Source organism: Lacerta agilis, chromosome Z, assembly GCF_009819535.1.
Source record: "Lacerta agilis isolate rLacAgi1 chromosome Z, rLacAgi1.pri, whole genome shotgun sequence".
Taxonomy (NCBI): Eukaryota; Metazoa; Chordata; class Lepidosauria; order Squamata; family Lacertidae; genus Lacerta; species Lacerta agilis.
The window spans coordinates 30,618,681-30,744,785 of record NC_046331.1 but is presented as its reverse complement, the minus strand read 5'-3'; the positions used below and the strand labels follow the sequence as shown (position 1 = coordinate 30,744,785).

The window sequence follows — 126,105 nt, the reverse complement described above, 5'->3', positions numbered from 1 at the left end:
CGGGGGGACAACCTTCAAAATGTGTTAAGAAACCCATTTATTGAAGTACTTCTGAAAATGTATTCTTGCCAATGTGTTTCCAGTAAAGTAGACCTTCAACTTACATGGGGGTTAGTGCATAAAGCCAAAATTTCAAATAGTGCAACAGTGGGTGGGATTGCCAAGGTTTCCCCCTGCCCCCCTAGATGCCCGTCCCCTTTGCATTGTATTTTTTAAAAAAAAAAAAAAACACCAAATGCATAAAGCTGAATGAGCACAAAATAAACGTGCGTAAATTGTGGGTCTATCGTATAATCACCATCCTTGGAGCTGTATAACTTTCCTTGCCACATCCAGCTTTTTAAAAAACCATATAATTACATAGCAAGATTCTGGGTTGTATCTGATGTCAGTTCTACTCAGGCTAACTTAGGGCCATTAATTTCAGTGGGTTTACTCTGAGTAGGATTGAGTTGGAGACAAACCACTGATTCTGCCCAACATTCTGGGGATCCGGTGAGAGTAGACCAGGTTAGGGAACCTGTTGCCTTCCAGATGTTATTGCACTCCAGCTCCCATCAGCCCCAGGCAGCCTGACCTCCATGGGAGAGCAAAATGGGAGATGGAGTCCCAACAACATCTGGAGAGCCACAGGCTCCCCATCCCTGGAGTGGGCAGATAATCTGAGCCTGCTGTAAGGCAGATTTCTGTGTTCAGAGAAAACGATCATTTCCTATTTCCTGTAGGAGATAGTAAATGACTGTTGCTTTGGATGAAGAGTGATGATATTTACACATTTTCCTAAGTGCTTCAGCAAAGAAGGGTTTTTTCAGAGCCTTTGGAGTGGTTCAGTTTTGGAATTGCTGTTTCCCTAATTTTATTTTGCTGTGCGGAGGCCAACATTCTTCTCTTCCCACACCAGAAACTCCGCCCACCAGAAACCTCTCACACACATACCAATCAGCATCCTGTATGGTGTCTACATGGGGACATGGGTGGAGCTGTGGGTTAAACCACAGAGCCTAGGGTTTGCTGATCAGAAGGTCGGCGGTTCGAATCCCCGCGACGGGGTGAGCTCTTGTTGCTCGGTCCCAGCTCCTGCCCACCTAGCAGTTTGAAAGCACGTCAAAGTGCAAGTAGATAAATAGGTACCGCTCCGGCAGGAAGGTAAATGGTGTTTCCGTGCACTGCTCTGGTTCGCCAGAAGCGGCTTTGTCATACTGGCTACATGACCCGGAAGCTGTACGCCCGCTCCCTCGGCCAGTAACGCGAGATGAACGCCGCAACCCCAGAGTCGTCCGCGACTGGACCTAATGGTCAGGGGTCCCTTTACCTATGGTGTTTACTGGCAACAGGTCGAACCAATCCAGTGACGACTTCTTTTGCCTATGCTGCAAAGTTGTCTCGTCTGAAGGCAGCTTTGTAGATGCACAGCCTATGTAACTTTCCTGCACATGTTCCAATGTGAGGACTCTCTTCTCCCAGCTGATTGCCAAAGTGAGTGGTGTAACTGTGCTAGGGCAGCACAGCCAAAGCCAATCTAAGGTGCCACAGCTTGGTGCCCCCAAACCCTACAGCAGAACTCTTTTCTGACTGGCTGCAAAAAATTTACAGGAAAAGATAAATGTATTTTTTAAATAAATAAATAAATAAAAACAACCACAATTACTTATACCCATTCAAGTTTTCCCAGCCTCTCACTTAGCTAGAGTCCCATGCTGTGGCTTCATGAAGTAGAAAACACAATCATTTCTCACTCTAGCAGCCTGCTAAACAGCCACACGAGGGCAGTCTTTTGAAAGAAATTTCTTGTCTATATCTAAATTATATACATCTATATGAAAGGTAAAGGACCCCTGACAGTTAAGTCCAGTTGTGGACGACTCTGGGGTTGCGGCGCTCATCTCGCTTTGAGGGAGGCAACGTTTGTCCACAGTTTTTCTGGGTCATGTGGCCAGCATGACTAAGCCGCTTCTGGCGAAACCAGAAGCAGCGCACGGAAACACCGTTTACCTTCCCGCCGGAGCGGTACCTATTTATCTACTTGCACTTTGACGTGCTTTCAAACTGCTAGGTGGGCAGGAGCTGGGACCGAGCAATGGGAGCTCACCCTGTTGCGGGGATTCGAACCTCCGACCTTCCATCCAACTCCCTGCAATGCAGGCATTACAGCTAAATAGTACCTGACAGATGGCCATCCAACCTCTGCTTAAAAAGAGTCCACCACAGTTTCACTGTCAAACAACTCTTGTTGCCAAAAAGTTCTTCCGCTTTCTTGTCATTTGAATCCACTTTTTTGAGTCCTGCCCTCTGGGGGCAGCAATAAACGAGATTGTGGCACGTGACAGCTCTTCAGATATAATTTCAGAAGATGCAAAGCAAGCACAAACACATTATAGCTTTGGCTCAATCCTCCCACAAGTTCCTCGTAGCAGTACAGTCCAGGGCTTGTAACGAACTAGTCCAGTTTAACAAAGTTCACAGAATTAGTCCAAGATTTCTCAACTGTACCTGAATGTAGTTCTTATAATTGCCAGGTAAACTAAATTTGTTACCCAATAAAACTTCAGTTTCCAGTTCATCTTTTCTTACACTTTAGAATCTTTGGGCCTTTGAGCTTAAAGAATATAATTGTCAGGGTGAGGGGGGGAGAGGCAATTAAGCCATTCACATTCCACCATGTGTGCGCTTTGATGTTTTCTTAGTCTTCTTGAGTATATCCTACACTTCAGCAGAGCAGTTTCTAATATTCTGAATGTTGAAGAAATGTTGCTGAGGATCATTTGGATGAGCTTGAACTGTGAACTGGACCCACGTGAACTGGAATTAGCTCCTTTGGGGACATGCCAAGCTAGCTCTTTCTTAATGTTTTCAGTCATTGGAACATAAATGAAAAGGGATGTCTTTGTGCAGGATAGCATCAAGGCCGTGCATCCCTTTAGAGATGGGGCAGCAGATATGCAGACCTCCATTGGAGGAGAGTGTCTCCCCATCTCTTACTTCTTAACCTACAGGGCTGCAAATTTCACTATTGCTTTTTTAAAAGAGGGGGTAACAGTGCAATTGAGAAGCTTCTTTTTATATTTTTATTTTTTGGAAGCTCGTCTACTTGCAACCTTAGGAGATGCATTTTAGTTGAATTCAGTCACTGTCAAGGTGCCTGTGGGTATTACACAAAGGTCAACTGAATTTCCAGCAGAGATATGAGAAAAGAGAGATGATGATTTGCCCCATTGCTCATTGTAGAGGTGCAAGCCTCACTGTAAAGGCTAGATAGCACTGTGTCAAATTTCAGTTTCAGAAGTACCTCCAAATCATTAATTTTTTTTAAGGCCACTAGGTTAGGGTTGCCATATTCCCCAAAGTGAAAATCCAGCCAATGTTGTTGAGCGTTCCCCACCCACCACCATTTTGCCGACGCGCAGACACAATTTTGACAGTCCAATTCCCAGACGTTTCCGGGGGAACCAGGTGTATGGCAGCCCTACACTAGGTGTAGAGTTGAGGAGAGGCGGGGCGGGGCGGGGGGCTGGTCATCATTCGTATCACAAGCACTAACTGAACTGGTAGGAAGCTTAAGATAGTTGAATAGCCACATGCCATCTATCACATTACCAGTTGTTTTGCTCGCGGGGGGGGGGTGTTGGGGATTTGCTTCTCCCTAATGCAGTATGTTGGCGTTTTACACAAATGTGTGACTATGGGGTGGGGTTCTTAAATAAATAAATAAACAGTCTGTAAAGGCCTAACAAGATTTCCTGTGACTTCCCGTGAAGGCTGAGCAAGGAAGCTTATTGTACAACGAAAGTGCGTTTTAAGGTGCTGTTTTACTCTTGGTTCTTCATGGACCTCAGATTACTGGCGCTACTTAGCTGCTCAGGTTTAGCCTTTATTATTATTATTATTATTAATATTATTATTACTAACTCACTGTTAGCTTACCGGTAATTGCTACCAAGTTAAGCCTTATTTTGATATGTTATTCTGTGTTTAGCTTCATCTATTGTTTACTTTTAGTTAACATGTAAAAAATATGACTGGTGAGAGGAGGCAAACATTAAAATATCTGCTCTGGCTTTGTTTCTACTTTCATTATTGGATAACGCCTTCCAGGGTCAATGGAAGGAAGCTCTCTTATAGATTTTAAGGTGTCTACATGCACCTACATACCCCAATGGTGGTAAAATACCCAAAGATGCCCCAAGCATTCTCTCTCTCTCCTCTCTCTCACACACATAGAGCACCATTCAGCTTTCCCAAATTTCCCACCAGCAGTGTCCTTTGACGAAATGAATGCAAAGTGAGCCCAATTGTTGGGGTTCAGAAGCCACCTAATTCGGTTCTGATCAACCCACTCCCACCACACACAACCAGCTGCTCAGAAATGCCACTTCCCAGCCAACACACACACACACACAGCTGGTCAGTACAAGAGAAGCAAAGCATTTACCAAGTGGAAACCGTTTCTCGACAATCACCAGACCAAAGTCCAGAATGGAAGTATGCAATTGTTTATTCTGTTTTCAAGACAAGAAGGATTTCTTATTTAATACAAAAACAACGACATGTGTCCAAAGTGTCGTGTAATACTGATGATGGAAATCATACTGAACCCAGCGGGGCAGGGACTGCGAAGGCTAAAGATATCCTGCTGCAGAGCCTCGCAGTGCACGCACGCACACACACACCAAAAAAAAAAAAAAAATCACTCTAGCCCAATTTTACAAAGCTTTAAGAAAATACATTTAAAAAAAATGCTGTATCAAAATCTCAAGTCCGGGAGAGGATAATTCAGGGTAGGATGAGGAGGTAGGCTGAAAAGGCTGTGCTTATTTCAACAGGCACACACCCACACACAATTCCCTTTTTTTGCTCCTCCCAGCTCCAATTTCAGGGAAGGGGAGAGTGAGGCAGAGAAAAAACTGCAGTGAACGAGCAAGAGCTGCTACCTTCAGCAGGGCATTTTATGTGCCTATAAAGCTAGGAGGCTGCTTTCCAAAGAAAGAAAGCAGTTGTGAAAAACCCTACCGAGAACTAGCACTCAGCAGAATAAGTTATTTTGGCCGTGTTCACATGAGCAAACGAGGTACACCATTTGGAGATATTTGGGGAGGAACCCTAGAAAAGGGTAAGAGTAGCCCCCTTCCCTGGCAACCCAGAAAGGACCAGGTGATCCTTTTTCCAACAGATGCTTCTGCTCCCTCCTCACTTTTGATTTCCAGTAAAAATGCAGGACTTCAAGCATCTTTACACTGCAATCCTACGCTACGGCTACTCTGAGGTTTAGTCCCGCTGGGAACTGCTCCATGGTAAAGGAGTTTAGGAGTGCAGCCTTAAGAGTCAATTCATCTGAGCTGTGCAAATGTGGTCTTAGTGTTACACCAGCTGCTTTACTTCACTACGACATCCAAAACCAAATGGCAGAGCCATGGGCTGACTGTGAGGCAAAGCACCCAGTGGACTTCTAGCCCATCCTATTTCCATCTTAAGAGCATCTAACCATGCACTCCTTATACCCTACCCTGGACCATCAAAAAGCTAGGATCTTGGAGAGGGCACTCAGACCACTTCCAATGAAATATTTATTAGGGTCAACCAACCGTTTCACAGACTTTCAAGAAGACAAATCTCAAAGGAATAGAATTCAAACACTAAGAGCAGCTCTGTGCCCAGCACGGCCAACATGATACAGTATGCAGTGTACTTTAAGAGAACATTGTTGGTTGATCTTAAAAGGTAAGGTGGGGGGTGTTCTTAAAAGAGAGGGGGGGGAGGTAGTCTCTGATGTAAGCAGGGCTTGGGCTATTGGGGAATTAGTGTTCTTAACCAGCGTCTTCTACTGGTCTCAGAAGGGAACAAGGAGCCGGCAAGGGCACTGAAGCACTGGTTATTGTGTGCTCTGCATGAACAACCTCCTTCGGAAAGCAGGGTCTCAGCATTTTGCACTGGCTGAAGCCTCCAAGTCGTCAGCAAGAGCAGCCTACCTAAACACAGCCTTAAAATTAGGAAGACATAACTGGAGGGGCTGTGAAGAAATGGAAGTTAGTGTTATTTTTTCTCAGGCTACTTTGGTTCCGGTTGTTTCTGCCGTAGGGAAATGAAACACACTGAAGGAAAAGGCATTTTTCTGAAATTCTAAGTTATCGTGCTTACATCACTAGGAGTTTTAAAACAATGCGTATTTGAAGGAATAGAATTTTAAATGTAGATGACTAGGCAACTAAGCTTTCTTTACTCCGTGGACAGCTCTACCAGAAACCCTCTTCCCCCACCCCACCCTTTTTTTAAAGCTAGTGTGCTCAAGAATTTGCAAGCTACAGAGGAAGACAAATTCCACAATGCACAGCGCAGCTGGGGCCATGCAGTCAGCTTGCCAGCCAGCCAGCACCCCTGCCTGGAGGAGCTGTGCTAAACACCTACCCTACACAAATCGTCCCTTTCAGCACTCCTTCACAATGGCACAACAACATCATCATAAAGCAGAGTACACCTGTCGTCACATCCAGTCCTCTCCAGTGAAACAGGTTGAGAGCAGTCTGATAAAACACGATTTCAGCAGCTTGAGCCTTCCAGGGAGTGGGTTCCCAAAACTATGTATAATTTACTATAAAGTGTCCCAAAATTCTGAAAGCAAAGAATAGAAAGGGGGGGGGAAACAGATTAGAACTTGAAGGGTTGAGATTCCAGAGTTAGTCTTTTGCAGTAAAAAATAACAACATGGTACAGTCTTGTTCAAACTGGGGGTGGGTCATAGCTCATTAGTAGAGTATCTTCATGCAGAATGTCCCAGGTTCAAATCCCCAACATCTCTAGGTAGGGCTGGGAGAGACTCCTGTCCTAAATCCTGAAGAGCAGCTGCCAACCAGTGCAGAGACTACTGAGCTAGATAGGCCAACTGTGTGATAAGGCACCTTCCTATATTTGTCATGGGTTGCATCCAGCTACGTTCTACTCAGAGTAGAGCCAACTGAAATTAATGGACCTAAAATGTGCCATGTTCATGCATCTTAATGGGTCTACTCTGAGTACAACATTGGATACAACCCTAATGTTCCTAAGCTGCATCCATCATAGTCATGAGCATATGGAAGAGCCCATCAGGCCAGAGGTTTGTTTACACCTTCTTCCAGTTTCCCACAGGAGTCAGCCAGATGCTTTCCAAGAGTGGCAGGACCAGGGCAGGGCAGTAATGGTCCTCTCCAGATGTTGTTCCCTAGCAGCTGGCACTCAGGGACTTGCTGTGGCTAGTAGCTGACCGATCTTCCATGCATTTGCCTGAAAATGCACCACTTCGCATGGAAGTGAATCCCATAGTTTCAACCATGCACTGTGTAAATAAGCACTTCCACTGAATCATTCAGTGATCATTTTCAATGGATATCCTCCAAGTTCTAGTATGTAAGAGAGGGGAAAAGAGAAGATCCCCTAGCCACTTTCTCTATACACCATGCATAAATCTATGCACCTGTATCATCTCCCTTCCCCCCTGAAGTTTAAAAAGTTCCAAAATTCGTAACCTTTCCTCATAGGAATGTTGCTCCATCCCGATTATTTTGGTTGCTCTTTTTTTAACACTTCTGCCAGCTCTACAATGTGCTTTTTGAGATGCTGCGAACGGAACTGCATTCTCAATGCGCAGCTGCACCACAGGTTTACGCAGGGGCATTGCATTTGTGGGGCTTCGGCAAATGCAGAAATCACAAGCACAAGATGCATTTCCGTTGCGAAGTGAAGCTGTGCAGTACTGAGTCGCAAAAAAGGGTTTCACTAAAGGAAGCCCTCCGTGGCACAGGAAGCCCACTGCACTGGGATCACAGGACTAATAATAATAATAATAATAATAATAATTTATTTATTTATTTATACCCCGCCCACCTGGCTGGGTTTCCCCAGCCACTCTGGGTGGCTTCCAACAGAACATTAAAATGCAATAATCTATTAAACATCAAAAGCCTCCCTAAACAGGGCTGCCTTCAGATGTCTTCTAAGAGTCTGGTAGTTGGTTTTCTCTTTGACATCTGGTGGGAGGGCGTAATTTCACCTTGTATAAGGCTGCTCATATGCCGAGGGGCTACCTAGGGACTACCTGGGAACTTCAGCTACTGAACTCTTTAACCTACATATTCTCTTCTGCTTTTTTAGGAGATCAGCAAGGAGAACACTACAGACCTTAAGAATTCCCGGAGCCCTTAAACCTTTTTGAAACCTGCCCAGCTCTCGGTCCTAGTTTTCACGAAGCATCACAAAAGCAGTTTCTAGCCTAGCTTCACCCCCATAAGGACTAGAAACTTGCTTTTAAAAAAAAAATTAAATGGAAGCCAAGGTTTTTGGGAGCACGCAATACTGTGTCAAAATCTACAGCTGCATGAACTCTCAAGGTGCACACAGCACTGCTAGTAAAGTGCTGGGCAGCAAATAAGGCAAGGTGCAGCGAGGACGGCATCACAGCAAAGAGGCTCATACCTTGTAGTGAGTTGCAAGCCTGCAGGCTTGCTAGTTACACCATCTCGTACTGATTATTTGTGATGGACCGGGACAGGCAACAGGCAAGGACAATCCCGACCAGCTGAAAACAGAAGGAAGAGGCAGCGTTAGCCGGGCAGTGACAAGCTAAATGCTTGACATTCCACAGTCGAGAGCTCCAGCCCTCTGCCAGCTGCTGTGGCGGAAGACCAAATCGAATGGAACCAGCAGCTGCTTGTGTAAGCTAAAAGTGGGGTGAGATTTCAAAAATGAAAGAAGTCCCCAACAACCTATTTCGTTCAACCTTTGGCGTAGATAAGGGAAAATATCTTAATATGAATAGGAAATATCGGCGTCCTCACTTGTCAGCCCACACACCATGCATAATCTACCGTTTCACGGAGATTATATGGTTATCTTTGCCTGTTTATGTAATTGAACTTTCATGGCTGCAAGGAGCGTGGAAGCCAGGGGCTAAGAGCCCTTCTGCACCTGGCGCCGCAGTAAGGGGGCGAAATCCTGGTATTTGTTCATTTATAGGAGGTGGGGAACCTGCGGTCTGTATATTTCGTTGGACTGCACCTCTTATCAGCACCAGACAGCATGTCAGGGACGTTGAAAGCTGAAGTCCTGCAACATCTAGAGGGCTGCAGTTTCCTGCACCCCCGATTCACACCCAGCTTTCCAGCCAACGCTGCTAACCTTAAGCAGTTTAAAACTACTAAAGTACAGCACAGGGATACAGTACAAGGTATTAAAAGAAACAATAGTGTAAGTATGGCTGGCTGTCCTGGCAAAAGTCCATCTTCCCTTCAGAGGGAAGGTACAGGAGGCGCCACAGGCAATGTTTACCAATGATAAAAATGCCACTTTCATCTATCAGCCAGTGTCCTGGAAGTTGATGACAGTAGCACATAAAAAAGATTGGAAGGGGGCATGTCATGTTCTTGAAAACTCTCCCGTGTAAAAGAAATATTGCCTAGCTCTAAAAAGCCAGCAGACCATCATTATTACTGCTATGATTTTATTATTACTGCATCTGTTAGTTGCTTTATACCAAAGGTTGGATTCAAAGCTAAGGAGATTGCTCCATCAGGGCAAGCCTTTCTGCTTGCTTGGTGGGATGGTCTCCCCTCTCCGCCCCCCACCCTGCATATGGTTCTGGGGTTCTCCTGACCTCCCAGAGCTGATTTTGGGAGGTTGCAGGGAGAGGAGAAGGGGGAAAGCCCCAACATGCTAACAGGACCTGTGCTGGCTCCCACTAGTGCAACTATTTTTAGATGACTCCAGCCTGATGTTTCGAAGTGGCTTAACAGAAAGTACAGGCAGATAAAATAAATTAAAAATGTACAATACAAAATTCCTAAAATGCTTGTCCAATAATGCACTAAGAAATGCAAGTGTTACCCCCCACTTCACCCAAACTATGAAAGGCACTTGAGGCTAAACAAGCACCAAAATGCTGGATAAATAAAGATGTCTTAGCATAGCATGTAAAAACTGATGATGATGGTGCCAGGCATGTTTTCCTGGGGCAGCATTCAACAGACAGGAGCTACCACTGAAAAAAAACACTTCTCATCCAGGCCTCCTCCATACCTCCCTTGGGTGAGGCACATGGAGAAGTATCTCTGATGAAGGTTGGACTCTGTCACATTGGGGACAAAGACTTAAAAAAAACAAACTTAGGAGTGTTTTGAAAAAACAGCATCCCAGCTGAAGTAGAAAATTCTACCACCTCATACGGAATGGCTCTGCCTGCTGCAATCTGAATCGAAATACCCTTAACACTGCAGGATGCACAAGAGCTAATTTCATCAGAGAGTTCCTCAAATATTAAAAAAAAACAACTTAAAATTGTATTTCGCTGGTGATCCAAGTATACCCACTTGCATGGAAACAGAGCACCCAAGCGGCTTTCTCTCAAGGTGGCCTCTTCGTTTCCTGACAATGCAAAAGCGGTCAGACCGGAAGAGACAGACACTGTATTTTCTGTGCCCGAGGCAGAACCTTTTCTGAAACATTATAGAGGGGGAAAGGCCACACATTTATGGTATTGTGACTTGTTAGCAATGTTGCCAAAGGCGATGGAAAAGGAACAGGAAAACAGGAAGTGTCCAATTGAGTCTTGGATAGAGAAAGATTCTTGGGAAAACTATAGTATCCGAACACTAAGAGCAGGCATGTCCAAAGTCCATTCTGGGGGCCTAATCTGGCCCCCACCTCATGAGAAGAGAAGACGCCCTAGAAAAGACCCTGATGTTGGGAAAGATGGAGGGCACAAGGAGAAGGGGACGACAGAGGATGAAATGGTTGAACAGTGTTCTCGAAGCAACTAGCATGAGTTTGGCCGAACTGCGGGAGGCAGTGAAAGATAGGCGTGCCTGGCATGCTCTGGTCCATGGGGTCACAAAGAGTCGGACACGACTGAACGACAACAACAACAATCTGGCCCCTGTGGCAGTTTATTTCCTGGGGTAAAATCCTAAAAAAAAAACCTCAGCAACTTCAATCCTAAAAAAAGGTTAACATCTTTGGTCGGCCCTCAGAGCCCTTCACTTCATCAAATCTGGCCCTCTTTGAAAAAAGTTTGGACACCACTGACTAAGAGCAAACACAGTTAAGTGGGTGCTAACAATGTTATAGACAACATGGGACTACAGATAGAGAAGAACTTAAGCACAAAGGACCCGCTGCATCATCTAGTCCAGCTTCCTCTTCTCACAAAGGCTGACCAGATGCCTGAGGAAAGCCTGCAACCGGGACCTGAGCACAACACTCTGCCCACCTGAGATTCCAAGCAACTGATATTTAGGGAAATAATGCCTCTTGACAGGGGAAATGGAACAGAGCCGTTCTGGCTATGCAGAAGCGATGCATCAACCCAAGGTTTGCAGAAGTATAATCTTTCAGCAGAAGACACCTGATGGGCAAAACCCAAATCCACTAAAAACATGTGGACATCTGGGTAGGCATGACTGGCAGCCCGGCAGATATAATTTTGCAGTCCTTTTGCACCCAAAGAGCAAAAGCTCCCCATAAATTACTTTCAGCCCATCTAAAGCAGAGAGAACAAACGTTGCAATGAGTCACAGAGCTGGGCTAACATGATAACACAATAAGAGATGGTGCCCATCGTTTTTCATGGGCTCGTCGTCTTCTAATACTGTTTGCTGATGTGCCAGCTTAGTACCTAGCAAAGGAAGTCCACTTGGAGAATGACAGGAAGAGTATCCAGCACCACTGATGCTAAGCAGGGCTGGACCACATCACTACATGAATGGCAGACAGCTCAGTTTGACACGAGCTGCTCAGAGGCTTATTGGGGACTGTAGTTTGTTAAGGGTGCTGAGAGTTGTTAGGTGATGCCCATTCCCCTCATGGGCTACAATTCCCAGAGTTCCCTGAGGAATTCTATCTCTGTGATCCACTGCTTCACGTAAGTGAAGAGCTGTGGCTCATTTCCTGCCATGCAAAGTGTTTTAAGATGGACTATGCTATGCCTGGGTTGCTTAAACTCTTGCTTATAGCTGCTCTAGACAGGTGTTTTTGAGTCCTAAGTATCCAAGCTCCCAGCAGGATTTGGCAGCAAACAGCACCACTTAACACTGCTATTTTCATGTTGCCAGCATGCTGGAAAGATCAGGCTGGTGCATGCCACCCACATGTCCATGCTGTGAGTGGCAACCTGGCCACACACAGTGTGTTTCCTAGCATGGAGCCAACAGTCTGAGTTATGTGAAGGGGGGGGGGGGGAATGGAAGGTCTTATCAGCTGGCTGCCTCCAGATTTGCCATATGACTCCACACTTCTGAAGGGTGCTGTATGTATGCTTTATATAATGACTAGACATTAAACCCGTTAAATTAACGGGCGCTAGAACATATGTGGTCAAACATTTTTAAAAACAGAGTTTGGGCAATGTTTGTTTATGGTATAGATCACACCAGTGGTTGTTTCCCCCCCCCCCAAAAAAAATGTTTGTCCTACAGAATTTCAGAGGCGACTCTGCCTCAATGTTAGTTATAGAAACTTTGTCAGCTCTACGTCCCTGTTGCCCTAGCAATGTCAGGGACATGCGCATAGCTGACTGAGCGGCTCTCGCTTATCTCGTTTTTTCCCCTAACAATGCGAGAGCCGCATGACATAGCCAGCTCTGCGCATAGCGTCCCTGTTGCGCTAGCAACATCAGGAACACGCGCAGAGCTGGCCGAGCAGCTCTTGCTTGACATCGCTCACCCGCCACCACTTGTAACGGCCGCTGCCGCTTAGAAGTACGTCCACGCGAGCGCGCACCCGCTGCGTGCCCGTGCACACCCGCCGCTTCAACAGTTTCGCCCAGCCACCTGAAGTCTCTGCGCTCCAAGTCCCAACGGCTGTCCGTGGGGCACATGCGCAGTAGCAGCAATCCCACAGACACAGGGACTGGACGCAGAGACACTTGTACTTTATTACAAAGGATAAGAAGGATCAAAAGGCCCAGCAGGGTGGGGAGAGAATGAATAATACAAGTCTATTAGGGCAGAAGAGGGTCAGCTGAACCTCTTTCAAAAACTTTACCTGGAAGCAAGCAACACCAAAGGAGATCCCTGCTACAATGCTCATTTTGGAGTCCATTGTCTGTATCACAAGACTGTAACAACCCTACAAATAAGAAGGGGGGGAGAGAGGGGGGTAACATGGTTATTCAAGCTTCCAGGCAACTCCTACTCATGAAAAACAGGAAGCACTTACAGCCCTCAAAGGATCCAAGCATCTTAAGTTAGCAAAGGACTTCACAGCAGGATGTCCACTGATCTGATACAGGCTGTGTCAATACTAATGTTTTTGACCTCAATACAGGTCCTTTATTGCGGTGTAATTTAAAACAAAGTATTGCTCCACGTTCACGGCAGGAAGACTATATCCCCTTATCAGCCGCCCGTACCAAACAGTGGAACATCGTGGGGGAAGGGATTCGAAACCACTCTGATGGCCTTGAAATAACCTCAGCTGATGCACCATACTGGCCTGCTTCTCGCTGTCGCATCCCATAGATCACAGACGTTAGTCCACAGTTTCTACTTAAGGGATGTGGAATTAAACACAATAATTAGCATGTGTGTTTCATTTCCTCCCCACAAAGAGAAATGTGTGTCTGCAGGCAATTAGTTCCCTATTTCTTGTCTGCAGTCCTACACTATCTCTAGAGAAGTCTGGATTCTTCTTTTTTGCCAGAGGCTAAAGCATCGTTATTACAGCAGCTCCTCCTGGCCAGTTAAGCCCCTTCGTCAAAGCCACACGGAAGGGCACATGCTTACATGCTCATACACCTTCCCCTTTGCTACTGCTGGATTCTTCAAATCGTCTATCGTGCAATTCCCCGGAGACTTGCAGCAGCTCATAGGAATCCCTTTCTGTTTGAAATAGGCAGTTTGATTCCAGTCGGTGAAGTCCGAGACACCGCAGCAGTGCAACTGTATAGGACAACAGAGATGGCAGGTTATTATGATTATTTGGGGCGGGGAGTTTATAACAAAAAGTAACTCAAAGCCTACTACAAACATACATTAAACCCAACATAAATTTAAAAGCTAAAAAACACCCATATTTATTATTTTTAAAAAAGGCACGTCCAAGATATCCCACCCACAGCAGGAGGCCACATATAATGAATGACACCATTTGGCTAGCATACTCCAGTCCCGCATTCCTCTGAAATAAAACCAAAATACCCTTTCACCCCAATCTGCACAGCTACACACACACGTGACTGCTTCTGATGATCTCCACATGTTCACCCACTAAACAAATGATTTGCAAGGGGGCAACTTTAGCAGACCACCTCCCCTAGACAGGCCAAGCAGATCTTTAAAATCTTCCCAGGAGACCCTCCCTTCTGGTTGTTCCACTCTGGAACACATTCCCTCAAATAAGTCATGAAGTACAGACAGTAAAGTCCTTTAACATCTCTTAAAAATTTGTTTTGTCCTCGAACCCTTTTGGACTCTTCAATTTATTCATTTTTATACAGTCTTACAATCGTGGGCTTTTTTTTAAACCTTGTTTTTAGAAAAGGTTATTGAATATAGTTGCATTTTTATTGTTTTAGCATCAGTGGCTTAGATTTGTATTATGTTAAACTGTATTGAACTTCTGCAAATAAAATAACCATTAAAAAAATCCAATCTGGTTGGAATTCTGCATCTTTCAGCAGCCTAACTCTTTTCTGCTCTGCTGTCTTTCACTAACACCCCATACTGACATGAATTTCTTCGCAGGAAGAAATAAAATGTATAGCTTCAAGACAGAGGAACCTGTAACTCTCCAGATGTTGTGGACCCCATCTCCCATCAGCCCCTGCCACCACAACCAACCATCAGGGATGATGAGAGCTGAAAACAAGCAGCATCTGGAGGTCTCCATCCCTGGTATAAATGGGTAAACTATCTGTCTCTGGACCTGATCCCATTGTGCAGCTCCAAGCCCACAGCCTATTGCAATCCTGTGCACAAAAGGGAGTAAGATATATTTTCCTTCCTATGCAGCATGGAAGCCAAGAAAGAAAGAAAATGTAGCTCCATTCTCTTTGGCTCTGGTCCCATTCACTTCTGACTCCATCCCTCAAGAAACTGTACCTGCCAGGGCTTGGAAGCAGAAACTATCACCCTTACAGATGTTGCTGGACTCCAGCTCCCATCATCCCTGACTCCTAGCCATGCTGCTAGCCCTGGGGTTGATGGGAATCAAGAGCCCTACAACATCTGGAGGGATGCAAGTTCCCCATTCTTTGTCCTAGGGAGTGTGGTCCTCAATGTGAAAAAAAGGTTCCTTTTGACTTCTTCAAGCAGGGCAGCAAAGAGAAGAACCAAACCCTCATTGGCCAAGTTGGGGGGGGGGGAGGGACGACTCTACCCAAGCCATGATGTCACTACTGCTGCCCCAGTGCTTTGGCCACAGAGGGTTTGGGCTTTGTAAGCTGAAGATTTGCCTTTCGTGCAGAACACCTGCTGAGACAGAAACAACAACAGCTCCACCTCCAACTGTGTTTAGGACATGGGATACCTCTTGCAAGCATGAGGGGTACGTCAGGCAAAGGAAGATACCCCAGGGGGTCTCTGCGACAGGCATTTTTGTTCTCTTTGTTCCTCTGCACCCCACTTTGTAGTATAGGCCCCTTTTTAACTGCTGGCACCTCCACAAACAGAACAGCACGCGTAATATACCAAGTTTAGGCCAGTATACCGAATATGCCAGATTTAGGCCAGTTGAAAAAAGACAGGTGAATGCTCACTGTGCTCTGAATGGTATCAACCGCCTTGCTGCGTTCATCTTTGGTCCCATCATAGGAATTCACAGCAGCTTCAAAGTTATTCTTGAAGCTGTCTTTAATCTGCAGAGAAAATGAGAAATGATCATAGCTTGCAGAGAGAGGGGCCATCACCTAATTAAGGAAATATTAGTCAATCTGGTGTTCCTTTTGCACAGGAATAAATCAATCAAGTTTTAAGCAAAAAAAGCACACTTGTCTTTAGACATCCATTCATGTGCAGTGGCTGGCGACCCCTAAGAAGAGCCACTTATAATTATATACTGTATCTATATCCCACTTTTCCTCCAAGGAGCTCAAGGTGGCACACATAGTTTCATCCTTTCCCCCATTTTACCCTCATGACAACCCTGGCTGAGTGGCAATTTTAACCCTGGTCTCCCAGGTTGCAGTCCAACACTCTACCCGCCATTCCACACTGCACTGGAGAGGAGAGGTGCCTGTTCTGAGATGGCACTCCTCCAATACTTGCACTGTGGCAGATGTGGCAAATATTTGGCCCTCCAGATGTTGCTGAGCTACAACGCCCCTCAGCCCCAACGGTCATGGCCAATGGTTCAGCAACCTCTTGATGAAGGTTCACCTGTGTCATGACATTTCGGGGGCGTTTCCAAACGAAAAGCCTTATTCAAGGAACTCCAAAGCGGTCCTTGTTAAGTCAGGTTTTGTTTCTGGGTTTTTGTTTTGGTTTTTTAAGAAGCACCTTCTGCTATGTAATTCAGTTAAAATAGACTCATTGCTCCATGGTTGAATGTTGTTCATACTCGGAACATTTCTACAAATGTCATTCCTTAGGTACGCAGAGCATCTTTCCCCAACCTAGTGCCCTCCAGGTGTTTTGGATGGCAATTCTCACTAGCCTCAGCCAATATGGCCAGTGGATAGGGATGAAAAGCATTTGCCAGGACCAAGCCAGCAATAACTCACACGCTGTCAGAAAGTTAACTATCTTTATTCAAAGAAACAAAACACCTCAGGAGGCCAGGCCTAGTGAGCACAGCAACTCTTCCTAGTACATCCTGCCCCGAGGACACAGCTGAAAGGACTGGAGGTCCCTGCCTTTCCACAGCTCCCTAAGTCTCTTCCTCCCCAGGTTCCTTCCCAGGCAATCTGAGGCTCCTTCATCTTGTCTGCATTTTCTCCGCCCTCTTCACACCTCTGACCACTCATTCCCAGGCTCTGAGCCTTCTTCCCTTGGGCATAAGGCAGGAAGCCCAACAGGAGATGGAGCCAGAGCCTATGACAGCAGTCAACCAATTCTATTATTGACCCCATTCCTCTCCCGAGTTCTACAAGGACAGCATTAAGACTAAAGACAAGGAAGCTGCACCAGGCTATGTCATCCCCCATCCCCTGGACTGGCTGTAAGTAAGAAGGCAGGAAGGTGGGGGAAGCTGAGGCCAGACTGAGCATCAGTAGGGCAGTGCCCCAGTTAACCCAATGAACTAGCCTCCACTGTCTAGAAGGCTGAGGAAGGCTGGTCTAGGGGGTTACACTGACCTCAATGGCACAGACCCTGTTTTCAGTTAAAGCAAGTTATGGTCAACGGCATGAAGCAAGAAGGGGGAAAGAGCAATTCCGTATTGACCAATCCCACTGATAAAGAAAACAAAAAACAAAGCAGCACCAACTCACCTCATGTCGGAAGACAAAGCCCACAATGGCAGCCACAAGCACAACAAGGAAGATGAGAGTTAAGAACATGGCATACTGTGGACAGAAAGGAAGGATCAAGACCAGCAAAGTTACAACCCTGCTACTGCCATATGATTTACACAGAGAATCTACACAGAATGCACCACTGGTACGTGGCAAAATTGTGCAAGGAGAGTTCCGTAACTCCATATTTGAGTGGAAGGCTCCAGCACAAGTCAAGAGTCCGTGTTAAACTTATCCTCTGTTTAGTTATCTAGATAAAGACAGCAGTTGGATTGCCCTCCGTGAAAACAAAAATTGCACAAGGTGGTATAGGTTATGCTAGCTGAAGCTGCAGGAATAGTGATAAACCCAGGAAAGGCCATTTGGAACAGCCAGTCTCTAGTGGCTGGGCAAAGCAACACTAGATGGTGTTTTCAAAATGTGCTCTGCCATTGAGATTTATTTAATTTATTCATTGCATTTCTGCACTCAAGTGCCTCAGAGCGACTTACCCAGTAAAATATAAAATGGCAAAGACATTAAAATCAGATTAAAAACAGCAGTCAATGAAAACACTCACCAGAGAGTATGTTTTAAAAGAACAAGTCCTACCCACCCCACTTAAAAGATCAGCACAACGAGGCTGTTAACATAACTACCTTCCCAGTTTAAAAAAATACACCCTGGTAAATAGGAAAGTTAAAACAGACAGTGATCATACCAGGCATGCTTCCCTGGAGAGAGCATTTCACAAATGGGGAACTACCACTATCTGAACAACCATTCAGGTCCAGAGATGGTGACTTGGGTAGAATACAAAAAGGCGACAGGCGTTTGGACAAAAGTTCCCAGTAAGACATGGAAATCTTTCAGAACACCTGTTCTGAACACCTCAATAAGAGGGACCATTCCCAGCCAAGATTTCACATGCCCTTCTGAAAGCAATGTAATTGCATATTAAGTTTTCAAATGGCATCCACACTGGAGGACTCAGGAATCTACGTTTGTATATGTGACCAAAATAAAACAAGAGGATTGTTTTCATTCATTCCGCTGACTACTATATGTAGAATGTCAACAGATATGTCTGCTGGGACCTGAGCATGACAGTGCTCTTCCCTACCAGCAACTGGTATTCAGAGGCATAGGGCCTCCAATAGCGGAGACAGAAAACAGCCACAGCATGCAAACGCCATTAAAATGGGTGAATGGGGAGATATAGCAGTTATCACCACATGCTACAGTTGGAGGAATCCTGTGAGTTTCAAGGCAGGTGCTGCAACCTTGTGCCCCCCTAATACTTACCAATTTCAGCATCCATGTGCTTCCCCGACACGTGGCAAAACAACCAAAGGTGCCTAGGAGGACGACAACTGTGCCGGTGCCAATGAGGACATAGGGGACGTTCGTAGCCTTCTCATTTAACAGGGAGAAATACACCTCCAGGCCTACCTTCCCCCAGATGCCAACTGCCAGAAGGATGATGCCAGAGAACTAGAAGGGAGAGGGAGGGAAGGACTCCATTAGCCACAATGAGCCACTTGTAAACGGTTTCTGTAGATGCATTTTACCTTTTAACAGTCAGTTAACAAAGAACTGGCACTGCATGAAACAAAGGTCCACACCTTTGGAATGTGCTAATTCATCCTAATGATCAGCGATACCAGGAATCATGCTAAGATCCCATCTAGGCTATCCATTTAAAGCAGTACTGTACCACTTTAAACAGCATGGCTCCCCCCACCCCAAATTGTTGTTTGTTAAGGGTACTGAGATTTAAGGCATCTCCCATTCCCCTCAAAGAACTACAATTTCCAGAATGGTTGAGCAGTTCCCAGCAAAATTTGGGAACTGTAGCTCTGTGAGGGGAATAAGGGTCTTCCCTCCGTATCCTTAACAAATCACACTTCCAAGAATTCTTTGGGGGAAGCCATGACTTGTTTACGGCAGTATGAAACTGCTTTAAATGTGGAGTGCAGATGTGGCCTCAATGAATCCCCATTCTGCCCCATAAGCAGAAAAAGAAGAGCTAAGAAGAAGAAATCTACCCTTTCCCCACCCTCAGCCCCTTCCTGTGATCTAAAGCATGAAAATGAGCAAGTCCCAGCCCTCGTCAATGTCCATGTCAACATCCATCCCATTTTCCACAGAACAAGACTGGCACGTCCCGTCCCCCAACACACACACACTTGATGTTGATGGCATGCAATAAGCAACATCGCTAGGAGGAGACACAGAAAGAAAACCTTATGTGTCCAGAATGTCCTTGACTACAACTCCCATAATCCCTGACCATTGGTTATGTTGGCTTGGGCTGATGGCTGAGTCCAACATCATCTGAAGGGTCACAGGTTTCTCATTCTTACCTTTTACCAAGCCAGACTATTTGGAAAACTAGGTTAAAAAAAGGTAAAGGACCACCCCTGGACGGTTAAGTCCAGTCAAAGGCGACTATGGGGTTGCAGTGCTCATCTTGCTTTCAGGCCGAGGGAACCGGCGCTTGTCCATAGACAGCTTTCTGGGTCATGTGGCAAGCATGACTAAACCACTTCTGGCACAATGGAAACACCATGATGGAAACCAGAGCGCACGGAAATGCCGTTTTACCTTCCCGCCGCAGTGGTACCTATTTATCTACTTGCACTGGTGTGCTTTTGAACTGCTAGGTTGGCAGGAGCTGGGAAAGAGCAACGGGAGTTCACTCCATCGCAGGGATTCAAACCACCGACCTTCCGACTGGCAAGCCCAAGAGGCTCAGTGGTTTAGACCACAGCACCACCTGCGTCCCTAAACTAGGTAAAAAAGGGTAAAGGACCCCTGGACGGTTAAGTCCAGTCAAAGGCAACTATGGGGTTGCAGCGCTCATCTCGCTTCCAGGCCAAGGTAGCCGGAATTTTTTCACCTATTTGGAAAACTATGCTATGACTGACAGAGGTTTTCCAGCAGAGGCCTTTCAAGTCACCTGGAACCCAATCCTTTGTCCTAGCACCAGTTTTAAGACCTTATTGATTGTCACTTTATTTGAGGTGATGTTTTCGTTGGGATTTTGCCTTCTCTTTATTTATTTTTTACGTCTATTTGCTGGCTCTTATATAGTATTATTTATATGCTGTTACAGATAGTTTTATTCACATCTTTGTACGCAGCCTTGGAATCTTTAGATAAAGAGCAGCTAATAAACATTTTAAACATAATTTGAATAAACTGGAGATGGTGGCAATTGAACCTGAGACTTTCTGTGTGAAAAGGATATGGTTTAGTTACCACTGAGCTCACTGTGGTCTCAGAAGAAAACAAAGCTACAAGTCTAGAAACACCTTGTAAGCTCGTTCCTCTCAAGTCTTTCAAGCTCCCATACCAATGTATAAACACAGACTGGATCCCAAAGGTATGTAACCTGAGGGAATTTGTTTTACCTGTCATAAGGTTTTCTCCCACTGCCTGTTTTTTGAAGCAGCGAGGCAAACCGAGGACTGTTTCTCAGGCCACAGCAGCAAGACCTTTTCATTTGCACTCAAAAATGATGTTTGAACATGGCTTTTATTTTGACCCATCCCTGCTACGTCAACATGAACCTTGCCCTCTATATCGTTTTCTCCACAGGATGTGCGGGAGTAAAAGAAAAATTTAGTAATTAACTTTGCAGCCCAAACTGTTAAAATTAGAAACTTATTTTTATAAGTTTTACAAAGGAAAAAAAAGAAACACAGAGGGAGAAAGTGAAAGCCAAAACCCTCATCAGATCACATTCAGAATACATCTTAATTCAAGCATATAAATTGTTGTAAGCCATCCAAATGTCCAGATACACGAAATGGACTTTTTAAAGCAGGATGTTCAAATATAGCCTGGGCTATGAGTCCTCAGACCACTGCGTTATAGACAGTGGGTGGGTTCCTCCCCTTCCATGCAATTCCTGCATTGCAGGGGGTTGGACTAGATGACCCTTGGGGTCCCTTCCAATTCTATCACTCTATGTGGGCCTGCAAAATTCACTTTCGTTAAAACAGAAACTTATCTAGTATTGTATCAGAATCACGGAGAATTGGTCTTGTTTTATCTTTTCTGCATTAAGTGTTTTTTCATTCCTTTGCACAAAAATAAAAACTTGTAATTATTTTTGAGAGAGAGGGAGAAAGGGTACAGAACCTGCATGCCTCAAGGAGAAAAGTGGCTCTCCTCCTTGAGAAAACCACACTCACCTGATTCAGAAGCCTGAAGCAGCAGTGATGAAAGGAAAGGACAGGATTACAGAGTGCATTCCACATGTTATTTGCTACTAACCAAAAAGGGCCAACAAAGCAAAAAAGGCAAATATTTAAAAAAAAAAACGAGCAAAGGGAAAGAGAGAACCAATTGCCACAGGGTTTTTTGGCACAGAAAGGCACACCAGCGCACCAGCACACATTATGCCATCTGTGCCACAGGCACGGGTGCAATGCTTACGCTGCTAAAATTGGGATTTATTATTATATCACTGAAGGGTTATGAGAGAGAGAGGCTCTTTCCTACAACGTGAGGGTCAAACTGCTGAAAGAAGCTGGGGGGTGCCATTCTCCCCACTCTCCCACCCCAACTAAGTCCATGCAGAGTTGACTGCAGCATAGTTCTTCTCTGTGGGCCCGGAGGGAGGAAACATTCCTAGGGTGGCAAACCTTTCTAAGATGGGTTTTCCGAGAATGGAGCTAAAGGATCGACAGTGGCCCTGCCCCATTATTCTCTATGGAGTTATGGGATGCAGGGTGTGTGTGTGTCTCATTTCTCTTCCTACAGGTTCAGAGGCACTATAAAGGAAAGGGAGGGGCCAGGTGTACAGTTATCAACTATAGGGAAGGTCATTGTTTGGAGGGGAAAGGCAGAATTACACGAATATACCTTAAAACCTTTACAGGGCTGGAACTGTGCCCCATTCTTCTCTACAACAGAGGTGACTAACCAGTGGTCCTCCAGATGATGCTGGACTCAAAATCCCATCAGCATCAGCCAGCAAAGCAAATGGTCAGAGATGGTGGAAGTTGGAGAACAGCAATGTCTGGAGAGCCACCCTTCATTTGGGGGCTCTAGGAGAAATCAAGGAATACTGCATGTTGCTGCTCATATATAGGGGAAGGAGGAGAGAGCAGCAGTTATTTCCAAAGGGAAACTGGGGAAGGTGTAAGAGAGAGTGAGGTGATATATTAAAAAAGTAATTATAGCAGAATGCTTTATATGTCTAGAGTAAGGAGTCTGTGCTCTTTAGGATAAAGAGGTGCAAGGCAAGCATTTTATGTCCTACAGTGTTCTAGGAAGAGAAAAATGTGGGATTCAGGAAGACAACATTGGAGGCAGCGGGGGTTAGGCATTACCCAACTGCTATCTATGGACTTTGCAGAGCGGAAGAGAAAACTCTATGCTCCCATTATACTCAATGCATAGGACAGGATTACATCATCCTTATTATTATCGCTATTCTTTTAATTTATTGCCCCCCCCCCTTCACCCTAAGATCCCAGGGCAGGTTAGAACAACTTTAAACACAACGTTACAAAGTTTTCAAAACTTGCAATTACGCGCGCCACCCCCCACCCACCCACCCATTCCGCCCTTACACAAATGCATATGGAACCAGCCTGCCCCGTGGTTGTCTATAAGGTTGCCAGAAGGGGGAGAGACCGGGGGGGTGGGGTTGCCATCTGTTCTATAACACTGAATGGGACGGGAGAGATTGGAGTGAGGGGGGGGTCATTGTTCTCTGTAGGGCCAGCGGGAGACGATACATCATGCTATACACAGGAACAGCAAGCGACATCTGTGGGGTCAGTAGAGACGGGGTGGGCGGGTGGGTTTGAGGTTGTAGTGTGGGGGTGTCTCAGAACGGAGGGCGTTTACCCACCTTTCGCCTATGGGAATAGGAAGGGGGAGCGTGTAAGATGCAGTGCTGCCCCCCAGGACAGGACGGGCAGCGTGCCCCGTTGCTGTCTATGGGGTTAGAGAAGGGTGAGCCCGAGAGGGGGACGGTGGGCTGCAGAGACCCATTGTTCAGTGGGACGGCCAGATGCAAGGTGGGCTTCGGGTGGGGGGGGGTCTTCCTCACGAGAGGGGCTCACCCAGAATACGAAGCTGTAGATGAGCAAGACGCTCTTGAGGCAAGTGATGACCGGCTTGGTCTGCAGCCTCCGCGACGGGGACGCCATGACCGACCTAGAAAGACTCGCAGACCTGCGATGGCGACGCTCCTTTGCTTGCTCGCTCGCTCGCTCGCTCAAACCCGCCACGCACAGCGGAGCAGCTGGACTCCGGCTAGCTCTGACGCTTGCGCAGCCGGAAAGAGCCGGGCCTTTCCGGAAGCTCCCGAATCCTCGTCGCGGGTTGGGTGTCTGGTTAGGAAGAAAACACGAGCGTTTCCGAAAATCTCCGAAAGGAGACCGGAGCCCAACCGCCGCGGCCGAAATAAAACCGAGCCTTTCCGGAACTTGCCGAAAGAAGGCCAGGCGATTTCTCTTCACCCCGGCCTCTCGCGAACCCGCCCGGAGAGTCTTCAGCCCCGCCTTCTTTTCCTGAGTTCTCCGAAGCAAGCTCGAGAAAAGCCGAAGATTACCGAAACCTGGGAGAAGCGGCTTCGTTCGTTTTAGTCTTTTTCGGAGGACAGGGAGTGCCTAATTCGTGCCAGCAGGTGGCGCCAGCTAGACAGCAGCGAATGATTTCAGTATTTCGAGGCATGGCAGGGCCCCTTTGCTGCTGCAATGTCAGGCAGGAATTAAACAGGTGCAGCTTCTCCCTACCTCGCACGATGCCGCGCTGAATACACACCATGCATTTAAAGCACATTTCACACACACCCCGGCAAGAATCCTGGGAATTGTAGTTTAAGGGTGTTGGGAATTGTAGAGCTGAGAGGTGTAAACTACAGCTCTCAGAATTCCTCGTTTCCGGGAGGTGCTTTACATGAACAGTGGGTACGCAGCCAGAGACAGTGATGGTGTGACTTCATTCATTCATTTTGGTTGTATGCCTCTTTTCCACACACAAAAATGCTCCAAGCCTCTTATAACAAAACAACAACAACAATAGGGATGCATTTCAAATAAAAGTCTATAATAACATAGAAAAACAATAGCATGGTAAGAATTTTGTAACAACATAGAAAAACAAAAATACAATAGCATACAAAAAACCCACATTTCAGTACTATACATGTAAAAAAAAAAAAAAAACCCTTGATTTGATGCCATGAAGTAAGAGGCGATGCCTTAATCATACCTGTGTTTATAGGCCATTAGGTCCGACCTCTTCCATCCTTTATCAAGGAGAGTGCTAACTTTCACAGAACACAAATTCACCTCTTGAATTTCTGCCTGCTAGGCAAGAATCCTCTTCTTAGCTTTTTACAGTGTAGGAGGGTTGGCCTTTGAATAAGTGCTTGCCATCCCTGAGCACTAAGCCCTCGGCTCAATTTTTAAAAGTATTTGATTTAATTTTTACATTGATATCCCACCATCCCTTTCAGGATTTTTTTCCTCGCCACGCTGAGAGACTGTGACTGACCCAAAGTCACCCAGTAAGCTTCATGGCTGAGCAGGGCGGGGGTGGGGATGTTCGAACAGCTTCTAGCCCAGCACTCAAACCATTTTATGTTCAGCATTAAGCAGCAACATGCCTGTTTCTACAAACCAAAAATCTAATTCCTGTGTGTGTGTGTGTGTGTGTTACCCTTTCTCCAAAGAGCTCAAAGCGGATTACAAGATCCCACTTTCCTTTATCCTCTCAACAACCCTGTGAGGGAGGCTAGGCTGTGAGGGAGTCCACACAATGGTTTCACAACTGAGTCATGATGTGAATGTGGCTCATCTCGGTCTTACTGTATTTGTCCAACGCTGTAACTAACCACAATGGCTTTTGCATGACTGCCACATAATTGCAGAGCTCTCTTTTTCCCCAGACAAAGTTGTTCCCACTATGTGGTCGGGTTTCCTGCGGGTTGATGTTTCAATTGAGTGCTAAAGAGCGGGTTTTCTCAGAGAAAGCTCCGGGGGGGGGGGCGGGACACACACGTTCAGACACAGAGCTTTAAAGTGCAGACTGTGCCTGGAAAGACTGGAGGATAGGTAAGTGTGGGTAAAGCCATAGGAATAGTTTGTTTTAAGAGTGGCACATCAATATTTAAAGCACTTTATTGCCCAAGAATCCTGGGAACTGTAGTTCAACCCTCACAGAACTACAACTCCCAGCACTCTTGGGTGGGTGCTTCAAATGCATGGCGTGTGCACAGCCACACAAGAACTGAAATCCTAAAATCTCAGCACATTGTCCTTGCCCTACAAAAGTCTGGTGAGGAAACATTCTAGTGTCTTGGATTACTGACTGCTTTCCTTTTAAACCACGAATTTACGATTCATGAAATCTGAAGTATCGTACATCTGGGAATAGTACAGGGAGCTGCTTATGTTGCTTTAACCCTGCTTGTGGGGGGCGGGTTTGCATGTTCTGCATTCAGTGAATCATTGAGTAAGATTTCTTTCTGGGCAGCCTGGCTCTCTCTTTTCACCCCCCCCCCACTTTCTTTTCTCATCGACTAGAGAGAGAGAGAGAGTACAGCTTTAAATAAACATCTGGCAACTGCAGGCTACCCCACATCTGGGCAGCGTTAGCTGAGTCTGGAAGCCGGTAAGAACAAGCCACTTGTTTTGAGAAAGTTAAAGAAGAGGACTTCTGTATTGACTGAGAGAGACAGAAAACCAGAAGGCAGAATTGCACACCTATCCACAGGCAAGGCAGGTAAGAGAGAACCTGCTTCTGTCAGTTCTTTGCTTCTCTGTTTGCAACAGGCAGGAAAGATACGGGGGAGACGGACAGCTTATCTTATTTTATTCAATGAATTTATTAGCCGCTCTTGCGCTGAGATTCTCTAAGTGACTTACATAATTTGGGGGGGGGGAATATGGGCTGTAAGCTACGTTACCCATGCCCAGAGTAGACCCCTTGAAATTAATGAGCAGGACTAACATAAGCCCATTAATTTTAGTGGATATACTGAACTTGGTTGGTTACAACCCCAATCCTATACACTTTTTCTGGGGAGCTGGAACTTGCTTCTGAGTAGCCATACCTAGGATTGTGGCATAAATAAATATTTATAAATCAACATCAGTTTTGCACAAATGGAAACTGGTGACTTGTGTGTCGTTGAGTGTGTGAGAGAGATGCTGAGTATATAGTGTTGCCTTTCTGCTTTAAGAAGTTGCATCAGATGACTGGCCCATCTATCTACAGTATTTAAGAATTTGTACCCTGTTTTTCCCCAGACCAGCTTTTCAAAGTGGCTTATGATTAAAATGTAACGTGACAACAGTAGAGAACAGTAAGCACAAGCATATGACGATGATAACACATCGTGGCTTTTATTTTATTTTTAAATGCAGGGAACAGTCGAAAAACAGCAGGAAACACATTCTGGATTTGGGGAAATTAAGTTTTCAGTTCCTGTCTGAAACCAGATATTTTTAGCCCAGAGTTGTCTTCTTTTACTGGTATTCTAACATTATCAAATTGGTATAACCTCTAAAGCATTGCTTTGCCTGTATAAAGATGTCAGGTGCAAGCCCTGGTATCTCCTCTTACTTAATTTGGATCTCATAAGTCAGGACTTTATGCTTACTTCAAAATGTGGCAAGCCAGCCCTGGTGTGTTTGGGGGGTTCCTCTTGTTCATTCTGAGTGGCACCCTGGACTTCTACCCCAAAGACAAAAACCTGGCATCTTCATTTAGATACTGTATCTTCCCTTGTCCCTCCTGGCCAGGGTCCTGTGTCTTTTAAGACCTATGTGACGGGCAGAAACTCAGCAGGGAAAGCTGCACATGTTGCATTTCCATTTGGTAGAAGTTACTATGATCAAGGGACGCGGGTGGCGCTGTGGGTTAAACCACAGAGCCTAGGGCTTGCCAAGCAGAAAATCGGCGGTTCAAATCCCCGTGACGGGGTGAGCTCCTGTTGTTCGGTCCCTGCTCCTGCCAACCTAGCAGTTCGAAAGCACGTCAAAGTGCGAGTAGATAAATAGGTACCGCTCCGGCGGGTAGGTAAATGGCATTTCCATGTGCTGCTCTGGTTCGCTGGAAGCGGCTTAGTCATGCTGGCCACATGACCCAGAAGCTGTCTGTGGACAAACGCAGGCTCCCTCGGCCTATAGAGCAAGATGAGTGTTGCAACCCCAGAGTCATCCGCAACTGGACCTAACGGTCAAGGGTACCTTTACCTTTACTATGATCAAGACACAGTAATCCCATCAAGCAAGGGTGAGGGCGGAGAAGGTGATAAAACTACACAGAGATGAAGAAACAGCTAGAGATGAAGACAGGTGTTCCTGCCAGTCTTATAGCAGGGGTAGCCAGCATGGTGTCCTCAAGGTGTTGTGGGAGTACAACCCCCATCATCCCTGGCCAATGGCCAGAATGGCTGGGCTGATGGGAATTGCAGTCCACATACCATGTTGGCTACCACTGTCTCTTGCTCAGTACATCATTCCAGTAGAAGGCAGGGGGAGGGATTTTGGTGATTTGGTAGACGCAACACACAAAATTCCCTGCTAAACTCTTTCTACAAGTTGCATTGGATAGTAGAATAGTCCTTCCACCTTGAGACAGAATGGGGGAAAGAATATATACTGCAAAACCTTTTAGCATGCTGCTCCTTTTGGTAAAGTGCTGGGTTCAAAACTTCCATTTTCATGGGATTAATCTCTGGCAAATTACTACCTCTCAGCCTCAACTCCCTGGCTTTAAAATGGGAGAGCAAGCAAGTGGCTAGGGAGAAGAAGAAGAGGAGGAGGAGTTTGGATTTGATATCCCGCTTTTCACTACCCGAAGGAGTCTCAAAGCGGCTCACATTCTCCTTTCCCTTCCTCCCCCACAACAAACACTCTGTGAGGTGAGTGGGGCTGAGAGACTTCAAAGAAGTGTGACTGGCCCAAGGTCAGCCAGCAGCTGCATGTGGAGGAGGGGAAGACGCAAACCCGGTTCCCCAGATTACGAGTCTACCGCTCTTAACCACTACACCACACTGGCTCTGTATCATAATACTGGAATCCCATATCATCCAATGAAACTGAAGAATAGGAAATTCAGGTCAGGCAAAAGGAAGTGCTTTTTTTGCCCAGCACATAGTTGTAATGGTAGCATCAAATTTTGATGGCTTGCTTAGTTTATGTGTTCCTATATACATAAAAATGTAAAACACCATAACACCCTGAAGTTCACGTGGCCTTGCCAACTGCAGCATGAGGAATAGCAGACTGCTTCAGAGGAGCTGTTTAACTGGGGGTGGGAGGTGCTTCATATAGTGGTTTAGCAAACTGTTGGAAGTTGATGGGATTGAGAGCCTACCATCATCTAGAAGGCCACAAATTCCTCATCCCAATCCTGCCAGACCCGCCTGACCACAGTCAGAGTGCCAAGTACAGAAAAGTTACCTCTAGCTCAACAGGCTGCCCTGTGCTCTATGATATTGAGGAAAGGGATGGCCCTTTAAAAAAGAAAAAGAAAAGAAAAGCCCTCTGCAAGACTAGTTAGTAAATATGAATGTATTGTTTTTTTTCTCCTTTAATGCAAAACAGGCTTCAAGAAGGATGTGCCAGCTGAACTCACTGGATAGTTTTATTTTACCCACTGGACTCTCTAAATTTGTTTTGATTTTTTTATATATAAAAAATCCTGCTTTATCTGGATATTCGTCAGTGAGCCTCCTTCTGTGTATTTGGCAAGGCATTTCTTACTCAATGTTTATTTGCTAATAATTCCTGCTTCCCAGCCAACCGTGCACACACCCTTTCTTTCTTTCTTTCTTTCTTTCTTTCTTTCTTTCTTTCTTTCTTTCTTTCTTCCTCTGTCCCTTGTTTACATGTCCGCCAATGTTATCAGCAGTACATACCCCCCCCTGATGTACAAATTATATTCTCTTGGCACCTGGAGGTCACTTATCAAAATCTATAGAAAACCTTAAGGTTTGCATCTGTTTTGTTATTAGATACAAGACACTTCCAGACCTGTCACTATTTTGACATAATGGCAAATTCAGGTCTTGTAATATCAGATTGTGAGGTCTTGTTTGACAAACCTGCTTCCTCAAAAAACTGGACTTTTTACAGTAAGGAAAGTGATGGGGAAAGTATGGAATAACTCTTGCTTTGATGCAACACCATCTAACCTCCCTGCAAACAAATTGAAACAAATGCTCATTAAATAGCCAATGTCATCCAATCTCCCTCGAAACAGAGGAGGATGACTGGTCAATGCACAGGTCATCTGAAAGTGCCCATTGTCTATAACTAAATATCACCAGTGTTGTTTATTAGGAAGGGGGAAGCAAACTGAATGAATCTCATATGGTGATGATACAGAGCCTGAAGAAGCAATGCAAGCAACACAAATATCTCTCTCTGTCCTTCTGCAGTGGAAAGCTTCTTCACCTTAATATTGGCTTCTTTTGGTCTGCCTGCTATTAATTGGTAGTGCCTGTTGTGGGCCTCTCTGCCAAAGACTTTCCCCCCCTCTTGAGCCTCCAGCCTGTTCCTCCCCTGTTAACAGACAGACACTTTTGGCTCATGCGTAATATATGCAAACAACGAGTTGGAAGGGTCTATGTACGAATTACTGGCTTAAAATGCAGCTCAGCTGCTCTTTTCCTCAATTCGGATTGAAGCTGGTACGGGAGAAAACACACCAAAATACAGTATTGCATAAGGGGGGGGGACAGGATATATATCTGATATAGATACAGATTGTGTACACTGCGTGTACACTGGCTTCCCAAACTAACAAGGGGAGCACACTGGATGCAGAGTAAACAGCCAGGTAGCGGCAAATAAAGTGCTGTCTGAATGGAGCCTAATATAAGGCAGAATAAATCCACCACTAATGCACTGTTATTGTGTAAAGGGCATGCTGCTGAATATACCAGCCTGGAGGGGTGTCAAATCAAGATGGTCCCTGCATGGGGGACCACTCCACATAATGCAGCCAGGGGTGAAGAAAGGTGCATCATGACACCTGGGGTGGGCGTTGCTACGTAGGGTGCATGCGCAGCATTGCTACGTATGGTGCATGCGTCGTACGTAGCGACGCCACACATGCCCTGTACATAGCGGTTTGCCAGCGGCGGTGCTCCAGTGTCGTACAGACGGTTGTGTCGTGTCGTACGGATGGCTGCTCGCGCCACCGCGAGCCCCCGTGGGGTGACTTCTTGTCACCCCTGCAGACGTGGCACCTGGGGCGCACCGCTCCCCCCGCCCCTCCCGTTGCGATGCCACTGTATGCAGCACCAGTTGTTTCTGTGCAGGTGGCGGCGGGGGAACTGGTATTTGCCTGCCTTCCAAGCAGATGATCAGCACTGTGTCTACCAGCTGTTTGCCAGGTAGATTTTCACATGCAACCTGCTTCAGGTGCCCTGGGAATTCTGTATTCACTACTTTTAAAATCAAAACTGAAAAATGCCAAATTTACAAAAATTACAAGCGACAGACCTGCACGCTAGGTGACTCGACTGGTGGTTTCAGCAGGGTGGGCTGGCATTCTTAACATATATCCAATGTGATTTGTGTGTATCTTGTGGTTTTCCTGCTCCTTATTGATTTGATTCTTCTGTTGTATTTACTGCAGCTTCGTTGTATGTTTCTTTCGTATTGGAAAATATTTTTATTCGTCAGTGCTCTATTGCTGTAATGACTGAGTTGCTTTAAGCTCAGCCTGGCCGTTGGCAAAGTGAAATACAAATATTAAATAAAATAAAATGTGCTTCAGTTTCAAGAAGAAAAATAGTTTTCTTTCTTTTGCACCTTTGCCCCCCAAACATTTAGGGTGCTAGCTTAGTTTTTTTTAAAGAAAAAGAAATATATAGCGTCTGCGTGTGTATGTCTAAGGATTAGCAAGGGTTGGGATTGTCCTTGCTGGTTTCGATTGTTGGCGTCCTGCCTCTTATTCTGGCTTTCATCTTGAATTCTCAGGCACCTCTGCCTTCATCTTTACCCTGCCATCTGGAATCTCCATTCACAAGCTAAGATGCCCCGAGGAGCATCCCCCCTCTTGCTTCTTCTCTGGGCCAAAATGGTCTCCTCCACATGGTATGAAGGTAAGCACTGACAAGTCAGTACCAAATTCAGGCAGGGGTGGGGTGGGGTGGGGATAAGCTTAAGAACAAAGGTGGTAAGACTTTTTGCATTTTTTCAAAGGCAGCCTTCCTTGGGTAGCAGGCCCTTAGGCAAGTACCCTTAGGTAAGAGCAGGCTACCTGCAGGGGTGCGCGCACATTCAGCTCCAATCCAAAGAGCACAGCACCAGCACCATAGTGAAGGCACCACCACTGCTGCCCTGGTAACAGGACTAGGAAAGACCCCTGGCCTCAGAGATCTGGTTGCCACTTGGAGAGGACAATAGAGAGGCAAATGGACCTATAGCCAGGCTTGGCCTGAGACAGCCACATCTATTTTTATACACATTGTAATTAGCTGTGGTCTCCTTTTTGGCCACTGAGCTGCCATCCGAGCAAGACCACAGTCAGTCTGTGCATAGTAGGGTATCTTTGTCTAAGAAGCCCCCAAGGGATAGGCAATAGGAAAGGGGGAGGAGAACCCAGGCATCCTGCAACTCCCTTCGCCACAAAAGCATTGCAACTAATAACCCACCGTGGAACTAACTGTGGTTCCTGCTTTGCTGGGGGCAAAAGGGAGAGCAGACAGATGTGCATCTGGGGTTAAGACCATACCTAGATTTAAGTAAATATAATTCTCTCCCCCCCCCCCGGCCCGCCCTGCAATAGCAGGAGCTGAATTTTTCCACATGTCCTGTCTCTGGCTGATGAGGAGACCACTTGGCAGGAGATGGTTTGTGTGGAGCAGTTTCAGACAGAAAGCAGTGGGGTTGGGGTGTCGACAGGGAGTGGGGAGGGGGGGCTGGCAGTGAGTAAAGCCTCTTTCCTTCATCCGCTAAGCTTCTGAGTTTCTTATGCATCTTGGCTCTCATGTGTTCCGCTAAAAGTCCATCCATTGCCTGGTCACTGTTAGGCAAGCAAATACCTTCAGGAGACACAGTTCTTATTGCAGTCGTCTAAATGTTTCTGGGAAACCTTGCAACAGATGTGCTTTGCCACATGTGCATGAGGCTTAAAAGGCCCTGCCTGTATAAGCTTGGGCCCTTTTCCTGGGCCAGGCTGCTGTGGCTTTAACGGCAACAAGACAGAAAAGGATTTCAGCAGGCAATGTTTCCCCCACCCTCTCTAGAAAGCAACAACCCCGAAACAATTATGAACATAGGAAGAGTTCTGCTGGGTCAGTCCAGCATCCTGTTTTCACAGTGGCCAACCAGATGCCCATGGGACCTGAGTGCAACAGCAGTCAACTAGCTCAGTTGGTTAGAGCTTGGTGCTGGTAACACCAAGGTTGCAGGTTCGATTCCTGTACGGGACAGCTGCATATTCCTGTCTTGCGCGCGCGGGGGGGGGGGGGGGAATTGAACGAGATTACCCTCGGGGTCCCTTCCAACTCTACCATTCTATGATACCCAGCAGCTGAAACAACCTGCCTCTGACAGCAGAGATAGCACGTGATTGCCAGTAGCCACTGGGGATGGTAGGCAAATTTGTTTCAGTGGCAGCATATCTCCAGTTCTTGTGCCATGTGAATCTAATATAACTCTGCCCACATTGCAGCACCAATGCTAGGTTTGGTTCAGACAAGGCTGGTCTATCTCTCAACCCCCAGCTATGAGCTGTGGTGAAAGAGTTGGTTTAGATTTCTTCATTTAAATCTTGGAAAAGTGTGGCCACATTTGTGACTGCTGGAGCTATAACCACTACGGGCTATGAAGGCTGACTCAGCCCTTTCATTGTAAGGAGATGGTTAGACATACATCAGACTTTCCCTAGAGGCTGGTGGTGCAGGAACATGACACTGGAGAAGGACAATTTATGAGTGGGAAGGTAGTACCCCACAGGACGTCATTGTGTGTGGTGTGTACACATTGTCCATGGGGATGCTGTCTAGACTAGTATTCATCCTCTCACTGCCCCTCTCTCCTGATTACTTCCCATTGTAAAACAATGGGAAGCTTGCTAGCCATAAAGAGGCAGTGCTCCAAGCAGCTTGGTCTACACACCATTAAGATTCCCAACTTGACAGTGGTGGGGGAGCAGCTGCCCCAGGATACCAGGTGCTGCAACTGGCCCTTGCCTCTGAGGCCTCATCTAAATCTGGAGAAGGTGAGCAAGAGATGCTCCTCCTCCTTTCTCCTTACTTCCATCACTGCTCACACTGACAGCACAGGCAGCAACAGGAAGGAGCACAAATAAAAAGACTGGGGGTTCCAGGAATTGGCTTCAAGAACCCCGCTGGGCTAGGCTGCGGGACTTTGCACTGACTCCTGACACTGGCCTTTAGTGCTAGGCCGTCTCTCTTGAAACATACAAGGCAGCAGTGTCTCTGGGCATGTGCAGCATGCATCCCAGTCATCATTCCCAGTGGGAGTGGGTGGGTGGGTGGGTGAGGAGCAGCTTTTCCATCCTAGGTATTTTGCACTTAGCCAGCCTCAGGCTCTCAGTGCCCTTCTTCTTATAGACATGAAGCGATGCTCTCAAGCAGAGCAACGGAAACATCTGGCCTTTTGCTTAGCAGAGATGTGGTTTCAGAGCTAATGCAGAAGACGTTGTGCCTCATTTCAAGCATGGGTGCTAAAATTAAGAGGTGGGTCCATTCACAAACAGGAACGGGAATGATTCATGAGAGTGCCTGGGTGATGAGGAGAATGAACTGTGGCCTCTGGAATTAGAGGGAACCCAGTGGAAATGTGACCTAATTGGGTTGGAATGCCAGCCGACAGCTCTTATTTATTCATTCATCTGGGATCCAAATTTATTCTGCTCCAATTCACTATAAAAGCTATTTTTGTCTCCACATATGTCTTTCACTGATCTTTGTGGAAACACTGGAAAAATGCGCGCACACAACCCTGCGTTTGTTTTGTCTAAAGCAAAGAAAGTAAAGAGATCCTTGCGATCTATCCTTCTGGCATACATACACAGGAAAAGACAGCCTTCAAAATGATCCAACGTGTCTTTCATTTTAGGGAGGGTTTTGTTAGCATGCATAGGCGTAGCCAAGGGGGGGGCAGGGGGGCAGCTGCTCCCCCACCACTATCAAGTAAAACAATAGAAATACTTAACTGACCAATCACATTGGTTCTGTTCCTCCCCCCCCAAAAAAAAATAACCGTGGCTACGCCCATGTTAGCATCACCGTTCTTCCAAGGATAATAATCCTACAAGTAGGATCCCAGATTTTTCTTAGAGGCTGCTGCTGAAAGCTTACGCAGACACTTCATTGCAAGGCAAGCTTTCCACATGTTGGATACCCAAAGGATCGTTTGGAAAAGGCACCCTGAGCCAGCCCAGCATTACATCATAGTGAACACTTGAAACTTCCTTATATTGGGTCAGGCGTATGAATAGGGTGATCCAGCAGATATTAGAACACTTGGAGATTCAATCAGCAAAGGCTCCTGAGAAGTTTAGCAGTTATGGGATAAGGGAACAGGGGGTCCTCCTATGGATCAGTAACTGGTTATAGAGCAGCGAGCAGAAAGTAGGAATAATGGAGAGATGTAAAAAGTAGGGGGGGAGGGCCAGGAACCTGTCCGTACATAACAGTTAGGAATAGGTTAGGGAGGGTTCAGGTGCCCTACACGTTTTGGGCGAAGGCATGTTGGCTCCCTCAGACTCATGTGTGGATTGGAACTGTAGGTTGAGAGGTGTATCAGCCACAGACCAAGCATGGTTTTGCACTGCACTAACAAGGTGGCCTTTCTTTTGTACTTTTAAAATACTTTAAGCTGCTGACCTGACAGTAAAAACAAACAAACAAAGTGCCTCTTCTAAAATGCTTCCAGGGAGTAACTGTACATCCTAGAGTGAAGTCCCTTCCTGGGGAATTGTATGGGGCGGGCGATGGGAGGCAGCCATCTCTCCCACTCCAAACTCATATGATGTCCTTTAACTCAATTGGCACGCGGGTGTCAAGACAGCGACAGCACAAAACCCAGTGGTAGCACAAAGCCCCATGCGCTATTCTCTTGGTCCGGTTGCTTGATGCCATTTCTTAGAACAGCTGATTATCGCAGCTGAACAAAGAAAGCAATTTGAATCCATTTTTTTAAATGAAACAAATGAGACATGTAACAAAATGTTGCAGCGTCAAGTGCTGCTGATTCCAGTTACTTCATTCTGTTCCTTCCAACTAAAAGCAACAGACTGGCAGGATTCCAGGGACACAGCATATTCAGTCCTTATGAGCTGTTTCAGGAAGAGGAACCTTGGCATCCCCAAGCCGACTGGTACCAAGGGAGTGGATGACACAGTTTTCACAGCATAAGAGCTTTACAGCTCCTGCCCACCTGGCAGTTCAAAAGCACGTCAAAAGTGCAAGTAGATAAATAGGTACCACTCCGGCGGGAAGGTAAACGGTGTTTCCGTGCGCTGCTCTGGTTCGCCAGAAGCGGCTTTGTCATGCTGGCCACATGACCCAGAAGATGTACGCCGGCTCCCTCGGCCAGTAAAGCGAGATGAGCACCGCAACCCCAGAGTTGTCCGCGACTGGACCTAACGGTCAGGGGTCCCTTTACCTTTTACATTTCTGTTAGTCCCATGATTCATTCTGTTTGTCCCATAATTTCTAGACATGGGTCTGAGAGGTTTTCCTTTTGCCCCACAACTTTCCCTGGAAAAATCCATGTTTTTTTACCACTGAATCAGAACAAAGGTCAATATGCAGAAAACCCAGTTGATGTTCTCTGCAAACGGTGGGTTTTTCCTGTGGAAAGTGGCAGGACAAATGAAGAACCTCTCAAACCCAAACCTAGAAACCGTGGGACAAGCCTACACGTGGATGAGCTCGTAGAGGGAATGGTTTTAGTGAATATTTCATCATCATCACCCTTGCTATCATTTTATTTCCTTGCATTTGTGAATCACTTCCCGTGAGGCACCCCAAAGTGATTCACAAAATAATAAGCTATATAGAACAGGTACACATATAAAAACAGTTAAAACAATTGCAAACATAAAAATGATTATTTAAAATGATTGTAACTATTAAAAAAACAGTTTAAGACAGCAGCATATAGATAAAATCAGTTCAGATTCAAGACAGATACCAAGTGGAATAAAGGTTTCAGAAGGCTTGTTGGAAGGTCAACATTTTTCGCAGGCAATACAGGGGGTGCCTGTCTGATATGCATTGGGAGGGAGTTCTGCCATGCAAAAGGTCCGATTCCATTATTGTGCAGAATAGACCTCCTAACAGGATGGTAAGTGCAGGGCGCTCTCTCCTACAGAATGCAGTGATCGGTTGGGTATGTAGTGGCTGACGTGGTCCTAGCAGGTCCCAAGACTATCTTGGTTCCAAGTTGTATGTTGCTTTGTGCACCAATACCAGCACCTTGAACCACGCCTTGTAGCTAGGTGCAATTATTTCAACAGCGAGGTAGTAAGATGGTGATATTCTACCCCAGTGAGCAGCTGAGCTGCCACATTTTGCACTAGCTGCAGCTTCTGGGTCAGCTTCAAGGGCAGCACCACACAGAGTGTATTGTAGTAATCCAACCTGGAAATTACCAATGCATGGCTGACAGTGGTCAGGCTAGCCCAACCTGGAAATAGTTGCAGCTGCCTTACCAACTGAAGCTGGTAAAAAGGCTTAATAGATTTAAGTTGCACTCTGGCAATCTCTGCTTCCATGCCATCTCCATGTTGCTTCCTGCATTTAACAGACCTGGCATAAAAAACTGTTTAGTCTGGTGGTTCATGCCAGCAGCCCTAACCAGGCTGCTCCTGGGAGGAAATATTTGTGCAAGAACTCTTTTCAGAGAGTATATGCTCTAATGATTGGTTTTGAGGTTGGGAACCCAATTCACGAATGTACATCCCCTCCCCTCCCTTGACCTACTGAATTCAATACCAGATGCTATTCATAAAGAGATTTTAGCAGGTAGAGCCTCACCTTTCTAGGTGCCTTATTCACCAACTTTGATGCCCTTTCGAGGATGTTTCAGAAGATGACAAGTTGCAACAAAACATGCAAGACCTACATGATGGATCCTAACATAAAACAACTTCTTAGTGCCTCTCCTCAAGTACTAGACAACTTTGGAGACATTTAAAAGATCACTTTGTTTGTGAGGAAAAAGTGCTGGAAACTTGTGCTGTCTTAGTATGATTTTGATTTGCAAATGTACAGGTAGAACAGGCAGAACTTAAGTAGGCATAAGAAAAGTCCCAAAGCTTAATTTTCCAACTGGGGCTTAAAAAAAAAAAATCATTTCCACCATAATTCTTTCTCTCCCTCCACCAACCCCACCAGAGGCGGATTTAGAGCAGTGCATCCAGCAACTAGGATTTAGAATGGAGGATTTGGGGGGGGGGGGTTTTTGCTGAATTTTGATGTCTCACACAGAGCACCACTGAAATTTGAGACCCCAAGATCCACCACATACACTCTTTGTTTCTTTTTCTTAACATCCAGCTTGAAGACCACCTTTGGAGGTCATACACTATTGACATTTCATTCAGTCCTATTAAATACATTTTCCTGCATTTCTGGATTTTTGCCCCTGACCCGCCTCCCCTCCCACCCACCCACCCAGGACAAATATGGCTACCCACTGCAGTTTGTGTCTTGTGCATTTGTGTAATCAGTAGCAGAATTTCACAAGAAATCCCCAACAGACAGATCAGGGACCAGAATGATTTCTAGGGCTGAGGAACCAAACTCAGGACTTCCCCTGGGCAATGGCATCATTGGCACAGATTCGGAACCATTTTGGCTTTTTTCCCATCCAGAACTCATTGGAACTCACCTCTCAGGTGGGCACCATTGCCATTATGAGAACAAGGGAGGCATTCGTGATGACCATGGGTAGGCAAACTAAGGCCTGGGGGCCAGATCCGGCCCAATCGCCTTCTAAATCCGGCCCGCAGACGGTCCGGGAATCAGCATGTTTTTACATGAGTAGAATGTGCCCTTTTATTTAAAATGCCTCTCAGGGTTATTTGTGGGGCCTGCCTGGTGTTTTTACATGACTAGAATGTGTGCTTTTATTTAAAATCTGGGTTATTTGTGGGGCATAGGAATTTGTTCATCGCCCCCCCCAAAAATATAGTCCATCCCCCCACAAGGTCTGAGGGACAGTGGACCGGCCCCCTGCTGAAAAAGCTTGCTGACCCCTGATGTAGACAATCTGGAGATGAGCATTGTCACTTTCTGTTTCTCCCCTCCTTTGTGCCAGGATCTGGCTACTCTGCTGCAGAAAGGCAAACCAATGAGGTGTATGCTGAAGAAACCTCCCATGTTCTTCCTCCAGAATATCGAGGTAAGCATTTTCAGATTGGTAGAGCTAAATAATCTTAAAAAGTGCACTGCCATCCAAACAATGTTGGACCACAACTTCCATCAGCACTGACCATTGGCCAGGCTGAGTAGAGCTGTTGGGTGTTGGGGTCCAATGACATATGGAGGCCAGCCATTCTCAGTAATTTTCATGTGATCTCTTGGAAGGCACAGCTGTGCCCAGGTCACACATACATCATTCTCTGGGGGAGGGGGCAGTATGGGGCATCCTTGGAAAGGCGCCATCTTTTTGGCTCTTCATCCCTCCTGCAGCCTGAGGGATGCAAGAGGCAAGCAGTAAGGGTGTCAAGAACCCACATACACACATCGATTGGAGGTGTGAGGAGGGAATGGGACCACAATTACTAGCCCCAGTGCAATCACCATACACCCACTAGCCATACTTCTCAGGGGCTGAACATAGAGCATTAGTGAGCAAGGACTGTAGGCATATAGGGATCTTACATGGTGTGACGGATTGGCCCTACGGTGGAGGAGTTATGACATCCCAGCTCAGAAGGAGTTAATCTACCTTCATCTTGACTGACAGTTCATCCTTTGGGGGCAGGATGGTCCCCCGGTTTAAAAGGAGGGAACAGCCGTTTTGACAGTTGAGAAGAGGGAGGGTGTGTGTGGAGACAGGGAAGAAGAAGGGTGTGGGGCCAGGATAGTGGTGGTTTAGGTTAGGATTAGTTTAACATGAAACTACAGATCGAAAGATGTTTCTGTATTACCGCAACTAAGATTGTGAATGCATGAATCTTTAAAACAACTATGTTCTCAAGAAAATAAAATTCAGTTCTTTTTGGTGCCAAGGAGGAATCGTCATTATTGGTCCAGCAGGGTATCAAATCTCACAGAGGTGTGGACTTAAGAAAGGGCAAAACTTATCTGAGGAAAGGGAGGTGATAGTTTGTGTCCTAGAGTCACACAGAAAAGGGTTAGATGGTGAAAACCTAGAGTGCCACGAAGTTGCCAGAGTGTTGAGGCAAATCGAGACAGTGGGGATCCGAGCTGAGGGAGGCCCTTTACTGAAGGCAAGAGGTTGTTCATTTAAGTAACCCAGAGTAGTGAGGATACCAGACCATGAAAGCTGGAAAAAGACTCTCATTACTATTAAGCCCTGGAAGTAAGAGGGGTTTGTTTTGAGGCGAACCAAGTGGAGGGGGGTTGGTTTCACCCCTGTACCCTTGTGGACACGGTTTTAGTAATTGAGAGGTGGGGTTCGTCCCACATTGAACTGCATCTAGGTTCCCAGTTGTGAAGAAGAGCCCTGTATGCTCAAACATTGGGTGAGCATATTCTCATTAATGGCATACTTCACATGTTTGGTGTATGGAGTCTGCGCATTCCTAGGCCCCACTTGCTTTTCAAGCACTATAATATTGCTGTAACAGTCGTGGATTTCCCCAAAGAATATTGGGAACTGTCATTTGTTAAGGGTGCTGAGAGGTGTTAGGAGACCCCCTATTCCCCTTACAGAGCTACGATTCCCAGAGTTCCCTGGGAAAATCAATTGTTTGTTAAACCACTCTGGGAATTTTCCACTCTGTGAATAGGGGAATAGGGGGCTCCTAACACCTCTAAGCACCCTTAGCAAACCACAGTTCCCAGGTGGTATAAGAGTGCTAAATATATAGTTGTGGTCAGAGAGACTGAGGGGAGCCTTGTAGGCCATCTAGGTAACTCACCTGCTCAAACTGGAAAACTTAGAAACAGAAGAGCCCACCACAATGTTAGGTCCCTATCTGCACTATAAAGCAGTATAATAACACTTTAACAGCCATGGCTTCCCCAATGAATCCTGCGAACTGTAGTTTGTAAACAGTGCTAGGCAACCATCCTAGGCAGATTTTCACTTTTCCCTTTCACACAACAGGCCCTTGACCTGCCTGGATTATGCTAGCCATGGGGTCCTATGGGGACAGCTAACAGCTGCTGTTTTGCTCTGTGGCTGGGTCGGCCCTGACTAAAATAATTGATGTAAGGGCAGGGAAACAGCTGGCACAAAATTAATTCACCACAGTTCCTGAATTCAGAATTTGCCTGAAATGTAAAATTAGGGGCAGCTAGTTGGGGAAGCTCCAAGGCTGTGCTATTGTTCACCAGGGCTGGCCCCCTGGATATGGTTTTCAAAGCCTGGAGCTTGTTAAGGAACAATAACAAAGGGAATTCCACTGAGCACACATAGAGTGCTTTCTTCCACAGCCAAATAACTAACCATACTAGTCAGACCTTATCCAGAGAACTCAGCCTGGTTCTGTGGGCCACACTTTTAAGGAGGATACAAATTGAAAGGAATTTTTTTTGGGGGGGGCATGAAGATTGTCTATGGTAGAGAAAGCAAATCCTATGAGGAAAGTTTAAAGAAACTGGGGGTGTTTAGCCTTGCAAAGAGAAGTCGGAGGTGGACATGATGGAAATCTTCTTATTGCTGATAGAAAAGGACAAAAACTTAATATCTGCTGTCCCAGAGTGGGCAGAAGTAGTGCTAATGGGATTATGCCACAGGAGCATTAAATTTCAGTTGAACTTTGGGACAAACTTATTTGGGGTAAATAAACACCCAATAAATATGCCATGATAAATACCATGATGGTATTACATTTTCTGCGTTTCACATGAAAAAGCCTCATCCTTTCAAAACTACTCATCTTTTTGCAAACAATGGGGGGGGGGCAACCTGGATCAAATTCCCCATGGTAGATCTGAATGCATGAGCAGGTATATATGGGAGCAGGTAGCCTCTTGAGTTACGAAAGCTTTTGCTCTTGATAGCTAGAATACCCAGCTGAGCTTCTCTCTCTCTCTCACTCTCACTCTCACTCTCACTCTCTCTCTCAGTTCCCCAGTGGTGTCACCAGTTGAGCATTTATCATGGGGAGACTACGTGCTATTCTCCCCGTGGAGGTAATTACCGCAGCAGCCTGGGTACGCGCTGTGAGCTTTCCTGCGACCGTGGATACCGCTTGATTGGCCAGAGGTCCGTACAGTGCCTGCTAAACCGTCGCTGGTCAGGGCATGCCTACTGCAGACGTAAGTGTCACGCCAGTGCCCAGAGGCCGCTCCCCACATTACAGTCATCCTCAGGAAGCCCCATTAAAGTACTCAACATAGGATGCCATCAACATAACCCAAAATGAGCCTGCAGGATAGCTCAGTTGGTAGAGCAAGATACTCTTAATCTCAGGGTTGTGAGTTCAAGCCCCATGTTGGGGGAAAAGATTCCTGCATTGCAGAGAGTTGGACAAGATGACCCTTGTGGTAATGCGCATAGCCAGGATTTTTGTTAGGGGGGGCAGAACCTTCATTAGCTATGTACAGTATTTTTAATGTTTTTTGGGGGGCAGCTGCCCTCCCCCCCTGGCTATGCCCATGCTTGTGGTCCTTATGATTCTATGTGTCAGAAGTAATTCCTGGCGGAGAACAGGCATACACATCTACTACGTATTTTGGGAAATTATCTGTTCACTTGTAGAGTTCGACACCTCTTAAGATATTGTCATAAAACTTTGCCTGCTTGTTGTTCCAGAGACCAATGAGATTTTGAATCTATGCTTTGATACAGCTGGGCATCATTTTTAATCAAGAAGACAGGCTGAACCTTTCAGAACTGTATTGATTTTCACCACTGATTTCAAGAGTGCTTTATATCAAGTGCAAAAGGAGGTTTGTGGGAGGACTGAGTATGAAGGACCAAGGGTTTCATAGAAGGGTCCAGGCATATTAATCCTGCACCATTTGAACAGCTCTCAGGCAGAGGAAGCATCTGGCCTGATCCCTGCTATGCTGCAACACCAGAATTAGTTCTGCAAATAGGAGCTGTTGTTCCAGGCTTGCTTCCTTAGTCTGAGTAACCTGCAAACGTAGGAAAGCTCTCCCTCTTTGAATCATGCTTGTTCCTGGCACAGATTGTTGAAGAATTGGACTTGCACAGGGGAAGCGAGGAGCTGAATTCGGATTCCTGCTCACTTAGCTACTCTTTGATATGAATGAATGAATGAATGAATGAATCTTTATTTGCATCAGCCATCGGCCATAGCAATAAAACAACAATACGATATACAAAGAATAGAAATAAGAGGTCAATTATATAAAATACATTTTAGGGTTTTGAATAAATAGTCAAATAGTGGATCTTATTCTGATTGCCCCAGCTAAAAACCGTGCAACCTTTGCTGTCACCTGCTCATCTTGATCTGCCAAGAGAAAGGACACTGTGGACAATAAAAGAGGGGTGATAATCTCATTCCTCAAGTCTTTATAAAGAGTGCAAGCCAGAAGGGCATGCGCCACCGATTCGGTACTGCCATCTCCACAGGGACATAAGCGTTTTTCGTGTGGAATCTGTTGGAATCGTCCCTCGAGTACAGCCGAGGGCAATACATTCAATCTTGCGAGAGTAAAAGTGTGACTCTGTGAGATGCTACTATCTCTTATATTAACCTGCTACACAGTTGCATGGATCCGCTTCTCCCAAAGCACCCTCACAGTGCTACAATTCCCAGCACTTTTAGCAAGCTATAGTTCCCAGGAAGCTTTCAGAGATGTTAACAAGCTTCATTTCCCAGGGTGTTTAAAAAAAAATCTGCTTAAAATGCATGGTGCAGGCGTGGCCTTAGTATTTTTGCTACAAAGCTTGAAACACTTTGAAGCTGGTATCCAGGGGGTTGTAACTCCATGAAGAGACAGGGGAACTTTCAAGTTCTCTTTCTGTGCACAGAGATTCGGTGCCCTACGCTGCCGGCAATCTACCATGGATCGTACCAGTGTTCAGATGGAGTCAAGGTCGATTCTCACTGTGACTACACCTGTCAGCCTGGATACCACCGGGAAGGTGATCGCAGCCGTGTTTGCATAGAAGACGGACATTGGAGTGGCAGTGAGCCAATTTGTGTAGGTAAATTCTTCCCGGAGCCAACTACATATTGCATGGAAGAAGTTGCCATTGCTGCTACCAGCAATGTCAGAGAATTCTGATGGAAACAGAAACGGGGTTGGAAATTGCCAGTGTACATGTACTTGACATATTTAAACTGGTTTTCCATCTGTTGGACTCTCATGGCTCCCTGATAACTCCCTAAGAATCTTCTGTGCAGAAATCTCTCTGGCCACAACAATGGAACTACAGTTTCCAAAGACTGCTAAGGGGAATGGCCATTAAACCAGCTGGGGATATGTCTTTTCGACAGCTAAAGCATTTGTTTAAGAATACTTATTTCATGCTTTATAGCCCCGAGGGGTTCCCATTCGCCTTAGTGGTCCAATCTCAACTGTTTTATCCCAGAGTTTTTAGTGCATTTCCATGTCACCTTCCCATCTGCAAAATGTCCATTAAAAAAAAGTGGATTTGTTGGAAAAGAGCACTTTAATCCCATTTAATCGCACAAACCAACATTTCTGGAATGCTCTTGAATCCCTCCTGCAAAATACTGACAATTTGGATGTGGCCAGTCATTTGTCACTCAGGCCCAAGACAGAAACTTTCCTCCTAGTTGCTGCCTGTTTCCATGGAGTTCCTTTCTGATTCTACTCAAGCAGACATAGAGCCTCCAAAAATCCAATGTCCGGAGTCTCGAGAGCGAATGGCAGAACCTAACAAGCTGACAGCCACTGTGTACTGGGATCCACCTCGGGCAAAGGACTCTGCTGATGGCGTCATCAAACAGTAAGCTTGGGGGAGGCTGCACTGGGGTCTCAGCACCGTTTTAAGGATTCTTTTTGGAAGAAAAAGTTCAAACCCAGCCCTCATATTTACATCCTGACATATCTCTCTGTCTTTTGAGTCCAGGATGACACTCCGGGGCCCAGAACCAGGATCCGAGTTTTCTGAAGGTGAACACATTATCCGCTACACCGTCTATGACCAGGCATACAACCGAGCAAGCTGCAAGTTTTTTGTGCGCATCCAAGGTAAAGGATAGGACCTTCCCTCGTATCTCCAAACTGAACAAGGCATTACACTAAATGTGAGGTTACTGCTTACATCTTTGCCTCTTCTCTTAAATAGGAGCAGTGAGAGGCATGGTTTAGATTTCAACTGTGGGTAGGTTTTACCCATCTCCAGGCCATGGTCCCGTTGGAAATTCTCTCCTCTGAGAGCTTTGTTTGCCAATAACAACATTCCAGTTGGAGAGAATAGCAGCTTGGTAGATGGAGGTGGGGTATTTTTGGCAAGATCAGTCCTAATCTGCATCAACTCCCCACCCAGCCCCATTCCTCCATGGCTCCTGCCAGGGGGTTGGAAGATACAAGTTCAAACCATTCATTTAAAATAGCATGTGGTTTGGCACCAAGGCCAGACCAGGACATTTTGTTACTTGCTACAAATGCCATGTTCTGATCCGAAGCCAGGTCTGATGGGGAACGGGGCAAGGGAGAGTTGCAGGACCTTGGATAGTTCTGAGTGAGCAAAGTTGGTATCTGCCTGAGGAGTTCTAAGCTCTTCTAGATTCCACTCCCTTGTGGAATAATTTTAGATTCTTCCCAGTTCCCTGGGAACAGGTGCTTAAACCACTCTGATAATTGTAGTTCTGAGAGGATTAGGGGTTTCATAACAACACTCAGCACTTTTAACAGATTAGTCTCTAGGATACCCTAGGGGGGTGCCATGCCTGTTCCAAGTGGCACCACAGTAGTTTAAATGCACAGTGTGGGTGTGGCCTGTGTTGTGCTGGAGGTGAGGAAGACTTTGGGTTCTGATTCCTAACCTTCCCTTCCACAGTGAGTCGCTGTCCTGTTCTAAAACCACCAGAGCACGGTTATGTCAGCTGCACCTCAGCAGGGAACAACTATGGAGCTACCTGCGAATACCACTGTGATGGAGGCTATGAACGCCAGGGTGCCCCCTTGAGGGTCTGTCAGTCCAGCCGCCAATGGTCTGGCTCTCAGCCCACGTGCATTCGTAAGTGTGTGTTGGGGTTGAGGGCAGAAGAGAGCAACAGCTGTACCCAAAATCAGTTCTACTCAGAGTACACTGTTTGAAATGAATAGGCATGATTAACATAGGTCTGTTGATTTTAAATGGGTCTGCTCTTGAGTAGAACTTAACTGAATGCAAGCTTATAAGCAGCCTCACAGGTTGCTGCTGAGGAGAAAGCAAGATATACCTTTAAAACTAAGCCATGTCTCTGAGATGACAGTGATGCTTCCACCATGACATCACTGCCCGGAGATCCAACTGACATCATCTCAGTTGTTTTCCATTTCTAACAGCAGCTGCGTCAGTTGGGGAGAAACCAGATTGCAGAGAGCATTTTGGGGGCCATTGTTAGGTTAGCTAGGCATTGTATTTACAGACAAAGCAGGCAATTGTTTCAAAATTAGCCAGCTCCAAAAACCCTCCCCAACTCTACCTACAGCTCAGTTAGAAACAAACACATCCAAGCAGCCACTGCATGGTGACATCAGCTTCAGATCAGAGCATTATTTTACAAGCATCACTGTGATCTTATGCAGTTAACACAAGTATTTGTTTTAAATCTGTATGCCTCATTCCTGGTACAAGAGTGCGGAAGACACACTCTCTCTCTCTCTCTCTGCAACTAGCAGGCAGGAATATTGCCTGGCTTGCTGGCAGTAGATGTCCAAGCAAGAGATGTTGGTTGAACATGTGTGTCTTGGGGGTGTTTCCTGACCAGTAAACAGGACATGAACATCAGCAAGCATCACAGGGGCATCCCCAGAAAGGGAGAGATGACAGGAAAGATACAAAAGGCTTAGCGGGCAGGTTTTGTGTGTGTAAGATGGGCTGAGAATCCAGATTTCCCTAAATGCATTTACTTACCATCTATGCAGAAAACCTATAATAAATAACTCCCTAAGTTGCTAATAGTTGGACAACCAAAAACGCTATGGAGGTAGATAGATAGATGAGATAGATAGATAGATAGATAGATAAAACAAACATCAACCCTGTTGGTAAATACAATGCCTGGCTAAACTAACAATGAACCTAAGAATGCTCTCTGCAATTCTGTTATTCCCCAGCTGATCCAACTGCTGATAGAAATTAGAAACAACTGAGATGATGTCAGTTGGAGCTCAGAGCAGTGCTGTCATGCTAGAAGCATCACTGTGATATCACATATTTATGTATGCAACCATGACTGCCTGAATTATATATGCTCAAAATTGGAAAGAGGAACAGGCCCCTCCCACAAGAGACAACTGGCAATTAAAACTGATGGAATATGCATAGATGGTAAAACTAACCGGAAGATTAATAGAATGGGGGGAATTTATTGAATATGTGAAAACAAATTGTAAACAGTTAAAAACGTTAGCAGGATTAACCTAAACACGAGCAGAAAGAAATTTAAAGGAATTATAAAGGATAAAGGTGTTTTTTAAAAAGGATAAATTAAGATAGGCAGTAAGAAAATGACAGAAAAATAAGAAACGCAGAAGGGGAAGAAGTCACAGAAAATATCATTCAGTTTGTGTAGATTTATATCCACTGTCAAATGCTGTTAAATGGGAAATAAAATATGGGGGTTGGGCTCTGATCTCAGAGGCATGTCTTAGTTTTAAAGGTATATCCCACTTCCTAGTGTTAGCCCTACATGGGGATTGAAGATGCTTAAAGTATCAGCTTCTTTGAGGTCCAAACATTCTCAAAAATCCTGCTTAAGGTTACACAGAGTGAAGCTTCTCCTCCACTGCACTTTTATGACATAAATCAGACCTGAAATCATTGCTACAACATTTACAGTGCAGTATCCATTCAGTTCTCATTTTGAATAGAGAAATGGAAACAAGGAGATGATGCAGGGCACAAAGGCTATTCCAGATCTCAATGCTCCTTTGTGCTTCCACTGCTAAACATCTGAATGGGGCTTCTACAACTCCCATCAGCCCTGACTACTAGCTATACTGATTGGGACTGAAGTGAGGTTAAGTCCAACAGGTTCCCTTGACCTATTATATGAGCAAGGTTAGTAATCTGGTTCCACTCCCCAGAAAAGTAATAGCGGTGATTGCAGAAAGGGGGCATTTGGGGGGACACTCAGAGATGTTCACCAGTATCCATTCCTACAGTGTGGCAGGTGGCCCTGTTGCCACTATTACTGCTCTCCATTCTTCATATTGCTACCCACCTGGCATGTAACAGCAACCATGCTAAAACCCTGTGTCTTCTCATGCTCTGCTGTCAGCCATGCAGATCAATGTGGATGTGAACTCTGCTGCCGGCCTTCTGGACCAATTCTATGAAAAGCGTCGGCTGCTCATCATCTCTGCTCCTGATCCTTCTGACCGCTACTATAAGATGCAGAACAGCATGCTGCAGGTAAGCCCTTCCTCTTGAGTTTTCATCCTAGAACTCGCACCTTTCCTTCCCTTCTCCAGCTACTGGGTTCCTCCAACCATTTGCTTCTCTCTTCACTGCAGCAAGCCACATGTGGGCTGGACTTACGCCACATCACTGTCATTGAGCTGGTGGGGCTGCCACCTCACGAGGTGGGGAGGATCCGTGAGCACCGACTCTCAGAGAACATCATTGAAGGGCTCAGGTTAGTGGTGCAGAGTGGCTGGCAGAGGTTCAGATTCAAATCCCTCCTTGGTGACAAATGTTACTGGCCTTGGGCGACCACTTGCTGGGATGTTGCAAAGAGAAGAGTGTGCATGATGAGGCAAAACAAAATGAAGAGGGGTGTCTATTTTTTCCACATTTGTACTTTTAAATTTGTACGATTCAGCTGCCACAAAATGTGGTGACCACTTAGAATTTAAAAATCTTTAAAGCCAACTGTCAGTGAGTACAAGCCAATATGGCTACATGCATCTTCCAGGTTCAGGAACAGTAGCTGTGGAACAATTAAAGGGTTGTTACTGTGTTCATGCCCTGCTTGTGAAATTGCAAGAAGCATTTGGGTGTCCGCTATTGGAAACAAGATGGTGGACTAAGTGGAGCTTTGATCTGATGCTGTGAAGATGGCACCAGGTCCTTCATTCATCTCAGTGAACTGGTGTCTGGAATAAAATGTGGTGGACCCTGAGGCTTATTTCCCTTTGCCTATATTGCTCCAGTTCTAACCCTGTTGTATCCACTGACACTCTCACTCCATGATGCGGATAGATACCTTGGCTTTAGATGCAGTGGAACAGCAAGCCAATAGCAAACGGGCAACTGGCGGCTTCTAGTAGTTGGGAGCCATGGTGAAGCCAGCAACAGAGACTCCCCCAAAGATTGCAGTGATCAGGCAGGGATAGAAGGGATCAGGCAGTCCTTAAGTTACCCTGCTCCCAATGGCTTTATAAAATAGTGCAAAAACATTGAACCTGGCCTGGTAACACATAAGCAGTCAGTCAGTTCAAGCACTCATTTACATGCTATCTCCCCAGGACCTCTAGATACGGGGAAGCTGGGTATGGCCTTGCCGTTATCTGTCATCACACAGTGTCAGGAGCAGGAAAATTCAAGCTGCTGCAAAGGAAGGTTTGGAGTACGCTTGAAAAAGCTGAGGCTTGGTGTTTCCTACATCTCATGGGAAATGCTTGGAGGCATAAAGGGTCAGTTGAACTGACAGGTGAGCAGCTGCAACTGCCTGTCAATGTGGCCCATGGAGGGTTAGCTAATTGCGGATCTGGCCCCCTGGCCAAAAGCAGTTCCCATCCCTACTCTAAAACCACTACCCTCCATGAGCTCTTAGGGTCTCCAGCAAACTGGTGATCAGCCAACGTTCTGTTTCTATAGGCAGTTCCTGCATATCACCCGCTCCCGCTTCAACGTCGTGTTGGTTGACAAAGAAGGCGTGGACCGTGAGCGCTACATCCAACCTCTGACACCGGACGAGCTCTTTTCCTTTGTGGATACCTACCTGCTGAGCAACCAGGAAGTGCTCCAGAGGGAACAGAACAGGGACACATGCGAGTGATAATGGACTGCTCCATCCTTTTGACCTCTAACATGCCCTGCCTGCTAAGGGACTTCCCTTTCAGCATTGAACTGGAGGTGAAACAGAAGGGAGGTAATTGCTGAAGCTGAACCAACAAGGACAGCAGAACCTGCAGCACCCCGGGCCACAGCCACATCCACATTAAGGGGAAATAATCATAACTGTTCCTGTAGGGATTATCCAGGAGGATGTCTTATTTTGTGCCTACCCTTTTCTAGACAAGAAGTACATTCCACCGTGTGTGTGTGTGTGTGTGTGTGTGTGTGTAGGTATCACAACCAGAGACAAGTCACCAGAGGACAGCCCAGAATCAGAGCTCTTCTCTCTTTTTCAAGAGCAAACCAGCAATCCATGTGGAGAAGGTCCTGCTCTGGTTACAGCTACATTAAGTGGAGGACACTTTCTCTTCTTTACAGAGTATACATGTTTCTGCTCACTCCTTATCTCATTTTAGTCAATGCAGTAGTTAATATACTGATAATTAAAAGCATCCTCGTTGGATTGCCTAGGAATTTGGCACCTCTACAGCAGGCGGAATGAATATAAACCTATTTTTATTTAGTGGGAAACACAAACACACACACACACACACACAAGTGTTTTACAGCTGAGGAACAGAACACGTGCCAAAACTCTGAAGCTGCGAAGGGCAGCTTCAAAGTAAGGCAGTAGTTCTTTCTAAAGAGGTATTTTGCTACTTGTGGACTCCCACAGCTGGACTGCTACTTGTGGACTCCCACAGCTGGACTGCTGCTGGTGGGAGAAGCAGTCCAAAAAACATCTCTGGAGAGGACCAGGTAGGCAAAGGCTTCCCTGGAATGCCTGAGCCCCATCAGCCTTAAAATAATGGGTTGTGTGATGCTCAAATCAAGGGGGGGGGACATGGTCCTGTATCACCAGTGGGTCTCTACTCCCCCTGTACCTCCATGGTGCTCTACCACATTCATATACCATTGCTAGGCACATTCAACCAGTGATCAGCTTAGTCCCATTGACTTGGTCTGCTCAGAGAACATCAAGGCAAAGGTGCTAGGCTATCTCCCTGCTATGCTGGTTTCCCAGCAGAGAGGGTGGTTATTATGGGGTGGGGAGCATTTAAAAAAATGCCCAAATTCCCTGCACAAAATTTAAACAGCATTATCTATTCTCCTGTTCTCAGGACTTCTCACAAAGCAGTGTAGATCTTCTAGTCCTAGTTCCCACTGTGGTGATAAATATGTGCTCTGGGTTCTAACCTTTCCAAGCTAGGGGTAAAAGGCTCACATAGCTGAATGTTCTTCCACACACACACACACACACACACACACACAAAAACCTGCCTCCAAACAAAAGACGCTCTATATATAACAAGCGAAAGGGTTCTTATCTAATTTGTTCTTAATATACCGCCTTCAAAAATCTGAAGGGCTGTTACACAGAAGATGGAACAAATTTATTCTCTTTTGCTCCAGAATGAAGGCCTGGAGCTAATGAGTAGACACTACAAGGAAAACAGACTTTGGCTAAGCGTTACAAGAATGTAGGAAGCTGCCTTACACCTAGTCACGGTCCATCTAGCCCAGCATTTGTCTACACCAGGCATGGCCAAACTTGGCCCTCCAGCTGTTTTGGGACTACAGTTCCCATCATTCCTGACCGCTGGTCCTATTAGCTAGGGATGATGGGAGTTGTAGTCCCAAAACAACTAGAGGGCCAAGTTTGGCCATGCCTGGTCTACATTGTCTGACAGCAGCTCTCTTGGGTTTTAGATATGGAGTACGTATCTCACAACTTTACCTGGAGATGCTGGGACTGAACATGGGACCTTCTACTTGCAAGGCAGATGCTCTGCCATTAAGTTACGCCTCTTCCCCAAATACACATTTCACCATGCCGCCATACCATCATCATTGAATGGGGGAAAGCCAGAGTCACCAAACAATGGAACAGCAGGCCTGGTCATTACTTGAAATGCATCTCCTCCTCCCCCTCCATTCTGTCCATATCATTAAGCACCATGTCTTCATCTCCTGCTAATACAGGAATAAAAAGTAGATATTTAAATTATACAGCCTCCAGCTTCATACACCCAAACTTTATTTCAGTGACCCTTTCTGCTGTGCACAGAACAGAACAAAAGGTGTTAACATTTAAAATCAAGAACAGGATGTAGAGATGCAGTATGTTGCAGAAGGCTTCAGGAAAAAAAGAAAAATAGGAAAGGGAGTTTGAGGGATAAAGAAAATAAGGAAAAATAAGGCATTTTTAAAAGGCACTTTGGCAGGACACCCACCCCCTCAGCCCCCGGAAAGGGTCTGCACAGAAAACAATCCCAATAAAGTTGGTTGTAAGACAAAAGATCCTTGGAACAGTCAAGAACTTCCCTCCAGAACAAGCCAGCTTCAAGGGCCATTTCAAAAGTTAGTTCTATTGCTACACATGGTACGGAGCTAAGAAGTCTTGATGCTCCATCCCATAAACTCTCTAGTGCAGTGAACCTGACCATCATTTGCCTCCTGTGCCCCATCTCAAAAGACAGCTGGAACAAAGTTATGGTCTTGCCCTCGCCATGGTGGGGCGAAGGGGAAGGGTTCCCTCTGCCCATGATCCGGGGTACTTGCGCATCTTCTGCCACAGACTAATCTCCTCTCCGGTAGAATCCATCCAGTCCACCAGTTGGCCATTGCTCATCCCTGAAGAGAGGACAAGTAGTTGAAATTTTAGCTGGAGAATCCAGGGACTGAACCTAGGGCTTTCTGAATGCAAAGCAAGTGCTATTCCCGTTAGTTATTCCCCCCTCCCCGCCAAAAAATGAGTCACAGGACAGGTAAATCATCTCCGTGTAATGTTTACAGACTTTTTTTTTAACCCACTAGAATGAACATGTGTAATACCTTACACTGGTATAAGCTGTGCACCAAGAGTTCACTAGGCCAGCATGAGCTACAAAATCTGCGGTAGCGTTGCTAAACCTGGTGTTTTATTTGAGTGTCTTCGGCACCGAAAAGGCTGAAATCACCACCACATGTGTCGCACCTCCACCCCCAAATGTCGTCTACTCAAGTAACACTCCCTCATAAAGAACTGGATTTTGCTTAATAGAGCTGTCCTCAGATAAACTGCATGTCTTATTGTGGGTCCTCTTGTTTTAATGCCATGTGGCATTCTTCCCTTTCGTTGCCCGTTTTTCAACTCTGTTTCAATACAAAATTTCACAGTAAAATGAGAGAGATTGTGTCATATCCACACCACTTAAAGCCATCTTATAACACTTAACAGTCATGGAGGGTTGTGGGTTCTGTACCTTGTTAAGGGTACTGGGAACTGTAGCTCTGCAATGCCAGCACTATTAACAAACTACAGTTGCCAGGATTCATGGGGGGGGGGGGGGAGCTATGACTGTTTAAAATTGCTTAAGAGTGCTTTAAATGGACGTTGTGGATGTCTGTAGAGAGAAAGAGAGAAATGGCCAGAAATGAGGGAGCCCGCTATGAAGACCCACCCTTCCCCTGCTGTGGCCCCTTGGGCGGACAGCAAGACAAGTACTAGTTGTGCCTATTTATTTTCCCATATCTACTTTTTGGACCATCAACTTCAAATTTAGCTCTCTGCTTGTTATGTATTGAGATTTAGGTTATTTTATTGTAATGTTTAGTGGATGCTACATTTACTGAAGTGTTTATTTTGTATGACTTGGGTTGAAGTGTTCTGTAACAAGCATTATGTTATGCATTTTTGATAATTAAGTTAAATGTTTTATTGGGATCAGCTTCAAGCATTGAGTTCACTGTGGAAAAGCAGCCCATCAACTAACATAAAACTGACTGGAGCCATGGATGGAAAGCAATGGCTGAAAAGACCGGGCCTTACAAAGGAGAATGAAGGAGCAAGAACTTAGGAATGCAGGAAGCTGCCTTATGTAGAGTCAGTCCATCGGTTCCATCTAGCTCAGTCTTGTCTACATTGCCTGCCAGCGTTTCTCCAGGGTTTCAGGCAGGGGACATTCCTTGCCCTATCAGGAGAGTCCAGGGACTGAAACTGGGATCTTCTATATGCAAGGCAGGTGGTGGCATTTCATCCAGGAATCAAAACAGCACAGTGGTGGATATTTAAATTCCACAGCCTCCAGCTCCACAACTAGGGTTCAGGAGTGCCTCTAGCTTAAGTGGAAGTTTAACTGACTGCAGTGATTGGCACAGTCCCATTTTTTGAGCAAGTGGGAGGAATAATCCATTTAAAAAAGATAATCTCCATTGATGGGACAGGTGCACCCATGAGCACACGCACAAACAAACACATATGCATGCCCTAAGAAGATTCCTCACCATTCCCAACTCCAAGTCGGACTCCTCCCAAGAAATCGTTGCTGGAAAGGGGCTCCCGGTCCCACACAGTAAGCTCCAGGCAGATGTGCGGCAGCTCTTCAGGACTGATGTTGTTGTAGACCAAGGTGTGGTTGTAGTGGGGGTTCAGGCTCTTCTTCACAACTGGTGTCTTCCTTTTAGTGGCCTTGTTCCTCAGGGGGAGCAAATACCTGTGGACCAGGGAGGGGAAAATGCCTCTCTTTTATTAAAGAGGCTCCTGCAACCAGGACTTGCAGAAATTGGTAGCTTGGAGGGGGGGGGCAAGAGTAGAAAACTCAGCATCTTTTGAAGAGCCCTGCAAATTTCTTGTGCTTAAGAAGTTGCAGAGAGAATTCTCAGCAGCCAGAAGAGGGCACCCTGCGAGTGCTTTTCCTGTGACTTGTAAACGCAGAACTATGCACCGTATGCATAGTTCAAAGTCAAAGTGCTTCTCTTCTTTAAGAGTCAGATCCAGCCCCTTTTAAAGCTCAGAAGGATTTGCACAGCCCCAAATCAATTGCTACCCAGAGCCAAGCACACTTGTTTCATATTACTGTGCAAGATACTACATGAAATGCAAAATAATTATTTCTATAATCAGATGCACACACAAGCCCTGTGGTACCTGGGGCAGGGCAACAATTGACTGCAAACCCTCAGTCTCCAGACCCCTTTCCACCCATCACACAATTTTAGCAAGCTCCCATTTGCTCACCCCTTGACAAAGCTGTCAGATGTCCCTCCAGATTTGGCTGCTGTCAAGTTCTTGGCTTCTTTGATCCAGACCTGAAGTTCACCGCCGTCTTCCTTTTTGCCTAACAAAGAGACCCCTGTGATGAGCTTCCTCTAACCAGGGTGATATGAAAGCCAACCTACCAACCACACAGAACCAGAAAAGTCAATTGTTATCAGAATTTAAGTCAAGTTTCTAGACCTTATGGAGTTGGGGAAAGGTTTGGATACGAATAAAGAGAAAAACCAGACAGCTGCCACGTATATGGTTTCTGTTGCATTCGGGGGTGGGGGGGACTGGTTGCATTATACTGAATCTTCACCTTTTCTTCCATTTCCTGCATTGGCATGCTTAGCAGGTGGAATGAACTTCAAAGAAACCACCAATTCGCCTTTGTATTGAGGAGAAGCAGATGAGTCTGCAGCATTCTAGGACAGAAATGGGCAATGATAAATATTAGGATATTAGCACATCATTAATAAAAGGTTTGTACAACCAATCAGATTCCTGCAGTGTTTACTGATGCAAGGAGATGACACTGAGATGGCTCTGTGTGAGATATGGAGGAGGGGGCTACTCTGCGGCAGATTCTACAGGTGGGGTGGGGTTTTTTTCTAAAGTGGCTGTGAAGGAGAATAAGTTAGAGGACACCTAAATATAGATATGTGGGCAGGGAGGAGTGGCTCAAAGAATGCATAATACCTCCACCCTTTCAGTGTCAAAATTGGCATTCCCAGGACAGCTTGCAAAGAGAACAAAGAAAACGTACTTTAAAAAGTAATCGAACCTAGCACATTATGGAACAATCCCTGGGCCAAAAAAATTCTGCTGCAGCTTCAAAGAATTAAAATATTGAGAAAAGAAGCAATTAAAATGATTGAAAATGTGTGAAAATGGGAGAGATCTTCACCTGCAACTGAAATTACAACAAAACGGGTGGCAAGCAAGACTCGCTGTTTGTTATTTAAACCAAAACCATAGCAAGACTTCCTGGAGCTCCCAAGCAACCTCTTTCAGCTGAAGCTACATGACAGGAGAACCTTGGAAGCAAGCTGTGGGGTAGGACAAACCTTGCCATGCAGGGGGAGGCACTCCTCCAATGGGCTCTCAAAGTTCCAGGTGTCCATCGGGACCTCCACCTCTCCCAAGAAAGTGTTCCGGCCAAAACGGTCGTGGTGCCAAACAGAGAACTGCAAGGTCCTCGTCAGCAGGAGGGCCTTGCTGATCTCATACTGCAAGAAAATAAAAAAGAGAATGCGTATTTAGCAAGGATAGCTTCCACAGAGGAGCACAACATACACAAGCCTGGCTAGCCTCCTGCCCACCAACTCTCAGACACCTTGAGCAGCTCGTTGTACAGTGGGTTGACGGTGTTCCGTTTGATGGTGGTTTTCCGTTTCCCTGAGCGGGATTTGTCTGGGAGGAGGTATGTCTTCACATACCTGCAAGAAACAAAACATGTAGGTTTACACCTTGCCCAGTTATCTCCCTTTCCTTCCATGGTCCCACACACTTCTGTTTAATGGTGATGAGATTGGCGAAGCAGGCAGCTTTGGATAAAGTGGTCGTGCAATTGCATTGGTATGCTGAGAGGAGCGATGTATCCACACAGTGAGTCCTTACAAAAAAAACAACTATTTGCTGAGGGCCACCCCCACCCCACCCCAAACCCCACATTTTTAGATAGTTCACACTGGTGTGTGAAACACTTCAACTACAGATTGCAGCCCTCCTCAAGATTATTCTTAATGTAGTGCATTGGGCTAAAATTGTGGAAACCAGAGTTAAAACCCCTGCAGCTTCAGCCAGGAAAATCACTAGGTGACCTTGAATCACTCACCATCTCAGCCCAAAATATTTTGCTAAAAATGGGGCAAGGGGTGGAGAAGAAGGAGAAAACACTGTTAGCTGTCCTTGGAGGAATGGCAGGATAAAAAAATGTGATAAATCCATAAATTCAAATTGGCATACAGTATTATAAAATGTAAAAAAAAAAAATGCCTGTATCCAAAAATGCATTTGAGGGTACTGTACACACTTCCTCTTGCATAACTATTCTGTCTTGGAAGAACAGCACTGCAATTTTGTCCCAAAAGCAGTCCACATTTAACCATGCTAAAAGAGTATTTGATTAAAATATATGTTCATTCATTCAAAGCGTTTTTACACCTGCTTTTGATCCCCCTTAAATTAAAAATTATACAACAAATGAAAAAGTACACGTGAACACACCATAACTCTATTTCAGGCATCACATTAAAAAAAAACCACACTCATGGTTTGCATTTACCCTAATTTAGAACCAAACCTAGCCCATAGCTGAGCTTTCAAATAAATCTAGGAAACACATGGTTTACAACTGGTCATCTGCTTTTGCTTTCTACCTCCTGTCTCTAGGAGGGAGAGCAACTGATGCTGCAATTACACTTCTAAACTATAGTCAAGCTTCCTCAGCAACTAATCTGTACCATGTCCAAACCGACCCACTTAATTTGTTCCCACAGGTTGTCCTCCCCACACATCCAGCACAACATGATGCACACTCACGGGTTGGAGCGCTTCTTGGCCTCGTCAGCATATGCCAGCTGGCGACACTCCTTCATGTGGATGAAGAGGGTCTGCACCTTCTGTTCATAGCTCAGGGAGAAGGCAATTTCTCCCGTAACACAGACACTGCCAAAGTCACCCGCCTCGCTGTAGATACTGACCATGCTTCCCAAAGTGCTCTGAGAAAAAGAAAAGAAGCAGCATCGTTTACCATCCATTGAATTCTGCCTTCCTGGCCCAGATTCAACCAATGTCACCATGAGATTCTGCTGCACGTGCAGACCAGCTACTGTAACCAACTCCGAAAGGTTTTTAACCAAAATGTTCAACCTACATTTCCATCCATAAAGTAGGGGCAGCGTTCAGTCTGTTGTGGCAAAACAACGGGGCAGTTAAAAGACTTAGATCTTGTTATGATGGAGGGTGGTATATAAATAATGATAATAATAATAATTTGGCACAGCATAATTTTTTCAGGAGGTGCAAAGGCCTCTGATCATTGAAAGTTTATGCTGTTTTAAAAATCTGTTCATCCTTAATATCCCAACACAGCTTTCGTTTTTAGTTTCAAACCCATCATTGAATTCCACCACTTCCTGCAAGGATAGGAAGTGATTGTCCTATCTGACAGCAATCACCTATCTTAATCCAGCTGCGCTAACGGCGGAAGAACCGTAGCTCAGTGGTGAGGTATCTGCTCTGCATGCATCTCCAGGTAGGATTGGGAATATCTGTCTGAAATCCTGGAGAGCTTCTGCCAGTCAGTGTAGTAGACAACACTGAGCAAGACAGACCAGTGGTCAGGCTCAGCATCAGGCAGTTTTGTGCTGTTCACCACCACGGTCTATTCCCCCCCCCCTTTAATACTGATGGCATAAACATTTTTTGTGTGTAAATAGAATTATCTTGGGCTTGATAGGAATGCAGAAGAAGGAACATTATGCTCTGTAAGCCAAGTTTGGAGAACCCACGTCACCCTATAGAGATTGCTGGGACTACAATTCCCATCAGCCTTGACCATTGGTCATGCTGCCTGGGGGCTGATGGGAGCTGGAGTCCCACAGGTTCCCCACCCTTATTCAGAAGAGTCCTAGGCAACAGGCATTGGTACTGGGACCCACCGAGGATGTACCGCTACGCATGCTGCATCTGGCTGTCCTTCTCCGGTGAATCTCTACTAGGCTGTCTATGTCCTCCTCTTCCTCTTCCTAGAGAAGAAAACACACACAGCTGGGCTTCATCCTAAACAGCATCAGCACAACTTCCCAAAGGGAAGACTGCTGGCTCAATCTGTTCAAAAGTTCAAATGTCCCCCAGCTCATCACCGCCCTCCTCCAGTGTCTTGTTTTATTATGAGCTATTGAGCGCATCTTTATTTTGCATACCATCGCTTCCATTGGAGGTCAAAAGGATCTCTTGACTGTGCCATTTGAAATGAAACACCACCCAGCCAAATGAGCTGCTAAACTGCATCTATGCACCACCCTCCAAAACCACTAAAACTACTACTACATCAAATATCCCCAGGACGCAGAGAGCGCTTCTCAGTATTTGACTCTGGAACAAACTTCTGTAACATTGGTGTGGGAAATCTCAAGCCACACCCCCTCTCCCCAAGCCACACCACTTCAGTGGAGTACATTGTTTGGAGGTCTTCCTGCACTCCAGCAGAATCCTCAGTAACCTGGATCTCTGAGATGCCTGAAAAAAGGCAGGAGACAAGGTGCATCAGCAGTAAGGGGGAGAAAAGAAACCCCACCCTTTAAGGTGGAGGAAAATCTCCCCCTTCCTACCTAAACAGTGTCAGCAGCATGAGGGAAGTAATGGGAGCTGATGCCCAAGAAAAAACCCAAAATCCCAGGTTCTGGCTTTAAGAGCACTAAACCAGCATCACCTGTGAGCACTACAGGTACAGCCAGTCTGGGGGGCAGTGGGGGGCTTCTCCTACAGGAGGAGGCAAATCAGCATGGCTCTGCCATAGGCGTGCCATCCTAAAAACATTCAGTGTCCTCTGGGGGTCTCTGGTGAATTAGCCTACTGTATAAAGACAAAATTAACATACAGTGGTGCCTCGCAAGACGAAATTAATTCGTTCTGCGAGTGCTGTCGTATAGCGAAAATTTTGTCTTGCGAAGCACCAACGGGGGAAGAGCAGTTTGACAAAAAAAAAAAAATCGGAATTTTTTTCGTCTTGCGAGGCAATCCCATTGAAAAATTCGTCTTGCGAGACAGCCTTCCGCTAGCGAATGCCTTTCGTCTTGCGAGTTTTTCGTCTAGCGAGGCATTCGTCTAGCGGGGCACCACTGTATATATTTTTTGCTCTGCCCACTTTTGCTTCTGGGCCTACCTACCACTGACACCTGACTCCCCTGAAGGGAATGTGGGCCTCAGGCTAAAAAAAGGCTCCCAGCACTCCCTTAAGAAACTCACCATTTCAACATTGAGGCCTGGGACTGATTTGCTTCTGTCTCCTAGAGGCCCACTTTCAATGACAGGCTCCTCTGGTCGCAGGTCAATCACTGACTTTGTGTATTCTGTGACAGAAATAGGTCAGGAGAAGAGAGAGCTACTGTTTTCAGCATCACAGAGCCAAGAGGTCACAGAACCACTACCCAAACCTAACCGTTTATCCACCCCACCCCACCCATCCAAGAGGATTGTCCCAACAGGTGCTTGTCCAAACTTCCTTTGAAGAAGGTTCATGGCTGAGTTAGGATCTGAATGTGGATCTCTCCAGTTTAAAAACAGCAGCTTAACCACTGCACCACCCTGGCCAGCATAACATTGCGTCTAAGGGTCTTTTACCTGAAGGCCTCTGAACTCTCCTGGGATTCTTCTTGAACAAGGTTTCATTCTCATCAGCTGAAGCTGCACCATGGATTCCCAAACGAGCGTCCTAGGAAAGAATATGCCAACATCACAAAAACATAAACAAGACCCTCACACAATCACCATCCCACATACTGGACTGCAGGTAGAAAGAGTAAGGAAATCTGATTCCCAAAAGCATTTGGCCAGCCCAAGCTTTAAGACGAGCGCCAAAGGCTGTTTTGGTAATTTTGAGTCCATTAGCTTTAGATGCGCAGATGAGTTACAATAGCCCACCCAATACTACACTCTGCCAATCAATACAACCAGGACCAATGTGCATACACCCATTAAAAAGGTTGGGGTGCCCTGGGAAGGGAAAGTCCTGCATTTCCCAAGACACCTGTCACCATACGACAGTGCCCAAGCATGTGCAAAGAAACCTGTTGTTGCAGCAAGCCACATGCAAAGCAGTAGTGCAAACCTACACCGTCTGAATCAGAGGGGAGAGCCTCTCTGAAGCGGCTGGGGAGCGTCAGGCTGGATGCATTGGACCCTGAAGGGCTGATAGCTTTTGTCCTCTCTTGTTGAGGGCTGCAAAGAAACAAAAAGCGAGATCATAAGAACATCTTTCCTGGAGCAGACCAAGGACATTCATCTCTCTGAACAGGGTACCCTCAGACTTGTTTTCTGCAGTTGTTTTCTGCAGTGCATCATCAACGCAATAATAGTGAATTAGTGATCTGCACATTGTTCTGCTTTATTAGTAGCTCTGCTTTGCTTCCTCGATGTATCACATGACTGCTATCTGAAGGGTGCTCTTGCTCTATAGCACAGCCAAAGCAGAACCAATAAGAAATTCCTGGAACATTTGTGGGAGGAAAAGCAGGAAGCTTATATGCGAGGATTGGAAATGGAACAGTATGTCTGCCTGGAAATTTCTGCAGTCACAGTGAGAATGGGATCAGCTGAGGCACAGCAGAAGAAAAACCACTAACCCTTCCATTTAGCAACAGCTGTAAACATGCATGAATTTAGGCGATCCCCTTTTAAAGCCTTAGCCAACTGCCACATGTTGTGCAGCAGCGAATTCCATAAATTGAGAAGTGCATTGGGTCAATAGATCTTTCCTTTTGTCTGTTTCAGCCTTCCACCTGTGCCCCCCCCCAGTTGTTTTTGGAATCCTGCTCCCATCAGCCCCACCTAAGATCAGGAATTGATGGAAGTTGTAGTCCAACAATATCTGGAAGGCTGGTCAGGATGGGAAAGGAGGCTGGTCAATGCTTAATTTGTAGTATTACCAGAGGCAGAAAATAAAACTCTGCTTTCTTTCTCTGTACCATGCATAAAGTTATTTCCCAGCATGAGTTCACTGAGGACCACCCCAAAAGCAGAGGCACAGGTTCTGCAGGCAATATCCTGACCCCCAGCAAGCCACCCCCACCCCAGGCATTCAGTATATGAAAGGGTTAGGGAGGAAAGTCTGAAAAGGGCTTTTATCCTCCCCAACTTACCTCCCTTTTCTCTCCCTCTAATCAAACCTCATCCACTCCTCTTCTCTCTTCCCTCAATTGAGCTCAACAGATTTAACTGCCTAGAATGCTACTGTGATTCTGAAGCAGCACATTCTAAAACAAGGATGGGCATGTTGTGGCTCCCTCCGACCCCCTCCATTCCACCAGAAGTTCATAGCATCATAGAGTTGGAAGGGACCCTGAGGGCCATCTAGACCAACTCCCTACAATGCAAGAATCTCAATTAGAACATGGCAGTTGGCTATACAACCAGATAGAGTAAAAGCAGAATGCAACCTCCATTATCCAGGCCATCCACTAGTTCACTAAATAGAAGTGACATTCATAAGTTATCATAGCAAGTCATATCGCAGAGGAGATGTACATGAAGTTGATATGGATCTCTCTGTGTTTAGCTTGCTACAAGCAAACCAGGTGAGAAAAAGCTGAAGGGCAGACTATGTGCACCCCCCACCTCAGCAAATAAAGAAATTAACTCTGGTGGAAAGCACTGCTCAAACAGCACAGGAATTGTCCTATAGTACCTTTGGATTCCATCATCGTATGATTCTTTTCAAACATTCAAAAGGCACTACAGAAAACAAGTGAATTGCATCATGTCACAAACCACTGGCATAAAAATGATTGCTCATTCTGAAAAGTGGTGTTTTTGGATATTAGTGAGAATCAATAACTAGTTTTAGAGAGCATTGTTGTTGGGCTTCCAGCTCCCATCAGCTCCAGCCAGCATGGTCAATGGTCAGAAATTATTAGGGTTGTGGTTCAGCAACTCCTGGAGAGCCACAGATTCCACTACAGATTGGGATATACACCTTATAGCAGTGTTTTTCAACCTTTTTTGGGCAAAGGCACACTTGTTTCATGAAAAAAATCAGGAGGCACACCACCATTAGAAAATGTTTAAAAAAATTAACTCTGTGCCTATATTGACTATATATAAAGTAATTTTTCAATTTTTCCCACGGCACACCAGGCAACATCTCGCGGCACACTAGTGTGCCGCGGAACAGTGGTTGAAAAACACTGCCTTATAGGAATCGGAACTGGTCTTTTCTAACCTGGGGCCAGGAGCTGTAGGAGAAGAGACAGTGCGGAAGCCATCCAGACTCATGTTCTCAGTGGATTCTGTGTCACTCCTTGCATCTCGGAGCTCCAAGTGATCAGGGGTCAAGCTGGAAGAAACAGTCTAGACAGGTGAACGGCAATAAGGGGCTTGGTGGAAGGGCCCAAGTTCAATCCCTGGCATCTCTAGTTCAAAGGACCAGGCAGCAGAGAACACAAAGACATAGGAAGCTGTCTCATACAAAGTCAAATCATTGATCTACCCAGCTCATCACTGTCTACACCAGATGTGGAGAACATTGCGCAAGAAGAGCTCTGTTATCTCAGTAGAAAAGCTGTTGGGGGTCTCTGTTCCAGTAATAGGTGGGGGAGGAGGAGACATACAGCACACTCATACACAAGGCTATTTTCCATGAAATGTGTGGCATATTTCATCAATACACAGCTGAACGGCAGACCATGCCTTCTTACAGCTATTCTAAGCCTCCGGTCTTAAAATGCAATTGCATCCTGAAAACTGCCTGCATGCAAATGCAAAATGCATAGGCCAGTGGTTTTCAACCAATGCACCATGGCAACACTGGCCTCTGTCCCTCTTTCCTTCCCTCCCTTCCTCTGATTCCCTCCCGCATCTCTGCCTCCCAAAGGCTTGCATGGCTGTTAGTTGCAGCAGCGCCCAGGCTACTAGCTCCCCAGGTGAATGGTACCTCTGGGGCTGGCCAGGGGCTGCTTCCCAGGCCCCTGTGGGGCAGTGTGAGGAAGCACCTCTCTTTGGGGGTGGGGTGGGCAGCTCAGAGACCATGGGTGGCAGCAGTGGCTGCTCAGAGGACTCCCAAGGAGAGGGGACAAGAGAGGAGGCTGAGCGAACACTCAACAAGGGAGGCTGCTCGAAAAGCGGTGAGGGGCTGCTGGCTCTGTCGGCAAGGGGTAATATAACTGGGCTCCTGAGCCCTGCAGGGGTGCCGCAGAAAGAATGTAGTTGGCCAAGGGAGCTGTGGACCCAAAAAGACTGGAAACCTCTGGCATATACACTTCCTGCATACTTGAAGGAATGTAAGTATGCTGATAATCTTCCCTTCATGTGCTTTGATATTCACTGCCACTAGTGAGAGGGGGGAAACAGACTTGCGTTGCTGCAACAGCCCCAGCATGATGGAGCAAGAAAGGCTGGGATAGGTGGGAGAGAGAGAGAGAGAGTCACCTGGGTTCCTTGCGTTGCTGCTGGGGACTCTTTGGTGTTGCCTTGGAGGAACCTTTGGTATCAGTGAGCTGGGCCTTCTGCAGAAGAGCTTGCCCGGCTGTTTCCCTTTTGTTAGCTAAAAGAGAGGGGATAAAAATAACAAACCTTTTAGGGTCAACGCACACATACTGGGAGCAGTCCTCATTTATTTACGACATTTCCACCTCACCTCTCTCCCCACCCCACCCCTGGAGCTCAAGGTTAACCACAGGATGCATCCTCCACCCAGCCAACAACCTTGAGAGGTAGGTTCATTCAATAGTTAACATTTATATATTGCCCATCAAACCCAGCTCTCTCGGTGGCTATATATAGTGCACAGTTAGCCAATCTGTAGCCCTCCATATATTGTCAGAAACGCCACTCCCATCATCCTAGGAACTTGGCAATTAAGAGGAAATGGAAACTTCTGAAAAGCTAGAATCTTTGGGTGGTGGATTGGTTTTTTCAAATATATTTTTTTACCTCGTTAACTGTTAACACCAAATCAAACCATGACTTAGGAGTGAAAGAACAAGCAAACACACTGATGCATTGGGGGGGGGGAATCGCAGCTGCTTTGGTCCTCCCTGTTCCTGCTGCTACCACACTAGCAGGAATTAAGCCATGGTTTGGCATAGCATTACATCTGTATTCAGGCTTATGGTTTGTCTCGTTCCAGACAGACTACAAGCTGTGCCCAATTTTTATTTTTATTTTTATTTTTGTGAGCTTGTGGTCACAATGTGTTTGCGGGAGACAAACTATAAGCACAGGTTCAGGTGTGCCAAACCATGGCTTAGCTTCCAGTGGTGCAGCAGCAATACAAACAGGGAAGGAGCAAAACCAGCACACTTGCTTGTTCAGGTTAAAGCATCATTTGTCATAGTGTTATGTGCAAACAAGGCCACTGTCTATAAGCTAGAAAACTGGTTAATGAAGCTATTGTGGAACCAGTGTTATAGAAAGTTGAACAGTTTTAAGAGACCATTGCAGCATAAAGGAGCCGGGGAGGGGGGGATTCTGAGGAACCCAGAAGCTGGACTGAGCAGAAGCGGGAGGCCCCATTAGCAAAAGTGCACCTCAGCTTAAGAATGGTTTTGGGTCAAGAACAGACCTCCGAAATGAATTAAGTTCATAACCCGAGGTACCACTGTATCAGGAGTAGGTTGGGCCAATTCATGTCCAAAATATTCAATGGAGGCAGTCAGGAAAAAATAGACATCCATTTGGTGGCAGCAAGAAGGAAGAAAGAGGGGTTGGTTAGGCTGCTTTGCTTGCTTGCCTCCCTTCCTTCTCAGCAGCCCATGCCATCACCATGGCTGAAGAATGAAAATATACAGGATATTGAGAAGATACAGATAGCTCAAGTAAGCAAGCCAAGCTAGATTTCTAAAATGATGGAGAGAGTGTGGAGAATGTAAAGAGTGTGCTGACCAGGACATGAATTGCCAGCTATTAAGTTATTTGGGGCAACTTTTGATTATGTTTAATTGGAAAATACAACCAAAAATCCTGCATAAGAACCAGCAGCTACAGACTATTTGCTCATCTTCAGACCAAGAACTGTCAAGAAATCCTACCCTGTGGTTTGCGCCGAAGAGACATTCGAATGATGTCACTGCCCAGCCTGCTAGCAAATCGATTTACTCTTTGGTCATAGAACCAGTCACCAGTTGATTTTTTCAGCTCCCTGCAGAGAGAGGGGGAGAGAGAGAGAGAGAGAGCTACAAAAGACCATTTGTCACAATTTAATCACTTATGTTCAGCCTAGTTTTTGCCATCACCCAGTTTTCCTGAAGCATGGATGATTACACAACTATGTATAATAGAATTTGGCTTCCTGAGTTATTGTTTCATTAAAATAAACACCCCAAGTTTCTAGCCCTCATTAATGTATGGGGGGAACACTTTATGGAAACCTATAGATGTTTTGTTGCTGACTTTGGGATTTTGCAGACACCGCTTTGCAGCAGGAACAGCAAAGCTCCCCTGTAGGAAGTTATCAAGGGTGTGTTAGCATGGGGCCCTCCCTCTGCCCAAACAATTCCACAGCAACATTCTTGTCTCAATAAATCCTGTACCAGCTCATGGCCTTGGTGGCAACAACCCAGCCTTGCTGTTTTCGCCTCACTTTTCTACGAAGGAAAATAAAAAGAATGCACTGAGGATTAAATTATTGAGCAGGACAGTTAAAACTCCTGAATCCTAAAGCTTTTAGACAAAACAAGTTGGGCATAAACGTTTAGGGCTAGAATCTTGCATGTTTTCCTTTAAATAAAAAGCTGGTTCTAAGCTGTATATCGAAAACTGGGTTCAAACATGTGGGTTCAGAGACAAGAAACAGCCACAGCTGGAAGAGACAAGGACAGGAAGTAGCACTGGCAAACTCAAGCTGCCGAACTTACGCCTCCTTGGTGCAGACTTTGCAGCGCCAGGAACTGTTGGCGCTATAGGAGCGGCAGTCCCGGCACACCAGATGGTTGCAGCCACGGCAAGTATTGGCTTTGGGGCTGATCCGCCCCAGGCTCTGCTGACAACGGGCGCACGTCCTCTCGCTGTAGCGCTGGCTTCCCCTCTTGGCTCCCTTTCTGCGGATCTCCAGCAGCTCATTCTTCAGGCGCCTGTTGCAAGGAGCACAAAGCGGGAATGACTAAGAACTACCTCATACAGGGGAAGGGAGCCTAAGTTCCCATAAATCTCACAGCATCCACTCCAGAAATCCAGGTGCTGGTTGGTCCAGCTAAGGCTTGCATCCGTGAAGATGGTACTCTATAAGGCTTAGGTCTAAGCTATCTGAACCTGATCTCTATGCCCTCAACTGAACCTGATCAGGTTCCGAAATGCCCTTCTCTCAGTCCTGCCACCCTCACTTGGCACAAACACGGCAGAGGGCCTTCTCAATGGCTGCTCCCAGACTGTGCAACTCCCTCCCTGGAGAAGCCGGACTGGCTCCCTCCTTGCTGTCCTTCTGCCAGGAGGTGAAGACCTCCTTGTCCCAACAGGCTTTGGCGAAATGGTTGCTTTTAATGATGCCCTGCTGTTTTTATTGTATAGGCACCACACACACACACACACACACACACACACATATACACTACCAACTTGTGTGCAGCACTGGGAGATTAATGCAGAAATAGAATCATATCAGGCAATGGCAGGAATGAGAGCTGGAGAGTCCCCGTGGCTCCCTACGATGGGAAAACTACTCTGAATCACCCAGACTTCTCCAGGGCAGGCCTGTACAATGCACAACCCATGAAGCTGGAGCAGACCAATAGGAACCTGCAAACACCCTTGTTTTTGTCATCTTAAGCAAGCAGCAAAGGTTTGGGCTATATTCCTATGCCAGCTCAGCTCTCCAAAGCAAGGGCAGCGGTGTTCTTGCCTCCCTCTTGACCCCTAAGCCATTTAGGTTCTCACCTGATTCTCCTCTCTTCTGCTTTCCGCAGTGCTTCATCTCGTTGCAGGACCTGGAGGATCAGATCCCTCTCAGCCTCCGAAAGGAAAGACAAGTCAACAGCCTCCATCGTTATCCCAAGGCTGGAAGGCAGCTCCCGTTCCCTGGCTGCAGAATTCTCAGAGCTAGAAGGAAGATTAAGAGTTTAGCACAGCTGAGCAAGAATACTACAGGTTCATTTAACCCAGGGATGAAGAAGCTGTGGCCCTCCAGAAAATGTTGCGGGACTCCAACTACCATCAGCCCCAGACAGCACAGCCAAAGTTAATGGATGATGGGAGAGCCACAGGCTCTGCATTTCTGATGTAACCTGCTGACATGAGCCAATGCAAACCAAAAACTCTGAAGGCTACTGACCTACTATATTAGCTAAAGTAAGCCTGGTTTCAAAACATACTTTTTTTGCATTGTTTTGCTGCAAATTTAGTTGCCTACAAAAGGTCCAAGCATTCTACCACAGGTTGGGGCAGTGGGGAAACCAAGGTCAAGAGAGACTGAGGATTGCCTAAGTCTTCCTGAGAGATGAGGTTTAAAATTGGGAACTCCACGACTTATAGCTCTGACTCGTATCTGCTATACAGTACTGCAGAGGCTCTGTAAGTAACAATTCTAAGCTACCAGTACATCATATGGGCCAGAGGTTGTAGGTCCACAACTCCCATAGTTCTTGACCACTGGCCATGTTGGCTGGGACTGATGGAAGTGCATAAGCATATGCATGTATACTTCATCAATGGAACTACTGAAAAAGCTGAAGACTGGCAGAAACAAGTGGAACATGCACCCAAAGTCTGCAGCACTGGTGTTCCAACCAATTGTGCCTTTTCCTAGGGTACTCCATCCCATCCCCAGCAAATAGACATTCCATATTATGAGCATGCTCAGTCTTCATTTGGCTGCTTCTAGAGAAGCTGCTCCCTTAAGTTCCCTCCAATGCACTTTTTTCTATTTCTGCAGATGTTTGAGTTTCTTCTCTCTTGTCTCTCAGAAGCTCTGCTTTAGCTATATATCTGCCATAACTCAGTTCTTTATTAGTAGTACTTATAATGAAACTGACAGAAAGAAAGAGACAAGACAGAACACTGCTTCTCAAAGATGATTCAAGTATAGTGGGACCAGCTGCAATATTTGCTAAAAAGATTAGACAGAGTGGGGATCCAATTGCCATAAAGGTTATGACGAAAAACATAAGATCTTATTCCAGGCAGACAATATTTGAATGTTGGCACAGTGGAGGGAGGAGGAGAAAGAGAGAAGAGAAGAGCCTAAGATCTCTAGCATTTTGATACCTGGGCTTTGAATTATAAGTCAAGATGGGGGGGGCAGGGGGGAATGAGCAAAGACAGTGAAATCAATAGACGCCACAAAAATATTTGGGCTTCAGAGCTATGGGGATTCCATAATGATTTTGATTATTTTTGCCCTCCAAAAAAAGAAATCCTTACATAAGTCTCAGAAACACCCTACTTTTTATTTATTTTTTTTTTAAAAAATTATCTAGCAGTTAATGCACTAACATTTGTGCAAAAACAAAAACCCATCTACAGTACTGAGTTTTATGGTATCTGTCCTGGTGCCAACTTGATCAATGCCAAGTCTCCATGGGTGTAGCCGGGGGGGGGGGGGGAGGGGGCAGGGAGGGGCAGCTGCCCCAGCCCCAAAACAATAAAAAGACATAGCTAGCAGGTTCTGACCCTGCCCTCCCAACAAAAGGCCTGCCCCTACCCAACAAAAATCCTGGCTACGCCTTGCAAGTCACCTATCATTAACAGAGCAGGCCTCAGAAGAGAGACCCCAAAGGTCTTGTGGTGGTTCGCTCAACCTGCACAGGTCCCCCAGACGTTTAACGATCCGTTGATACCTGCGCTCACCACTTTGTTAATTAACCGCTGCCACCAACCAGTCTGTCTGGTATTTACTTCACTCAGTTCAGTCAAGGAGAATATTGGAACAAAACTGTTTTATTTGAAGTTTGGTACATAAGCATGTGGTTTCTGAATAAACAGTTCTTTCTTGGTTGTGTTCTTGTTAACAACAGTGCCCAACGTTTTCTCCCACCCCCGTTCCTACTCCTTCCCTTGCCACCCTCCTTCCAACCTCTCAATACCCACAACAAGCCCCCAAGACAAAGACCCCGACAAAAGACAAGACCAAAGACCCCCTTCCTTCCCTGGGAGGGGTTTATAAAGCCCACATAACTCCGCCCCCCAAAGGTTATTACTGGTTATTCCTTTTAACTCCTTCTATGCCAATCCTAAATTTGGGTGATCGCCACAGGAGAGGATTGTGGCCATGGGACTACACCGTTGTGAGAGAGTGAAAAGAGACAAGGCTGCAGACCAGTCTGAGCAGTTTGAGAGAGATATGAAAAGCATGGACCAGGGCCCCATCCTCCACAGTCCTATGTCACCAAGAAGCTGAAGAATGAGGCTGAACCAGCTGAGGGGGCTGGCAGAGTCAGTTACCTTCCCTATAGTTTTTAAGCCTCCACCATGTGTTCGGCCTTTCTGGTGAAGGGGAAGCCGGTGAAGTGCTGTAAGAACACAAGAAACTGCCCTATACCAAAGTCAGACAGTTGGCCCACCTGACTCTGTGAAGCCTACCCTGACAGAATAAAGCACTGGAACGCTGAAGTAAAATTTCATGTTCAAAATGCAGACTTTGACGTTGAGAGTTCAAGGTTTTAAATTCAAAACAGGAACAGCAAAACTGGACAATCTCAAACTTTCATTTCAGCTGTATGTTTTGACAGTATTACTCTGAGGTGACGTGGTGTGGAAAGTGGGGCACCATCAAAAACCAAAAGCAGTGAAGGAAGGGTTGAGGTAGATAAAGCAAGGCTACAAAAAATAATAATCAAATAACAAAATTAACAGTGAAATATTAATAGTGAAAAGCCCAATGCACGTGATAACAAAACATAGCAAGCTGCCTTACACTGAGTCAGAGCATTGGTCCCTCTAGCTCAGTATTGTCTACACTGACTAGCAGAGGCTCTCCAGGGTTTCAGGCAGGAGATGTTCTCAACCCTACTCTGAGACGCTGGGGATTAACCCTGGGACCTTCTGCATGCAAAACTGATGCTCTGCCACTGAGCCCTTTCATATTGGAGACATGGCATGGGATGGGGGCAGAGACTTCAGGCTTGTGGGTCTACTGGGTCTTTCCCCCTCAGTGGCTGCATACACACCATACATTTGAAGCACATTATCTTCCACATGGTGTCTTAGGGGAGGGGATAGTTACTCTGGTGGGGAACATGGTGTGTTCCTTCTGGAGTGATTTGTCCACCTTTGGTCTCCACCCTGCACTCAACTATCACCTGTGGCTCCTATAAGCCACCAGCCTGCAACAGTGGCCACACCCCCAGAAAATGACTTCAACTGGTTAAACCAGGTGAGGGTAGCCAGTAGGTCTCAAACCCTCAGCGAGTTAGGAGCTTCCTCTGCATGTGAAGACAGGATCTAATGGAGTGGGCAGACGAGGCCAATAGTGGGTAAAATGGTCAAGAACGCAGCTTTTGCACATGCTGTAGAGGGAAGTGAGGGGCAGGTGGGGCTCGTCAACCTGGGAAGGGAGCCCACCTAGGAGAAGCAAAACTGGTCCTAAACAGGGTGGATTTGATTTAAATCACGATTTAAATCACTAGTCAGTAAGGCTTGATTTAAATCACAGTTTTCTACATAAAGACTAATTCTTGCTGGTATAACTTTAATATGCAAGTAGATGAAGATTTTTAGAATAACAACTTTTCATATTAGTTTTTTTTATCCCCAGTTCAATAGGTTAATCATTCATATTTGGACAACTTTTCTGTTGTACTTAGGAAGGAGAAAAATAATCATCACCTTAATAATAACAATTTAAATAGATTTATTAGATCCATTCCACTCCAAACAATCAGAAAAACATTGTTTCTATTCTATTCACTGAACTTCTTGAAACTTAACACTGAAGGGGTTGATTCTGTATTCATAGGTTTGTAGAACAATAGGATTAAGGTCTTTTTCTCAACTCTGTTCATGTTATAACATTTTTGCTGTGAAGAAGAGGCATGTGATCTCTGCTGAGTCAAATTCAGTTTTGAGAACTGCAAAAGTAAACCAAGCATCTGTGATAATATCTTGTAGGCAGAGAAACTGCCCAATAATCATACAAAAACCTCTGGAAGAGCATAAATGACATCGTGAATGGATTGATGGAATTTATTTACCAAAAAAATTAAACATATACAGCCTTATTCTACATAATTGAAAAACTAATCTTTATTTCATGATTGAATAACCTTTGGATGGTAATATATTTTCCCCAAAAAGCATTTTATTTTAAAAAATCTGATTTAAATAAAAAAAATCTGATTATTATTTTTTAAATAAATCATTGATTTTTATCCACCCTGGTCCTAAACCTCTGCTGCCTTGAAGGATATCTTTGGGAGAAGAAAAGCCTAAGGAGTAAACCCTACTCAGATCCCCAAGATGGTTGGATGGCGACTTGTACGCCTCCTTCTGTCACCTCCTGCAGCCAGGCTTATGCCAAACGTATTGCTCTGCTTTCGTTTGGGATCACATCAGCGAGGCAGGCCAGGACCTCCATAAACACTGCCCAGGTTCACACCCTAGGAGATCACTTCAGTGCTGCTAATGCAGCGGTTTGACTTCACGGTTCACCCCCGGAGGCACACTCCATTGTCTCTTGAAACAGAAGGATGCCAACAACAGTATCTACCGCAAACAATCTTGGGAAGTTTAGGCCTTTACACAGCTACAGCACCCTTACCTGAGTCCCTGTACAGTTCCCAGGATTCTTTGGGGAAAACAACAAGCTTTTAAATACATGGTGTGTACATGGCCTAAAAGACTCTTGAGATCCACAAACTTGAAGAAGGTACACAATGATGGTTTGGGCAGGCAGTGAGCAGTACCGATTACCTAGCGCACCCCATAATAAGTCATGAAAAGGGAAATAAATTCACACCTACAAGCAGAAACAGGCATCATGAGTATCTTTCTAAACTTATTTATTTATTACCTCTATATCCCATCCTTCATTCAAAGGGTTCAGGGTGGTGTACATAAGTTTGCCCACTCCCTATCATATCCTCACAACAAGCCTGTGAGACAGGATAGGCTGAGACAAGGGGACTAAGTGTTCATCCACACTTCCTCTTGTCCGGCCGCTTCCCTACAGGAAAACCCACTCTTTACCGCTAAACTGCAGCAAATGTAAATCAGGGTTTCCGCAAATTGATGCTTGCTCCGATTCAGTGATAAAGAGCAGGTTTTCCCAGGAAAAGGCAAACAGAAAACTGCTCAAAGCACGGACAAGCAGTGTGTGGGTGACCCTTAAAAGAGTTGATGAAAAGCCTTTTCATTGTTGTTGTTCGAGTGGGAGCCAGAAAACGTTGCTGATGCAACTACACTATCACCCATAATTTTGCCACTTTTCTGCAATAAAAACATCTGTCGTGCACGCAGAAAGCCCTGGGTTCAATCCCTTACATCTCCAGGTAGGGCTTTCCCCACATATTCCAGGCTACTAAAATGAAGGAAGCATGGGTGGAAACAGCATTGCGTTTTTGTGTGAAAGAGGTGGAATCGCATTTCTGCTACTGAAAACAAATCCCTTGGCCAAGATACATGTAGAATTAAGGAAATGAATTAACCACTATTGTGTACTTGGCTCCTGCTGGAAAACATCAAAGCTTGAAGTCTTCCCTCCTCTGCATTTAAACACACACACACACACACACACACACACACTTAATTTCCCACTCAGCTGTCCCACATTTTCCCACAGCGAAGAGGAAGCATGTTTGATAACAACACTCAGCTCTGGTATTCGAAAGACAAATACCTCTTGGGATGCCAGGATAGGAGTCTCAATATCCTATTTTCCACTCTACCTGGTGTCCCCCGCCCTGTGTACAACTGCACCCACACCAAACTATTGCTTCATGTTTCAAGATCAGGAGTGTGCCTTAGCCGAAAGGAGCAGCATGCCCGATGCGGCGCGTGCAGCACGGAGCCTCTCCACAGCCTCCCCCCTCAGCTATAGGGCAGCTGAGGCGGTGGGCAAACGCAAGCCCCATGCTGCTTTGCACGGAGCTTGCAGGCAGTCCGCCCGCCGCCTCCCCCTCAGGAGAGATGTGTTGCTCACCTAGCTACCAGTGGCGTAGGAAGGGGGGGTGCGGTGGGTACGGGAGTTATTTAAATATTTAAAAAGTGTCATGACCCCATTTTTTATTTATTTTTAAAACACCTATTTTTGCCATTTTGTCACACACAGCCCCTCAGTGATGACACCTGGGGTGACCCGTACCCGCCACGCCCACCTTCCTATGCCACAGGCTGAAGGACCCCTAGTGCCTGGAGGCGGTTGGAGGATGGATGGCGGCTAGCAGATTGAGGTTGAATCCTGACAAGACAGAAGTACTGTTTTTGGGGGACAGGAGGAGGGCACGGGTGGAGGACTCCCTGGTCCTGAATGGGGTAACTGTGCCCCTGAAGGACCAGGTGCGCAGCCTGGGAGTCATTTTGGACTCGCAGCTGTCCATGGAGGTGGTTAATTCTGTGTCCAGGGCAGCTGTCTACCAGCTCCATCTGGTACGCAGGCTGAGACCCGACCTGCCCGCGGACTGTCTCACCAGAGTGGTGCATGCTCTGGTTATCTCCCGCTTGGACTACTGCAATGTGCTCTGTGTGGGGCTACCTTTGAAGGTGACCCGGAAACTGCAATTAATCCAGAATGCGGCAGCTAGACTGGTGACTGGGAGTGGCCGCCGGGACCACATAACACCGGTCCTGAGAGATCTACATTGGCTCCCAGTACGTTTCCGAGCACAATTCAAAGTGTTGGTGCTGACCTTTAAAGCCCTAAACAGCCTCGGTCCTGTATACCTGAAGGAGTGTCTCCACCCCCATCATTCAGCCCAGACACTGAGATCCAGCACCGAGGGCCTTCTGGCGGTTCCCTCACTGCGAGAAGCAAAGCTACAGGGAACCAGGCAGAGGGCCTTCTCGGTAGTGGCGCGCGCCCTGTGGAACTCCCTCCCTTCCAGATGTCAAAGAGATAGACAACTACCAGACATTTAGAGGACATCTGAAGGCAGCCCTGTTTAGGGAAGCTTTTAATGTGTGATATTTTAATGTATTTTATTTTTGTTGGAAGCCGCCCAGAGTGGCTGGGGAAATCCAGCCAGATGGGCTGTGTACAAATAATATTATTATTATTATTATTAGCTGGCTTCCAAAGCTGTTCGGGATATTTGAATTGGCACAGAATCATTGAAACACAAAACAGCCAGGAGTGCCAGCTTGAATAAAATACTGGGGGGCCCAGGTAAGTCCCACACCACATAGTCAATCACATAATACGGCACATTCATACTACGGTATTTGAATGGCAATGCTCATCAACTTTGGGGGCACCAGGACCCCTCAAATATTTTAGGTGGGGGGGCCTCTAGGAGTTGGTTCCTATGAAACAGCAGCAACACACCATTCCACAGGATCCTGTGGAAGAACACATGGCATTTTCGAAAACTTTTATCAACACATGGTCATGGACTCTTTAGCACTAACCATAGAAAAACAGCACACAATGCGAAGTGCTCCACTTAGCTGATATGCCTGGTTAGGTCTCACACACGCACACCCTTCCACTTCTGAAGGAGGAAGCCATTCCTCAAACAACTACCTGTCATGTTTCCCTTGAGAGAAATGACACAGTTCTTGCCCTACATAGCTGACAAAAACATACTGATCTTAACCAGCCTATTAGTGCATTCATAATTATTTATGCTCACGATGGTATCAGGGCTGTCATATGCGGTTCTGTTTTCAGAGATGGCATACTGCTTCATTTCCACTCAGTGCAACTTCCTGCGGAGATCCTGTAAGGTTTTTTTTTGGGGGGGGGGTGCCTGCTTTTCTTGCACAATAGCTCAAGAGAGCCCTTCCAGATGCCAATACAGTGGTACCTCGGGTTACATATGCTTCAGGTTACATACTCCGCTAACCCAGAAATAACGCTTCAGTTTAAGAACTTTGCTTCAGGACAAGAACAGAAATCGTGCTCTGGCAGCGCAGCAGCAGCGGGAGGCCCCATTAGCTAATGTGGTGCTTCAGGTTAAGAACAGTTTCAGGTTAAGAACGGACCTCCAGAACGAATTAAGTACATAACCAGAGGTACCACTGTAATGTAACAACCTTGGGGAAGTACTGCGGGAAAACTAATAAAGCAGAATGGTGTATAGACAGTCCAGTATGCTATAATTCTAAAAAGAAGAAAAAACACAATTTCTTAGGGTGGCAGCCCTACACTTTGGAACTCCCTGCCCATTGACACCAGGCATGCACCTTTTGTTGTTGTCTTTTCAGCACCTGCTTAGAACACTTTTGTGTAGGCAAGCCTATCTAGACATAGGTGTTCACATTTTACTTACAGTTTATTTTAATTATCTTTTAAATATTTAAATTGCAAGCTTTTAACTTCCTTATTTTTTTAAAATGAAAACCACTTGGAGGTTTTCTTACATCCAAGTGCTATACAAATCTTGTTAAGTACATAAAAATGAATAAATAGGATTGCCTTGTTGCTATGCTACAGAATATACCTGTCAAAAAAAGCAAAATGAAACCCAGACTGGAGAGGCCCTACACTTGTAATGTCAGCTGATCAGCCCTGGATCTTGCAATGTAAGAGGCAACACCTTTGGATGTGCATAAAGTTCTCTCCCTTACGCCCAAGAACATGAGTCTGCCTTGAGGCTATGTCATCTGACTTAAAGTTTCCTCCTGCAAGCTGCAACTACTCTGCTATGCCAAGACCAGGGTTCAAATCCAAGCTCACTGGGTCACCAATCCTCATCTTAGTCTACCCTACAAGGTTGTTGTGATGGTAATAAGGAGAGGAGGAGAGCCATGTGTGCCACCTTAAGCTCCTTGGAGGAAGAGGAGGATATAAATGCAACTAACAACTAAATGAATTGATAAAAGGGAAAAACACTTTGCACATGCTCTAGAACTCTCCATATGAACACCTTCACATATACATTCCAAACAGGTTGGGGGGGGAGGAGGTTAAATCCCTGAAGCCAACATAAAAACAAACCGGGATTTAATAGCAAAGACTGCTGTTTCTAAAGAATGGCAAGTCCCTGCATTTGATAAAGGAAGCACACAGTTCATAAACCACAGAGAGCCCAGGAAAACATTAGGGCGAAAGAACAATGGATACACACCTCAGGAGAGAACTTTGGGCAGACCCCTCACCGAGGACTCCCGTGCCTTACTTCCAGGTAAGTCCAAGCAGTATTTACTTGGAACCCTTGCCTCAAAGCACATGCAGATTGCCTTTCTAAACCCAGGCAGCCTTTGCACACCAAGGGAGGACCTGCAGGACAGACCATCCAAGCAGGACTTTGGGATGGGGAACGGCACCTGTCCCCTAGGTGGTTAACTAATGCCACGCTAGCCTTTTAAAAGCAGGCAAAACAGGCTTGCGAACTAGGGCGGGGATGCAATCGAGGACAGTGGTGGTGCAAAACCCCTACTTTGGAAAGGGGCCCAGGGCTGGAAGGTGGAATGCTGAGTCCTCCCACGACGGCGGGGCGAGGGGGTTGGGGCGGAAGAGGAAATGGCATGGAAAAAGAGGGGTACCTGTACGCAGCGCGCCCCGCAGATTCCCCGGCTATCGTCGCGGTTAACCACCAACCACAGCTGCTGCAGGAACAGCTTGAATTTTTCCCTGACCTGGGAGGAGCCGTTTCCTTAAAGGCACCGCGCCCTTTTGCCAACCTCTTAAAGCTGAGATCAGGATTTATTCCCCACACAGTATCGTTTAATCGGTTGCTATTTATCTACTGCAAACTTTCGAATGGGCTAAAAGGGGTGTTTGCGCTACGTGCGCGCGCGCGCGCGTTTAAATAGTCAGCAGTACTGTACTAAAAACCTTTTCGACAGCATCCTAAAAACAGCAAGCTCTGAAGCTCATCGACATAAAGCTGGACATTATGTCTCATCTGCGCTATGCATACAAAACACGCCACATTAAACGGTCATAGCGTCTCCTATAGAATCCTGGGAACTGCAGTTTGTTATGGGTGCTGAGAGTTGTTTCGAGGCTAATATTTCCCTCCCAGATCTAGCATCCTCAAGAGTTCTTCGTTAAACCACTTTGGAAACTGCAGCCCTAAGAAGGGAACAAGGCTTCCTAATCACTCCCAGCATCCTTAACAAATGGAAATTAGAAGTCCCCGTCCCCGGTCCCCCGTCTCCCACACCATCTCTCAAGAGGCAGGAAGTGCGGGAGCCTGGCAATTCTCCCACAGAAGGGTGATTGTCCTTATGTCGTGCTTGCAGGCTTCCCACAGGCATCTGGTTGACTACTTTGAGAAACAGGATGCTGGACTTTAGGCTCCTCCAGACAACATGTTTATTGAGCACTCGTCTTGATTTGCTTGCACAAAGGTGACAGAGAGATTAGACTATGTCCGGCTTTTGTTTAAGCATTCATTCCAGTTTTGTCTGCAGGACAGTTGCAGAACAATGAGCGTTTGTTCTGATTTGCAGGGTGCCTTACACATCATGCTGTTAATCATTCATTCATACCACACTTTTCAGAGCATTTCCATCACTTTAATAACAGCGGGGGGAAAGGGCAATAGAGCACTTCAATCCACTTTAAGCGCTAACTTACCGTAAGTCCCATCTGCACTATATAGTTAAAGCTGTACTATGCCACTTTAAACAGTCATCATGGCCAAAGAATCATGGGGACTGAGAGTTCCTAGTACTGCCCCAATTCTCCACACAGAGCTACATTTCCCTGAGAAGGAGGGTTGGTTGTTAAACCACTATGAAAAGGTATCTGAAGAAGTGTGCATGCACACAAAAGCTCATACCAAGAAAAAACTCAGTTGGTCTCTAAGGTGCTACTGGAAAGAATTTTCTATTTTGTTTCCACTATGAAAAGGATAGCTCTGAGGGGGGATTATGGTCAGGGCATAAATTTTGGGTACGTGCTTGAATCCTTCTCACAAAATAATGCGTCTTGAGGAACCCCAAGAGGACTTTGGTCTGATCTAGCAGGGCTTTTCTTTAGGTTCCTTTCAGCAATTTTTACAGTTGTAGTGCCACTATTGAGAAGGCATTTGCCCCCGATTACCGTATTTTCCGGTGTCTAAGACGACTGGACGTATAAGACGACCCCCAACTTTTCCAGTTAAAATATAGAGTTTGAGATACACTCGACTGCAGATTCTCCACCTGGCGTATAAGAATACCCCCAACTTTTGAGAAGATTTTCCTGGATTAAAAAGTAGTCTTATACACCAGAATATACAGTAATTGTGCAGCGCTTTTTTTTAACATTGTCAAACATTACATATAAATACAAGTACTTAATAAGGCAGAGATGGCAAGCCTGCAACCTTCATAAAACGAATACATCACAAATCACAATAACAGGCTAATAAATCACCATAGCAGGATCACCCCTCAGGCAAAGCCTGGGTGAATAGATCAACTGTAAGCAGGTCTCAGCTTTCAGCATCCTACCTAGCACCCAAAATTTGGCTTCCAGGACCTCGAGACTACATCTCCTTGCCATTGGTGCTTACATGCACCACAACAACTGATACCTTTCCAGCACTACCCATCAGGCTATCTAGATGATGAGTAACATCCGGAACCTTTGCGTTTACTGCTGTTCATTGAAAGCGCATTCCAAATGACTGGTGTCACCACAATAAAGGCCCTGCTTTTACTGGACGTAAGAACTGCTTTGAGAGCATGCAGTGCTACTAAGAGTGCCTTCAGCCTATTATAAAAACTGATGGCAACAATTGCATTATTAGAAAAAGGGGCATTCCAGGCTTCAGGCAAAGTACTATCTGTATCATATATACTATCACTAAAATAATATATATGTTATTTTCAGTAACAAAACAGCAGCTGACAAGGTGAGAAGCTAAAATGTTCTAGCACATAAATAGGGTTGTAGTTCAGTGGTACAGTATCTGCTGTGCATGAAGAAGGGCCCAGGATCAATCCCTGGAAACTCCGGGTAGGACCAGGAATGTCCCCTGCCTGAAACCCTGGACAGCTGCTGCCAGACATTGCCCTTCACAATCAGGGCAGGTTACAATAATTTAAAATGCAATATTTAAAACAGCTAAAAGAAATGAGAGTTACCTGAATAGGGCAGGTTCTGAAAAAAAACTCAAGTGTCAAAGCCGGGGTAAAGAGGTGACTCTCCAGCATATGGCATAAACTATTACTATCAAGGTACCAGATGCATCTCTGTGGAGAGGGAATGGCAGAAGAAAGCAATCCACAGGCTGCCACAGATAATTCCCTCTCCTGGGCCACATGGCCACAAACACATCTGAACTTCTGATGGAGTTACTAAGACAGCCCACTCTACTGATCTTAACACCAGAGTGTGGAGGGTAGGAGGCGGTCTTTCATTAGTCTGTACTGAGCTAGATGGACCTATGGGTCTGACTGCACAGTATGAGGCAGCTAGCTTCCTAGGCTCCTATCTGCATCTTATTGAAGACAGAAGGAAACCTGCTGAATCAGACCAAAACTCCCATCTCTCCCAGCTTGCTGCTTGGCACAAAGAGTGACACAGGTGCTATTGTCAAATTTAGCACTGCAGCAGAAAGCTAGTGCGAAGGAGAGGTGGGCTGGTCCTGGTCCAAAGTACACAGGTGACCTATCTGGCTACATGTCATCACCAGATGCAGCATTTGAACTCCTCCCCAAGAATACACACAAAAACCCCAACAGGCGATAACGTGGGTGGGGTCAGACCAGACTAGTCTGTACTGGCCCCAGATCCAAGAGTGGCTTTTACTTCTTGCCTGTAAGGATTTCCAAGTCTCTTCCTGTATCCAGTGATTAAATGCTTCCCTTTAGCCTAGCCTCTAGGTTTTCTGATCTTCCTCTTGGCAACCACCTTTTCTGCTGCTGCTGCTGCTGCTGCTGCTGCTTGGCACTGATTTACGTAGGAGGTGGCTTCCAGAACAAATGGAAAGCTGGCCAATTATGACTCATGCTCCGTTTGCTCTCTGGGTTCTATCTCTGAGCTATGATAACAAAAATGTCAGGCCTTAGTGTTGGCAGGCAGGCACCCCACCCAGACAATGAGTTCACAGCTCCCACTGCTACCCTGCAGGCAGGCAGGCAGATGAGATTGAAGCAAAAAAGCAAAGGCTGTGCATCCCAGATTGAAATGATTCCTCACGGAGCACAAAAAGGAATCCTGGACTCTATTTACTCAGAACATTCAGGGCTCACCTGCACTTACGTTTTGCTCCCCAATTTCCAGGCACAGTAACATCCCAGAAATGTTACTCTAGTTTAAACCCATACAAATGAAACACACTTCTAAAGCTGCGCCAAAACATTTGCATGTGATTGATCTATTCCAGGGGCATGAGCGTAGCCAAGGGGGTGGCAGCTGCCCCCATCAATAAAAATAAATAAAAATACATAGGTAATTGAGGTCCTGGCCCTCCTAACAAAAGGCCTGCCCCCCCCAACAAAAATCCTGGCTACATATGCCCATGTCCAGGGGTAGGAAGGTTTTACAACCCAAGGGCCACATTGCCTCTTGGGAAACCTTCCAGGGGTGGTGGGCTGAAATAGAGGAAATGGGGGCAAAGCAATGGATGAAACCTTACCTTCTGTACAGTAATGCAGCCTTGGGTCCCCAGATGTTGTTGCCCAATGGTCATGGATGCTGCGACCTGCATTCCAACATCTGGGGGCCCAAGCTTGCTAGAGGCAGCAGCAGGTTACATTCAAGCAGTCCAAGGCTTCTTCACACACCTCTCTCCATCCAGGCAAGCAAGACACATTATTGCCGTTCAAGGGCACATTCCAGCCAGGCAAAACCACTCAAGGAGGGCATGGAGCAAAGCCAATTAAAAAAATTGTTTTTATTATTTCTTTGTGCCCCACCGTTTTCTCAGACCAGGACTTGCACAAATTGAAACTATACAGATAAACTACAAAAAGTTAAAAGATGCTTGTTGAAAAGTAATGAAACTCCAATAAAATTAAAACAATATAAAGAAGAGGTGTTGCCTGGGTAAAGCACCGGGGGCTGAATAGGTCCCTAGGGCAAATACCTCACCCTGATCTACTCAGAGACGTCCTTGTACTAGAAACTGGCTGGCAGCCAAATAAAAAAATATGCTGCCCTGACAAGGCAATGAAAACAATAAAAGTTTGCTATTCTTAGCACCAGCAAGGTGGGCACTAGATGGAATCAAATATTCCACCCCCACTGCACTTCCCATCCTTTGCTTCCTCTGTGAAAGCACTTTCCGTCTGCCATTTGCAGGACAGAGGGGTCCTTTAGGTTTCTTCCAGGATATTCCAAAGGTGAGAAGGGGCTACATAAGGGGCCGGCAGTCCAGATCCAAGACCAGGTGGTGCACATGAGGGGCGTAAGATTTCACTTGCTCAATGTGCAGGATTTTTGTCCTCCACTGCTTCCCATCCAAATCCTGAAGCAAAGTCCTGATCTGGGTTGCTGTGTCCTCTGCCCACCTTTGCCACTTGCCCCTGGCTGAGAAAGCCAGGTCCTTCCTTCCTTCATCCTGCAGAATACCGTAGTCCCCAAGGGCCACCCTGTCCTCTTGTACGTTGGACACCGTTTGCACCAGAAGCTGCTCACGAGGTTGATCCTGATGTGGCTTGTGGTGCAGCCTAAGGGCATTCACTGGAAAGGATTCCACATTCTGGTGAATATGCAGGATCCCACCCACGTCTTTCCGCAAAACCTGGCAGGCGATTGGCCATCCTGCCTCCGATGTGGGGATCAGTCCCAAATTCACCCTGTCAGCCACATTCCACAGTTCCAGCTGCAAACAAGGAAAGAACATAGACAGTTGTGTTTTGCAAGTTTGAGATTTGTCCCGAATCACCTACCCTGACTGGCAGCGGGTGTCATGCAGCTCAGGCAGGAGACTAGCCTTTTGTGCCCCTTTCCTGAGATTGTTTTAACTGGAAATGCCAGGGATTGAACTGAGGACCTTTGGCATACAAAACACATAATCTATCACTGAATGGAAGAGGAAGAATGAGAACAGGCATAACAGAAGGAAAATGTGACAGGAGACTTTGTTTCTTTTAAAAAAACCAAAAATGTTTTTGAGATGCAGAGAGGAATGCAGAGAAGGCAGCAAAGGGCAGTCTGGCCTGCTCTAACAGATAATATAGCAATTCTCGCTCTGTTGCTTTAGAGGGCGACAGGTGAGAAACTGAACTGCAGGACAATCAGAGACGAATAAAACTCTACTTCATGAATACAAGCAGGTGGCAGAGATCAAACCCCTTGTCAGAGCCAATGAAGTCAGAAGACTCTGAATCCTTTATGCACTTAATAAATTAGGCACCATTCAAATTACAATACTTTCCCATGGTGGCTTGTAACGTTTAAAACCACATTAAGTGGTTTTAAATAATATAATCACCATCTTAGCAGCAGCAATTAACAAATTACAAATCAATACATCACAGCCAGCTACACCAGTGTTAGACTAAAAATAGAGGCTACTGCCTATTAGACACCCACATCTGGAGCAATGTGAAACAAACAAGGCTTTTTAAGGTTCCCTAAAAACTACCAAGGACAACGTATTTAAAGGGGAGATTGTTCCATAACTGCAGGGACCCAGCTGAAAAGGTCCTGTTCCTTGGACCCAGCTGTCAGACCTCCTTCCTTCCTGCTTTGCCCTGACAATTATTATTTTATATCCTGCCTATTTACTCTTTACTGAATTACACAAAAAAGCTTACATAACAAAATACAAATGCAAAACCTTGTAATTAAGTAAAACCTTTTCTAAAAAGTAGAACCATTAAAAAAAAGAAAAAGTAGATAGCACTCAACCATAAAAGCAGTAGCTGGAACCAGAGTAAAAGCAAAGTTCTGAAAAAGTCTGCCTAAATAGAGTTTTCAGGAGAGGTTGTGTTGGGAGAGAGGAGAGTGTGTCTTATCACTGTATTTACAGGATTTATCAATGCTGCCATTTGTTGGCATCTGTCTGTCTCGAGAGACAATGGAGTGTGCCTCTCAAGGTGAAGTCAAACCACTGCATTAGCAGCACCAAAATGACCTCCCCAGGGCACAAGCCTGAGCAGTGTGTAGGGAGGTCTTGGGCTGCTCCAATAAGACCCCCCCCCCCTTCTTAGCCTCAATGATGCAGTCCAAAAGAAAGCAGAGCAATATATTTGGCTCCAACTTGGCTGCAGGAGTTGCCAAAAGGAGGCATACAAGGCACTATCCAACCATCTTAAGTAGCCATTGATAGCATGATCTTCCACAAACTTGTTTTAAAGGTATCCAAATTGGGAGTCATTCCTGCCTCCTGTGGGAGCAAGCTCTCTAGTTTTAACTATGCACTCTGAAGAAAGACTTTCTTTTGTCTGTCATTAATCTTCCAACATTCAGTTTTGGTGACCCTTCCATATTGTTGGATTACAGCTCCCATCAGCACGGACAAAGGTCAGAGGAGATGAGAGTTGATAATTTATTGATTCTATTTAGGTCATTTCTACCCGTTTGCTCACCTTCTGATTATCTCCCTGGTGAACGAGGCACCGATCCTGCACATGGTTCAGTTGCAAATTCTTCTGCAGTGCTTCCACTGCATGCGGGTTCCACTCACAGGCATGGACAAAGGCAGCACCAGCATGAATGAGGTATGGCAGGGTGAAATAGCCAATCCCTGAAGACAAGGGGGAGAACAGCCACTTGTTATCTTATAGAATACCTTTAAAAGTGGGTTAGACAAATGATAGGGCGATAAGGCTACTAGCTCCCCAACCAGAGGCAGTGTGCCTCTGAATACAAGCCGCTATGGTGCACAGATAAGTGCTACTGTACTCTTCTCCTGCTGGTAGGCTTCCCAGAGGAACCTGCATGGCTGCAATGTAGAGAACAGGATGCTGGACTAATGAGCTCTGGATGTGATCCACTAGGGCAGTGTTTTTCAACCACTGTTCCTGTGCCGCGAGATGTTGCCTGGTGTGCCGTGGGAAAAATTTGTTTATTTGATTCCTATTCAAGAGAATTACTTTATATATAGTCAATATAGGCACAGAGTTAATTTTTTTAACATTTTCTAATGGTGGTGTGCCTCGTGATTTTTTTCATGAAACAAGTGTGCCTTTGCCCAAAAAAGGTTGAAAAACACTGCACTAGGGCTCTCTTTAGAAGCCTTAGTTGGCAACGCAATGGGTCAAATGCTTCTTGCTAGGGCTAGAGAACCATGCTGCCAGTCACAGCACAGGATGCGTGGCAAATATAGTTCAGCTTTAGGAGGGCTGGACCCCTGGAAGAGGGAACCAAGAAAGACCACAGAGAAATCAAGCAAACTGAGTCCATGCTACATGGTTCAAGGTGCCCACCCGGCTCTGAGGCCCATCTCTGGATGGCTAAACTATTTAGAAATAGGCCATGACCCAAATGGGGCTGCAGAAAGAGACAGCAGCCGCTTTGCTGCACCCTCATATCCACAATATTTACCAGCGTAGAGGTCTACCAACACTTCCCCAGCACACTTCAGAGATGCTATTCGCAGCTTCTCAGTTATGTTTCCTGGAGACAGCATGCACTGTGTCACGTCAAACATGTACCTGTGGAGGCAACCAAATCAGAAGATGTCCCCAAGGAATCAAACCTGTACTTGCTAAGTACTTGTAGTTCTTAACCAACCCCTATTGGGGGGGGGGGTGGAATTCAGAGCATACAAGGATTCTTTTCTAAATATTGTGTGCACATATACAAACAAACAAACAAACTTATAGCGCAATGCCTACACATCTACTCAAAAGTAAGCACTGAATGCAATGGGACTCATTCACAGATAAGTATATATAGGACTACAGCCTTATCTACCTTTCCCCCTGAGAAGTGAAACATTCACCATACCCTTACCCCACGCCAATCTTCAACTAATACTCCAGACCAGCTGAGTTTTCCAGAGCCAACTCAAAAATCTTACTACATGAAAATGACTGCAGACTTCAAATTTACCCTTTGTTTTTTTAGAATTCATTGGAAGAAATAGCTATATTTTAGATGGGCACATTTACTTCAGCATAAGATCAAGCCAAAACAGAAGGAGGGGTGGGACTTCTGGGGCTCTCAGTTGAAAGATCAGCAACTTCTGGCTCCTCTCCTTGAATTCTTTCCATTCCAGCTGGCCATTATAATAATTCTGTAACTAAAAATAAATTTGCTTTTTCCTCTTCCCTCCCATTCCCTTTTCTTTTTGTGTTGGATCTCTGAGATGTCAAGCCTAAAGGCTGGGTCTCATTGCTGACCCTCGTAAGCTGTTCTGGCTAAAGACTGGGGTGAATGAACACTCCTTAAACACCTTAAACTTTCTAGGCTTAAGCTCTAGAACTGAAAAGAGTCTTAATTAGACTCCATTTTTCAGTGAAATCAAGGAAAGAAGACAGTGTGGTGGAGAAAATATTACACTGCACCTCTCCCTTACCGAATTCCATTCTCTACGTGTTCAACCCAGCCATCCTTCCCCAGCAACAGGGTCACTGTTGGGGATCGAAACAAATCTGACTGCACACGTCCGCGTTTTGCCACACGTTGGGCCCCGAGTGCACCAGCAACCACTTCCCAGAGCTCTTGTCCTGAAAGAGAACAGTTGTGATGGGTTTGCTGAGAAAGGAAGAAGCTCAAAATGGTCTGGCACAATGCTGTGTTTGTAATTTACCTAGCTCTCCCCATATGGGTTCTCTGAAGCTCTCCTCACTGAACAGAACCAGATCCCCATGCCGTTGCCAGGAGCGTGGTAGATCTCTCTCCAGTTCTTTTGACCACGCAACTCCATGACTCAACATCAGGCACTGCAACTCATCATACAGTTTCTGGATGGGAGGCCGGAATTGGGCCGCTTTTGAAGGAACGGGATTCTGCAAATGAGGTGCAAATGATTAGCCAGTTTCCTATTTCATACACATGCCATGCACCACTTTCAAACCCTATACAAATCAGTTGGCAGCAAGCATCACCTTTATGGTAAAAAGTCTAAAAAATTGTTTTGCAGATCAACACTTGGAAAATATTCACTTTATAGCCTAAATGATTCCCAAAGTATAATAAAAGCATGTGGCCCACCAGCACTATCACACAGTCATGCCGGGGCATCAAAGGTCAACTGATGGAGTCAAATAAATGAAGCAGGTAGGAAGTAGAGAAGAGGACAAGCCAAAGGCAAGAAAAGAGGGAGGCAGGCAAGCTTGATAACAGTCATTGCCAAATGTAGTGACAAACCCATTGGTCATGAAATAAAAGCAACCTGCCAACAAGAACTTGGCTCACCAGAATCCATGTTAGAGCACAGGTCTTCCCAGGCAGCATACTTTCCTTCAGCTGATGCAGGTGCTCTGCTGTGAGCTTTTGGCCCAACACAGGCAAGGCCATGGCACCATTAGGAAGCTTTTGCACACGGTAACTGCTGTCCAGGAAACCCTCTCTTTGCAAAAGTTTCCTGCAAAACCGAACAACCTGATGAGCTCCCAGAGACGCTATCGACTAAACCTACAGGAACTCTTTGCTATTGTTGCAGGGAAGGAGATCCAAGAGGGAGGGCAGGGAAAGTTCTTTGTCAGCTCTGTCAGAAGTAGTATTGTGCCATGATTACCAAGGAGGGGGCAGCTGGGCTTCATGGCCCAGAAGATGAAAAACCTTCTGGCCTCTGAGTTGCACTAGAAATGGCCAGCCTGAGTATCCTAACAGCCTCTACAAGGCCTGTGTGCTTCACAACTGTGAATTGGGGAAACAGGTATGTGCTGGGGAGGATGGAGAAAAAAGATGCTAGGCTGCAGGGATGGGGGCAGGGGCGTACCAAGGGGGGCGTAGGGGGCAGTCCACCCCATGTTCTATAATGGAGGGGGTGACAAATTATCAAGGAACAATTACTGCCCTATTAGGGCAGTTCATAGAAAAAAAACTTAAAAAAAAAAATGCCTGCTCCAAAGGTCTTATCTTACTATACTAGGGCTTATATAGCTATATATGAAATTTCATGCATATCGGTTAATATCTTGACCCTCCTCCACCAAAATAGCTGTTCACTTGGCTGTTTTCCTATGTTGTGAAGGCTGAAATTTCAGTTCAATGGAGCACTTACTGTTCCCAACCCTAACCCTGTGGAAAGCCATCTAATTAGACTTTAATTTGATTTTGAGATGTTTTTAGGAGGTAATTTAATTATTGTTTGATTTTATACCAATGTTATGTATCTGATGTTAGCCACCCTGAACCCGACTTCGGCTGGGGAAGGCAGGATATAAATAAAAGTTTTTTTTATTATTATTACTTTTTATTATTTCTTTGTAAGAAAATATGAAATAACATAAAACCATTTTTGCAAGGGGTGGAATCAATAGGGGAGGTGATGACAAGAATTTTTCCGCACTGGGTACCACCTGACCTTCCTACACCTCGGGGGGGGGGGTGTGACAAAAAATGTTTTGCCCCTGGGTACCAATTTACCTTGCTAAGCCCCTGGATGGGGGACCTTTCCCAGACTGAGGATCACATTCCCTTATGAGCAACCTTCCAGCAGCCATATGACAATGGTGCATGGAGCCAGAAGCAACAAATGTGCCTTGTGCTGTAGGCCATACAACACTCAGATGTTACTACACACACATATCTCTCATCAAGAATTATTATTAAATTTCAAACGTGTCCCAGCCAAATGAAAGCTAGGAAGGGTATGACCAGGGTGAATCTTAAGGGCTGAATAAGAAGGGCTATGTTTAGTCCCTGGGCCTGAGGTTCCTCATTCTCATGCTAAAATTGTATTTCTTGACTGGGATTTGGGAAGAGGGCAAGTGCACCGGTGAAATGAACATATAACTAGGCAAATGCATAGTTCTCTGTATTTATTTGTGGGCAAGTCTTTCTTCCTTTCTCTGCAGATACCCGTTAGCAATGGCTAGGATCTCCAGCAGTGAGTTGATACCCTCACTTTTGGCATTGCTTTTTTCAGACATAAGAGTAAAAGGTAACTCTCACTGAGAAAGCAAAGTGGTACCCTTAGAGAAATCAAGGCATTGTGAGCTAAATAAGGCTCTTTGCCATTGGTAATCCTAAACCACTGAGAAATAGGTCTGTTCATTTCTACAAAAGCCTCACTTCCATCAGCATAGCACTCCCAGTTTACTGATCACATGCATAAATGTACCTTTCTTGAGCATTTATTTCATTTCCTCCACCCCACCTCCTAACACCTGTAGCCATACCTGAATAGCTGAGTAAACTGTGGCTCAGTAACAACAGCTGCAGTACCACAAGAACATGAATCTTCCGTGTTCATCTTGTCGGGAATGGGGAGGGGTTCTGCCTAAAACAGAATATTTATAAACCGCGAATGTCATGGTGGTGTACCAAAAAACCATTAAAACACAACAATGCTGCACACTACAAAACAAATGACTAACACTGAATATGCATATACCATCACCCCCCGATGGATCTAGCTAGCATTCGCCGCAAAATAAAGTTTGCCCACATAACTCATCAGAAGACTCCTGGGGGGCTTAAATGTAACCCCTCTTTGCACAACACAACAACAAGCGCAACAAAGGCAGTCAGCCCAGGGAGATACCGAATTATTCATTTTTTGCTTCCTTTGTTTCTGGAGAAGGGGATAGAAGGCTTCAGATTCCCAGCAGCAAACGCCACTTTTTGAAAGGTCGGCAACCCCTCAGGAACTACGATTCTATGTACTTGGACTTGGGAAAGACTCGGAACGGAATAGGATTTCTTAGGAAACACGCGCAGGAGCGAACTGCGCGCTTCCTTCTATCCCTCCGTACTCGTTGGTTGGTTGCTGCGGCCACTACAGACTTGAGTCCTTCTATCCCTCCGTACTCGTTGGCTGGTTGCTATGGTCACCGCAGATGTAAGCCCCTCTAGCCCTCCAGACTCGTTGGCCGGTTGCTATGGCCACCGCAGACCGGAGCCCCTCTATCCCTCCGGATTCGTTGGCCGGTTGCTAAAGCCGCCATGTTTGTTATGGCAACATGCCCGAACTTCCTTTTACGTTGTACAGTACATAACGATACATCGGTACTGTACTGGAGAAACAACCCACCCACGCCTCTCCTCTCCTTACGTAGCCCTTTTGTTAATGAAAGGGGATTTCTCTTCTGTTTTGTTTGTTTCTGGACTGCATGCCTTCAGAAAAAAAATTGGGCCTGAAATATCTGATTCATTGACCCTATCCCGAGCTTTTTCTGCATTGTATGAATGGTTTATCCAGGGTGTAGCTGATAAATATCAAGAAAATAAAAAAAATACTTAACTAACTGATCATTTGTTTTGTAGATAACTCGGTTCTGCCCCGCCCCCCATAAATCCTGATTACGCCCATGTGGTTTATAGTTTCTATTTTAATCTGCTGAGTAGGCTATGTTGTCCTATGCTTACATGTAATAACTAATCTATATGGGGATTACTTGTTCTGTGTGTGATTTCTACAGCTACAGAAGGCATCAGCAAGATGCAAGTGAGATGGTAATGTTTATGAGTATAGGACTGCAGAGAAGGTGATAAAAAAACAACACTCATACTGTATTAAGAATGGGTCAAAAGTCCTGTGCACGCATAAATTGACAGGAAATAGGGCTGCCACACATCCAGATTTTCATGGACATATGCGGGATAATGCAGGTGGCAGCAGTGTCCAGGCCGAAATCAGGAAATGTCTGAGAAAATCCGGATGCATGGTAGCCCATATCATACAAAGAAAGTATTGGGTGTTAAACCGATTATGATACACTAAGACCAAAACACCAACACGGCTAGCAAGTACTGTATGTTACTTGATTAAACACACTAAAGTGCAACATGCATGTCAAAGCCTGGAGATACTTAGACAAACAGTCAACTAATGGCACAACTCTGCCAATAATGTATATAATAATAACATCAAAGTGCAGGGCAAACACGCAAATTTTCCTGCAGATACCGGGTAGTTCTCTATTAGAAGCACAAAGTCATGTAAATGGGAACGGTCACAGGAAAGGATTCTTCACATAGCCATGTGTAGAGGCAGGGCTCATGTGTGAATGGTGGATGCAGATGAACACCTCCTCACTGCCACTACAGTAGATCAGAAGACCTGTAGGCCTACTCCGGATGATAAGCAGGTTTCGCAACAGCTTCTCCAGTTCACAATACAGTGGTACCTCTGGTTGCGAATGGGATCCATTCCGGAGCCCTGTTCGCAACCTGAAAGGTCCACAACCTGAAGCGCTGAATCTGCACATGCATGGCACAATTCAGCACTTCTGCGAATGCACAAAGAACAGTTTTATTTTCAATGCAGAGGTGCCGCCATGGGCGCCTGCTGTACACCTTCCCTTGCCTGCATTTATATGCGTCACTTTGATTTGGAGTGAGACAAGTATTCCCTTTTTAGATGTCAATAAATAACTTTTTTCGATTTAAAGAACAGTTTTATTTTCAAGGATCAGGTCCAACAAATCAAGTAATATATGTACTGGTGGGTCTCTTTGATTATTATCCTGTAGCAACTGTTCAACCAGACCGCCTTGCCTATCTAATGGAATATTAGTATACAGTGCTTCAACATCCCAGGTAGCTAATATAGCACCTTGGGGAACAATGAGACCCTCTATAAGTGAGATAAAATGTTGAGTATCCTTAATATAAGATGGAGTATTTTTTGCCAAAGGATTCAATATAGAGTCCACAAATTGCGCTGCAGGCTCAAGAAGGGACCCAGACCCAGAAATGATGGGGTGGCCAGGTGGGGGAATAATCCCCTTATGAATCTTGGGGAGAGTGTAGAAAATCAGAACAGACAGTGTTCTGGTACTAAAAATTCAGCTAACTGGTCAGATATTATGCCAAGGGCAGATGCCTCTTGGATTATTAATAAAAGCTTACATCTGACCTCATGGGTTGGATCATAATTCACAGGTCGATAATAATTATGATTGCTCAACTGTTGTAAGGCCTCCTATTCATATACAATTTTATCTAAAACTAGAACTGCCCCTGCCTTGTCCGCTTGTTTGTAAACAAGATGTTTTTTATCAGCGATCTCTCTAAGAATATTATTCTCTTCCCTAGATAAATTAAAGGATTTGTATTGTTTCTTGCTTTCAATTTTATATCTCTTAACACTAAAGACTGATATGTTAGAATGTGATTATTATGGGTTGCAGGATTACATTGGGACTTAATTCTCAGAGAAGTAGGCTGGTAAATTTTACCTGCAAAAAATTCTTTAAGCTTAATTTGACAAATAAATTTATGAACATCAATCCGGGTTTGAAAAGCAGAGTATTTAAGTGAAGATACAAAACCTAATCCTTTCTCAATTATATTCAATTCCATTCTAGTTAAATTGTGAGAGGACAAGTTAACAACTAGTGACTCTGTGGGAAACCTTTCTTCCTGTATGGATGCCTCCCCTGGCCCCTGATAGAAATTCTCTACTTCATTATCACTCAAATCACCCAGTCCAATTAAAAAATAGTTTACTGTTCAGTCAGTTCATTAGACTTAAAAGAAATTCTTCTCTCCAGACTGATTTTTAAAATAATGCTGCATCCCTTTCCTCTTCGTTAAGAGATAGGGGCTATCCACAGGAAATAATTCAAACAGTATTAGAAAAGGCTCAAAGAACATCAAGACAGGAATTATTAGTACCAAAATCTAAAAATAAACAAGATAGGATTTCCCACATTCCAGGCTGTGAGAATATGCCTGTTTTGGGTAAAAGACATACAAGATCATTTAGGGTTGTTCTTTCACATACTGACCTACTTGAATATCATAATAATGATCCCAATACTACATTGAAAGGGCATTACAGATGTGGTAATTGCACATGTTGCAGATTTGCATTGCCAGTGAAATCATTTACTAACGCATCAAATGGGCGAAAAATTATTCTGCAACAGTTTACAAATTGTTCCACAAAAAACTGTCTATACTGTATTCATTGTGTTTGTGGGCTTCTATATGTAGGAAGTAGAATACCACATGTGCTATTAGAACTAGAATCTCAGAACATAGATCGAGGATACGCAACACCTGTACAGATACCCCATTAGTTCAGCATTGTCAGCAAGAGGCCCATACTGATAATGATTTGAGTTTCTTCATTCTATGGACTTTAAAAAAACTACCTTTTAGAACAGTTGATGTGCGTAGAGCCTTGTTACAACAAGAGTATAAATTAATATTCCAGTTGGGGACCATGTTTCCAAACAGATTGAATACAGAATTTGATCTTGGATGTTTTATATGAATCCAGATTGTCTTTGTGCTATAATAGCAGAGAAGTGTAGCTGTACCTTTAATTATCTGTGAGGGTTGATTTTGCACACCTTTGATGTTGGTGTGGTTTAGTCAAATATGATGAGTGATTCCTAATATTTGAAATGTATTTAAAATAGTTTGCCACATTTGCTCTGTACTTGCTGTGCCTGTGAAGATCTTACCGGTATATTCTTGATGTATCAGGTTAAGTATACAGTGGAACCCCGGGTTACACACGCAATCTGTTCCGGGTCGCCGTGCATAATGTGGGCGTGCGTATCCCGAATGCACGGAAAAAAACAAAAAAAAACCCAGAAGTAGTGTGATTTGAGCGCTTCTGCGCATGCGCGAAGTGTGCAGAAGCATTCTGTGCATCCGGGGGTCACACGCGGATCACACATGCTCCAGAAATGCTTCTGGGTTGTGGTTGTTCTTAACCCGAATGTACGCAACACGGAGCGTGCGCAACCTGGGGTATGACTTTATAGGTAAGACACATGGTGAGATGGTTCATGCACATAGATTATTTACCTTATTGTTTATTGGGACTGCATGTTGCTTTGTATTATTTAGTACTGTACAGTCATACCTTGGGTTGTGTTCACTGCTGGTTGCGTTTGGCACAGGTTATGAACGCGCCGAACCCAGAAATACGGGAACGGGTTGCTTCCGGGTTTCAGTATGTGCGCATGCGCAGAAGCACTAAATCACACTTTGCGTGTGTACAGAATTGCGCCGTGTGCATGTGCAGATTCAGCGCTTCAGGTTGCGGATCTTTCAGGTTGCGAACGGGGCTCCGGAACAGATCTCGTTGCAACCAGAGGTACCACTATATTGTGAACTGAAGAAGCTGTTGCGAAACCTGCTTATCTTCCAGAGTACAGGTCTTCTGATGTACTGTACTGCTTTCGCTGAGGGGCGGTGAGGAGGTGCTTGTCTGTGTCTGCCACTCACACATGAGCCCTGCCTCTACACATGGCTATGTGAAGAATCCTTTCCTGTGACCGTTCCCATTTACATGACTTTGTGCTTCTAATAAGAGAACTACCCGGTATCTGCAGGAAAATTTGCGTGTTTGCCCTGCACTTTGATGTTATTATTATATACATTATTGGCAGAGTTGTGCCATTGGTTGACTGTTTGTCTGTAAGTATCTCCAGGCTTTGACATGCTCATTGCACTTTAGTATGTTTAATCAAGTAAAATTGTTCTTTATATTTGCAAGCCGTTTTGGTGTTTTGGTCTTGGTGTATCATAATTGGTAGCCCATGTCAGCACTGCTGTTTTTGCCATTTTTCCAAAATGGCCTTTTTATTTCCCCAAAAAAGTTCAACAACTTTGGGCAAAACTTAAACAAACAAACAAAGAAAGAAACTTTTCCTGGATTTTCTCTGTTTGAAATATGGCAACCTTACAGGAAAATGAAGCAGATAGACAATTGTCATTACCATCTTTGACACATGCTAAGCCTCAATGGAGTACCAGTAATAGGACAAGTCATGACTGACACACCAAGCCTGGACAATATCAGTTTCTCTTCAGAGAGCTTAGTTTTCATATCCTTGACTAGGCCCAGATGAGTGTGACCTGTCAGAGGGGGCCCAGGGTTGTGGAGACTCTTTTCAGTCTTGCATGTTTCTTCTACATTTCTACTTTCCGTTTTCAACTCAGAGTCACTGTGTGACACGTTTTCAGCCTTTCCACAAGTTCTGCATTCTTCCCTGTAGCACAAAATCCCAGCATCTTACCCTGTTGTGCCTTTTGGAAAACAACAACAGTAGGTCTAACAAAATTAATTATTTTGTGTGGATTATCATTAGTTCCTTGAGCTCATTCAGTTCTCCATGCATACCCTTGTGACGGAAAAGTTTGTTTGCTGGGCAGGTTGGGTCACCAAGTATCCCCGCCCCCAGCAAACAGTTGACTGGCAACGGCGTCTGATTGGCCAGAGTTCTGGGGGAGGGATATGATTGGTTTGGAGAGGTTTCAGGTTTGGAGAGGTTTCAGGTGGGAGAGAGGGTAGACGGATTCATTTTTCTTTTCTTTTTGTTGTATTTTTGTTAAGTTTTCAAGAAAAGTAACAAAAAGAAAAAAGTGAAAAACAAACAGTAACAAATGCAATAACACCCATAAATGAAGAAAATTGTACATGAAACCATATCACTTCCATAAAGTGGGATTCTCCAAATCCCATTACTTCCATCCCCACCCCACCCCATTTCTGGTTCCTTAAATTTCTTATCAGCTGCATATCATTTTTACTCCAAATTTTACTAACCTCAGATTTCCTGTACTATTTCTAAAATTACAAGCGTTCTTAAAATCCCGCCAATGTATTTATCTGCTTATAATACCTTTGCAAATATATAATAAACCATTTCCCATTCTTTTTAAAATTTCTTGTTATCTTGATTTCTGAGCTTTCCAGTTAATTTTGCCATTTCAGCATAGTCCATTAACTTGGTTTGCCAATCTTCTTTGGTCAGGACTGCTGATTCTTTCCATCTTTGGGCTAACAGTATTCAGGCGGCAGTCATAGCAAACATAGACAATTTTTTCTGATCTTTTGAAATTTCCGCCCCTATGATAACTACCGGTAATAGAAAGGCTTCTGTATTTTTAAATAAAGGTTATTCTAAACATTTTTTTTCATTTCATTATATATCATTTCCCAAAAAAAATTTAACCTTCCTACATTCCCACCACATATGATAAAATATATCCTCTGTTTCTTTACATTTCCAACATTTATTAGATCCTGTCCTATACATTTTTGCTAATTTAACTGGGGTTAAATACCACCAGTGCATCATTTTCATATACCGGTAATTCTCTTTCAGTACAGTACATGCAGTAAATTCCATATCTGTTTTCCAAAGCCTTTCCCAATCTGACATTTGTATATTATCTCCCAAATCTTTTGCCCATATTATCATAACACATTTGACCTGTTCCTCCTTGGTGTCCCACTCCATTTTTGACAGTAATTTTGTATTGTTTTCTACAATTTCTTTCTGAAACTTTGACACTTTATAACTAAATCCTTTCTTTTTGTCATTTTGAAAAGTTTCATTTAATTGAAAATATTGTAACCAATCTGTTACTTTCCCACTGGTTTCTTCAAAGTCTTTTAATTTAATTGATTATCTGTTTCTGTTAACAGCTCTCTATATGTCAACCAACCTCTCTTCATCTTTACTTTTTTAAAAAGATATTGCTTCTAACGGGGAAAGCCTCCATGGGTTTTTTTTGTTCCAGTATAGTGGTACCTCTAGTTAGGAACTTAATTCGTTTCAGAGGTCCATTCTTAACCCGAAACCGTTCTTAACCTGAGGCGTGCTTTTGCTAATGGGGCCTCCTGCCAGCGCACCACCGGCACATGATTTCCGTTCTCATCCTGGGGCAAAGTTTGTAACCCGAGGTGCTAATTCTGGGTTAGAAGAGCTTGTAACCTGAGGTGTTTGTAACCCAAGGTACCACCGTAAATCTTTATATTTATCCCAAACTTTAAAAATCACATTTCTTATTATGTGATTATGAAATCTCCTATGCAATTTGGCCTTATGATACTATAGATACGTATGCCAATCAAATCTACTGTCATGACCTTCCCAGATCCAACAAGTTGTCATTTTTTAAAGTTATTCAATCCCAGATCCAGCAAATGCAAGATGCTTCATAATATAATATTAAATCCGGTAGAGAGAAGCCTTCTCTGTCTTTAACATCTATTAATAATTTATGTTTTTTTTTCTTGGTTTCTTCCCTCTCCAGATGGATCTTGAAATATCTCTTTGCCATTCTTTGAAGCAGCTCACAATGCTTGTCACTGGAACCGATTGAAATAAAAACAGCAATTTTGGTAATACAGTGGTACCTCTGGTTGCGAACGGGATCCGTTCTGGAGCCCCATTCACAACATGAGCAGAACGCAACATGAAGTGCCGCGTCTGCGCATGTGCGCGGCACAATTCGGTGCTTCTGTGCATGCGTGAAGCGCCAAACCTGGAAGTAACCCATTCTGGTACTTCCAGGTTCGGCGCATTCGTATCCTGTGACAAACGCAACCAGCAGCAAACGTAACCAGAGGTACATTCATCTTGATCACTGATATTCTGCCAAATAATGACAAATTCATCCTTACCCAGATTTCTAATTTCCTTTATATTTCTTTCCATAATTTTTCATAATTATCTTTAAATATATTAATACCGTACTTTTCCATGTATAAGACGTTCCCGTGTAGGGGCGTAGCAAGGGGGCGGGCCGCCCCGGGTTCCATAATGGAGCGGGTGACAAATTATCAAGGAACAATTTGGGGGGGGGGAATGAAATTTTTTTTTTTAATGCCTGCTCCAAAGGTCTTATCTTACTATACTAGGGATTATATAGCTATATATGAAATTTCATGCATATCGGTTAATATCTTGACCCTGAGCCCGACTTTGGCCAGGGAGGGTGGGATATTATTACTTGTTATTATTCCTTTGTAAGAAAATATGAAATAACGTCAAACCATTTTTGCGGGAGGGGGGAATCAATGGGGGGTTTGACAAGTTAGAATTGCTGAAGTTAGAATTGGTCAAAGTTGAAGCAGGGAAGAAAGACATAAAGTTGAAGCAGAAAGAGAAAAGGCAAAATTAGCAGCTGAACAAGACAGAATCACAGCTGACATTCAGTTAGCATAGATAGGCTATAGGCTGAGAGAGAACTGGCAGAGAGAGAGAGCAGAGTAGCTCATGAGGAAAAAGAAAGAGAAAGAGAGGCAAAGATGACCCATGAAAAAGACATGTTTCTTTTAAAAAAATGGAGGAAATTAAGCTGAGAGCAAAACTACCACATCCATTGGTAGGGGATGGAGACTTTACCTCAGCTAATGTCAAGAGATTTCCTAAGTATGTCAAAGGTGCTGATCTACAGGCATTCCTATTTAGTTTTGAACGGACATGTAAGGACTTAAATGTTACTGAAGAAAACTGGATGCTGCATTTATGCCCACAGATATGTGGAACTTTGAGTGAAATATACCTTGCACCTGTTGCACATCACTGGAGGACTGGTTCTTTAAAAAAAACCACTTCTTAACTCTGCTCTGACAGTGCCTCTGTAAGTTGCAACTGGGAAACAGATGTTGAACTGTGGCCTTGTGTTTGTGCAGTTAATAATGTGAAATGCCTTCAGTGTCACTTTAATCCCAATGGCCTTTCATTTCAATTAAAGCAGACCCACTTGTGGTCTCTTGATCTCCCCAACTTGTTTAATTGACCACTTGGCCTTCTTGCCTTGCTGCTTCAGAACCAGCCACATTACACTACAAGTTGTGCTGAGTGGCAACTTGAGTGGACAGACATCTCATCTGTTGCATCCAGATTATGATTGGGCCATAGCTCCTGTGGTAGAGCCTTGTATGCAGAAACCCCAGATTCAGTTCTCTGCATCTGCACATAGAGCTGAAGGCCCTGCCTGGAGTGTTGCTGCCAGACACTGTGTGGGCAATATTGAGCTAGGTGGACTTTTGGTTTTTGGTTTCAACTAACAATACAACATACAGAATAATAATAAAATATCCAGCAGCCTACTTCCAGCTCAGCTCTTACGCACCACTCTGGACTTTTGTCTTTCTCACTACCAGCCAGGTGAGGAAGGGGTGCCCACTCATTCACCCTTCAGCACGGAGCAGCTTCCTTTGTCAGACTAGCAACCATGTTTAGGTGGTACCACCCCTCTCTCTGCCCCGTTTTCTCTCCCCACTTCTCTTCTCCAACCTTATACTGTCTGCAATATTAATGTTTCACATAAATTATAACTGACCTGTAGAAAGGACTTTATTATCTGAAAACAGAGATTATGTATGTATTTTTGTAACCCAGGAAAAACCTTTAATAAAAATATTTTTAAAAACATTTTTTTATAAAACAAAACAAATGTAATTCTTCATTAGATTTTAATGCTTGCAGACTAACCTCCCCAAGCTCACAACAATATGTTTTGTGCTATTCTCAAAGCTTGCCCAGACCAGTTTGTACAGTACTAGTCAGGCAGGAAAATTGACCAACGCAATGGAGTCTGAGCTCTTGGGCCACATTCTTCTTTCCAAGAGCTCTGCAAGGCAGCCTACTTGCAGACACAACAATCAGTGCCTTTCTGTTATCTTGGTGCTTAGAATCAAAACAGAGAGGGAAATGCCAAGATTGGGACAATAGATACGGCTGGCATGTGTATCTAGGATACAATAAAGTTAAAGTTCATAAAGGGATTTTAAATCACGTAATTTGGATTTTTCTGTATAAAGTTTGGGTAAAATACAAGGATTTGTTAGAACCCAAGACACCGTGGTGGCTGTCTCCATTGGAAGTCATCTCTGTAAAGAGAAAAAAAATATGGAAAAGAAAAATATGGAATAAGCAAATTAAAAAAGAAGAACATAATCAATTAAAATTGAAAATTTTTGAAGAAATTAGACTACACTGCACCAATTGGCTATAATATCACCAATTAAATGATGTATTTAAATTAGATTAAAAGGTGGGTTTTGAAAAAGAAGAATCTAAATTACCAAAAGAGTTATTACAAAATACAGGATAATTATTATCAAAAACATATAATTTGTTGTTGGATTGGGAATTAAAGTATAAGTAAAAGAGGTGATGGTAAAGTGGGCCCAAGATGTTGGACATCCATCCAGATGAATGGGAAAAACTGTGGGAAAATATATAAGATTCACAGCCTGTTACACAATAAGAGAAAATCTCATGAAGATGAGGTGGTACATGACCCCAGGTAAATTAGCTAAAATCTCCAAATTAAAAACCAATACTTGCTGGAGATGCAACATAGGGGAAGGTATGATGTATCACATGTGGTGGGGATGTGAGAAGATCAAAAGGTTGTGGAATATGGTATATGATGAACTTAAAAAGATGTTCAAAATAACATTTGAGGAAAAAATGGAAGCATTTTTATTAGTTATTTTAACAATTAACATCCACAACAACAAGAAAAAGGTGTTCCTTTATGCCACAGCTGCCGCCAGAACATTAATTACTAAGAACTGGAAAGGGGAGATAGTTCCATCAAAGGTAGAATGGCAAAATAAGGTATGTGAGTTCATAGAACTGGCTAAAATGACAGCAGCTATTAGACAACAATCAAACCAGAAACTTAGAAAAATAATGGGAAAGTGTAGAATATATGATAAAACATTGTTCCAGAGTAAAACCTCTGATATGAATTGACTAAATTTCACAAAGCTAAAATTCAGATAGGAAAGCTACTTATTTTATGTAAGAGTGAAAACATGGTTTACAACACAATAGAAAATGAAATGTAAGTAGAGGATGCTATAGTGAGGTGGTGGGGAGTCACAGGAGTAGTATAGGTAATAAAGATTCCCAGACTATATATTGGATGTAAGCGAAATGTGTAATTTTTTATTGGGGGGGGGAACCCTCAATAAAAATCAATTAAAAAGAAGGAAAGCCGAGATTGTATCTCATGGTAGTCCTACTCACGAGTAGACACATTGAAATTTATGACAGGACTAATTGAAAGCCAGTGTACTGTGGTGGCTAGGACTGAGGAAATCTAGGTTCAAATTCCCATTCAGCCATGAAGCTCCCTGGGTTAACTTGGACCACTTGCTGTCTCTTGACCTAAGCTGCCTCACAAGTGGTGTTGTGCAAGTAAAATGGGGCTAGGTGGGTGGAAGAAAACCACGAACATTTTGGAGGTAGGACAGGATATCAACTGAAATGCAAATAAAATAAGCAACAGTTTCCTGGGCAGTGTTTCTTCTGGACATCCCTATATCTTGGAACATCCATGGCCAGCTGTGTCAGGTGATGCTCTTTACATTCCTCCTTTCCCCAAATTTTGTCACCCAGAGTAACTGGAAGGCATCCAAATAGCTTAATTGTTTAGTAACGTTGTATTGAAGGCAAAAAGTTAGGAATTCAAACAAAGTCACAGACATCCTTGAAAGGGAGTGAAGAAGCTATGTTACAGATAATGGAACATTTGGAGATAACAGGAGCTGGAAATGCAGCCAATCATGCTTTGTCGCGTCTTTTGCATTGAGGTTGCTTACATTGCAGGATAAATGTGGTTGATGCATTACCTCAATATTATTGACCTCCGGTAAGGGAGCCTAACATTTCTCAACAGATTTCAGTGTAGAAGGCAGGATACTGGAATACCGGTGAGTGTTGGCAAGATTCAAGGTTTGGAACAGGGAACTAGGCTAGCCACAACCAAGTTTTTGAGATGCAGTTAAAATCTCAAAGGCAGGGGTCCTCAAACTTTTTAAGCAGGGGCCCAGTTCACTATCCCTTAGAAACTGGACTGTAGTTGGGGGCTGGACAATAGTTTTTTTATATAAAAAAGGTGCCGTCATTATACACCTTTAAGGGCCAGGCAAAAACGTTCCATTTTAGCCAGGCTTTTGGTTGATTTGATTGACATCCTATGCCCATTTAAATGTGGTTCTTTTTTTGGGGGGGGAGATGTTATTAGGTTGTTGTTTTTATCTTGATTATATATATTGTGGTTTTATATTTTGATTTTGTTCTGTGAAACGCCCTGAGACCTCCGAGTATAGGACAGTATATAAAGAATTGGAACTTTGGGGAAAACCGTGGAGGAAGTCCTAGGTTGGATGATTGAATGTTAAATGTTTGACTAATATTTATTACTTACAATAAATAATGAAGGGGGAAAGTGTGATTTGTACTTAAGGAGCTTTGTGAGGGAGGGATGTTGTTGGGCTTGCTGGGGAGATAAGTGTTTGCAGAATAGCGTCCGGCAGTTCTCCCGTGTGTTGCTGAGTGAGGAGTTGGAAGTGATTCCCGTTTGTGGCTGGTTTCCCATGATTGCATGCTCCACCTTGCAAAAAGGTTTCCTGCAGGTTGAACTCTAGCATAGTGGAAGACATTGCTAGGCTGTGTAAGCCTTTCTCTTGGTATTACCAATTTCTGAATAGGGTTGTTGTCTGTTTCCCCCCCTCAAAAAACTGTTTTCATGGAAGTTTTTTTTTGTTACACAACTAATAGCTTAGCAGTGAATGGTATATGTATAGTCTCCACTTTCATTTCATAGTCTTTTTCACAGTTTGTTTGCATTTGGTGTGAGGCACCTTTGTCATAAATGTCTTTCAGTTGGGGGAAGGAGGGGGAGAGATGGGGTATTGTTCTGTTGCCTTTTATTAGTGTAGGGGTTTGTGTCAGCATCATGTGGGTAGGTCCTTTGCTTATGTATGTATGTATGTATGTATGTATGTATGTATGTATTTTTATTTATTGATAATGCAAGAGATTAAGGGGTTGAGCTAGGTTGGTTGCATTCAGTTGTTTGCAGTGTGGCTTGTTTGTATGTGTGTGGCGGGGGTGGGTGGGGGGGTAGGTTGTTTGGTCAGGTTAGCCATATTGAGTTGTTTGCTCTTGGGGGCTGTGAATGCAGGGGTTTTATGATTACTGTATTTGTGGGTTTGGGATATGAAATAACAGTTATGTGAAACACACACCACCCCTTTGCAGCCTGACTTAGCACAGTGTTTGTTGCTTCTCAAGCTTGGGCTGCCATTTGCCCCAATTTTCCTGGACATGACTGGGATTTCAAAGGCGGAATTGACATCCGGGGGAATTTCCAAAAGGCGGCACTTTGTCCTGAATCTTGGGCAAGTCCATCAAAAAATCGTGGTTTTTTGGCATTTTTGTAAACAGTGTTTTTCTTAAGAAAGACTCAACATTTTTGGTGTCTTCCTTAAAAAATCTCAACAACTTTAGGGGTGCCCTGTTTTTTTCAGAGGCGGTGCACTTTAACTGGAATAGTGCTGTGCAATCAGTCTTGAGATTGCTTGTCTCCCTAGATTTTCACTTTCTCTGCCTTTTGCTTTCCTGACAGTGACCATGCCAGATCCACAGGTATCCGACCAACTCCAGCCAATGGAAGCTAGCACAACATCCTCTCCAGGCCTTCCCATAAATTTCCCGAATCTTCCATTTGGGGCAGCTATGCAACGGTCAGTCTTTGGAAGGTAGGCAGAATGAGCTGGAACTGATAGAACTGGTGTTAAGAATGAATAACTGTGTGTTCTCAGTAGGCTTAGAATGCTTGCAGAATTTCAAAAAATTCTGGTAAGAAGTAGCAGTAGCTCTTCCTCCTCACCTCCCCCACCCTTTCATTGTTGTAGCTGCGGGGGGTGGTGGTGGAGTGACAGCTTTGTTTTAATTATATGTGATGCCTTTTTGAGGCCTGGTTCTGGGTGTTTAATGTGCCGTCAGACTTGCAAAGCAGGGAGGGCGTCATATGCTCTCTTGATGCCAGGACTGAGGTTTAAGCAGGTGTCAGAAGGGAGCCAGGTGTGATGCAAGAGGGTCAGAGCCAAAGGACACACTGAAGCATACCAGAGCAAAGAGCAATTATTGTTGCTTAGGCAAAGCCCCTAATCCAAAGAGGGAGCCATTTTCTAGCCCATCCTGTCTGGGAAGAGCCAATGGCCCACTAGGGTGGCCAGCGCCATTCCAGAGCCTCTGTTGTACCTTGTCACAGTTCTTTATCCTTCTGGGCAAATGAGAGTTCTGGAGACTCAACACATGGCCATGGGCACAGAGCTGTGAGTTCCCAGTTCATGGCAGGTATGTCTGTCCTTGCTGCTTGGAAGCAGTAGAACCCATGCAGTGACTGGCCACCTTGTTTGTTGTCTGAAAGAACTGAATCTGGATTTTGATGTCTTCTTCCCCCTCCCACCCCCCTTTTCTGCAGGTATGATCTTTGGCAAATGATTGACTGGGCTCGCTATGAGGGCCCCCAAATGCACCTGAGGTGTGGTCATTACATACGTAGACCACGAATGAGAGGCGGATTGATGAGAGAAAACATTCATTTGATGGGAGAACCACGAGGGCCCTTGATCAATTTCCAAGGTGAGAGGTTTCAGGTTTAAATGAGAAGGGACATTGATTTAAGTGGTATCAATCACAGCACAATAAATTAAAATGGAAAGATATCCACAAGAAAAAGGATAACTTTTATTCCTATCTATTGCAATGTCTTAGCAGAGAAGCAAATTCTCTGGAAGTCAAATGATATAGTCACCCCAAAAGCTATAAAATGGGACAGAAAGGAAGCATTCTTGTTAATACTTGGATCTAAAAGAAATAAATACCTGTTCAGAAGTGCCAAATTATAAAGTCTTGATGAATAAGAGACATCATTTAAAATGACAATTCTGATTGAGTTGCCTCTTGGAGACAAGGCCTTATGAGATCTTAGGCAATGATTATTATGTTCCTTAAACATGATGCAATGTGGGGGAGGGGGTGGACCTTATGAGAGGACAAAGGGATCCAAACCATTCCCTCTTTGCCCTTTGCTCAGTCCCTGTCACCTTTCTTTGGCAGTTGAGGCAGCCCTCACAATCAGCACCACTTACTGTGCTTCCAGGGGTGTGTGAGGCAATGCGTCTCTGCACTCTGACACATATTGCCTTGAGCCCCCTTCTGTCTGAAGCACATAAAGCTTCATTCAAAGCTTCTCTGTGCATGTATTAGGCACTGGCATGGGTTCCTTGCATGATCACGGACAAGTAACTCCCACTTCTGCTTCTCCAACTATCAAATGTGCTGTTTTTGTAAGTGTTGTGGTCTTTAATGCAGGTGGAAGAGGCATGGAGCCCCCTAGATGTATACAGCGCAGAGGCATGGGATCTCGAGGCATGGAACGTCCAGGGATAGCACCTAGAGGCATGGCGCCGCCTCAGGGCATCGAACCCCAGATGAGCAGGGAATCCAGAGGCAAGAAAAATCAAAGCGTGGAGCCCAGAGAGATGGAGATGGATATGGAGCCCCCTAGAGGCATGAAGCGCAGAATTGAGAGATCTCAAGGCATGGAACCCCAAGTGATAGAGTCCGGAGGCATGGAGCCTCCTAAGGGCACCAAACGTCCCAGAGGCAGCAAAGCCAGCTGCAAGAAAAATTGAGGCACAGAGCTCCCCATTTAGGTGTTTCTCAACAGCAGATTAGTGTGATGGGAGCCTATCCATATTGTTAATAGAATCCTTTGTTCGCTTTCGTTTTGAAAAATGTCTAACCCAATGGCATGTTGAAAACAGCATAGAAAATGGCTTCTATACCCTTCCTATGTCTGAACCAGAGCAGTACTGAGGGAAGGGGGCTCCCTCCCTCTTCATCCTCCCCTTGTTTATCTTACTTCTCCAGTCATTTTGTTTACTTCCTTGAGTTTCAAATAAAAGTTGGGTTTGACTAAGATCGCTTGGCTTGTCATACATCTGTATTGCACTTGCTTCCCCAGGCACCTCATCCTCCCTTGTAGATCAAAGCTTAGCTTACGTTCCCATGAAGTCATTCCCACACATTCTGTCTGTTGTACCATCCCCACTGCTGCCCAATTATTTTTTCAAAGGCACTAGATTAAAATTCTCCTACGCTTATCTAACTACCAAAGTAAAAGCTGACCCAGACAAGGAACTCCTACAGCACTCCTGAAAAATGGGGCAGGATAGGATTTCTTTATGTGCTGCTGAGGAAAGTTTGTTCCATGACCACTGAGGAGGGTCAGCAAAGTGTGCACATGGCATGTTATCAAGAGGACCCTGTCAGGGCTGGTGAGGACACCCATTCACTCCATACAGGCACATGCATGCACCAACACAGGGAAGGGGGACCTTTGACCCTCCTGGTGTTGTTGGACTACAACTCCCATCATCACTGGCCATGTTAGCTGGGGCTGATGGGAGTTGAGGTTCAACAGCCATGGCTTTCAATCAGTATGCCGTGGCACCCTGGGGTGCCTTAAATGATGGCCAGGAGTCCCGCAGGAGACATTGGTCTCTGTCCCTCTTACCTTCCCTCTGATGCGCTCTCATAGCTCTCTTTCCCAATGGCTTGCACAGCTTTTTGTTGCAGCAGCCCTGGCTACAAGCTCTGCAGGCAGGTGGTGCCTCTGGGGCTGGCCAGGGGGTGCTGGTTGCCAGGAGCCTCGGAATAAGTACCGGTAAGCAAGCAGGCAAGGGAGCCCAGCCAGCCAGTCTGCCAGCCCTTGCTATTCAGAATGGACAGAAAAGTGGGAAGCTGGGAAGGCAAGCTCTTTACTGGGCTTTCTTATGCTTACTGTACGCAAGGGCTGCCTGGGAGCTGAGTGCAACCATGGTTGCAGCAGCACTGAAAAATGCATTTTTGGGAGGCTGGATCTGCTGCCCCTTGGATCTTCCAACCTGAGGCAGTTGCCTCACTTTGCCTCACTGGTAGACCAGTACCGGTTCCCTGTAGAATCAAAGAAGTCTTTCCCTGTTATATGTACCATTTCTGGGACACCACAGTATCAAAGACTGCACACAGCTGGATTAATTGGTCCTTGAGGTACATTTCTCAGCAATAAAATAATCCTTTGTCAGAGTCCTGCTCTGTGCTTTCTATAAAGTTTGCCCGTGTAATTTTCTTACTGGAGGAATCCTTTCAGGAATTAAGATACCTGTAATATACTACTACTACTAATTATTATTATTATTATTATTATTATTATTATTATTATTATTTTATTTTTATTATTTATACTACACCAATTTGGCTGGGTTTCCCCAGCCAATCTGGGTGGCTTACAGTATATATAAAAACATAGTAAAACCTAGACATTAAAAACCTCATGATCCAGGAGTGCCTTCAGAGCTCCATGGCAGGCTCATTGTTTTAGTATAGTGTGCAGATGCATCCTTTGTGGGTCTGCCAAACTTGAATTGATATTCAGCCATTTGGTGAACTAGCAGTACTTAAAATAAAGTTACCAAACCAAACTCTTGGTCAAAAATATGAATGGTGGGAGTAAAAATAAATAACAAGATGTATCAGGCTTAAAGATTGGAAGAAATGTTAAATATTTAGGTGTATGGTTAACAGAAAATAATACAAACTTGTGCAAAGATAATTATTTAAAAACTTGTAAAGATATTAAAAGAAATTTGCAAGTATGGGGCAGGATGAAACCTTCATTGTTGGGAACAGCATCAACTATAAAAACGAATGTATTACTAAAAATGTTATTTCTCTTTCAATCAATACTGGTGATTAGCAAGATGGATTGCTTCAACACATGGCAAAAAAACATTTCTAAATATATCGGGGGGGGGGGGGAACCAAGAATAAAAAATAAAATATTGATTAATGCAAAGGAGAGAGGAGGCTTTCCCCTGCCATGTGAGATTATATTATGATGCATCTTGTCTAGAAATTTATTAAGAGATGTTGTAAGAATTTTAAGGTATTTTATTTATATATAATAATTGTTATTAATGTACCAAAACAAATAAGGCCACATGTCTGAAAAAAAACAGCACAGACAGGCCTCACTCCATTTTGACTCCCAACTGACCAAGTATTTCTTTGTCTCAGGAACAAAGGGGGGGGGGTTGCCCCCCCCCCAACTACTCAGCAGACCTCTGCCTGAGTGATAATCTCTGGCATCCTGATATCTAAGTGTCAGACAAAAAGGTGTGATTAACTTGGCTGGGATATAGGGAAATCTTTTGTTTCACTTGATGGGTTTTTTGTGGAGGGCAAGAGGCATGGGGGCAGGGTCCAAGTTGCCACCAGACCCTCCCAATTTGTGATGTAATTCTAATGTATGGAGGGGTGGTCTTGAGCTGGAGGGGGGGAATTTCAAAAGTCTATATAGGAGCTTGCACACCTTTGTTCGGGGTCTTTTGCTTGCAAGACACCCTGCTGCAGCAGTAATAAAATACAGGGCAATCGCCTTGCTTTGGGAGATTCTGTATCGTCTCTATTTTATTCATAAGTGCTCTTGAGAGGAGGGGAGCCCTACTAAGGCTCTCCCCCGGGTTCATGAACTCCCTTCTGGGGTTGAACCTAATTTTTATAACAGAGAGGAGGAAGGAGAATTTACATTAAAAGAATTTAAAGAATTATCAGGAATATTAACAACATGGATGTAATACCATCACTTGAATGAAGTATTTTTAAAATATATGAAACAAGGGTTTAGAAAACAATCATTATGATTGGGGGGGGGACCTCCTGGAATGTAAAGTTAAAGTGTTGTCCAAAATGTAGAAGATATTATTAGAATGGGAGACAGAGGATGAAGAAGTTCCGTATTGGCCTGAATATAAGCCTCACTTTTTCTCCAAATTCCGACCGTGAAAAGTTAAAGTGCGGCTTATATTCACGACCTTATGGTATGCAGCCAGGAGTGTGGGGCAAGCAGCTCCAGGAGCAAAGCAGTGCCTGCCCCACATGTAGTCCCCCATCCTCTCCCGCAAGGCCAGGAAGGGAGAGAGAGCGAGGAAGAGGAAAGACCGCCGGCAATGCAGTGCAAGGCCCCCCCCCCCCGCCCCAGTATGCAGCCAGGAACAGTGCGGAATAGAGCAGCTTGTATTTGAGTATTTTTTTCTCCCCCCCCCCCCCAATTTTAAAGGTGCGGCTTATATTCGGGTGCAGCTTATACCCAGACCAATATGGTAAAATCTTCAACAATACATTGGACAATTGATATAGGTCATAACATTGATATGGATGCATGGAAACGACTGTGGAATATGGATATAAAATTTACTGCACGTTAAAGTGTGAGGGGAAACTATATGAAAATGTTATATAGATGGAATCTAACACCTACTAGATTGGCAAAAATGTATAAATCAAAATCAAACAAGTGTTGCAAATGTAAAGAGAAAGAAGGCACCTTTTATCATATGTGGTAGTCTTGCAATAAGGTAAAAGTATACTGGGAAATGATATATAATGAATTGAAAAAGATGTTTAAGTTAACATTTGTTTTTAAAAAAACACCAGAAGCTTTTCCTTTGGGAATTATAGGTACAGTATAGACAGTACAGAAATTTATTTACAGTAATCAATCTTTTGCTGTCCCCTAGTCTACCTGGGACATGGGTGACGCTGTGTTCTAATCTAAACCACTGAGCCTAGGGCTTGCCAATCAGAAGGTCGGCGGTTCAAATCCCCACAACGGGGTGAGCTCCTGTTGTTCAGTCCCAGCTCCTTCCCACCTAGGAGTTTGAAAGCATGTCAAAGTGCATGTAGATGAGTAGGTACCGCTCTGGTGGGAAGGTAAACGGCGTTTCCATGTGCTCTGTTTCGTCAGAAAGCAGCTTCGTCATGCTGGCCACATGACCCGGAAGCTGTCTGCAGACAAATGCCAGCTCCCTCAGCCTATAGAGCGAGATGAGTGCCGCAACCCCAGAGTCGTCCGCGACTGGACCTAATGGTCAGGGGTACCTTTACCTTTACCTAGTCTACCTGAGAAGCTCAGCGGGTGAAGAGGTTTGCATGGAGGAAGTCTAGATCGTAAAGCATGCACATTTCCAGAAGCAGCAGCACCACAAGTAACCTTCAGACTGTTTCCCTCAAAGATGGTTCCCAGCCTTAATGCTTCCTCCTTCTGCATAGAAATGCTTAGGCCTACTTCAAACCTCCCTTTTCCTGTCCTCTCAAACACACAGTTACCCTGGCGACTTTTGTTGCATCTGACACCCCAGGCCAAAGGATCCTTCTATGGCCTATCAACACATTTTTGTAATGCTAACGGGTCTGCTATTCCTCCAGGTAGCCAGGTTAGTTTTCATAAGCCAGCCCATGAATTTCTTTGCACCTTGCGTTCTCCCTTCATACCACAAATAAACAAAATCCTAGCATTTATTAATTTCTAGGTTTATCCTGTCTATAGCACTATTTTGTGACTTTAAATCTCTGCTGGGGTTCTCTCACCAAAGAATACTTGCCCCAAACTTGGATATTAGCATGAATTTTCCATTATTATTATTATTATTATTATTATTATTATTATTATTATACATGTAAAGATTTTTATAGATGTATTTAGATTGTATGTGTTTTATTGTGTTGGTCGGTGCAGCCCCACCTACTGGCCAGAAAAATGTTGCAACTGATGGCAGTTGCTGGCAGATGCTGGCAGAGGTGTATAAGGGGAGGGAGGTTCCATTTGGTGAGAGAGCCTGAGGGATTTCTGTTACATGTTTTCCATCTGTGGAATCGCATCGTTGTTTTACCCGATCTTTGTCTTTATCCAAATCTTTGTTTTTATCCAGATCTTGTCTCTTAATAAAGCAAAATATACAGAGACAGTCTCTTTAATCAAAGACAAGAGGGTTTACCTGCATGTCAAGCTGCACACGTCACCAGACAGTGTAGTGAGGACAGAACAATACCAACAAGGATGATATGTCAAATTCTTCACTAAAAGCTTCCATTTGACACAAAGCCTAGTTTCAATCGTGATTTTAACTGTGTGTTGAATGGTATGTGTTGAATGTTATCTTGTTTTTATGAGCTCAGTGGTCTTCAAGGAACATAAAGTCTCGCTGTACACATTTCAGGGTTCTGCCAGTTTGACCCTGAAAATCACTGGGTTGCAGCTTTTCTCCTAAGAGGCAATTTCAAAATAACCAGACTTTGCAGACAAGTTTTTAAATAACCCTATAAAAACGCAGAAAATAAATGTAGGGTGGCACTGTGGGTTAAACCACTGAGCCTAGGGCTTGCCGATCAGAAGGTCGGCGGTTCGAATCCCCGTGACGGGGTGAGCTCCCATTGCTCAGTCCCAGCTCCTGCCAACCCAGCAGTTTGAAAGCACATCAAAGTGCAAGTAAATAAATAGGTATCGCTCTGGTGGGAAGGTAAATGGCGTTTCCGTGCGCTGCCCTGCCAAAAGCCCTGCCAGAAGCAGCTTTGTCATGCTGGCCACATGACCAGGAAGCTGTACGCCGGCTCCCTCGGCCAGTAACGCAAGATGAGCGCCGCAACCCCAGAGTTGTCCGCGACTGGACCTAATGGTCAGGGGTCCCTTTACCTTTTTATCCAACATTAGCTGTGCTCAAGTATAAGTCCACTATTTTCAGCAGGTCTACTACATAACCTAGTTTGATCTAATCCATAGCTTTTTAATTGTTTCAGTTTAAAAAAATTAATTTAGTTGTCATTTCTATTGTTTTATATACCGGTACTTTGACTAGAAGGGTTGCTTTGTGCAACATCCCGAGAACTCCTGTTATGAGATAGCTGCATAAAAGCAGAATAAACAAATTGAATAAGCCATGTATGTGTAATGTGTAGTGCTGTCTTCAGTGTTTATTCTTCTACCATGTTATTGTGTGTGGACAGCGCTTGATGATTATCAGATATGTTGTCCTTTAAAACCGCATGTTTCACAGAAGACAGCCCTCTATTTGAAAGCTGTGTCCAGTCCAAATTGCAGGAATTAGACTGTAGTTCCCATTTGCAGAGTATGTGGAAGACAGCCCTGGGTCATTTGACTCTTTCTTTAGTTCTCTTTTCTCTCCTATAAAAACTATGCAAGTCACTCTCTTTTAAAGTTCAAATAACACACTACTTTTACTTAGTGTACTTGCAGATTAAAATATACAATGTAGGTAGATGATACTTAATTTGCTAGAACATCTAACATCTAATTAGATTACACACAAAAGCTCTTACCTTGAAAGCTTATTTTTAGTTGATCTTAAAGGTGCCACTGGAATTATTAAAAAAGATTTTTCCATCTTCCATCTTGTTATTTATTATGACTATGACAGATCAACATGGCTATCCACCTGAATCTAACTCGGAGGCAGGCAGGAGCACAACGGAACATATCTGCTGGTCAGCTAACTGCCATAACTGTACCAACTGCTATAACTGACACAGAGTGTATGACATCACAGAGTTCTACAGTTCTTGCAATTAACCTTTTACATAGGCATTTTCGATGCTAACATCCCACAACTTGTAAGGTTGCGGTTAGGCATTGGTTAAATTTGGTTGGTGGAGGGGGTATGGTTGGCTGTGCCTGCCCCTCCAATGCTGCTGCTGCTGCAAGGGTATTCCATTAAAGGAATCCAGGGGCTCGCCATGCTCTTGTCCGAACCTCTGTCAAGGGGGCTAGGGCCATGCAAGAGCCCCTGGGAGCATTTGGGGAGAGTTGAGGGCCTGGCACCCAACTCTGTTCTCTCCCCAAAATGTTTTCCCTTATTGACTTTCGCAGGCTTGCAGATGTCAGTTCTGTTCCTACCTCTAGGTGGGAACAGATAGTCGTGAACCAATGCCTAAGCAACCACTCACATTCTGTAATCAATAAAGTTGTGGCCAAAAAATTATGCCAAAAACCTTCAACAAAAATTCTGTGTGAATTGTGTTTTATTTGAGGTTGGGTTGGGGACCTCGGCATGCTAAGTTAGGTCCTTTAGGGTTCAGGGCTCCTCTGAGCAAAACTTATTGAAATGCCACCCTTTAAATTGCCCATCAATAGACTGAGCAGGTGCACACAGAAACCTGGTCTCTCTTTCCCACGGTGGTTGCATATAGAGTGTTTCTCTTTAATTCTAGTGAGGATTTCTAAATTGGCATTGATACATTTTATCACCTTTTATGTGTGTGGAGTTAACAATTGGAACCATACTTTAAAGTGCAAAAAAGGTAAAATGCTGAAACACTAAAATTACCACAGCTTTCTAATCATCTGGGTAGGCTTGTCTAAACAAGAATGTTTTTAGCAGATGCTTTAAAGTGTATAGTAAAGGTATCTGCTTTATCTCAATAGGCAATTTCTAAAGTGTGGGTGCTGCCACACTAAAAAATTGAGTTCTTACGTAATGGGTAGTATATGGTACCTGTATTAATGTCAATTCTGCCAATCAAAGCGGTTGGGTGAGCACATATGGAGTAAGATGATCTTGTACATAAACTTGAATTTGGCCTGGTAGCAAATTGGCAACCAGTGCAAATCTCTTGAGGTATTATATACGGAGAAGGCTTCACTCCTGTCTGCAGTCATGCTGCAGCATTCTGTACTAACTGCCGCTTCCAGATCAAGCACGATGGAAGCTCCACAAAGAGCATATTGCAGTAATCCAGTCTTGAAGCAGACAGCTCATGAGATCCAGTGCCAAGGTCTTCCTGGTCTGGATTCTATAAATCTATGAATGGCCATAACTATCAAACCAATCAAAGTTGGGAGAAGGCACTTGTAGCTCCAGTGACAGTTGCATCCAGAAACACCCCCAAACTGCAAACCTGCTGCTCCTTCAGGGAAGGTGCAAGCTCATCTAGAGTAGGCAGTTTAGCACTTGATCTAATTGGAGGTTTGCGTTATGTTTCTCTTTTAATAGTCTACTTTCACTTACGAGAATGCTACAGATCACAGCTTTGAATATGTCCTGAACCTCTGTTAAGAACTTTAACTTTCAAACTAGTCAGCCAGGAAAATTCTCCAATCGAACAGATTCTGAGCTCTTGTGCCACATTCTTCCTTCCAACAACTCTGCAAGGCAGCCTACTTGCAGATGCACCCATCAGTATCTTTCTTTTATCTTGGTGCCCTCCCAATGTTGCTGAACTGCAGTCCTACCATACCTGCCCATTGGCCATGCTTGCTAGGGCTAATGGGACTAAGAGTTTAGCAACACTGGAAGGCTAAAGATTCCCCACACCTGCTTTAAAAGCTAGGAGATGCCAATCCTGCTGCCATGTGCACCTTATTAATTAGCCCAGCATCCTCTTTCCCAGAGCCCAACCATATGTTCTCTCCTGCTGTTGTTCCCCTGCAACTGGCAATCGGGCATGATGCCTATTTTATTTTGCAGCCTTTATGGCTGCTAGCATTGGTAGCCTTATCCTCTGTGAATTTGTCTAACCCCCTTTTAAGGTAAAAGGTAAAGGACCCCTGGATGGTTAAGTCCAGTCAAAGGCTGGACTATGGGTTGCGGCGCTCGTCTTGTTTCAGGCTGAGGAAGCCAGTGTTTGTCCACTGACAGCTTTCTGGGTCATGTGGCCAGCATGACTAAACAGCTACTGGCACATGGAGGACAGTGACAAGTGCCAGAGCGCACGGAAATGCTGTTTACTTTCCCACCAGAGCAGTACCTATTTATGTACTTCTATTGGTATGCTTTCGAACTGCTAGGTTGGCAGAATCTGGGCAGCCATCACTACAACTTGTAACAAATTCCATAGTTGGTCATGCACAGGGTGGAAAGTACTTCCTTTTTGCATGTCTGCTTGAGCAGACGATGATGTGAATGCCACATGGTCACTTGTCCTGTGTGTTGCTGAGTGGGTGTTGGATGTGGTCTACCTGGGGGCTGGATCCACATGATTGAATATTTCATCATGCAAAAACATTTTCTGCAGGTTGAAAACTAGCATGTCAGAAGAGATGGCTAGGCTATTAACCCTGACATTTCCATTTTCTGAATGCAGGTGTTTTGTGATTATTTGTGGGGCTGGGTTGGGGATATGAAGTAACAGTCATGTGCAACTCACACCACCCTTCTTCAGTCAGACTTAGGACAGCCCAGACGCAGATTGCTCCCCTCAATGTGTTTTCTTATCTCTCTCTTACCTGGGGGAGTATGCATGTCAGTGAAGCCCCTCCTCTCATGCAACTGCCAATGCAAGCAGGAGTGCCAGTCCCAGGGTAGATGCCAACCTGCATACCTGACCCCAGCCCCTTGGCTCTAGGAGGTGAGTCTTTCTGTGTGTGTGTGTCTTCCCAATGTTTGTCCTTGATTTAGCAGTGACCAAGGGTCACTGGGAGTAGGAGCCCCCGTTGCCCCCAGAAAAAGTTGTTTATGTATGAACAACAGTGGCCCGTGTTTTGTTAGCCCCCAAATGGAAAACGAGCGAGGTCCCAACCAAAGAAGAATAGTAACTTAAGTTGACAGAATGTGCGCAACTTGCAGATTTAACATAGAATAAGAGAACAAGAAGAACATAGGTTGAAAGAAGATTGGAAAATGTTTACTGAATATGTGGAAAATAATTGTGTACAGCTGAAAATACTGGCAGAATTAAGATAAATTCAGCAGTGTAAATAAGTTTGATTGATGCAATAATGGAATACTGATTGGTATAGTTTTTGTAAAATAAGCAGGGATTAAAAATATGTAAAATTAACCATGGAACGAGGAAAAGGGAAGTCACTGATATCTTAAGGATGTGAAATGAGTATTTGAAATTGTAAAACAGAAAATTTAATTTTAAAAAGGGGTCCGTGGGGTCAGGAGCAAGGAGACAGAGGAAACCTCGAGCCGGGAAAGGATTGATTTGGCCAGAGATGGCAACTAAGGTAAGAATGCAATCCTAGGCACACTTAACTGTTGGTAAACACCAGTGAATGTAAAATAACATCTTTATTAAGAAACATGCGTAAGATTAAGCTGTGGGGCCAGGTAGAAAATTTAGAGAACTGATATGTATAGAGATCTGATGTGGGGAATTGTAATACAGTGTGTTTGTTTTCATTTTGAAACATATTAAAAACTCTTATTCATTTGATTCACTGCCAGCTAAGAAACAAATCTAGAAATCCTCGAAATTCTATACTCAATAATGTCTGACAGATAATCAGTCACCCAACCCATTCCCATAATATAAAGCCTTAATCAAGAGCTAAATTAATGAGGACCTCCACAGTCTGTACAAGTCCTCCACAGGAACTTCCCCAACCTAGTGTTACAAAACCTTAGGGAGGCTGGAGTAGGGTGTTTTTAAAATTATTGCTTTATTTTTTTATGTCTTGCTGTGCTTTTGCTGTTCTGTTTTAAACGGGGCTTTTATTAAACAACTCATCTTATGCAGGCAACCAAGAATTCCATGCTGGGATGCGAGGCAGCTGGGAAAGGAGGGATGGCTTACACCCACCCACCCACACTACAGCTTCTGTGCTAGATATGGGAGAAGGAAAGTTTCTTTCTCCATGGAGAATGCTGGAGGAAGAGGGAAGAACTCAGTGGAAGGCTTCTCTTCTCCTCTCTTCCACGAGGCTTCCCGCTTTCCCCACAGTTAGCATGGACACACACAAACACTCCTTGTGGTTTGCATATTTTCAGCTAAGGGCCGAAAAAGGCAAAGCAGACAAACCTTGCTTGTGCCAAAATCACAATAATTCCCACTTAACACTCCATCCATCTACTCAAATCCATCAGAAGGTGGTGATTTCTGCATGGCAGGAGGTTGGACTAGATGACCCTTGAGGTCCCTTCCAGCTCTATGATTCTACAATTCTAGTCTCATAGTAGACTAGTAGAAATAAATAAATTGCAGGCTTGTTGTTGACTTACTTGCAAGAGTGGTTTTAAATCACCAAGTTTGCTTTTCATTTTTCCTGACATTTCCCTTCTAATCCACCTAATGCCCCCTTTGCTGACTATTTTTCTCCCCAGGTGGCATGGCAGGAGGTGGCACGATGATGTTGAAACAAGTTTGGGGTAAAGCAGATCAGTGCCTAGTTAGGCTCCCACTTTTCCAGGCTGACCTACTGACAAGTTTGAGGTGAGGAGGGACTTTCTATCAAGGTATCCATCACCTGCAACTGTACTACTCTATAACATAAGGCTGGCCCACCTGTGACGCAAGGTGAGGCAAACTTTCTGTACTCGTTTTGATGCATTTTTTTGGTTAATATTTACAAATTATTTACTAGTTACAAAGTTGTATAAAAGTCTTGATGATTTCCTTGCTTGGGCAGTGCTTTTGGGATTTGACCTAGAGGTGCTGTCCTGCTGCAGCAGAATTAATAAAGGGTACCCACTACCACCTCCTAGCAAATAGAAGAAATGGAGGCAGTGAGAGATTTTACTTTCTTGGACTCCATGATCACTCCAGATGGTGACAGCGGTCACGAAATTAAAAGACGCCTGCAATGACAAACCTAGACAGCATCTTAAAAAGCAGAGACATCACCTTGCCAACAAAGGTCTGTATAGTTAAAGCTATGGTTTTCCCAGTAGTAATGTATGGAAGTGAGAGCTGGGCCATAAAGAAGGCTGATTGCCGAAGAATTGATGCTTTTGAATTATGGTGCTGGAGGAGACTCTTGAGAGTCCCATGGACTGCAAAAAGATCAAACTTATCCATCCTTAAAGAAATCAGCCCTGAGTGCTCACTGGAAGGACAGATCCTGAAGTTGAGGCTCCAGTACTTTGGCCACCTCATGAGAAGAGAAGACTCCCTAGAAAAGACCCTGATGTTGGGAAAGATGGAGGGCACAAGGAGAAGGGGACGACAGAGGATGAGATGGTTGGACAGTGTTCTCGAAGTGACTAGCATGAGTTTGGCCAAACTGCGGGAGGCAGTGGAGGATAGGGGTGCCTGGCGTGCTCTGGTCCATGGGGTCACGAAGAGTCGGACATGACTGAACGACTGAACAACAACAACAACAACCCACTTGACACCTCCTTGGTTATCAGTGGTCTCATCTGTTGATTTAATATAAGTTAGATCTTACCTAGGACTATTTCCATGACACTTTCAAGAAACTATGTGAAGGATTGGACTAAATAAACTACAAAGTCACAAAGCAAGAGCAAGCTATGGTGTGGCTAACTCATGGTTAGCTTGTAGTTTGTTAAAGAGGCCAAGGGTTAGCATTATGTGCAGAACTGGACTCTGTATGTCAGTAGTTTGATTGCTGTTGTGTTTGAGGAGGGGTCTCCTTTCTACACTCCTTAAACAGGCTGAAAACCAGTGTACAGTTGTGGCTAGGACTGAGGAGATCCATGAAGCTCCCTGGGTGACCTTGGGCCACTTGCTATCTCTTGAGCTACAGTAAGCTGCCTCACAAGTGGTGTTGTGCAGGGCTGGGTGGGCGGGAGAATACCCTGGACTCTTTGGAGGCAAGGCAGGATATCAACTATCCTCCTTTCCCCCAATTTTGTTACCCAGAGCAACTGGAAGAAACCAAAATAATTTAATCATTTAGTAGCGTTACATTGAGGTCAAAAAGTTAGATGGAATAAAAACAAGGCCATATCAGACATCCTTGAACAGAATGAAGAAGCTATGTAACAGATAACGGAGCATTTGGAGATACCACGGGGTAGAAAAAGCAGCCAATCATGCTTTGCCACTTCTTCTGAATTGAGGTTTGCTTATGTAGCAGTTCATTCATCACCATATAATTCCTGACCTCCAGTAAGGAAATCTAGCATTTCCCAACAGTTTTCGGCGCAGAAGGCACAATACTGAAGCACTGGTGAGTGTGGGCAAAAATTGGGACTTGGAATGTAGAACTAGGCTGTCCACAACCAATGCTATGCAATTAAAATCTCTACACTTGATCTTAGCCAAAAGGCCGAGAAGCGATAAGATGCAATTAAAATCTAAAAGGGGTTTCCCTACCTCATTCCAAACTAGTCATTTTCAACGGCAGTACGAGTTATCTTTGTAGGAAATTGTGGTCCCAGATAATAAATGAATAAGGGGAATCTTTTACGGGGCTGAGCAACCTTAAGGTTTTGATCTTTTCTATTTCTTCAGCAATGCTCTCTTCTAAAAAGAGAGAACCACCAGTGTCATCTGGAGAAATTCCATTTGATGACTGACAGTATCTGATAGCAAGGGCAGGGCCGTCTTAAGCATATCCGGCGCCGTGGTGCAAAGATCCCTCCAGCGCCCTTCTTCTCCCCCCCCCCCGCTTCCCAGAGTTTTCGACCTTTTTTAAGGGGGGCACTCTTTGGGTGAGGCATATTATATCAAATAAAAACCAAGGAACAAAATATTAGGAGAGTTAAAATGTTGAAATAGCTTTGACATCTGCTTGATTGGAAGTTGTTTTGGTCTTTTGCTCCCTACCCTACACCACCACTCCATCTATATATATATATAAATGTTCAAGATGGATGTTTGTGGCCGATCACCTTTCTCTGTAACTGCTTGACCGATTCCGTTCAAATTTGGACACAACATTCCATGGCCATATGGGAGTGTTTGTACATAATTAGATTGTACAAATGCCACACCTTTGACAGGTAAAAATGTGTTTTTGTGCAAAAAATGTAGCACCCTCCAGTGGACGTTAAACAAAACTGCAATAGTAGAGAAACAAGAAAACCTGTGCAGAGCCATGTACTTTCTCTTTCATATTCTCCTTTTCCATTTCACCAAATAAGCCACAGCAACACATGGCCGGGTCAACTAGTTCATACCATTAGTGAATGGATTGACTAATAAGGTATTCCATTCTAGATTAAAAATGAGCTTGTTCATTCAAACATCATTAATAACAATACTTGTTAGTTTCCGCTTGGCATTCCTACTTATACGGCTGAGTAAGATTTACTCAAATCCAGTTAACAATTATATAGTTAAAACAATAGGCATCTATGATGAAATACTACGTTTTCTCCCTCTCCCCACACATACCGCCACTGCAGGAGGCTGGACTAGATGACCCTCAGGATTCCTCCCAACTCTACCATTCTATGATATGATGAAATACTATACTACGTGTGTGTGTGTGTGTGTGTGTGTGTTTGTGTTTATTTTATAAAATTTATACATCCCCAAAGTGGTTTACAAAAGACAAGCCAGTAAACGCAAGAAAAAATTACAACCCTAGTTTAAAATGTACAAAAGTAAAAATACTAAAATTGGTTAAAATTACCTCAACTTTCTAAGCATCTGGGTAGGTTTGTCTAAATAAGAATGTTTTTAAACAGGGGCAGAAAAGAGAACTGTGAATATATGTGTGTGTGCATATACAGATGTGTGCCTTTCTCAAACTCGAATCCCCAGATGTTGTTGCACTACAACTCCCATCGTCCCTAGCTATGAGGATCAGTGGTCAGGGGTGATGGGAGTTGTAGCTCAACAACACCTGAAGGCTGACATGTGGGGCTGGTATATACCAGGTTTCCCTGCCCCTTTGAGCCACTGGGAGCCAGCTAGGAGCACCCATCTCTCTCCCCGCCCCCCAGCTGGGAGCGGCTCTCTCTATTTCTCTCTCTCTCTCGCTAGCTCTCTCCTAGCTGGCTCCCAGTGGCTCAAAGGGACAGGGAAACTTTTTTTAAAGCCTTCCAGGACAATAATTTGCTTACTTAACAACTAGGAATAAGCCCCACAGGACTTCAGAGGGTGCATTCAGAACCCCATCTTAATACTGCAAATGGGCCGGATTAAATGGGAAATGATTTTATGTCTACAATGCTATGTGGGATGCTGAAAAAAAATAAAAATAAAATGCATACATGACGAGCACCCATCCCATAATGAACACTAGCATAGAAGTACCCCTAGTTAACATGCAAAGGACTGTACTATTAATGAAGCATAGAAAGGAATGTGATTGAAGCTGACTGTAACCACACAGTAAGAATAACTGCCACAGTAGATGTTAATTTGTATTTTAGATATTTACAGCACAAAATATCCACATTGACTCAAAAGTCAATCTCATTCAGTTCAGGACTGGAGCATTATGCTTTTCCACTGCTGTAGGGTGTTCTAAGCTGATAGAGTAAGGTATGCATTTTTTAAAACTTGAAAAATTAAATTTCTCAAAAGTAATTCCACATTTGTAAAATATTGGTCTGTTTTGATTTTTTTAAAAATCCATTTCATGTTCCTCTTGCTGAGATAATATGTGCATTGTTTCCATTTTCACTTTTTATGAAAAATGATAAACCCTAGCCCAGTGTTTTTCAAACAGCTGGCTCAGACCCCTTTCATGTGGGCCTCAGTGCCACAGTCTGCCCAGTGCCTCCTCAGTTGCCCACCCTGCCCCTTAGCTATGCCTTAGTGCCTTTTGGTTGGACTTAATGCCAACACTAGCAACTCCTTGTGTGCCGAGTACAGATGGCTGAGAAATGGAGAAGTTTGGGAAAGGAGACCAAAGTTTTCCTCCTCACAGGGCACAGGTCCAGAGAAGGTGTTGAAAGGGGAAAATATACAACCAAATAACCATCTCCGCCTGTATTTGGCTTAAGGAAAAGTGAGCTATGGAACTCCTTGCCACAAGGGAAACGTTGCTAGAAATAATTTAGCAATTTCCAAAGATGAATCAGGTTATCAGTGAAAATGATGTAACGGCTGCTTCATTGTGCCAAACTGCCTCCATCTGGTGAAAGCTCTGTTCCTGCGTGACTGGTGGGCATCAGAAATGGTCAGCCACTTTTCAGCTGCTTGCAATATCTATTTATCTGCCTTGTAGGATTATTATAAATATTGCTGAAATAATGTCAGTGGAGCACTTTGAACTATATGAAAGCGGAATTATTGCCAATTTTCAGCAGGAAAGTGGTGGAGGGAATGTATCCCAGAATATGCTGGCCTTTCCTCTGCTCTTCCGCTGTTCCAGGACTGATCCCTGTTACTGAAAAACTTTTCGGGATTCGACTCCTGCTTTTTATAATTGATTTATGTCATTCAGCCACATAAATGCATAAAAGCGCACAATACAGTTGGGGAAGGAATTGCTGCTGCCTGTTGTAAGTTGTTTAGAGACACATGGGCCCCAAGAATTTACCAACGTAAAACTAATCCTCTTGTGCTGCTTAGTAGAAATTATGGTTTCTGCCCCGGCAGGGCACCTCCTGAGCCACCCGCCACAGAACAGCAGCACTCCCAAGTCCCCGCGTTTGCCGCCTCTGCTGCCAACGTCGCCTTCGGGCGGCTGCTTTCTTCTTTGAGACTCTGGTTCAGAAAGCCCTTTCTAAAATCAGTCAGGCCTTTCACTGCATCGCTCTCTGCCGCCTCTGGTGGGGCTGAGGACTCCCTGCGCCCCCAGTGGCAGCTTCAGGCACTGCAGGGCTCTTTCCGAGCTCTGTTCAGCTCGGCTGTTTCTTGCAGTCCCGGTCTACTCCAACTCAGCCTGGACTCCCAAACAGGCGCCCTCCGGAGTTTAGCGCCCTGGCGCAATGCGCCACTTGCGCCACAGGGTAGAGACGGGTCTGCAAGGGTCCCTCTCTATTTCTGGTGTTGGAGAGTGCTTTTGCCCTCCTCATCCACAGCTTGGATTTTAATGGGAGGGAGGGAGAGAGGGATGTTGTTGGGCTTGCTGGGGAGATAAGTGTTTGCAGAATAGCGTCCGGCAGTTCTCCTGTGTGTTGCTGAGTGAGGAGTTGGAAGTGATTTCCGTTTGTGGCTGGTTTCCCATGATTGCCTGCTCCACCGTGCAAAAAGGTTTCCTGCAAGCTGAACTCTAGCATAGTGGAAGACATTGCTAGGCTGTGTAAGCCTTTCTCTTGGTATTACCAATTTCTGAATAGGGTTGTTGTGTGTTTTTTCTCAAAAAACTGTTTTCATGGAAGTTTTTTGTGTTACAAAACAAATAGCTCAGCAGTGAATGGTATATCTATAGTCTCCACTTTCATTTCATAGTCTTTTTCACAGTTTGTTTACATTTGGTGCGAGACACCTTTGTCATAGACGTCTTTCAGTTGGGGGAAGGAGGGGGAGAGATGGGGGTATTGTTCTGTTGCCTTTTATTAGTGTAGGGGTTTGTGTCAGCATCATGTGGGTAGGTCCTTTGCTTATGTATGTATGTATGTATCATGGGCGTACCGAAGGGGGGGCAGGAGGGGGCTGATGCCCCCCCCCTAGAAGCCAGCTGCCCCCCCCCCCAAGCAGCCTTGAGTCCCTGGCAGGACATGGAAACGCAAACACGCTTCATGCCCCACCAACTATATATGGCTGGCGGCAGTTGCGGAGGAAGGGGGGGAGCGGCAAAGCATCTGAAAGAGCTGGCTGGGTGGGGGCGCGCGCCAATCAGCACCCCCGGCAGCCGGGCGGATGGCGCAGCTGCGCCAATTGGCAGCCCCGGTGGCGCTCCTTCCCTCCCAGCAAAGTGGCTGCCCGTCCCCCTCCCTCCAGGCTGACTCTCTGGCAAGCCAGCAGCTCGTGAGCAACAGCACCGGCAAAGCTCCTCCGTCTCCCCCACTCGCTGCAAAGCGGCTCCCCTGGCTTTTCTGTGCTTTTAACCTGTGCTTTTCTTGGGAGGAAAACCCGCAGGGTTGACTTCCGAGTAAACCTGCTTGGAAGCCGCTTCACCCTCTCCTTTTGTCTTCCACAAAATCAACACCATTTAAGCTCCGCAGCAGCTACTTCCCACCTCCAGAAGATCCCGGTTTCAGCTGTGTATCCCCCACCACCACCTCACCCGTCTTTCAGATAATTCTTCCTGTTACAACCCTCTGCTCAGCTCCCGTGTTTTCCGCCTGTTTTATTTTGTGTGGACCCTGATGTCCTCCCGCCCCTCACCCGTATGGAAGAGATTGGGAGGGGGTTGTTTAGACTGTGAGGGTCAGGTATCGCGCACAACTGCCCCGGGATTGTTGAGCGAGGCAAACTCTCCTGTACATTTGCAAAGTCGTCATGATCTCCACCTCCCTCTCCCCACCCCACCCCCTCCTAGAATCATAGAGTTGGAAGAGACCACAAGGGCCATCCAGTCCAACCCCCTGCCAAGCAGGAAACACCATCAAAGCATTCCTGACAGATGGCTGTCAAGCCTCCGCTTAAAGACCTCCAAAGGAGACTCCACCACACTCCTTGGCAGCAAATTCCACTGTCCAACAGCTCTTACTGTCAGGAAGCTCTTCCTAATGTTTAGGTGGAATCTTCTTTCTTGTAGTTTGAATCCATTGCTCCGTGTCCGCTTCTCTGGAGCAGCAGAAAACAACCTTTCTCCCGCCTCTATATGACATCCTTTTATATATTTGAACATGGCTATCATATCCCCCCTTAACCTTCTCTTCTCCAGGCTAAACATACCCAGCTCCCTAAGCCGTTCCTCATAAGGCAATGTTTCCAGGCCTTTGACCATTTTGGTTGCCCTCCTCTGGACACGTTCCAGCTTGTCAGTATCCTTCTTGAACTGTGGTGCCCAGAACTGGACACAGTATTCCAGGTGAGGTCTGACCAGAGTGGAATGCAGTGGTACTATTACTTCCCTTGATCTAGATCAGTGTTTTTCAACCTTTTTTGGGCAAAGGCACACTTGTTTCATGAAAAAAATCACGAGGCACACCACCATTAGAAAATGTTAAAAAATTTAACTCTGTGCCTATATTGACTATATATAAAGTAATTTTCCCACGGCACACCAGGCAACATCTCGCGGCACACTAGTGTGCCGCGGAACAGTGGTTGAAAAACACTGATCTAGATGCTATACTCCTATTGATGCAGCCCAGAATTGCATTGGCTTTTTTAGCTGCTGCATCACACTGTTGACTCATGTCAAGTTTATGGTCTACCAAGACTCCTAGATCCTTTTCAAATGTACTGCTCTCAAGCCAGGTGTCACCCATCCTGTATTTGTGCCTTTCATTTTTTTTTTTGCCCAAGTGTAGTACTTTACATTTTCCCCTGTTAAAATTCATCTTGTTTGCTTTGGCCCAGTTCTCTAGTCTGTTAAGGTCATTTTGAAGTGTGATCCTGTCCTCTGGGGTATTAGCCACCCCTCCCAATTTGGTCATCTGCAAACTTGATCAGGATGCCCTCAAGCCCATCACCCAAGTCACTGATAAAGATGTTGAATAAGACTGGGCCCAAGACAGAACCCTGTAGCACCCCACTAGTCACTTCTCTCCAGGATGAAGAGGAGCTGTTAATGAGTACCCTTTGGGTTCGGTCAGTCAGCCAGTTACAAATCCACTGAATGGTAGCATTGTCTAGCCCGCATTTTACCAGCTTCTTTACAAGAATATCATGGGGCACCTTGTCAAAGGCCTTGCTGAAATCAAGATAGGCTACATCCACATCTGTCAAAAAATGAGATCAGATTGGTCTGACATGACTTATTTTTCAGAAACCCATGCTGACTTTTAGTGATCACAGCGTTCCTTTCTAGGTGCTCACAGACCATTTGCTTAATGATCTGCTCTAGAATCTTTCCTGGTATTGATGTCAGGCTGACTGGGCGGTAATTGTTTGGGTCTTCTCTTTCCCCCTTTTTGAAAATAGGGGCAACATTTGCCCTCCTCCAGTCTGCTGGCACTTTGCCTGTTCTTCAGGAATTCTCAAAGATTACTGCCAGTGGTTCTGAAATCACCTCTGCCAGTTCTTTTAATACTCTTGGATGTAGTTCATCTGGCCCTGGAGACTGTACATCTAAACTAGCCAAGTATTCTTGTAAACTAGTTAGCTGAGTTGGTTTTCCTTGTCTGGGTGTTTTGTACCTCAAAGGTTGTCACACTTTACAAAGCGGGCAGTCTTCTGTCTTGCTGAGTTAGTTTTTAAATCAATTATTTCAGAAGGTCCAGTCCCTAAAAAAAGCTCAACAACCCCCCAAAACTGCCAGATTTTAATTCTGAAAGTAGATCACAGTTGGCCACCCCTGGTATAAGACATGTAACTAGAATTTAAAAAAATCAAAAAAAATCAAGCAAATAATTGTAATAACTACCGTAATAAAGCACTGCTATAATTATATATAATTTCCCTAAAATTTTGGTTTCATTCGCCTTTCCGTGCTGAAATGTAACAACCTGAACGACCATGGCTTGCCCCTCCCCTAGTTTTGATCCTGGGTACGCCCCTGGTATGTATGTATGTATGTATTAGGGACCCAGGTGGCGCTGTGGGTTAAACCACAGAGCCTAGGGCTTGCTGATCAGAAGGTCGGCGGTTCGAATCCCTGCCACGGGGTGAGCTCCCGTTGCTTGGTCCCAGCTTCTGCCCACCTAGCAGTTCGAAAGCACGTCAAAGTGCAAGTAGATAAATAGGGACCGCTCCTGCGGGAAGGTAAACGGCGTTTCCGTGCGCTGCCCTGGTTCGCCAGAAGCGGCTTAGTCATGCTGGCCACATGACCCGGAAGCTGTCTGCGGACAAACGCCGGCTCCCTCGGCCTATAGAGCGAGATGAGCGCCGCAACCCCAGAGTCGGACACGACTGGACCTGATGGTCAGGGGTCCCTTTACCTTTTTACCTTTATGTATTTTTATTGATAATGCAAGAGATTAAGGGGTTGAGCTAGGTTGGTTGCATTCAGTTGTTTGCAGTGTGGCTTGTTTGTATGTGTGTGTGGCGGGGGTGGGTGGGGGGTAGGTTGTTTGGTCAGGTTAGCCATATTGAGTTGTTTGCTCTTGGGGGCCGTGAATGCAGGGGTTTTATGATTAGTGTATTTGTGGGTTTGGGGATACAAAATAACAGTCATGTGAAACACACACCACCCCTTTGCAGCCTGACTTAGCACAGTGCGTGTTGCTTCTCAAGCTTGGGCTGCCATTTGCCCCGATTTTTCTGGACATGACCGGGATTTCAAAGGCGGAATTGACATCCAGAGGGAATTTCCAAAAGGCGGCACTTTGTCTTTTGCAGCCTGACTTAGGACAGTGCATGTTGCTTCTCAAGCAAAGCAGTGGCACAGAGGTGATGCACTAGAACTGGAATAGTGCTGCGCTGTCAGTCTTCAGAGTGCTTCTCTCCCTAGATTTTCTGATGTCTTCTCCCTCTGCCTCCCTGCTTCTCATCCTCTTCTGCAGGGGTTATCTTGGGACAATGCACCGGAGTTCTCACTACCAGGGTCCCCCCATGTACCACATGGCTGATTATGACACCCATGGGCCGCCACCCTGTGTAATGAGAGGCGGACCAATGAGAGA

The 126,105-nt window shown here is 44.9% G+C and overlaps 4 protein-coding genes and 1 non-coding gene across 6 annotated transcripts; 1 reads left to right on the top strand and 4 right to left on the bottom strand.

Moving 5' to 3' along the window:
• Positions 1-4,469: 4,469 nt before the first annotated feature.
• TSPAN6 (tetraspanin 6) lies at positions 4,470-23,652 on the bottom strand. The gene is made up of 8 exons (XM_033137472.1): positions 23,476-23,652; positions 18,695-18,883; positions 17,387-17,461; positions 15,716-15,814; positions 13,743-13,898; positions 13,003-13,086; positions 8,443-8,545; positions 4,470-6,603 (listed from the first exon to the last, which is right to left on the bottom strand). The coding sequence occupies exons 1-7, from the start codon at positions 23,560-23,562 to the stop codon at positions 8,477-8,479; spliced, it is 759 nt and encodes a 252-aa protein (XP_032993363.1). The 5' UTR covers positions 23,563-23,652; the 3' UTR covers positions 4,470-6,603; positions 8,443-8,476.
• A 925-nt stretch (positions 23,653-24,577) lies between these two features.
• LOC117040546 lies at positions 24,578-24,700 on the bottom strand. Its single transcript, XR_004425873.1, has one exon. It is a non-coding gene; the product is annotated as a U6atac minor spliceosomal RNA (small nuclear RNA).
• A 1,256-nt stretch (positions 24,701-25,956) lies between these two features.
• On the top strand, positions 25,957-50,349 carry SRPX2 (sushi repeat containing protein X-linked 2). The gene is made up of 11 exons (XM_033138063.1): positions 25,957-26,143; positions 31,360-31,484; positions 38,683-38,766; positions 41,628-41,819; positions 43,507-43,683; positions 44,325-44,451; positions 44,575-44,696; positions 45,508-45,687; positions 47,939-48,072; positions 48,174-48,295; positions 49,480-50,349. Exons 2-11 carry the CDS (start codon positions 31,415-31,417, stop codon positions 49,658-49,660), a joined length of 1,389 nt encoding a protein of 462 aa, XP_032993954.1. The 5' UTR covers positions 25,957-26,143; positions 31,360-31,414; the 3' UTR covers positions 49,661-50,349.
• Positions 50,350-51,734: 1,385 nt separating this feature from the next.
• SYTL4 (synaptotagmin like 4) lies at positions 51,735-67,602 on the bottom strand. The gene is made up of 16 exons (XM_033137639.1): positions 67,331-67,602; positions 66,316-66,531; positions 65,491-65,600; positions 63,890-64,004; positions 62,685-62,798; positions 60,580-60,685; positions 60,089-60,179; positions 59,714-59,817; positions 58,405-58,491; positions 57,284-57,462; positions 56,076-56,178; positions 55,807-55,968; positions 55,059-55,164; positions 54,719-54,818; positions 53,986-54,194; positions 51,735-52,353 (listed from the first exon to the last, which is right to left on the bottom strand). Exons 1-16 carry the CDS (start codon positions 67,435-67,437, stop codon positions 52,211-52,213), a joined length of 2,052 nt encoding a protein of 683 aa, XP_032993530.1. The 5' UTR covers positions 67,438-67,602; the 3' UTR covers positions 51,735-52,210.
• Positions 67,603-81,334: 13,732 nt separating this feature from the next.
• Positions 81,335-89,173, bottom strand: TRMT12 (tRNA methyltransferase 12 homolog). Of its 2 annotated transcripts, none has more exons than XM_033137911.1 (8): positions 89,032-89,173; positions 88,667-88,767; positions 86,736-86,904; positions 86,128-86,326; positions 85,894-86,044; positions 84,918-85,027; positions 83,960-84,117; positions 81,335-82,248 (listed from the first exon to the last, which is right to left on the bottom strand). In XM_033137911.1, exons 1-8 carry the CDS (start codon positions 89,041-89,043, stop codon positions 81,778-81,780), a joined length of 1,371 nt encoding a protein of 456 aa, XP_032993802.1. In that variant the 5' UTR covers positions 89,044-89,173; the 3' UTR covers positions 81,335-81,777. The 2 variants fall into 2 exon arrangements, with proteins under 2 accessions (XP_032993802.1, XP_032993803.1); XM_033137912.1 differs by having other exon boundaries at positions 88,667-88,763.
• Positions 89,174-126,105: the final 36,932 nt, after the last annotated feature.

What these genes read in the sequence shown, in the direction of transcription:
- TSPAN6 (XM_033137472.1), bottom strand. Translation starts at nt 23,562, where the DNA reads ATGGCGTCCCCGTCGCGGAGGCTGCAGACCAAGCCGGTCATCACTTGC. An exon ending in TCTACAGCTTCGTATTCTGG is followed by an intron (nt 18,884 to 23,475) that starts GTGAGCCCCTCT and finishes TCTCCCTTCTAG; the next exon opens with TTCTCTGGCATCATCCTTCT. An exon ending in GCACATGGATGCTGAAATTG is followed by an intron (nt 17,462 to 18,694) that starts GTAAGTATTAGG and finishes TTCTGTCCACAG; the next exon opens with TATGCCATGTTCTTAACTCT.
- TRMT12 (XM_033137911.1), bottom strand. An exon ending in ACCCATATGGGGAGAGCTAG is followed by an intron (nt 86,045 to 86,127) that starts GTAAATTACAAA and finishes GTTCTCTTTCAG; the next exon opens with GACAAGAGCTCTGGGAAGTG. An exon ending in GTTGGTAGACCTCTACGCTG is followed by an intron (nt 84,118 to 84,917) that starts GTAAATATTGTG and finishes CCTTGTCTTCAG; the next exon opens with GGATTGGCTATTTCACCCTG.
- SRPX2 (XM_033138063.1), top strand. Translation starts at nt 31,415, where the DNA reads ATGCCCCGAGGAGCATCCCCCCTCTTGCTTCTTCTCTGGGCCAAAATG. An exon ending in CTCCTCCACATGGTATGAAG is followed by an intron (nt 31,485 to 38,682) that starts GTAAGCACTGAC and finishes CCTTTGTGCCAG; the next exon opens with GATCTGGCTACTCTGCTGCA. An exon ending in GTTTTTTGTGCGCATCCAAG is followed by an intron (nt 44,697 to 45,507) that starts GTAAAGGATAGG and finishes TCCCTTCCACAG; the next exon opens with TGAGTCGCTGTCCTGTTCTA.
- SYTL4 (XM_033137639.1), bottom strand. Translation starts at nt 67,437, where the DNA reads ATGGAGGCTGTTGACTTGTCTTTCCTTTCGGAGGCTGAGAGGGATCTG. An exon ending in TCCCCTCTGATTCAGACGGT is followed by an intron (nt 60,180 to 60,579) that starts GTAGGTTTGCAC and finishes ATTCTTTCCTAG; the next exon opens with GACGCTCGTTTGGGAATCCA. An exon ending in TCTGACAGCTTTGTCAAGGG is followed by an intron (nt 54,195 to 54,718) that starts GTGAGCAAATGG and finishes CCTGGTCCACAG; the next exon opens with GTATTTGCTCCCCCTGAGGA.